At 42.0% G+C, this 142,500-nt stretch overlaps 5 protein-coding genes across 16 annotated transcripts; 1 reads left to right on the top strand and 4 right to left on the bottom strand.

Annotated features, from left to right (window-relative positions):
- Window positions 1-24,242: 24,242 nt before the first annotated feature.
- LOC111568981 (surfeit locus protein 4-like) lies at window positions 24,243-41,418 on the bottom strand. Of its 9 annotated transcripts, none has more exons than XR_008601981.1 (15): window positions 40,981-41,418; window positions 40,052-40,101; window positions 38,529-38,601; window positions 38,360-38,457; window positions 35,002-35,066; window positions 34,899-34,933; window positions 34,679-34,819; window positions 34,021-34,115; window positions 33,836-33,932; window positions 33,657-33,761; window positions 32,314-32,478; window positions 32,184-32,238; window positions 31,969-32,090; window positions 29,287-29,501; window positions 27,510-27,648 (listed from the first exon to the last, which is right to left on the bottom strand). XR_008601981.1 is itself a non-coding variant. In XM_055011264.1 (15 exons), exons 2-14 carry the CDS (start codon window positions 40,078-40,080, stop codon window positions 31,773-31,775), a joined length of 1,113 nt encoding a protein of 370 aa, XP_054867239.1. In that variant the 5' UTR covers window positions 40,081-40,101; window positions 40,981-41,414; the 3' UTR covers window positions 29,364-29,501; window positions 31,732-31,772. The 9 variants fall into 9 exon arrangements, 5 of the variants coding, with proteins under 5 accessions (XP_023126657.2, XP_023126659.1, XP_023126658.2 ...); XR_008601982.1 differs by having other exon boundaries at window positions 33,836-33,929; window positions 40,981-41,402; XM_055011264.1 differs by lacking the exon at window positions 27,510-27,648 and adding an exon at window positions 31,732-31,805 and having other exon boundaries at window positions 29,364-29,501; window positions 40,981-41,414.
- Window positions 41,419-49,536: 8,118 nt separating this feature from the next.
- kazald3 (Kazal-type serine peptidase inhibitor domain 3) lies at window positions 49,537-53,917 on the bottom strand. The gene is made up of 4 exons (XM_023267818.3): window positions 53,129-53,917; window positions 50,626-50,786; window positions 50,376-50,523; window positions 49,537-50,022 (listed from the first exon to the last, which is right to left on the bottom strand). Exons 1-4 carry the CDS (start codon window positions 53,685-53,687, stop codon window positions 49,937-49,939), a joined length of 954 nt encoding a protein of 317 aa, XP_023123586.2. The 5' UTR covers window positions 53,688-53,917; the 3' UTR covers window positions 49,537-49,936.
- Window positions 53,918-57,846: 3,929 nt separating this feature from the next.
- On the bottom strand, window positions 57,847-60,907 carry LOC118470105 (basic proline-rich protein). Its single transcript, XM_035946942.2, has 3 exons — window positions 60,713-60,907; window positions 60,451-60,530; window positions 57,847-58,897 (listed from the first exon to the last, which is right to left on the bottom strand). The coding sequence occupies exons 1-3, from the start codon at window positions 60,813-60,815 to the stop codon at window positions 58,232-58,234; spliced, it is 849 nt and encodes a 282-aa protein (XP_035802835.2). The 5' UTR covers window positions 60,816-60,907; the 3' UTR covers window positions 57,847-58,231.
- A 3,821-nt stretch (window positions 60,908-64,728) lies between these two features.
- grin1b (glutamate receptor, ionotropic, N-methyl D-aspartate 1b) lies at window positions 64,729-137,569 on the bottom strand. Of its 4 annotated transcripts, XM_055011259.1 has the most exons (22): window positions 136,959-137,569; window positions 134,496-134,752; window positions 124,862-124,996; window positions 115,265-115,441; window positions 107,065-107,127; window positions 106,164-106,261; window positions 104,361-104,482; window positions 97,260-97,434; window positions 95,116-95,266; window positions 93,338-93,424; window positions 91,983-92,118; window positions 91,775-91,902; window positions 90,668-90,832; window positions 89,493-89,611; window positions 88,231-88,343; window positions 88,003-88,151; window positions 86,224-86,381; window positions 85,987-86,148; window positions 84,670-84,779; window positions 84,444-84,589; window positions 76,542-76,643; window positions 64,729-70,269 (listed from the first exon to the last, which is right to left on the bottom strand). In XM_055011259.1, coding segments are annotated over exons 1-22 (2,820 nt in total). In that variant the 5' UTR covers window positions 136,960-137,569; the 3' UTR covers window positions 64,729-70,203. The 4 variants fall into 4 exon arrangements, with proteins under 4 accessions (XP_054867234.1, XP_054867235.1, XP_054867236.1 ...); XM_055011260.1 differs by lacking the exon at window positions 107,065-107,127; XM_055011261.1 differs by lacking the exon at window positions 76,542-76,643 and having other exon boundaries at window positions 136,959-137,563.
- Window positions 136,961-138,303, top strand: LOC129349126 (protein TsetseEP-like). Its single transcript, XM_055011336.1, has 3 exons — window positions 136,961-137,024; window positions 137,162-137,335; window positions 137,573-138,303. Exons 1-3 carry the CDS (start codon window positions 136,961-136,963, stop codon window positions 138,025-138,027), a joined length of 693 nt encoding a protein of 230 aa, XP_054867311.1. The 3' UTR covers window positions 138,028-138,303.
- Window positions 138,304-142,500: the final 4,197 nt, after the last annotated feature.

Below are 142,500 nucleotides of genomic sequence, written 5' to 3'. Positions count from 1 at the left end.
CACAAAAAGTCACAAAATTTGCACAAAAACGTGAAATCACCACAAAATGATGTAAATTCAGCACAAAAAGACATGAAATCAGAAAAAACACTTGAAATCATAACAGAAAGATGTAAAAAATCAGTATAAAGACTCAAAATCAGCACAAAAAATGTGATTTAACAACAAAAATGACAAACTCTGCTCAAAATTACTTAAAATCTCCCAAAACAGATGCAAAACCACAAGAAAGACTCAAAATCACCTCAAAAAGGTGTGATCTAGCATCAAAACTGACACAAAATTCCACCAAAGATGCAAGAAAATGATGAAAAAATCTCCACAAAATTTATTTAACCTTTATTTTACCAGGTAAGTTAGTTGAGAACTAGTTCTCATTTTTGATAACGACCTGGTCAAGAGAAAGCATACAACAAGATGAACAACAGGTTACATATACAACAAATCAGACAGTATTACAATAACAAAATACACACAAAAGACACAAAATCACCACAAAAACATGTAAAATCACAACAAAAGGATGTAAATTCAGCACAAAAAGATGTGGATTCTGAAAAAAAGAATGCAAAATCACTTAAAAGGCTGAAAAACATGCCAAAAAGATATGATTTAGCAACAAAAACTACATTAAATTCCCACAAAGCACATGTATAAAAAGGATTGTTATCCACATACAGCCCCATCACCCCTCCTCATCTCACCCCCCACCACCACCATCACCCCTCCCCCTGCCTCTCCATAACAGCTGATGAGGTGAGAAGTGAGCTTAAAAAGCTCCAGGAAAGCTGCAGGTCCTGATGGAATCAGCTCCAGACTCCTTAGAGACTGTGCAGACCAGCTCTGTCAGGTGCTGCTGCACATCTTTAACCTGAGCCTGAGTCTGGAGAGGGTTCCTCTGTTATGGAAGACTTCCTGCCTGGTTCCTGTCTCTAAGACCAGGAACCCCAGGGAGCCTAACCACTTTAGACCTGTGGCCCTCACTTCTCACCTGATGAAGACCATGGAGAGGATCGTCCTCAAGAACCTCCGTCCCCAGGTGAGCCAGTATCTGGATCCACTGCAGTTCGCCTACCAACCGAACATTGGAGTGGATGATGCAGTGGTCTACCTGCTGCACAGATCACTGACTCACCTGGAGAAACCCAGCAGCACTGTGAGGGTCATGTTCTTTGACTTCTCCAGTGCTTTCAACACCATCCAGCCTTCTCTGCTTAGGGTGAAGCTTGAAGGAGCAGGAGTAGACTGTCACCTGGCTGCTTGGACCATCGACTACCTCACCAACAGACCACAGTACGTGAGGCTTCAGGACTGTGTGTCTGATGTGGTAGTCAGCAGCATGGGGGCCCCACAGGGGACAGTGCTCTCCCCCTTTCTCTTCACCCTGTACACATCGGACTTCCACTACAACTCTGGGAGCTGTCACCTCCAGAAGTTCTCCGATGATACAGCCATTGTCGGGTATCTGAGAAGGACGAGGGGGAGTACAGGACGTTCATCTCTGACTTTGTGGACTGGTGTGAGCGAAACCATCTGCAGCTCAACGCCAGTAAGACGAAGGAGATGATCGTGGACTTCAGCAGGAGGAGGACACCCCAGACTGCACCAGTGAACATCCAGGGTTTGGACATTGACATGGTGGACACATACAAATACCTGGGTGTTCACCTCAATAATAAACTGGACTGGACACACAATACAGAGGTTCTGTACAAGAAGGGCCAAAGTCGTCTCCACCTGCTGAGGAGACTGAGGTCCTTTGGAGTGTGCAGGACTCTGCTCAGGACATTTTATGACTCTGTGGTAGCGTCTGCTATCTTCTATGCAGTGGTCTGCTGGGGAGCAGGGAGCACTGAAAGGGACAGAAAGAGACTAAACAGAAGGTCAGGAGGAGGTTCTGTCCTGGACTGTTCCCTGGACTCCATAGAGGAGGTGGGTGAGAGGAGGATGTTGTCAAAGCTCACATCCATCATGGACAATCCCTCTCACCCACTGCATGACACTGTGGGGTCTTTAAGCAGCTCCTTCAGCAGCAGACTGAGACATCCACCCTGCAAGAAAGAGCGCTATCGCAGGTCCTTCATTCCATCTGCTGTAAGACTGAACAACATCAGCATCACTGGCTGATGTTAACATAAACTGGACTATATCATATCATCCCAAACCATAAAATCTGCACAGACATTATTGCACTGCTACATCTTTGCACTTTTAAACTTTATTTTTTATTTTTTTAAGCCACTTTAAACTTTCATTGTCTTACAGTGTGTCAGTACTGTACTATTTCATCCTCATCTCTCACCCCTGTATATATTGTAAATATTATTACTACTGTTCTATTATTATTTTATTCCTTTTGCTACGTCTATTGCTACATAAGCTGCTGTAAAAATGTAAATTTCCCCTGGCGTGGGGAGAAATAAAGGACTTATCTTATCTTTTACGCATGTGATTGGTAGATTTCGCAGTTTGACTGCATTTAAATCAGATAAAATATTATTTCACAGATATTTGCAAAGAAAAATCTATATATGAAGTAATGAAAATTAGAAAATACTTTTTTACTGATAGTAATGGCTACCAAAATCATTGAGAAAATATACATTTACTGTAAATAGTGTTATATACAAGTACATTTTTTTTCTTTTACAATGTTTGGATATAAAATGACACTGATTTACTGGTTTTAAATCTGTGAAAATACTAATTATTTCACAGTTAATTCACAGTTTGTTGCTTTTTAAAAAATATTTTCTCGCTTTCTTGCTGCCAGATTTTCACTGCTGGTCGAAATAACATGAACTCAGATGAAATCCTCGTTCTGTCTTTCTGGATAAAAATAATGTTTCTGTGAGCCAAGAGGAAGTGAACCCGAGCTGTGGCGTTTGTAGTGAAGCGTGTTGGAGGATGAAGGTGATGAAGAGGAGTCGTGTTTACCGTCGGCTGAATACAAACAGCCTGATTTCACCCTCCTGAGTGTCTAAGTGATAATAAAGTGCAGTCAGACCTCCTGCTGAGGAAACTCACATCAGCTCCAAACACAAAATGTCATCTGAGTTTCAATCTGAGCTGCTGAGAGTCGGCAGCAGCAGAACTATTACAGCTGCTGGAAACACCTCTGTCATTCCACCTCACAGCTTCTATTTGTATTTATCCTCCACCTCGGCTCCCCAGCATGCAGCAGGACTGAGCTGTGGTTCCAAACTCCTTCTGTTCCACCAGATTCCTCCATTTAACATTAAACTCTTCTGTACAGTCAGCTCAGTGCAACAAATGAACATCTTTAACCGTAATTATTTTAAAAGAATCACTGTTATTTTACAGATTTATCCTCTTTTCTTATACTACATGTAATACCTTGCAAAATTGCAGACAAATGTATGACACAACACACCAACTGCATCATGTGGTGGCAGCATCATGATGTGAAGCACGGTGGTGGCAGCATCATGATGTGAAGCACGGTGGTGGCAGCATCATGATGTGAAGCACGGTGGTGGCAGCATCATGATGTGAAGCACGGTGGTGGCAGCATCATGATGTGAAGCATGGAGGTGGCAGCATCATGATGTGAAGCATGGTGGTGGCAGCATCATGATATGAAGCATGGTGGTGGCAGCATCATGATATGAAGCATGGTGGTGGCAGCATCATGATGTGAAGCATGGTGGTGGCAGCATGATGTGAAGCACGGTGGTGGCAGCATCATGATGTGAAGCACGGTGGTGGCAGCATCATGATGGAAGCATGGTGGTGGCAGCATCATGACATGAAGCATGGTGGTGGCAGCATCATGATATGAAGCATGGTGGTGGCAGCATCATGATATGAAGCATGGTGGTGGCAGCATCATGATGTGAAGCATGGTGGTGGCAGCATCATGATGTGAAGCATGGTGGTGGCAGCATCATGATGTGAAGCATGGTGGTGGCAGCATCATGATGTGAAGCATGGTGGTGGCAGCATCATGACATGAAGCATGGTAGTGCCAGCATCATGACGTGAAGCATGGAGGTGGCAGCATCATGATGTGAAGCATGGTGGTGGCAGCATCATGATGTGAAGCACGGTGGTGGCAGCATCATGATGTGAAGCACGGTGGTGGCAGCATCATGATGTGAAGCACGGTGGTGGCAGCATCATGATATGAAGCACGGTGGTGGCAGCATCATGATGTGAAGCATGGTGGTGGCAGCATCATGATGTGAAGCACGGTGGTGGCAGCATCATGATGTGAAGCATGGTGGTGGCAGCATCATGATGTGAAGCATGGTGGTGGCAGCATCATGATGTGAAGCATGGTGGTGGCAGCATCATGATATGAAGCATGGTGGTAGCAGCATCATGATGGAAGCATGGAGGTGGCAGCATCATGATGGAAGCATGGAGGTGGCAGCATCATGATGGAAGCATGGTGGTGGCAGCATCATGGTGTTCCTCAGCAGCAGGTCTTGTAAAGGTAGAGGGTAAATGAAATCCTGGATGACGACCTGATGATGAGACGTGGAGAAGATCAGTTTTCCATCCAGATGATGAGTTGACGCAAACAAAGATCCTCAGAGATGGTTTGAAGACAACAAGGAGGAAGTTCTGGAGGAGTCAGAGTCCAGACCTCAGTCCAACTGAGAACTAGAAAAGTTCTGTTGACTCAGGATCCCTGAGGAACCTGACAGAGTTTAACAGATTATCAAGAAGGAGGTAGAACGTTCAGACTGATGGAGACCAAGAAGATCAGAAGGTTCATCTACTAAACACTGAGTGGAAGGAGGAGAACACTGGTGGAATCACTGATTTATGTTTTATAATTCTAATTCACCCTCGTGTCGTCCTGCGGGTCAAAATTGACTTTGAACATTTTTTTGATGGAAAAAAAGAAATGTTAAAACTGTTTCTTAAGAACATTCACATAAAAATCAACCAAAATCCAGCAAATTTCACTGGATTTTGGTTGGTTTTTATATGAATGTTCTTAAAGAAAATATTACAAGTTTTACTGATATATATGGAATCACTTTAGATATTTTTAGGATTTTTTTGGAAGATTTTTACTCATTTTTGGAAAATATTTACAAGAATTTTCTTGCCAAATTTGGGGGATTTAAAAAAAAAATAATAATAATAAAACTTTTAAGGGAAACTTTTAAGGAAATCTTGAAATTTTCTTCCTGGAAGTTTTGCAAAGTTTCAGGAATTTGGGGAATTTTTTTGCTGAATTTTTGGATTTTTTTCAGACGAGGAAACAATATTTTTTGGTGCCCGTAAATGAGGACAACAGGAGGGTTAACTGACAGTTTGTAGGAATCAGTTTTTACTTTGACAGGAAAGACTCGTATTTTGTAAATTCTCCAAACTACAGAACAAACAGATGAAAGTAGAACCTTCAGATGTTCCTGGGGGTAGATGGAGGACAGACAGTCAGTCACACACTTCATTTACTTGAAGTTTTAATCTAATTATTGGCTCTTTTGGGGGGGTCCTTTTTGTCTCAGCAGGCCGGGTGCTGGGGTGTCTCTGACAAAGACCCCGTCCACAAACATTTAGTCCCGTGTTCTGGTGTCATTTAGTAGCGGTGGGGGGGTCTTGAATGCAGCAGCAGCAGATGGAAACCAGATTAGGCCACCCGTCACCCCCGTCCTCCACACTGCTGCCTTTCTCCTCTACAAAAGTTCCTATCTGCCCCCACCTGCCCCCATCGGCCCCGCTAAGCCTCTTTTATTGCTCATTTGAACAAGATGAAGACGAAGCAGCGCCTCCTTGGCCAGAAAACAGCAGTAATGAATTCATGGGCTACAGAGGCCTTGATCCTCCGCCGCCCCCCACCGCCGCCGGGGGAGGGGCACCATTGTTCAGGAGTATATAGGCTTGTCTATTACACACACACACACACACACACACACACACACACACACACACACACACTCTGAAAAGACCATTTATCGTTAAAGAGCCATTTGATGGACCCCCCCCATAAACACACTTTCATTCAGCATCACTCAGTTACAGAAAACGACAACAGAAGGTGGAGAGTCGACACAAAGACGCCGTGAAATTCAATTAGCAGCTCAGAACAGCGAAACAACTGCAGCCGGAGGACACCTCGCCATAGGGGGACCACCAAGTCCAATCAGAACCAGGTCCTGTCAGAACCACATAAGATTAGAGCCAGGTCCAGTCAGAACCAGGTCCAGATAGAACCAGGTCCAGTTAGAACCAGGTTCAGTCAGAACCAGGTCCAGTTAGAACCAGGTTCAGTCAGAACCAGGTCCAGTCAGAACCAGGTCCAGAACCAGGTCCAGTTAGAACCAGGTCCAGTACCAGGTCCAGTTAGAACCTGGTCCAGTTAGAACCAGGTCCAGACAGAATCAGGTCCAAATAGAAACAGGTCCAGTCAGAACCAGGTCTAGTTAGAACCAGGTCCAGTACCAGGTCCAGTTAGAACCTGGTCCAGTTAGAACCAGGTCCAGTCAGAACCAGGTCCAGTTAGAACCAGGTCCAGATAGAACCAGGTCCAGGTTTCATCTATGTTCTGTTTAAATGTGGATCTTTAATGTTTCTAAGAACTGAATCTGGCATTAAAACGAAGTAAAAACCAAAATATTTCCATCTGAATGAGAACTTTAAAAAGTATTTGAATGAAACCAGTAAAACCTGTGAAACCAGTGAAACCAATGAAACCAGTGCAGCCGCCTGCAGTCCCACCAATTGCTGTGTTTCTGAGGACCTGTGAGAGTCCTCACAGCGATACAAAGCCCAGCAGGTCTTGATGTCAGAGCCTTTTCCTGCCGGTTCCTGACCCTGCAGACGCATTGACCTCCGGTTTTCTTCCTCCATAATCATATGATAATAACGTTCTGAAAGAGAACCCGCCTCCTGAATGCAGCCTTTCAGGAGAACATTCTCCGCTGGAGGACAAAGTCAGGAGCTTCAATAGGTTCACTTTCTCTGCTGGAAAATATTCATGGCTGCTTTTATTGTGTCGAGGCTGCAAATGAAAGTGTGATGTGAGGTGTGATTCTAAAGAGCTGCAGCTGAGAGTCGCTGGGGCGCCTCCTACAGGCCGCTCAGAGCATTACAGCCCTACAGTTTATTTCAAATAGTCTGGTTCAACTGCCATTTATCAGCTGTAATTAATGGATCTATCACTGATTGACATGTCATTCACTGATTGGTTCAGAAAATATTAGTTATAAAACTATTTTTGAGTTGTGAGATTAAGAAAATTCAGAATATTTCTCTGTTTTCTTTAACTGAAAGTCTGTTTATTGACTACTAAATGTTAATAAAACTGAAGCCAATTACTGTTTATGACATGTTTTGGTGTCATTAAGCTGAATCCACTCAGGAAAAGATGAACATTCATTAATAACAGGCTGCAGAACACAAGATTTAAGTTGATTACATGTAAAATAAACCAGTTTCAACTAGTTCCCTTTTCATTTTTTAGATGGAGGTAAATGTTCTGAACAAAACTAAATATTTCTATACAGTCAGACCAAAAACAAAGAAAATAAATACTAATACCACGTCTAAAACTAGTCCAAACCAGTTCAAACCAGTCCAAAACCAGTGCAAACCAATGCTAATCAGTTCAAACCAGTACAAAACCAGTGCAAACCAGTCCAAAACTAGTCTGAACCAGTCAAAAACTAGTCCAAGCCAGTAAAAAACAGTCCCAAACTAGTCCACACCAGTACAACCTACTCCAAACCAATCAAAACCAGTCCAAAACTAGTCCAAACCAGTACAAAACTAGACCAAAACCAGTAAAAAACTAGTCCAAAACTAGTCCACACCAGTACAAAACTAGACCAAAACCAGTCCAAAACTAGTTCAAAATCAGTAGAAATCAGTCCAAAACTAGTCTGAACAAGTCCAAACCAACCCAAAACCAATCCAAACCAGTAAAAACTACCCTAAACCTTGTCCAAACCTTTCCAAATCAGTCCAAAACTAGACCAAAACCAGTTTAAAACCAGTCCAAACCAGTATTAATGTCATATTAATCTACAGAAGAGGACCTGAGCTACAGACCTGCTGGTTCTCAGCAGTGGTTGTTACTCAGAGTTCTATAGAACCTGTTGTGGGTCTGCAGAGGTTCTGCTGTTAGAACGTCTGAGTAGAACCACCAGCTGCTCTTTGTTCTGTGACAAAACACCGAGTGTCGAGTTGTGTTCAGGGTCACACCGTAAAAAACAGTCCATCTGTCTGCAGGAACGAACCCAGCTGAGGCCCGCCGAGGGTGTGTGTGTGTGTGTGTGTGTGTGTGTGTGTGTGTGTGTGTGTGTGTGTGTGTGTGTGTGTGTGTGTGTGTGTGAGTGTGTGTGTGCGTGTGTGAGTGCGTGTGTGTGTGTGTGTGTGTGTGTGTGTGTGTGTGAGTGTGTGTGTGTGTGTGTGTGTGTGTGAGTGTGTGTGTGTGCGTGTGTGTGTGTGTGTGTGTGTGAGTGTGTGTGTGCGTGTGTGAGTGCGTGTGTGTGAGTGTGTGTGTGTGTGAGTGTGTGTGTGTGTGTGTGTGTGTGTGTGTGTGTGTGTGTGTGTGTGTGTGTGTGTGAGTGTGTGTGTGTGTGTGTGTGTGTGTGTGTGTGTGTGTGTGTGTGTGAGTGTGTGCGTGCGTGTGTGTGTGTGTGTGTGAGTGTGTGAGATTCTTATGGGGACAAAAACAACCAGCTGGTCCTCATAAATGCAGTGATTCAGTTTCAGTTTAACTTAGTTTAAGTGTCTCCAGAGGACTCAGTGATGGAAACAAACCTACGGTTATGAGGACCAATATAATAATAATAATAATAATAATAATAATAATAATAATAATAATAATAATAATAATAATAATAATAATAATAATAATAACACCAATAATAATAATAATAATAATAATAATAGTAATAATAAATTAAAAGTCCCTAAAAATATTTAAGAAGCAAAAAATACATTAAAAGTTACAAAAAGGCTAAATAAATAAATATCAATCGAAAAAATGAACATTAAAATGAAATATTAATTTATATAAAATGCAACTATACATTTTTAAATGTCAAATTATAAAATATACAAAAGGTAAAGGAAAACATACGACACGAGTTCATTAACCCTAGTGTCATATTGCGGCTCAAAATTGACCCGTTTTAAAGTTTGAAGATGTTGAAAAAAAAATATTTTCACAGTGAAACTTCTGATGTCCACATTTCCAACATTCTGGAGAAATTTTTGAACATTTTCAAACAAATCAAACAAAATCCAGCGAATTTTGCTGGATTTTGGTTGATTTTTTTGTGAATGTTCTTCAAGAAAATATTAGAAGTTTTGCTAATATACATGGAATCACTTCAGATATTTTTAGGATTTTTGTTGGAAGATTTTTACTCATTTTTTGAAAATATTTACAAGAATTTTCTTTCCAAATTTGGGGGATTTTTTTTATATAAAGCTTTTAAGGAATTATTGGAATTTTCTTCCTGAAGATTTTGCAAATTTTCAGAAATTTGGGGAATTTTTTTGCTGAATTTTTGGATTTTTTTCAGACAAGGAAACAATATTTTTTGGTGCCTGTAAATGAAGACAACAGGAGGGTTAAATTTTTTTTTTAAAAACAAACAAAAAAAACACCATGCGTGAACGACTGAAAACGTAAAAATATTAATAAAGTTTAAAATTCAACCTGGTGGAGGCTTCAGATCCGACTGTAGAGATCAGATCAGAACCATCAGAACCAGGTTCTAATTAATAGAGATCTACTTTCTGTCTAATGTAAATCAGTTATCGATCAGAGTTCCTGTGAAGGTGGATCCAGTTTTCTGAGAACTTCTCTGACCTTCCTCCTCCTCCTCCTCCTCCTCTCCAGACACACCTGAGCTCTTTGTGTTTCCTGCTTTTGTTGCAGCTGCTGCTGATGAAAATGTGATTTCTTTTGTTTCATTTCTTTCCTTTCGTTTGGTTTTGTTTTGCGGCTGCAGCCTGAAGGTCTGTCAGTTCCTTTCAGATCCTCTCTGTTCTTTTGTTCTTGTTCTGTTGATTTTCCTCCAAACAATGATGTCGTGTTTTTTCCGTCTGGATGTTTCTATTTATTAACAGAAAACCATCGTTACCTCCAGCAGCTTCACCTGAACGCTCAGCAGAGAGCAGCTTCTTCCTGAAACACGAGTTTGTCTCTTCGATGTTCGAGTCTCACAAGAATCTTTGGTTCCTCTGATTCTACAAACCCAGACGTGGATCCGATGTTTACCTGTTTATGTTTACCTGTTGATGTTTACCTGGTTACCTGTTGATGTTTACATGTTTACCTGTTCGAGCAGCTGTTTACACGCAACGATCTGATTGGCTGTCAGCTGCTGATGTTACAGTTGTGTAGTTTTTCACTCCATCACTGATGAAGCTCAGACAGACAGACAGACAGACAGGTTACAGATGGACAGACAGACAGACAGACAGGTTACAGATGGACAGACAGACAGACAGACAGGTTACAGATGGACAGACAGACAGACAGACAGACAGGTTACAGATGGACAGACAGACAGACAGGTTACAGATGGACAGACAGACAGACAGACAGACAGGTTACAGATGGACAGACAGACAGACAGACACAGACAGACAGACAGGTTACAGATGGACAGACAGACAGACAGACAGACAGACAGGTTATAATTTATCTCGGTCATTTTTAAACGTCCTTTTTAGAAACGACTCAGTGATGAATTCAGCTACAGATCCATTAGAAACCCCCACTGAGACACACACACACACACACACACACACACACACACACACACACACACACACACACACCGTGGAGGGGGTGGTTGTCTCTCTCAGGCTCTCAGGTCAATTGGCAGCTAATTAGTGGACAAGCGCTCACGTTTGATTGGACAATTATCCAATTAGTTTGAGAGGACAGGAAGTGATGACATCACCACTGCAGGTACACAATAGATACACAACAGGTACACAACAGACACACAACAGACACACAACAGACATACATGTTTTCCTCCTTATTTCCGTCTTCTTGTTGATCACAATGTGTCTAGTTTACTTCCTGCTGTTTTCAGGTGAATTCTTCTGATTTGAATTTTTATGTTTCCTGATAAGTCGTTAAATCAGAATGTTTGCTTTCAGACCTTTAAAGATCAAAACGACTGTTTGAGTCCAGAAAATGAGGAGCTGTGGTTCCCTGATGATTGATTATTGGAGGCTGATCGGTGGCCTGGAGGTGATCGGAGCCTTCATCTCCTCCTCTTCCTCTAATTGCATGGTAGAGCTGAGGAGCGCTGGATTCGCAGCGCGGGGCGTCCAGGAGGAGGCAACCTGTCATTTAGCTCCGTGGCTCCCAGACGTTCGCTGGCAGGAAGCCGCACATTTTCCCAGCATGCAGCGGGCCAGAGTGGACCAGGCCTCGCCACGGTGGGCGAGTAATGGCGGCTAACGCACACACACACACGCAGAAACACACACACACACACACACACACACACACACACACACACACACACACACACACACACAGACACACACGCAGAAACACACACACACACACAGACACACAGACACACACACACACACACACACAGACACACACACACACACACACACACACACACACACACACACACACACAAACACACCCACACACACACACACACACACACACACACTCTGGTCTCGGCGGGATGCTGTCAGGCTGAAGGGGATCATTTTAGGATCATTCTGCTGCTTTTTCTCTGGAGGTGAATGAATTCTTTGTGCCTGAATTGAGCAGCAGGTTCAACTGACAGCTTCCTTTCAATTACGCCATTTTCACAGCAAACAGGAGGAAAAAAGAAAATCACTTAGAGGAGAACAATGTGGACGTCAGGAGGTCGACGGCGTTCAAAGAATTACAGCATTTAAATACAGACTGAAGGATTCTGAGGAAACGAAGACAAGAAACATGAGTTCCTGTTGTTGGTTCAGTTTTCTGTGGCAATTTTAGTCACTGTTTAAACCGGTTTTAACTGGTTTAAATTGTAGAAATCAACTGGACTTCTGTTGGAGGTTCTTGAAGACGTTTCACCTCTCTGAAGAAACGAAGCCAAAAAACATGAGTTCCTGCTGTTGGTTAGGTTGTCTGTGGCATTTTTAATCACTGTTTAATCTAGTTTAAACCCATTTTAACTGGTTTAAACCAGTTTAAACTGTAGAAATCGACTGGACTTTTGTTGTATGTTCTCATGTCTCAGAGAGGTGAAACGTCTTCAAGAAGCTACAACAAAAGTCCAGTTGATTTCTACTGAAGCTCCTACCATCGCTGTTTAAACTGGTTTTAAGAGGTTTGAACTGGTTTTAAACTGCAGAAATCTGTAGGACTTTTGTAGTAGGTTTTTCGAAGCCAAAAAACACAAGTTCCAGCTGTTGGTTCAGTTTTCTTTGGCAATTTTAGTCACCGTTTAATCCGGTTTTAACCGGTTTAAACCAGCTTAATCCATAGAAATCAACTGGACTTCTGTTGGAGATTTTTGAAGACGTTTCACCTCTCAGAGAAGGTGAAATGTCTTCAAAAACCTCCAACAGAAGTCCAGTTGATTTCTTCTGAAGCTGTTACCATTACTGTTTTAACTGGTTTTAACTGGTTTTAAACTGGTTTTAAACTGCAGAAATCAAATGGACTCCTACAAAAGTCAAGCTGTTTCCTACTGAAGCTCCTACCACACTGTTTATCTGCGTTTCCTGCCGCTGCTTACTCGTGTTTCTGTTCTATTCTGTTGTTTTATGATTTATTATTTCCATTAAGAAGGAAGAAATTCCACAGATGAACCTTGACAAGGAACACCTGTGAAGTGGAAACATTTCAGGTTCTACCTCATGAAGCTCATCCAGAGAATACCAAGAGTGTTCAAAGCAGGACTCACAGCAAAGAATCAAACACAACGGACAGATTTTCAGTCATTGTTGGTCATTTTTAATTCAAACTGAATCATTTTGAACAAACTCTGAGTTTCTTGGGACTTGTTAAGGGTTATCTGGGACTTCTTTTGGGTCTTTTATGACAAGATTTAACTAATTTTGGACATATTTTGAGTCATTTTGTACAATTTTTAACACGTTCTGGGACATTGTGAGTAATTCTGAACAAGTTTCAAGTCATTGTGGGCTAATTTCAACTGGTTTTACAAGTTAGTTTGGACAGATTTTCAGTCATTATTGGCAATTTTTAATTCACCTTGAATCATTTGAAGAATCTAAAATACAAAACATGTTTTGATTTATTTCACACTTTGTTTCCTACATAATTCCAGATGTATTCATTTATAGTTTGATGTCTTCAGTGAGAATGGAAATAGTCATGAAGATAAAGAAAAACCAGGAAATGATTGTTTCTAAAGCTTTGACTGCATTAGACAGACAAAAATACAAATGTTTATTTGTTTATTGTTTACAAGAAACAACTACCAAAACTAAATTCTACCAAAATGACCCAATACAAAAAAATCTTATTTTATGGAACCAAACAATTTAAAGTTTTTAAGTTTTTAATGGTTTTTAGGATTTGTTTATTACTACAAATATATATATATATATGTATATATATATGTATATATATATATATATATATATATATATATATATATATATATATATATATATATATATATATATATATATATACACAGCTGAAACTTAGCTTAACAGGCTAAACTTGGATAAATCTTTCACAAAGACTGAATCTTAAATTTGCAGAATTAAAATCAACAGTTTCTGTCCAAAAGATTGTTTCACCTCAACAAGACATACAGATCATATATATATATATATATATATATATATATATATATATATATATATATATATATATATATATATATATATATATATATATATATATATGTGTATATGTATATATATATATATATATATATACGTGTATGTGTGTTGGATAAAGACAGTTGACAGGATAATCATTGAGGAAATCATCGTTGACACCGAAATGCCAACCTGAAGCCGTTCGGAGTGTATTTCTGAGAGTGTGTTAGTGTGTGTGTGTGTTTCTGAGAGTGTGTTAGTGTGTGTATAATGTATGTGTGTGTTTCTGAGTGTGTATAATGTAGAGTGTGTTCTCTCCTCTGACTGACGGCGTCATTGTGAGGCGTTTAGAGTCTCAGTGGGTTCAGACTAATTATGTTGTTCAGGTAGACGGACGTCAGAGCAGCTTTCAGCCCAGAATAACCTCAGAACAGAAACAAAGAGACGGAGCAGAGTCAAGTTAGCTCAGAGAACAAGATAAATATCCAGAAATCACAGTTTAATCATTTATTTATTGATTTAAACTGAACTGATTAAATCATTCTAACATTTATTCTTCTTTCGCTGTTTGTGTTTCTGGATGTGATTTAATTTCATCTTCACTGTTTTCTTGTCTTTCTGTGTTTTTGAACAGTTTGTGTTTTTAGTTGCTGGTTCTTGTGTTTTCCTCAGCAGAACCAGGACTTTGGTTCCACTCTTTTCTTATTTCTCTCTTCTTTTCTTTCTATCCACATTTCATTCCTTTGTTTCTTCATCACTTCTTCTCTTCTTCTCCTCCAACGTCTCTCCTTCCTTAACTCCCTTTCTTTCCTCTTTCAGTTGTCATTGGACCCTTGTCGATGTTTCCCTCCTCTTTTAGCTCTTCCTCATCCACTCCTGCTGATCTTCCTTCTTTTATTGCTTCTCTTACGGTTCTGTTCACTCTGAACATGTTTGAATCGTTGTTTTTAATCGTGGTTTTGAATCTCTCAGCACTGTGAGTGTTTGTTCACTAAAAGCCCGCTGAGTGTCGAAGGCCGAAGCTTCGTCCTTGTTCTGATTGTTCCTCGCCGATAATGACTTCCTCCTCATTTGGGGACAAACAAACACTCGGCGGTACCTGCGGAACATTCAAATGCAGATCAGAGTGAATTAAAAGCTGCTGGCCTTGTGTCGGCAGCAGGTGGATAAATGCAGCTCGGCTTTTATCGCTGAGACGCAGGACGAGCTGCAGGAGATGAGTCCATTCAGGCTAATGAAGACTCAGCCTCGGCCAATCAGAACGCAGCCTCACATCAACAATGGAGCCGACATTTATCCTCAAACCAACGTCTCACTGGTGTCTTCTGCTGCTGATTTCAGTCAGGTGGAACTTCTAGTATCAGAAGCTGTTTATGAGGTTTCAGTTTCTATTTATTTTCCTGTTAAATAGTCTTTAATTCACTGTGAACTCAGATTCACGTTCATGTTTAGTCACATTTATCTGGTGTTTTTAGATGCTGTTTACCCTCCTGTTCAACCATAAACCCTAAACAACAACAATAATAATAATAATGCAGTCCACTTCACCACATTCTAAAACTAAAAGTAGAATTTACAGCTTTTGATATGAAACTAGAATGATTGAATCCAAATCAGCAGCTGAACTTGATAAAACTTCAGATTCTGTAAATATATTTTATTAGATTTATGTTAAAGTGCTTCAGATTAAAAAGTAAATCAGGTTTTTATTCAGTCAGATTCAGCAGCTGGAGCTGATCAATCTGATCATTGATCCATCTGATCACTGATCAATCAGCTCCAAACACAGAACCTGATTCACACCAAAGTCCATTTAAAAAGTGTTAAATTTAAACTGAATCAGGTCAACAGAGTTAGCTAGCAGCAGAGTAAACTAACAGCACATAGTTAGCTAGCAGTTCAGTTAGCTAGCAGTCCAGTTAGCTACCTAGCAGCAAAGTTAGCTAGCAGCAGAGTTAGCAGAGTTAGCTACTGCATTATAACTGTCTGGTTAATTCTAAATATTCGGTTTGTTTTTACTTAATTAGCTAAACCAGTCACTGACTTTAATTAAATAATGAACCAATGATCCTGGAACCTTTCTAACATCATTATCAAGATGGCGGCGCGGGTGGACGCAGCGGCTTTGTGCTCCCACCTTCAGTGCTTAGTTTTGTTATTTGTTTTGTATGTCCTGCTCATTCCAACTGCTTTCTGTCGGACTAACATCACCTATAGCTGACAGGCCCTGTTAAAAATCGGAGTTTCGTGCGAGGTGAGTATAACAGCGGAGTCCTCTCGTTCATTCAAGTGACTCCGGTAAGAACAAAGGAGGAGGTCTGTGTATCTACATCAACAACAACTGGTGCAGCAACACAGTGACTGTAGCCAGCCAGTGTTCCCCAGATTTGGAATACTTGACTGTGAAATGCCGCCCGTTCTACCTTCCTCGGGAGTTTACTGGGGTCATGCTAACCGTTGTTTACATTCCACCGGATGCTAATGCTAGCGCGGCCCTCGGACTGCTACACAACAACATTAGCCTGCAGCAAAACCAACATCCAGACGCGGTGCACATCATCGCGGGTGATTTCAATCACGTGGATTTAAAATCAGCGCTCCCCAAACTCCATCAGCATGTAAAGTGTGCAACAAGAGGAGCCAACACACTGGACAAGGTTTATACCAACATCAAGCTGGACTACAGGGCCAGACCTGCACCACACTTAGGCAGGTCGGACCACATCTCCCTACAATTAATCCCTACATACACCCCCCACCGAAAATCCACCCCCACCCTCACTAAGACCATCAGGACGTGGCCAGATGGTGCTTCTCAGCAGCTGCAGGACTGTTTCAACAGCACTGACTGGGACATCTTTGAGGACGTGGACCTGGATCTATTTATGGACACTGTGCTGTATTACATCAAGAACTGTGTGGACACAGTCACAGTGGAGAAACGCATCCGAGTATACCCCAACCAGAAACCATGGATGACCAGAGAGGTGAAGCAGCTGCTGAAGGACAGAAACACGCCTTCAAAACTGGTGACAGGGCACTCTACAGCACAGCCCGCGCCAGCCTGAAGAGAGGCATCAGGAAGGCCAAGATGGACTTCAGGAGGAGGATCGATGAACACTTGGATAGCAACAACAGCAGGCAGGCATGGATGGCGGTCCAGCACCTCACCAACTACAGACCCGGCATCAGAGCTGCTGAGGGCGACGCTGAGATGGCAGAACTCAACCTCTTCTTTGCCCGCTTCGAGACTGAACCACCAGGAGCAGCCACGTTGCCACCAGTGGCCGGGAGGAACCCCGTCCTCACAGTGGTGGTGCACAAGGTGAGGCGCATGCTGAGGGGGGTCAACCCACGGAAAGCAACAGGACCCGACGGTGTCTCAGGGCGGGTTTTGAAAGACTGTGCAGACCAGCTCGCTGGAATCTTCACCAGGATTTTCAACCTGTCACTGACACAGTCTGCAGTCCCATCCTGCCTGAAGACCTCCACTGTCATCCCCATACCCAAGAATCCAACTCCAACTAGCCTTAATGACTACCGGCCTGTGGCGCTCACACCAGTGGTGATGAAGTGCTTTGAAAAACTGGTTAGGAGTCACATCATGACCTTCATAACCCCCAGCTCGGACCCATACCAGTTTGCCTACAAGGCAAACAGATCAACAGAGGACGCTGTGAACGCAGCACTACACACAGCACTGTCCCACCTGGAGAAACGAGGTAACTACACCCGCCTTCTCTTTGTGGATTATAGTTCGGCGTTCAATACAATCCTCCCACACGGTCTCGTGAGGAAACTGCTGGACCTCGGTCTACCTCACTCCACATACCTCTGGATAAAGGACTTTTTGACAGAGCACCCACAGAGGGTCAGGATTGGCCCCCACAACTCCACACCGGTTCCCCTCAAGGCTGTGTGCTGAGCCCCCTGCTCTTCACCCTCTACACTTCAGAGTGCACCCCCATCCACACCAGTAACACCTTCATCAAGTATGCGGACGATACCACAGTGGTCGGCTGCATCACAGGAGGTGATGAGTCTGCTTACCGGGATGAGGTGCAACAGCTGACTGTGTGGTGTAGGGACAATAACCTGCTCCTGAACACATCCAAAACAAAGGAGCTCATCATAGACTTCAGTAATAACAAAACAGACTTTCAGCCCATTCTCATTGGTGGTACCTGTGTAGAAAGGGTCAGTGACTTCCGCTTTCTGGGAGTCCACATGGAGGAGAAGCTGACCTGGAATAAGAACACTACACAGCTGGTAAAGAAGGCACAAAAAAGACTCCACTTCCTGAGAATCCTCAGGAAGAACAACATCAGCCAGAGACTGCTTGTGTCCTTTTACTGCTCCACCATGGAGAGCATCCTCACCGACTGCCTCTGTACATGGTTTGCCAGCTGCACAGTGGCAAACAGGAAAGAACTCCAGAGGGTCACCAAAATGGCTGAGAAGGTCATTGGGTGCCCTCTACCCACACTGGAGGACCTTCATGGCTCCTACTGCCTCAGAAGAGCCAACACCATCCTGAAGGACTCCAACCACCTGGGCCACTTCCTGTTTGAGCTACTGCCATCGAGCAGACGGTACAGGGCCATCAAAACCTGGACAAATAGACTTAAAAACAGCTTTTTTCCAACAGCTGTAAGAGCCCTAAACAACACGGGTCCGTAATATGTGCAATACATGCAACTGTCACTACCTCGTGCAAAATTCAATATTCATCCTGTATATACGAACTACAGTTTTTCTCTGCTCTTATGTAAATACCTCAACCTGTGTTCTAATGGTGCCTTTTTAATTTCAATCCATCTTGTCATTTTGTGTTTTTGTTTTTATTATTACAAAGCTTTTATATATATTTTGTATTTTGCACTGTATGGCCTGCACCTTACCTTTCGTTGCACTTGTTGCAATGACAATAAAGTGAATCTGAATGTGAATCTGAACATCCAGCTGCTGCGTCAGAGATTAATCCTGATTCCAACGATTGGCAGCTTTAAATCTCTCTGATGGACGACAAGTTTTCTTTTCAACCGTTTCTAAGTTCAGGAAAAACTGATGAAAGCGTTTGAACCATTGATTAGATTTGTGGCTGATGGTTTAGAAACGTTCATATCAGTGGAACGTTATTTAACAGACTTCTGTCTGTCAGTAAATTAACTTATGGGGAAATAATGAAATAATAAACTGTAGCTGCTGACCTGTTAGCGCCGTTAGCTCGTCTGCTAACCAGATCATGATGACCTCCAATATGGCCGCCGTCCTCTGCAGGTGGGCGGAGCTGCTGGTCTGAGGTCAGTGCTGGTCGATATTCAATCAGATCAGTGAGGCGGAAACGAGAGCAAAGAGCTCAGATCAGCCGGAGCAAACGGAACCCATGGAGGACAGAGGTTCTAGTTTTATTCTGTTGTTTACTCTGTTGTTCAGACATGTTCCGTCACATCACGAGGTTCTTCTCATGAAAATCCTTCTTCAGTGAAACCATTAAAAATGTGAAACGTTTTTACAATTAGATCCAGAAAACGTTCCACTTTGTTCTATTTTCAACCTCTGATCATTAAAACTGTGTTCTCTGCTGGATCCCATCGTTTTGTTCTGTCTGTTCTCACCAAGATCTGGTTATCTGGTTCCACGGTTCAATGAAGTGGTTCTAGACTTCATATAGAAGGTTCTAGATTTTATGTATAAGGTTTTGGCAGTTCTATAGTTTATTTAGGACGGTTTGGTGTTTATTTGTGAAGTTTAGGAGATTCTAGAGTTGATTTAGGGGGTTCTAGAGATCAGTTTGGAGAGTTCAGCTGGGGGGAGGCGGGGTTCTAGATTTTTTTTCAAGAGGTTCTAGAGTTCATTCAGAAAGCTGAGGTATTTCTAGGATTCAGTTTGGTGGTTTTACATTTTTAGGAGGTTCTAGGGTTCATTTATGATGGTCTAGAGTTGATCAAGAAAGTTCTAGAGCTTAGTCTAGTAGCTGTGATGGTTCTTCAGTTCTTTAGTTCTTCAGGAGGTTCTAGAGTCAACATTTCTAAAATATTTCATCGAAATTAATCTGATTTCTGAATCCAGCTATGAAAATAATTCAATCATAATTAATGAACCGATCTGTCGTTTTCTAACTAAAGGTTCATTGATTCTGGATTCAACTCTAAATAAACATTAGTGACTTTAATATTTCATAACTTTAATATTTATTTACAGAATCTATGAATCAGATCAAGCCTTAAATCTGATCTGACAGCTGCTTTCAGTTCAAACGTTTCACTGATTATTAATAATTAATCTGCTGCTTTTAAACAGATGAAGACAATACATAATAACTAGACTTAAATCTGTTGATCAAATAAAACTCCAGAATATAAAAGACTAAAGAGAATGAATGTGAAGAACTGCAGTAAAACTGAACGTTTAATAAATCATTTGATCCTCAGGTTTGAATCTTTTATTTCACTTTTCAGATTAAATGTTTGAACAGAATCCATCTGAACAGCAGCAGTGCCACCTGCTGGTTCCCTGCAGCTCTGCAGGAGTTTAAGGAATAAAACCTGAAAACGTTTCTCATAAAACCAGATAATATTTAATATTTCATAAACAGCTGATGAATGTTAGGGTTAGGGTTAGGGCTAAACGTCTGAAATATTAGAAAACCAGAAATAAAGAACTGAGTTGGTTTTTATCTGGTTTTAAATTCATTCATGATCTGTTGGTTTTACTGAAGATCTCTGGAGTTTAAACAGAACAAAAACAACAACAATAATAATAATAATTATTGTTATTATCATTATTATTATTATTCAGTTTTCTCTGTCTGATCTTCTTTATTTCAGGTTGAAGTTTTTTCCAAACGTCTAAATTTGATCATTTCTAACTAAACTCTTGTTTTGTAATTCGGTTCCACAACAAGAACCAGACCTTTACTCTTTAAAGAACCAAAAAACAACATTTTCCTTCATGAGAACATCGACGAACGTTCTCAAATATGAAGAATAAATGAAATAGAACTTTATTATTCTCAAAGAAAAGATATTGTTCAAAAAAATTTGAATTTATAAGACCTCCAGAATAAACCCTAGAACCTCCAGAATAAACCCTAGAACCTTCAGAATAAACCCTAGAACCTCCAGAATAAACCCTATAACCTTCAGAATAAACCCTAGAACCTCCAGAATAAACCCTAGAGCGTCCAGAATAAACCCTAGAACCTCCAGAATAAACCCTAGAACCTCCAGAATAAACCCTAGAGCGTCCAGAATAAACCCTAGAACCTCCAGAATAAACTCTAGAACCTCCAGAATAAACCCTAGAGCGTCCAGAATAAACCCTAGAACCTCCAGAATAAACCCTAGAACCTTCAGAATGAATCCTAGAACCTTCAGAATAAACCCTAGAACCTTCAGAATGAACCCTAGAGCGTCCAGAATAAACCCTAGAACCTCCAGAATAAACCCTAGAACCTCCAGAATAAACCCTAGAGCGTCCAGAATAAACCCTAGAACCTCCAGAATAAACCCTAGAACCTTCAGAATGAATCCTAGAACCTTCAGAATAAACCCTAGAACCTCCAGAATAAACCCTAGAGCGTCCAGAATAAACCCTAGAACCTCCAGAATAAACCCTAGAACCTCCAGAATAAACCCTAGTGCGTCCAGAATAAACCCTAGAACCTCCAGAATAAACCCTAGAACCTTCAGAATGAATCCTAGAACCTTCAGAATAAACCCTAGAACCTTCAGAATGAACCCTAGAACCTTCAGAATAAACCCTAGAACCTTCAGAAAAAAACCCTAGAACCTCCAGAATAAACCCTAGAACCTTTAGAATAAACCCCAGAACCTTTGTTCTAGTTGTGTTGTTGTGTTCTTGTTGTGTTTAATCTGAATTTTGTGTCTCTGAATCGCTAAGTTTTGTGTTTTTTCCTTCCGTCCTTCACATTATCTCTCAGTGACCAGTTCTGTAATAACCTGCAGCCAAGGGCAGCACCTGAACACCACACACACACACACACACACACACACACACACACACACACACACACACACACACACACACACACACACACACACACACACACACACACACACACACACACACACACACACACACACACACACACACACACACACACACACTCCTGACAGTTCCAGCTGCTGCTTTTTGGAGAAATCAATAACTCATAATTGCAGTGTGTCTGTTTGTGTATGAGTGTATTAGTGTTTATGTGTGTATTTCTGAAGTTGTGAGGACAAACAGCCTGTTTCAGTGTGTAGATTCAGTTTAAGGTCAGAGTCAGTTCACAGATGAATGGACTCAGTGTGTGTTAGTGTGTTATTGTCTGTTATTGTGTGTCATTTTCTGTTATTGTGTGTGTTAGTGTGTTATTGTCTGTTATGTGTGTTACTGTGTATTAGTGTGTTATTGTCTGTTATTGTGTATTAGTGTGTTATTGTGTGTATTAGTGTGTGTACTATTGTGTGTTATTGTATGTTAGTGTGTATTTTCCATCGTTCTCCACATTTTATCCTGTGTTCTGGGTGAAAGTGTGTTTGGTTTCTGTGTGTTTGCAGCCCAGATGGGTGGGAACAGAGTCTGCAACAGTTTCCTTTGTGTGTCTATAAATTAACTCTAGAACTAAACAAACCGTAGAACCACTGTTACCAGCTAACTGAACCCTAGAACCTCTCAAGTGAACTCTAGAACTTCTGAAGCCTCATAATTTACCTCTCAAAAGACATCCTGGAGGTTCTAGAGGTCATTTATGAGGGTTCAGGAGTTTTAGATGACCTCTACAACCTCAGATGTTCTCTAAAACAACTTGAATCCCTAAATGAACTCTAGAACCACCTCCTAAACAAACCGTAGAACCATTGTTCAAACCAAAGTGAACCCTAGAACCACCTATAACCTCCCAGAACCTCCTGAAACCTCATAAAAAAACATCCTGGAGGTTCTAGAGGTCATTTATGAGGTTCCAGGAGTGATTTTCGGATGACCTCTAGAACCTCCTGAATGTTCTCTAAAACAATCTGAACCTCTAACATTAACTATAGAACCTCCTAAACAAATTGTAGAACCACCCGAGTGACCTCTAGACCCCTTATTTCTCCCAAAAGACATCCTGGAGGTTCTAGAGGTCATTTATGAGATTTCAGGAGTTCTAGATGACCTCTAGAACCTCCAGGATATTCTCTAAAACAACCTGAACCTCTAACATGAACCCTAGAACCTCCTAACAAACTGTAGAACTACTGGTAGCACCTAACTGAACCCTTGAACCTCCAGAATATTCTTTAAAACAACCTGGACCTCCTATATCAACTCTAGAACCTCCTGGATGTTCTCTGAACCTTCCAAGTGAACTCTAGAACTCCAGACACTTCCTAAAAGACATCCTGGAGGTTCTAGAGGTCATTTATGAGGTTTCAGGAGTTCTAGATGACCTCTAGAACATCCACGATGTTCTCTAAAACAACCTGAACCTCTAACATGAACTCCAGAACCTCCTAAACAATCTCTAGAACCACCTAAATGTCCTGAATGAACTCCAGAACCTCTGAAAGCTCTAGGATGTTCTCTAAAACAACCTGAACCTCTAACAATAACTGTAGAACCACTGTTCCAACGTAACCACTGAAACCTAGAACCTCCTAGAACTTCGTGAGTGAACTCTAGAACTCTTGAAACCTCCTTAACGACATCCTGGAGGTTCTAGAGGTCATTTATGAGATTTCAGGAGTTCTAGATGACCTCTAGAACCTCCAGGATATTCTCTAAAACAACCTGAACCTCTAACATGAACCCTAGAACCTCCTAAACAAACTGTAGAACTACTGGTAGCACCTAACTGAACCCTTGAACCTCCAGAATATTCTTTAAAACAACCTGGACCTCCTATATCAACTCTAGAACCTCCTGGATGTTCTCTAAACCTTCCAAGTGAACTCTAGAACTCCAGACACTTCCTAAAAGACATCCTGGAGGTTCTAGAGGTCATTTATGAGGTTTCAGGAGTTCTAGATGACCTCTAGAACATCCACGATGTTCTCTAAAACAACCTGAACCTCTAACATGAACTCCAGAACCTCCTAAACAATCTCTAGAACCACCTACATGTCCTGAATGAACTCCAGAACCTCTGAAAGCTCTAGGATGTTCTCTAAAACAACCTGAACCTCTAACAATAACTGTAGAACCACTGTTCCAACGTAACCACTGAAACCTAGAACCTCCTAGAACTTCGTGAGTGAACTCTAGAACTCTTGAAACCTCCTTAACGACATCCTGGAGGTTCTCGAGGTCATTTATGAGGTTTCAGGAGTTCGAGATGACGTCTAGAACCTCCAGAAAAAAACAACCTGAAGCATTCATTTTTCGGTTCCTATTTCTGTCCAACATTTCCCACGTTCCCTTTCAATGAGCAACAAACTGAAGCAGAACTTCAGGAATCTGTGAAGTTTTGTCTCAAAAACTCAGAAACAGGAAGTGTTCTTTTTAATGCTGCAGTGTATTAAACGTGTTCTACGAAAACACGATAGAAAAAGATTTTCACTCGGAGACACAGACAGAAGAACAAATAAAAACAGAACCGATGAAGTGAAGCAGCAGACGGCACCTCCAGTAGGAAGAATGCCGTCACTGCAGCAGAACCTGGATCCAGAAAATCAGACATTCTGGTTCTTCACAGAATCAAAGGTCAGTAAATAGAAAAATGAGCTCTGAGAGCAGAGGGGTAATAAATAGAAGTTGGAGGTGGTTCTCCTGGTTCTCCTGGTCCTCCTGCTCACCACTCCTTCTTCTTCTCATCCATGGAGACCCCCCCAGGCCCCAGGGCCACCACCAGCAGCAGGCCTCCGATCACCGAGGTGGTCTGGAAGAAGTCGTACTTGAGGAAGTCGTGGACGGGTCGGTGGACCGGAACATTCCAGAAGGCGTTAAAGGTCACGTTAATGCAGAACAACCAGAACACCAGAGTCAGCGCCGCCAGCTTGGTCTTAAAGCCCACCGCCACCAGAACCATCAGCGCCGTGCCCACCAGGTTCTGCAACACCTGGACACAGATGGGACAGAACTGGGTCAGAACCACTCAGAATCAGGTCAGAACTGGGTTAGAACCCGATCAGAACCGAGTTAGAACCAGATCAGAACCAGGTCCAGACTATGTTATCATTAGAGTAAATGCTCTGAAGAAGAAGTTATCATGGTAGCTAACCACCATGCTAACAGCTAGCCACCATGCTAACAGCTAGCCACCATGCTACCAGCTACCCACCATGCTAACAGCTACCCACCATGCTAATAGCTAACCACCATGCTAACTGCTAGCCACCAAGGTAACAGCTTACCACCATGCTAATAGCTATCCACCATGCTAACAGCTCTTTCCGTCAGAGGAGAACCAGCTGTGGGGTCAGAACTCATCAGGTCACCAGGAGGAGGGTTCTATTTATCACGGTCCAGTCCTGAGGTTCCTCTAGACATGTTCTACCAGATGAAGCATGTTGTGGTGACTCACCGTCAGCAGGCTGAGGTCCAGGTGCAGCAGCGTCATGAACATGAGAACCAGGAGAACCCGACCTCCCAGCTGCAGCAGGTGCTTCGGAGAACTCTGGCATCCCAGAGAAGGAACTCCGGCAAAAACACTGCGAGCCTCAGACCTGCACTCAGCCAGGAGCAGGAGAAGACCTCCGCCCAGAGCCAGGTTCCTGCAAGAACGTCATCCATATTAACAGAGCCAGGTTCCTGCAAGAATGTCACAATAACATCTGGAGCACTAACTCAAGTACAAATAAAGAACCCTAAACTCCATCTGATGGTCTCCAAGTGTCTGTTTCTCAATCAACCAGAACCTCAGAACATCTGGTTCTTCATCTCCAGTAACTTTATCAATGATCAGAGTTCTACCTTCATACTGGGATTATTTCCAGAGTTCCAGGTCCTTGAAGTCCATAGAGGAGAACGTCCCCTGGAGAAAGTTCTACAGTAGACCTCCCGACAACTGCACAGTTGTCGGACCATTTCTGAGTCCTCTTTGGACCATTTTTGAGTCATTTTGGACCATTTTAATGTCATTCTGGTTCTAATCTTGATGGATATAAAACTGATACCAGATAAGTTCCACATCCATCCAGGGGTCCCAGTCTGAAGGTCAAACTGAAGTTCCAGTAGATGAAGCAGCAGCTGATTGGTCGATGATGACTAAATAAAGATGATTCTGACCTCATGAGGAACTTCAGGTCCCACAGGATGCTGTACGCCACCGTCTGGAAACAAACACGACCTTTAGGAACATCTGGATCAAACTGAACGTTTCATGGAGATTCTTCTTCTCAGATTAACTCCAGTATATTTAATGTCTCTGAGCAGCAGCGCCCCCTGCTGGCCCTCTGTCTCAGTAACTAATTACATGTATTTAAATCAGAAAAAATATCAATCTACAGATATTTGCCATTTTGTGAAAGAAGAAATATGTAAATAAAAGATTAAGTTAGTGTTGGTTAGTTAGTGTTGGTTAGTTAGTGTTGGTTAGTTAGTGTTGGTTAGTGCTGGTTAATTAATGTTAGTTCTGGTTTAGGTTAGTGTTGGTTTGGGTTAGTTAGTGCTGATTTGGGTTAGTGCTGCTTTGGGTTAGTTAGTGCTGGTTTGGGTTAGTGTTGGTTTGGGTTAGTTAGAATTGGTTTGGGTTAGTTAGCGTTGGTTTGGTGTAGTTAGCGTTGGTTTGGGTTAGTGTTGGTTTGGGTTAGAATTGGTTTGGGTTAGTTTGCGTTGGTTTGGTGTAGTTAGCGTTGGTTTGGGTTAGTGTTGGTTTGGGTTAGTTAGTGTTGGTTTGGGTTAGTTAGCATTGGTTTGGGTTAGTTAGTGTTGGTTTGGGTTAGTTAGTGCAGGTTTGGGTTAGTTAGTGTTGGTTTGGGTTAGTTAGCATTGGTTTGGGTTTGTTAGTGTTGGTTTGGGTTAGTTAGTGCAGGTTTGGGTTAGTTAGTGTTGGTTTGGGTAGTTAGTGCTGGTTTGGGTTAGTTAGTGCAGGTTTGGGTTAGTTAGTGTTGGTTGGTTATTGTTGGTTGGTGTTGGTTAGTGTTGGTTGGTCAGTGTTGGTTGGTCAGTGCTGGTTGGTCAGTGTTGGTTAGTGTTGGTTGGTGATGGTTGGCGTTGGTTGGTTAGTATTGGTTGGTTAGTGCTGGTTGGTTAGTGTTGGTTAGTGTTGGTTGGTGTTGGTTGGTGTTGGTTAGTTAGTGTTGGTTGTGTTGGTTGGTGTTGGTTATGGTTTACCTGCAGAGCAATGACAGCGAACAGACCACAGCAGGCGTGTTGGACAATGTTCCTGCTGAGAATCAAAACACAACCACCTGCAGACAAACAGATGTTGAACCTCTGGATGGAGTTCATCCATTACAGCTGTTTAATTACAAACTGAAACTGGATTAAATTATGAATCTGACTGGAGTTTGTTGTTCGGCTATAACCCGATTAAAGGATGTTTTATTTTGATAATCTTACTGTAAACATGATTTAAAAACTAACTTCCTGTTGCAGAGGAATCACCAGGGTGATGAACAGAATAAAGATGCTCAGCTCAGTGATGGATCCAAACTCAGTCTGAAACCAAAAACCCTCAAACATCTGAGTCTGAGGTTCAGCTTCCTGTGGAGACGGTTCCTGGTCCTCCAGAACCCCTACAGGAAGCTGCTTCTTACCTAGCTGCCCCAGCAGGTTGATGAATACGAACACGTTAGCCAGGAAGTGACCGCAGCTCCAGGTGGCGTTGATGTACTCGCTTTGCTCCGCCCACTGGAACCACATCCGGACCCCGTCCTCCAGGAAGGTGCTGACCAGGCAGAGCCGGGCCACGTGGGGCAAGTAGTGTTTGGTGACGCGCAGGAACTGGGGCAGAACAGAACCGGTTAGCTGTTAGCTTCTGTTAGCCACTGGTAGGTGCTGTTCGCCACCATTAGCCGCTGGTAGCTGCTATTAGCTGCTTGTAGCTGCTGTTAGCTGCCATTAGCCACCTTTAGCTGCTGGTTCAGGTGCTGCCATCGACCAGCAGTTGTTTGTAACAACAAGGTGAGTCTGATGCTTCAGGACCAGCTGGAGGAACCTCATTCATCATAACAGCACCACCTACTGGAAATACTACTTTTCATGCAATTAAATGAGGCTTCACCAATAGCTACCTAGGAGCTAACTGGTAGAAAACTGGTAGCTATCCAGGAGCAAACTATGAGCTAACTGTGAGCTAATTGTGAGTTAAATGTAAGCTAACTGGAAGCTTAGTAGGAGCTAACTTTAAGTTAACTGGGAGCTAATTGGGAGATAACCAGGCGTTAACTATAAGCTAACTGTGAGTTCACTGTGAGCTCACTGTGAGCTAAGTGTGAGCTAAAAGGAAGTTAACTGGAGGCTAACTAGGAGCTAACTGGGAGCTAACTGGGAGCTAAGTGAGAGCTAACTGGGAGCTAAGTGAGAGCTAAATGGGAGCTAACTGGGAGCTAACTAGGAGCTAACTAGGAGCTAACTGGGAGCTAACTGGGAGCTAAGTGAGAGCTAACTGGGAACTAACTAGCATCAGCAGCATCAGTGTGTATCTGGCAGTTTGAAAACATTCAACAGCCTCAAAGAGGAAAACCACAGCAGTTTGTTAAAACAGACAAAAACTCAACGGAGTTCTGTGACGGCGGAAACAGAAAAGTGGAAGCGACTAAAACCTGCTTTAAACTTCCAGATTACAGTCTATCTAGATGATTACTAATATCTTCCTTTTAGTTTCACTTTTAGAGCATTCATCACTAAAGACAACATTTAAATCCGCTAAAACTTCAGCTCCATGAGCCTGAATGACCCTCACACCAGACTCCATTGAGAAAACTGAGATTTTAACACTTTAATGCTGTTAGGCTGAAACTTACAACAGATAATAAACTCATTTTGTTCTGAGTGTGTTAATCTGAGTTTCCTTCTGATTTCGGGAGAAATAAAATTCACCACAACTTCTTCCAACAATCATTAAACAACAGATGCGTTTGTTCCTGTTCTTACTGTAATAATAGAGACAACAGTGAACATTTCTCTGATTCTATCTTCTGTTATTTCCGCTCCAGACTCCGCTCAAAAATGCGTCAATTTAAAGTTTCCTCGTTTCTCCACAGAAAGCATCAGCAGGTAGAACAACACCGACAGACAAAAATCAAATTCACAGTTTCTTTTCTTTTCGGCCGACAGGAAATAGAAGTACAGCCAATATTTTTGTGTTAAAGTAGGTTTTAATTCAGACGTCAGCTTCCGGTTCCTGCAATCTGCGGCTTCTCTTCAAACTTCACAAAAGTTCACATTTAAACCAACAAAGTGCCTCCAGGGAAGATGTTAAATCCGGATTTAAACCAGAAAACGGTCACTTTCCGTCTATAGTGGCGGAGAACTCAGCCGGTTTAAGTTTGAACCTTTTAAAACACAGACATCCGGACCGGGTCGCAGCGCTGCCTGCGGGCGCCTCAGAGTGCGCCCTCTCCGGTCAGAGCAGCTCACCTGGTCCGCTACGTCCTCCGCCCGGCTCATTAGGTCTCCGTGTCCCATGTCTGCAGCGGCTCCGGCGCAGCTTCTATCCGCTCTCAGGCGTCCCGGTCCCTTCCGCCGGTGCTGATGCTGCCCCGCTGGTTCTCCTCCGACCCACAATGCTGCGCGCCGGCCGGGAGCGCGCCCCCTGCGGCCGTGCACGACGAGGCGTGCCACGTGGACGGAGGCTGCAGGAAACAAACACGAAATATGAAATAAAAGTTTATTTGTAATGTTTTTTATCTTTTATTTTGTGGATGTTTCTGCAGCTGCTTCATTTCTGAGTTAGTTTTCTTCAGAATATTAACAGATTTGGTTAAATTATGTCTTTCAGTGTTTATTTTAGTTGATTTAGAGAAAACGGAACCTCAGAATCAAACAATTAATTATTGATTTCAGATCAATCAATAAAACATCTCATAATCAGGGTTTAATATTTTAAATGTAAACCAAACAAAACAAACTGCAGCTTTTTTTCTTAATAATCCCAATAATTAAATATGATTATTGATTATTGATTAATGAGAATTAAAGTAGTTTATCTCCGGTTAACTCAAGAAGTGACATGACTCAAAATAATCAAAATAGAAATATAACTTAAAAAATACACAAAATCTAACTTTAAATTTAATATTTCAAAATTAAATATAAAACAATTTATTAAAACATTATTTTTAAGTTTTTTTTTAATAAACTGAAGGATTCCTTCCCTTTTTAGTCGATTATGATTCAAGAATGTTTCAAGAAATTTTGATTTTAGGAACGAAATTTAAAGATTTCTGTCAAATGTAACATCCATCCATGATCTATACACCGCTCTATCCTCATTAGGGTCACGGGGGGCTGGAGTCTGTCCCAGCTGACTGAGGGTGAAGGCAGAGGACACCTGGACAGGTAACAGTCTATCACACAGCTACACGTAGAGACAAACAATCACACTCACATTCCCACCTACAGACAGTTCAGAATCACCAGTTAACCTCAGCATGTTTCTGGACTGTGGGAGGAAGCTGGAGAACCTGGAGAAAACCCACACATGTCCAGGAGAACATGGAGACTCCATGCAGGAAGATCCCAGGAAGGCTGGGACATGAACCAGGGATCTTCTAGCTGCAAGGTGACAGAACTAACCACTACACCACTGTGCAGCCCAAATATAACAATAAATGATAAAGTTAAGGAATGTAGAAAATAAATGTGGGACTTTATAAATACTTTAAGTCAAAAATAGAACTTTAACAGTTTCTAATTTAGTTTAAAAACGTTCTGAAAGTTGGCATAAAAATAATAGTTTATTTCTGTTTAATTGTAATTTTGTAACAAATTTTTTGATTTGTATTTTCTATTTCTTCTGTTTACTTTTATTTTATTGTTAAGGCTAATTTAATAATTTTTTTTATTTTAATATTTTGTGTTATCATTTTAAATAAATGATATTTATCTTTTATTTTCTATGGTTAATGTTCATTATTTCAATTTTATTGTTAAATTCTAATATTTTTGTACTATATATTTATTTATTTTAATATACTCTAATATTTTAATGTTATCATTTTAAATAAATTATATAATTTGTCTTTTTTCATGACTAATATTTATTTTTCTTTTAATGTTTAGTATTTTAATTTTTAATAGAATCTCTTGTAATGCTTAATGCTACGATTTTACATTATATTATGTATCATTTATTTTCATATAAATGATGTTATTTTATTGTTGTATTGTTCCATATTTTCTTATTTTAATATATTTTATATTTTTAAATTTTTATTTTCATATAAAATGTTCATATAAATGTTTTATTTTCTTGTTAAATTATATTTTGTATTACATATTTATTTTTAATATAATCTATTTTAAAGTTATCATTTTAAACTACATTTATCTTTCATTTTCATGTCAATACAGTTCATTATTTTTATTTTGTTTTATTCGATATTTTTTGTATTTATTTCTTATTTTAAATATAATTTATATTTAGTGTGGCTTCCACTTTAAATTATATTATTTCAGTTATTTTTATATGGTTAATGTTCATTATTTTTATTATATTGTTTTATATTTATTTATAATATAATTAGATTTTATTGTTATCATTTTAAATCATATTGTTTGTCTTTTATTTTTATATGATTAATATTCATTATTTTTATTTTGTTTCATTCTGATAGTTTTGTATTTTTTTCTTATTTGTATTTTAATTCATTATATTTTATTGTTATCATTTTGTTATATATAAATAAATATGTCCACAAATGACTGAATCACTGTCAGCAGACATTCTTCTGATGAAACAAACAGTTTCAGTCTTTCAGACTCTTTTATTCACATTTATCCAGACAGAAAACAAACTTTAACCTGCAGTTCCAACAGGAGCCAGCAGGTGTCAGTAACACAGCAACCTGAGCAGGTATGCACCTGTCCAGTGAGCTCTCCGTGACATCATCATCACCAGGTGGTCAGCTGAGGTCATCGTGCCCCTCCCCCCTCCTCTAAATAAACAACAACGAACAACAGTCAGTTGTCGTGTCTCTGTAAGGATCAGGTACAGGTTATCAGACTGTATGTGTGTGTGTGTGTGTGTGTGTGTGTGTGTGTGTGTGTGTGTGTGTGTGTGTGTGTGTGTGTGTGTGTGTGTGTGTGTGTGTGTGTTACCTGCAGCTTCAGGTAGTGTGTGTGTGTCCTGCAGTGTGTGTGTTTTGCTGTGGCTTCTGTGTAGAAAAACTTGTTGCAGAGTCGACAGACGAAGCCACAAACTGGAACCACAAAACTACTTCCTGTTGACACAAAGAGTTACTGATCATTGATCCAGCTGGAGGAGCTACAGGTGAGTTCTACAACCTGTTCCCATAGCAACCACAGGGACCTACCATATGTGGTGTGGGGGTCGTACTGCCCCCTGGTGGAGTGGTCAGGATCAGCGGTCTGCAAACATCAAACATCAGTTACTGATCCTCAGAGACTCTGGTCTGACTGAAGAATAAATATTTAAACATTTACCTCCAACACCAACTCCTTCCCTCCTCCTCCTTCTTCTTCTGCTACATCTACCTCCTCCTCCTCCTCCTCCTCCTCCTCCTCCTCCTCCTCCTCTTCCTCCTCGTCCTGGAAGCAGCCCACAGCATCCACAGTGATCAGTTCCTCCTCCTGGGCTTCTAGTGTCACCTGAAGACACAAACAGACAAACTTTATTCACCAGAAACAAACACACAGTCTGAAGCCGTGTGTCCACTAGATGTGATTTTCCTGCTTCAACACACCGCATCTGAAAATCACACGGACGGCAGGTGGTCACTAGCGGACCACAACATGGTCACATGACAGCGCTGAGCAACAGCAGGCTGCTACGTGGTGACATCTAAACTAGCCATCGTGAAATAAAACCAGGATACATGCAGCTGCTGCAGATTATTTCTGCCTCAAATACTTTCAGAAATACTTTTCCCTGAAGAGTTTTAGAAATAAACGGGAAAGTTTGTGGCCGAGCCGCTGTGTTTATCCGACTCATCTGCAGGATCATCAAGCTGAAAGCTCGGTCATGTGACCACGTAGCGCCCGCTATTGCTCAGTGCCGTCATGTGACCATGTTGTGGTCCGCTAGTGACCGCACACCATCCGTGCGATTGTGTGTCTCTTTGTGGTGGTTTTGTGTCTCTTTGTGGTGGTTTTGTGTCTCTTCGTGGTGGTTTTGTGTCTATTTGTGGTGGTTTTGTGTCTTCATGGTTGTTTTGTATCTCTTTGTGGTGGTCTTGTGTCTCTTTGTGGTGGTTTTGTGTCTCTTTTTGGTGGTTTTGTGACTGTTTGTGGTGGTTTTGTGTCTCTTTGTTGTCGTTTTGTGTCTCTTTGTTGTCCTTTTGTGTATCTTTGTGGTGGTTTTGTGTCTCTTTGTGGTGGTTTTGTGTCTCTTCGTGGTGGTTTTGTGTCTCTTTGTGGTGGTTTTGTGTCTCTTCGTGGTGGTTTTGTGTCTCTTTGTGGTGGTTTTGTGTCTCTTCATGGTGGTTTTGTGTCTCTTCGTGGTGGTTTTGTGTCTCTTCGTGGTGGTTTTCTGTCTATTTGTGGTGGTTTTGTGTCTCTTTGTGGTGGTTTTGTGTCTCTTCGTGGTCGTTTTGTGTCTCTTTGTGGTGGTTTTGTGTCTCTTCGTGGTGGTTTTGTGTCTCTTTGTGGTGGTTTTGTGTCTCTTCGTGGTGGTTTTCTGTCTCTTCGTGGTGGTTTTGTGTCTATTTGTGGTGGTTTTGTGTCTCTTCGTGGTGGTTTTGTGTCTCTTCGTGGTGGTTTTGTGTCTATTTGTTGTTGTTTTGTGTCTCTTTGTGGTGGTTTTGTGTCTCTTTGTTGTCGTTACTGACCTGTTGTTTGTGTTCTGGAGACTTCATGTGCTCGACGAACTTCCTGGGTGTCCTGAAGTGTCGTTTGCAGACAGGACAGAACGGCCGACACAGCTGCTTACACATCTGGAGCAGACAGAGGCGGGTCAGAACCGGGTTCTGCGGCCGGGTCGTGTTCTCATCGTGGTTCTGAGGCTCACCTTGTGCTGTTTGGTCCGTCGGTGGATGATGACGTCACCGGCGAAGTGAGTCTGACAGGAGTCACACCAGCGCTGAGCCTCAGGACGACGCCTCCTGCTGGCAGAACCACAGCTGGAGTTGGTTCTGGTCCAAAACTTCCAGACAGGATTTAGGTTGCAGTGTGTGTGTGTGTGTGTGTGTGTACCTGTCCTGCAGAGTGTGTGTGTTGAGGCGGATGGATTGTGTGATCTGTTGCAGCTTCTTCAGGTGTTCTGCTCCTGACATGTGGTCCTGAAACACCTGAAACACAGGAGGAGCTGAAACCTTCCTCAGAAACCAAAAAAATCTGATAAACAACCTCCTCAGAACATCTGATTCTTCATCTCCAGTAACTTTATCAATGATCAGAGTTCTACCTTCAGACTGGGAATATTTCCAGAGTTCCAGGTCCTTGAAGTCCATAGAGGAGAACGTCTCCTGGAGAAAGTTCTAGAGCAGACTCACCGACAACTGGAGAAAGTTCTAGAGCAGACTCACCGACAACTGGAGAAAGTTCTAGAGTAGACCTACCGACAACTGGAGAAAGTTCTAGAGTAGACCTACAGACATCTGGAGAAAGTTCTAGAGTAGACCTACCGACAACTGGAGAAAGTTCTAGAGTAGACCTACAGACATCTGGAGAAAGTTCTAGAGTAGACCGACCGACAACTGGAGAAAGTTCTAGAGTAGAACTTTCTCCAGGGGACGTTCTCCTCTATGGACTTCAAGGACCTGGAACTCTGGAAATATTCCCAGTATGAAGGTAGAACTCTGATCACTGATAAAGTTTCTGGAGATGAAGAACCACTGATGATGTTCCTCACTTGCAGGGAGTGACAGGTGAGGTTGCAGACGTGACAGTGGAGTCCACCTGTCTGTCGGTCGGCCGTCCTGTCCGTCTGACCGAACTCTCTGCTCTCGCTGCTCTGCTGAATGGTGACCTTCAGCGAGCCGACGCTCTGCAGCTGCAGGTGAGACAGGTGAGACAGGTGAGAAGACCTGACAACATCCACACTAACCTCCTGGAGAATCCATCAGACTCACCTCTGCTGCCACCTGCTGGTCAGGAGGAGGGACATCTGCAACACAAAATCACCTCATCAGCCATCGAGCAGACACACACCACACCTGATGACATCATACACACCTGCTGCCAGACCACATGACCCCGAGGCCTTCTCCCGATTGGACGGAGCTGCAGCGTCCTCACCCCTGTGGAAACATGTTAACGTTTATTATTATTATTATTATTATTATTATTTTTATTATTATTAATGCAGATTTGTGGATAAAACACAGTAAATGTTTTATGGGTTTAAATTTTAATAATCAGACTGACTCTCTTCGTTGTTGTTTTATGTCTCTGTTGTTGTTTTATGTCTCTTTGTGGTGGTTTTGTGTCTCTGTTATATTGAGCAGCTAGTCCTCACTGTGGGAACATGAGGATTAAATATTTAACACATATTCTGCATTTTCCTGCAGATAAATAAATGAAATCTTTAAATCAGCTCCACCTCATCCATCACAACAGACAAGTGCAACTCATCCCTGACATTTTTCCAAGCAAAAATTGAAAATATCTACAGCAACCTGCCCACACCTGCCTCCCACATCTGACCAGTCAGCCCTTAACATATTTCTCTCCATTATCTCCCACACAACTCTCCAAATTTACAACAGGAATTAGCAGCTCCACCTGCAGTCTGGATCACATCTGCTCTCACCAAGGCCTGTCTCCCTTCCATCTCCTCCCGCATTACCACAATAATTAATTCATCTCTCAGCTCCGGATCAGTACCACAACCCCTCAAACTAGCTGCTGTTATCCCCAACCTTAAAAAACCTGGACTCAGCTCTGATATCATGAATAACTTCCAACCCATTTCCAACCTACCCTTTCTGTCAAAATCCTGGAACGTGTCATAGCTCCCCAAATCCAAACCCATCTAACCTCCAATGCCCTGTTTGAACCATTCCAATCTGGATTCTGCTCACAACACAGCACTGAAACAGCCCTTCTCAAAGTCACCAACGACATCCTCCTCTCTGCAGACTCTGGCCTCCTCACCATCCTCATCATCCTCGATCTCACTGCAGCCTTCGATACCATCAACCACTCCATCCTCCTCTCCTGCCTGGAATCACTCAACATCAGCAGTACCGCCCTCTCCTGGCTCAGGTTCTTTCAAACAGACAACAATTCATCAGCATTAATAACTGCTCCTCTGCTGCCAGGCGTCCCCCAGGGTTCGGTTCTCGGCACCTTCCTGTTCATCCTCTACATCCTCCCTCTTGGTAATATCTTCTGCAAACATGGTCTCCACTTTACGGTGGCCGAGAGGTGCAAACCAAACTTACATAATGCAAAACACTTTTACAACCTCCAAGACACAAATTTACAAGCGACAAAACACTTTTACAAGTCCAAAAACACTTTTACAAGTCCGAAAACACTTTTACAAACCCAAATGTAACCGGAAAGGGAATGTCCCAACTCCGGGATTGAACCGGAAGTGACGACGAGGAGCGGCTAATGCACTCTGTCGGTCTGATCTGCGCCATTTAAACACTCTAAAGACCGACCACACGAAAAACAAAACCGCGTCAATCGGTTCATATGTTCCCCACAAAACGGGCAAAACATCACCTGCTCGCTGTCCGTTGCATTAGCCGCTCCTCGTCGTGACTTCCGCTTCAACCCCGGAGTTGGGACATTCCCTTTCCAGTTACATTTGGATTTGTAAAAGTGTTTTCGGACTTGTAAAAGTGTTTTCGGACTTGTAAAAGTGTTTTGTCACTTGTAAATTTGTCTTGGAGGTTGTAAAAGTGTTTTGCATTATGTAAATTTGGTTTGCACCTCTCGGCTACCGTACCACTTCCACTGCTACGCCAACGACTTACAGATCTACATCTCAACCAAACCCATCACCCCAACAACCTGCTCCACCCTGACCTGCCTCAGTGGAAGAAAAACATGGATGCAAAATAACTTTCTACAATTCAACTACGATAAATCAGACATGACAATTATCGAACACTGACAGCTTCACCCTGATCATCGATAACTCCACTCTGTCCCCATGTCCTCGCATCTGTGGGAATCATTCTCAGCAACCTCACCTTCCAACAACACACCAACCAGATCACCTGGACCGCCTTGTTCCACCTCTAGAACATCGAACGCCTCCACAACTCACTCTCCTTCCTGCTGCTAAACCCCTCATCCACGCATTCATCACATCCAGAACTGACGACTGCAACAGCGTTCTTTGTGGTTCATCCTCACAAGTCCTCAATAAACTTCAGTCTACCCAGAACTCAGCTGTCCTCCTCCTGAACACATCACCCCTGCCCTCCAAAACCTCCACTGGCTCCCCATCCCACAATGCATTCAGTTTAAAGTCCTCCTGCTGACCCACAAAGCCCTCCATAACCCCCAATACCTCAGAGACCTGCCCCACACTCCCTCTACTGCCCCCATACCCCAGAGACCTGCTCCACACTCCCTCTACTGCCCCCATACCCCAGAGACCTGCTCCACACTCCCTCTACTGCCCCCCATACCCCAGAGACCTGCTCCACACTCCCTCTACTGCCCCCCATACCCCAGAGACCTGCTCCACACTCCCACTACTGCCCCCCATACCCCAGAGACCTGCTCCACACTCCCACTACTGCCCCCATACCCCAGAGACCTGCTCCACACTCCCACTACTGCCCCCATACCCCAGAGACCTGCTCCACACTCCCTCTACTGCCCCCATACCCCAGAGACCTGCTCCACACTCCCTCTACTGCCCCCATACCCCAGAGACCTGCTCCACACTCCCTCTACTGCCCCCCATACCCCAGAGACCTGCTCCACACTCCCTCTACTGCCCCCCATACCCCAGAGACCTGCTCCACACTCCCTCTACTGCCCCCCATACCCCAGAGACCTGCTCCACACTCCCTCTACTGCCCCCCATACCCCAGAGACCTGCTCCACACTCCCTCTACTGCCCCCCATACCCCAGAGACCTGCTCCACACTCCCTCTACTGCCCCCCATACCCCAGAGACCTGCTCCACACTCCCTCTACTGCCCCCCATACCCCAGAGACCTGCTCCACACTCCCTCTACTGCCCCCCATACCCCAGAGACCTGCTCCACTGCCACACAAACTCCCTCCGATGCAAACCTTCTCTCCCCCCACTAAGAACCAAACACTGAACCTGGGGGGATAGAGCATTCTCCATATCTGCCCCAACACATCCATGCAGCACAGACCCGACCACCTTCAGATCACTCCTCAGACCCACCTGTTTAGAACTGCTTTTAATACATGCTACTTATTTTTATATTTTATGACTTGTTTTATGATGTTCCTTTAATTTTAATGTTTGCTGATTTTTATGGAAAGTGTCTCTGAGTGTTCTAAAAAGCGCTATACAAATAAAATGTATTATTATTATTATTATAAATAAATCTGTTTCTGTAACAAAAACACACCAACAGGAACCGACCCGTCCAGTCTGGCCCTCTTGGCCTCTCCTGAAGCTCCATCTGTTCCCGGGCCTCCAGGTGTTTCTTCTTCTGTGGTTGCGGCGCTGCTTCCTGTCACCTGGACAACAACAGAGACGTCCGTCAGATGGGTCGAGGACAGCAACAGGAGGGCGGGTTTGTTTTCTGTACCTGCTGAGGGGGAAGCAGCCTGACAGGGAACCGAACCCTCGACACGCCGCTTCCTGCCGCAGGTAGAAAACACCTGGAGGACCACAGAGCAGCTTTAAACAGGTAGAAGAAGGAGCTGAAAACATTTGATCACAGGACAGGAGACCGAAGCTGCTGATGTGGAGCCCAAAGTTGTTTAAATCAATCCAACTGGACTTTAAGAAGGTTCCTTGAAGACGTTCCACCTCTCATCCAAGAGGCTTCTTCAGTTCTGGTGGTGGTTGATGTTGCCTCAGCTTCTAACCTCTGTGAGGTGTGGTCAGTGTTATTCACATTCTGACGACCATTGCCAAGGCCCACCTGGCTCCTCAACGATGGTCGTTGGGAGCCAGGGAGTGACAAAGGGGGTCGTTGAAATGCGAGTTTCACCGAGCCCTCGTATGCTAATGGTGGTCGTTAGCATGAGCCACCTCACCTGAGTCATTCTGCTGAGTAGTTCTTTTGGGGAGTTTTGAAAGGACCTGATTGTAAAATGGTGAAAGATGATGTCGCAGACCACCCCCCCTGTTCAGAGATGGCTTCTCCACTTTGACATGGATGGCTTCTTTCACGCCTCTCTCAAACCATCTGTCCTCCCTGTCCAAAATCTGAACATTGGTGTCCTGAAATGAGTGTCCCTCTTCCTTGAGGTGAAGGAAGACCGCCGAATCCTGTCCTGAGGAACTGGCTCTTCTGTGTTGAGCCATACGCTTGTTAAGTGGCTGTTTGGTTTCCCCTACGTAGAGATCTGAACATTCCTCGCTGCATTTAACTGCATACACCAGGTTGCTCTTCTGACTGTGTGGTGTGGGGTCCACCCAAAAGACCCCACACCACACAGAGGTTATAAGCTGAGGCAACATCAACCACCACCAGAACTGAAGAAGCCTCTTGGATGAGAGGTGGAACGTCTTCAAGGAACCTTCTTAAAGTCCAGTTGGATTGATTTAAACAACTTTGGATAACCATGACCTGGATGAATGAGAAACTACACAAACATGCTAATGTGGAGAACTTTATCTACAGATGAATGAGAAACTACACGGACATTTTATCTACAGAAAATAATCAAACTGCAGACATCAGGATAAAGAACTGTCTCTTTGTGGTTGTTTTGTGTGTCTTTGTGGTTGTTTTTTGTCTCTTTGCGGTCGTTTTGTGTCTTTTTGAGGTTGTTTTGTGTATCTCTGAGGTTGTTTTGCGTCTCTTTATAGATGTTTTGTGTCTCTTTGTTGTCGTTTTGTGTCTCTTTGTTGTCATTTTGCGTCTCTTTGTGGTCGTTTTGGGTCTCTTTGAAGACATTTTGTGTCTCTGAGGTTGTTTTGTGTCTCTTTGTTGTTGTTTTGTGTCTTTTTGTGGTCGTTTAGTGTCTCTTTGAAGTCGTTTTGTGTCCACTGTGACTGTTCGAATGTTGATCTTTTCTGTGGCTGTTACTGATGAACTAAGACCAACACACCTGAAGCTGCACCTGCCACTAGTAACCAATCAGAACGTCCGGTTCTCACCTGTCTGTCCTCCGTGGCTGTTTGACCATGATGAAGGTTCACCTGCTCACCTGTATGTGCACAGGTAAAATAGTTTCAGCAGAACATACAAGAACCACCAAACTCCTCCTGAATGTGACTTTTTTCAGATTTTTAATTAAAACAGACAATAAATAAAAACTACATAAACAACAAACGTTCATTCAAAACTTCATTGACATTTCGTGACATTTTAACAGCTTCTCTCCACAGCAGACACGGAAAACGGGCTCATTCTTACATGAAATAATAGAAACTATACATAAAAGTAGAGTAAATTGGCGTTTAGTATGTGAGCCCAATCGAAAATGGACTTCTGTTGATTCCTAAAACGTCTTCACTAGTTTCATATGATGGATGATATTTTATTAGCAAACCAACACAAAATTAGCAGTTTTTTAAATAGAGTTTTCGCACTAAACGCGGCTGGACTAACAAAATAAAGCCGTTTCTCTGAACCAGCCGCTGTTGTTTTAATGTTTTATTTCTTTCCGATATTAAAGGAATCATGATGTTTCCTTCTTTAGGAATTTGATATATTGCAGAATTTCAGCCTCACTGGTTCCTACAGCCTCGATAAATAACAGATGAATTAAACCAACTCTGGAAGGTTTAACACAGTTTAGATCTCAGCCGATTAAAAACTAACGTTTACTGATTACAAAAGTGTCTTAACGGATTTATTACTGTGAAAATTTCTGGATTAAGAAGCAAACAAAAACTGGATTAGTATATTTTTTTAAGAGGAACTCGGCGCTATACGCGGTTATGCTAAAGCTAACGCTAAGAAGCGGCTTCTCGGGGTGAAGTAACGGTTTTATTTGTTTGGTCTTATCGGCAGAAGTTTGTTCACATTTATTATCGGAGTAAAAACTTAGATTTGAGTTTAACTGCGGTTTAATTTAACTTACCTCAGCGCTCAGCAGAAGCTAAAGCTAACCCAGCTACATGTAAACAGACTGACTGTGAGCCGCGGTGTCGCCCCCTGCAGGCCCGGAGGAGGCGCTGCGGTCGTCCGAGGAACTGCAGGAAAAACAAACATGAAAACAGAAAATAACTTCTGAAAGCAGGAAAAAGAACAGTCACGTTGTGGTTGTTTTGTATGTCTCTGTGGTAATCTTGTGTCTCTTTGTTGTCGTTTTGTGTTTCTGTATTCGTTTTGTGTCTATTTTTTGTTTTTTGTGTCTGTTGTTGTTTTGTGTCTGAGGATGTTTTGTGTCATTTTTTGGTTGTTTTGTGTCTCTTTGTGTTTTTTTGTGTCTATTTTTTGGTTGTTTTGTGTCTCTTTGTTGTTGTTTTGTGTCTCGTTGTCGTTTTGTGTCTCTGTTGTCGTTTTGTGTCTTTTGCAGTCGTTTTGTTTATGTTATTTTATGGTTTAATAAAGAGTTTGATGAGTTCACATTTTCTGAGCCTGTTTTTAAAATTTGACTTGTCTGTTTTTTTTAATCCACCAAACATAAAAAAAAAAAAATCAACCATTTAGCATCTTTGTGAATAATCCAGCAACAGTCACATGATAGATAAATTTGAGGGGAAACAACAGACAAATAAATAGAGCAGATAAATATCCTGTGATGAATATATTTCTTTTAAAAAGATGCAGGATGTTTTAAAACTTTTAAACTGATGGTGATGGATGAATTTTGTCCTCGCAGGGAAAGCAGAATAAAAAAATGAATTCCCTCCAGTGACAGCTGTAAACCAGATGCATGCTGGTCCGTGTGGTCCTGCTGAATAAACTCATAAATTAGCTTTGCCTTATTGTATTGCGGTCTGTGTTTCCAGGCCTCTGATTGGCTGGAGGCGTCTGGAAGTTATTTGCAGTTTGCAGTGAATCTGCTGGTATTTCCTGGATTCACTGAGCAGACAGACTGAAACCAGACTGGAGCTGATCCAGGAACAGATTTACGGCAGGAAAGTGTCCAGAAGCAGAACATGGTGAGAGAACAATAATTACTGGTTCTGAAGGAACGTTTTAGAGGCTTATTTACTAACCGAAACATGGCACAAACCACTGGACTTTTACCCACTCAACCAAGCCACTCCCTCCGGATACACGTACCTCAACTCACCCCGCCCAGAAGGTCGAGGAGGCGGCATCGCAGTCATCCACAAACAGGTCTTCACAACCATCCCACTTTCCATCCCTGCCTCCCCCTCCTTTGAACACCTTGTTTTTAAATTACGCGGTCCCACCCCAATGGTCACTGCTATCATTTACCGCCCACCTAAACCAAACCCCTCATTTCTCCCTGACTTTTCCCACTTTGCCACCCAGCTATTAGCTACATCTCCGTCAGTCCTCATCCTTGGTGACTTCAACTTTCACATGGACAACCTTCACAGTAAATCTGCCTCTGACTTCCTAGACCTCCTACAATCACTCAACCTCACCCAGCATGTCAATTTCCCCACCCACAACCATGGACACATCCTCGATCTGGTTTGCTCCTCTGGTCTTACAGTCCTAAATATCTCCAGCTGTCATCTCTCCATCTCTGACCACCTAGCAATAACTATGGACATCAGCCTCCCCACCCCCCTGCCCAAGGAAAAACGGACAATCTTTTTTAGAAACACTAGATCACTCTCCCCCTCTGTATTCTCCGCCTCACTGACCACTGCATTGTCCATCTCCCCTCCCCCATCAATCAATAACCCCACTGACCTCATCAACCACTACAATCATACTCTCTCTTCCTGTCTTGATCAGCTTGCTCCCCTCAAATCCAAATTAGTCACTTTCTCCCACTCTGCTCCATGGTACACCCCCGAACTCCACCGCATGAAAGCCCATAAACGACAGCTGGAACGTCTTGTCAAGAAAACAAACCTGACAGTTCACCGTCAAGCCTACTCCGACTTCCTCCAACAATACAAAGACGCCCTGAAATCTGCACGGTCCACTTTCTACTCTGACCTGATCAATACCAGCTCCAACAACCCCAAGTCCCTCTTCTCAACTGTCAATAAACTCCTTGCCCCCCCGGACACCGTCTCAAACTCGTTCACCACTGACAAGTGCAACCTATTCCTCTCTTTTTTCCATAACAAAATCATCTCCATCCACAGCAGCCTTGTCACCTCTCCCACCTCACTTGATCCCCCCTCTCCTCCACCAAACCCTCTGAACTTTCCCCCCCTGGCCCACTTCTCGCCCGTTTCCCCCCTGGACCTGCCCAAATTCATCACTGGAACTAAAAACTCCACATCCTGCCTGGACCCCATCCCCACTGACCTCCTCAAAAACTGCCTCCCTGTTATCTCCCCCCTCATCTCTAACATCATCAACACTTCCCTCAGTACTGGCTGTGTCCCCTCACCCCTCAAGCTCGCCTCTGTCTCCCCCATCCTCAAAAAACCTGGTTTGGATCCAACCTCCCCTCACAACTTCCGGCCCATCTCCAACCTCCCCTTCTTATCCAAAACATTAGAACGTGTCGTCGCTGCCCAGTTGAAAACTCATCTCACCTCCAACAACCTGTATGAAACCTTTCAATCCGGATTCTGCTCTCATCACAGCACTGAAACTGCTCTCCTCAAGGTCACCAACGATCTCCTCCTCTCCTCAGACTCTGGACAAGTCACCATCCTCATTCTTCTCGACCTCTCTGCAGCATTTGACACAATCAATCACTCCATCCTCCTGTCCCGCCTTCAATCCTCCATTAACATCACCGGCACCGCCCTCACCTGGTTCACATCATATCTCACAAATCGACAACAATTCATCAAGGTCAAATACTGCACATCCGCCACCGCCCCCCTGTCCCATGGTGTCCCTCAAGGATCAGTCCTTGGCCCCCTCCTCTTTATCCTGTACCTCCTCCCCCTCGGCAACATCATCCGCCGCCACAACCTACACTTCCATTGCTACGCCGACGATATCCAACTCTACATCTCCACCAACACCACCGCCACCACCACCCTCTCCTCTCTCTCCAGCTGCTTGGCCGACATTAAATCCTGGATGAGGAAAAATTTTCTCCTGCTAAACTGCGACAAGACTGATCTCATCTTTATTGGACCTAAATCACTCACACCATTTCCCCACGCCCCCATTACCATTGATAACACCACCCTATCTCCTTCTGCTCACATCCGCAACCTCAGTGTGATATTTGACAGCAACCTCACTTTTGAACCCCACATTAATCAGATCACCAAAACTGCCTATTTCCATCTCCGCAACATCGCCCGTCTCCGCCCCTTCCTCTCCTTCTCAGCCGCTGAAACCCTCATTCATGCCTTCGTCACTTCGCGCCTTGACTACTGCAATAGCATTCTCTTCGGCTCCACCTCCAAAGTTCTCAATAAACTTCAACTCATTCAAAACTCTGCTGCCCGACTCCTCACCCGAACCTGTTCTCACGACCATATCACCCCCGTCCTGCAGAACCTCCATTGGCTCCCCATTTCACACCGCATCCAGTACAAACTGCTTCTCCTCACCTTCAAGTCCATCCATAATCTTGCCCCCTCTTACCTTACCGATTTGCTCCTCCCCTACACCCCCCCCAGGAATCTCCGTTCCTCCCACACAAACCTCCTTTCCATCCCGCACAGGACCAGCCGGCGACATTGGGGGGACAGAGCCTTCGCCATTGCCGCCCCCACACTCTGGAACTCACTCCCCCATGCCCTCCGTGACTGCACCAACCTCACCACATTTAAATCCCTTTTAAAGACTCACCTTTTTAGATCTGCTTTCCTTAAGTGATTCTGTATTTTATCTTGAACTTGTTTTACTATCTACTGATTTTAATTAACTGTTTTGTTTTATCTTATTGTATTTTATGTACAGCGTCTTTGAGTTTTTGGAAAAGCGCTTTATAAATAAAATTTATTATTATTATTATTATTATTATTATTATTTCTGGCGGTATGGTGGCCCAGAGGGCTCAGATTATTGGGATATTTACAGGATGAAGGAGGTGAACATCTGAAGGAACTGAAGTCAAACTGAGCTCTGCATCTCCATCAGGAACATCAGAACCAGGATGCTGTGATGATAACAATAATAATAATCAATCAGATATTAGACCTTGTGTCATCCTGCAGGTCAAAATTGACCTGTTTTAAAGTTTGAAAATGTGGAAAAAAAATATATTTTCACAGTGAAACTTCTGCTGTCCACATTTTCAACATTTTTGAGAAATCTTTGAACATTTTTTTGGGGGGGAGAAGAAAAGTTAAAAATGTTTCTTAAGAACATTCACATAAAAATCATTTTTTGATTTTTTTGTGAATGTTCTTAAAGAAAATATTAGAAGTTTTGCTGATATACATGGAATCACTTTAGATATTTTTAGAATTTTTGTTGGAAGATTGTTACTCATTTTTGAAAATATTTACAAGAATTTTCTTGCCAAATTCGGGGGATTTTTTTATATAAAACTTTTAAGGAATTATTGGAATTTTCTTCCTGAAAATTTTGCAAATTTTCAGAAATTTGGGGAATTTTTTGCTGAATTTTTGGATTTTTTTCAGACAAGGAAACAATATTTGTTGGTACCCATGAATGAGGACAACAGGAGGGTTAAATATTTTTTAAAAAAAACAAACAAAAAAAAACACCATGCGTGAACGACTGAAAACATGTAAAAATAATAATAAAGTTTAAAATTCAACCTGGTGGAGGCTTCAGATCTGACTGTAGAGATCAGATCAGAACCATCAGAACCAGGTTCTAATTAATAGAGATCTACTTTCTGTCTAATGTAAATCAGTTATCGATCAGAGTTCCTGTGAAGGTGGATCCAGTTTTCTGAGAACTTCTCTGACCTTCCTCCTCCTCCTCCTCCTCCTCTCCAGACACACCTGAGCTCTTTGTGTTTCCTGCTTTTGTTGCAGCTGCTGCTGATGAAAATGTGATTTCTTTTGTTTCATTTCTTTCCTTTCGTTTGGTTTTGTTTTGCGGCTGCAGCCTGAAGGTCTGTCAGTTCCTTTCAGATCCTCTCTGTTCTAGAACCAGCTAAATAACATCTAGAACCATCTGAATGAACTTTAGAAAATCCTAAATTAGGCCTATAACTGTATAAAACACAGAAATTATCTCTAAAACCAGCTAAATAAAGTCTAGAAACATCTTGATAAACTCTCTAACCAACTGAGTAAACTCTAGACTCATCTGTATAAAGTCTAGAACCATCTGAACAAACTCTAGAACAATCTGAATAAAGTCCAGAACCCGCTAAACAAACTCTAGAACCACCTAAATTGTGGACGTCTTCCACAGTGTTTCAGTGCTTGTATATTTACCTGCAGAACCATCAGAGAACCCTCCAACAGTCTGCTGCTCTGCAGTAAACCTGTTGTTCAGCTGCTGCAGCGTCAGATTGTTCTAGAAACATTAGAACGGTTGAGTCTGGACTCCCTCAGTGACCTTAATGTGTTTTCAGGACGTCTCAGGTTTAAAGAGCTGCTGCTGATCTGCTTCTTCACTTTACAGCGGTCTGGAATGGAACATGCTCAGAAGCTCCTATCTCTGCGAGGACCCTCGTTAATCATGGGAACCCTGAAAAAGACGTTGAATGTCTGTTTCAAAGCGAGAACCAAACTAAACGTCCTGTAAAGACTCAGTCTGGTCCTCACAAATACAGCTGTACACGTCCAAACACTCTATAGACGTAGAAATAAAGCGAAGTCTGTTCTGGATTTATCGTCTCTTCACTGCAGAAAGTGTTTTTCATTGTGGTTGGAAAAAGTCTCTGAGAGGAAAACAGACGAGCAGAAGTATGTGGACAGCTGAGCAGAGTGACATGTGACTGATGAATGTTCTGCCTCCAGTCTGAGCTCAGGTTTCTGAACACCAGAGAACTTCCTCCACTCGAGGCTGGAAACAGAACCTTTATGGAGCCTCAAACTGCTCCCATCTGCTGCTTTTATTCTCATCTTCAGCATCTGCATAAAAATAAGCTCCATGAAAACGTCAGGAAAAGAGTCTTTGGTGCACAGATGGTTTAAAAAAAAAGAACCTCAGATTAAAGCTGCAGTACTTATAACAGCCAGCAGGAGGCAACTACCAGAAAATGATCCAACTTCTCACCTGATGGGTTTCCTCAGGAACCATTTACCTGCTAATGTTTCAAGAAGAAATACACAATGTGTGACAGATCTGTTGGACTAAAGTCAGGATCTGTTGGTCTAAAGTCAGGATCTGTTGGACTAAAGTCAGGATCTGTTGGACTAAAGTCAGGATCTGTTGGACTAAAGTCATGATCTGTTGATCTAAAGTCAGGATCTGTTGGATTAAAGTCAGGATCTGTTGGACTAAAGTCAGGATCTGTTGATCTAAAGTCAGGATCTGTTGGATTAAAGTCAGGATCTGTTGGATTAAAGTCAGGATCTGTTGGTCTAAAGTCAGGATCTGTTGTCTTTACTTGGGACTTCTTGGTGATCTTTATTTGGGTTTTCTTGGTCTTGACTCAGGATTAGTCAGTCTCGAAGAATAACTGATGTTGAGGATTTGTTGATCTTGACTAAGGACTTTTTCAACCTCATTTAACTCAGGATTAGTTGGTCTTGACTGATGATTTATTAATCCTGACTCTGGAACAGTTGAACCGGACTGAGGATCTGTTTAATGTTGACTTTGGACTCGTTGGTTGTGAGTCAGGATTTGTTGGTCTCTACTGATGACTTGCTTATCTTAACTAGGGATTAGTTGGTCTTGAATTTGTACTTCCTCTGAATTTACTCGTCTTGGCTCAGGCTTTGTTAGTCTTGATTGATGATTTATTAATCCTGACTTAGGAACTGTAGGTCTTAATTGAGGATTTGTTTTTTACTTGGGACTTGTTGGTTCTGAGTCAGGGTTTTGTTGGTCTTGACTGAGGATTAGTTGGTCTTGATTGATGACTTATTGATCTTGAGGATTTGTTGATCCTACTCATGGATTTTGTAATCTTTACTTGAAACTCAGTTTAACTAAACTAAGGATTTGTTTGTCTTGACTTGGGACTTGTTGTTGGTTTGATTGAGGACTTGAAGATTCCAAACAGGAGGCCAGAGACCAGAGGAAGTCCATCTTCTATAAACAGTCCAGGGTTTGATGGAACTGATTTATTCCTCTTCAGACAGTAAACACAGTAACAGAATGAATTAGTGTTGGTAAAAATACGGACTTCTGATGTGGACATAGTTTTTATTTGATTTATTAAAGTTAATGTGTAAATTAGACGAGTTGTTTTAGTAACTGAACAGCTTTGGGGAGATGGCAGTGAGTGTTTTTAGACCCTGATTCTCCACGGTGAGGGCTGAGCTGCTGTAAAGTCTTTGAAGAGTTCAGCTGCTGGGTTTCTGCTCTTAATGGATTCACCACATGCTGCTGGAGTTTCCTCTGAATGGAGACAAACTGAGAGCTTTTCATGACTGCTGCTGCTCCCTGAGGACCTTCAGCTTCCTTTGCTCTAAATCTGCTTCAGTCGTTTTCAGCCTGAGCTCCTTCAGATCCAGTTTAAACTCAGTCTAATCTGATGGAAGGTTCACAGTGAGGTCAGGATCTTCAGGTTAACTTCTCTCAGGACACGTTATGCCTGATCGCTTCCTGAAGTTCTGATGGATCCTGAACCTGACAGCTGGAATTAATGTTTAAAAAGTTTAAAGGGAGCCAGGATCATTTATCAGAGCTACTGAAGCAACTGAAATAACTGAACATGTTTTAGGGATCAGAAACATTCTTCCAACAACTGAAACTAGAAACACTGAAACTATTTTCTGAGATGTAAACACACGACTGACTCACAGTTTGTTGGTTTTTACTTTTAACTTGATCTTTACGTGGAACTTCTTGGTTTTGGTTGAAGATGTGTTGATCATGAGTCAGTTGGTCTTCAGTCAGGATTAGATTCAGATTCAGATTCAAAAAACTTTATTTGTCCCCAGGGGGCAATTAAAAAAAGTTGGTCTGGATTCAGGACTAATTAGTGTTGGAACTTGTTGGTTTTGACTCTGGACTTGTTGTCTACTTGGGCATTCTGAGAATTTGTTGGTCGTGATGGATGAGTTGTTGGTCTGTAGTCAGGATTTGTGTGGCTTCACTCCAGATTTGTTGGTTTTGATGGAGGATTTGTTGGTTTGATCGGAGACTTGTTGATCTGGAGTCAGGATTTCTTGGTCTTTACGAAAGACTTGCTGATCTTTACTTGGAACTAGTTGGTCTTAACTGAGGATTATTTGGTTGTGAGTCAGGATTTGTTTGTTTAACTCTGGATTAGTTGGTCTGGATTGAGGATTTGTTGTTTTAACTTGTTGGTCTTTACGTGGGACTCGTTCATCTTGACAAATGATTAGTTTCTCTGTAAAAACATCTGATGAACAGTTTCCTTCTTAAAGGTTTCGTTTTTTCCAGCAGCCTCGTTACAGATGTTATTTTTACATTAACCAATGAGGAGTGGATGTTCCCTGATGGAACGATCAAGATGACATCAGAGGGAAGATTACACAGAAAATGCAGAAACAGAGAAGAAGATTCGTCAGTTTTTTTTATTTTTTTTAAATTATTATTAAAATATTAAAATGTTTCACACCAACGAGCCGACAGGAGACTCGGGCTTGAACCTGCGACGTCAACGACATGTTCAACACACCGAGTCTCCAAGTCACGACGCCGAGTGATGTCACCGTAACGATGGCGTACAAAGAGAATAATTCATCGCCTCTCTGGTTTCAAAATAAGAGTCTGTTCAGTTCATCACCTGACTGCTGTAATGGCTGCCAAACAGAGGAAATGATGTCACCTGACCGCTGGACAGAGGAAGTGATGTCACCTGACCGCTGGACAGAGGAAATGATGTCATCTGACCGCTGGACAGAGGAAATTATGTCACCTGACCGCTGGACAGAGGTAGTGATGTCAACTGAGCATCAGTAAAAGTCCTGGTCGTAGTCTGTGGCCTCCATCAGCTGCTTCATCTCAGACACACTGTTGGCCAAGTAGGACGACAGCTCCTCTGAAAGACAGACAGGTAGACAAACAGACAGACAGACAGGTAGACAGACAGACAGGTAGGCAGACAGACAGACAGGTAGGTAGACAGACAGACAGACAAACAGACAGGTAGACAGACAGACAGACAGACAGGTAGACAGACAGGTAAACAGGCAGACAGGTAGACAGACAGGTAGACAGACAGGTAAACAGGCAGACAGGTAGACAGACAGACAGACAGACAGACAGGTAGACAGACAGACAGACAGACAGGTAGACAGACAGGTAAACAGACAGGTAGACAGATGGTGAGACAGGTAGTAGTATTTTAAAGACGTTTCCTGTCTGCGGCTCTGAACAGGTGTGTCGTCTCACCTGCTCCCAGGACTCCCAAGATGGCAGAGGCGGAGACTGATCCCAGGCTGTTGTGAGCTGTGCAACGATAGGTTCCTGAGTCTCCAGGCTCCGCCCCCTCGATCTGCAGCCAACTGGAGAGCTCGAATTTAAGAGGCCCGCCCCGCGACTGGGAGAGCCAATCAGAAATCAGTTAGTGTCTCTGAGGTGTGTCTTGGGGGGGTCTGTCCCTTCAAAAGAAGGCGGGGCTACAGGCTCAGGTGTGTCCTACCTGGACGGAGATGTGGGGGTCGTCTCCGGGCAGGACGACGTCTCGTCCCTCCTTCCTCCACTCGACCAGCGCCATCGGAAACGCAAAGACCTCACAGAGGAACACCAGACTGCTGCCCGACCCGTTGACCTGGTTCTGAGGAGGAACCTTGATGACCGGAACTGAAGGACAGGTGAGACAGACAGGTGAGACACAGACTGGTGGTTATTTTGGACATTTCTTGCCATTTTAAACAACTATTGTTTAGTTTGGGACTTTTTAAAAAAAATCATTTTGGATGTTTTTAGATTTTCTTTTGAGACTTTTCTTTTACTCTTATTGGACAATAAACGAATAAATTTGGATCATTTCTTTCTTATTTAGGAGAAAGTTTCACTCATCTGTGGCATGATTTACTAATTCTAGACAAAATGTTGTCATTTTAAACGGGTTTTGGACAATTTTCTTGTAATTTAAGACAAGTCAATTTGAAATGAGGCCGTCTGAGGCCAGATTTACCTGAAACCTGGTCGGCGTTGAGACTAAACTAGACAGGAAGCAGCTCCAGACAGAAGCAGCAGATCACAGAGTCCAGTCTGATCCATGGTAATGTTCAGTTTCCTGCTCTGAGATCAGATCTGGATCATTAAACTGAAGGAAGACGTCCAACAAACACCTAAAAGTTCTGATCACCTCAGCGCTAGCACTTTAAAGCTAACAGGAAATAAAGCTAACATGCCAAATGTTTAGCACTTTCAGCTGAGTCTAGCTGGTTTTAAATTGAGTCTAACTGGCTTTAAACTGGGCCTAACTGGTTTTAAACTGGATCTAGCTGGTTTTAAATTGAGTCTAGCTGGTTTTAAACTGGGCCTAACTGGTTTTAAACTGGATCTAGCTGGTTTTAAATTGAGTCTAGCTGGTTTTAAACTGGGCCTAACTGGTTTTAAACTGGATCTAGCTGGTTTTAAACTGAGTCTAACTGGTTTTAAACTGAATCTAACTGGTTTTAAACTGAGTCTAACTGGTTCTAAACTGAATCTAACTGGTTTTAAACTGGGTCTAGCTGGTTTTAAACTGAGTCTAACTGGTTTTAAACTGAATCTAACTGGTTTTAAACTGAGTCTAACTGGTTTTAAACTGAATCTAACTGGTTTTAAACTGGGTCTAGCTGGTTTAAACCGGGTCTAACTGGTCTCTGTTGTGGTTTCAGGTCCCTGATGGATTCTGCAGAGCAGCTGTGGGTCCGAGGCCTTCAGGACTCACTGATGATGATTTCAGACGTCTGACAGGGAGACGAACTGAGCGCGCTCAGTAACCAGCAGCAGCAGCAGCAGCAGCAGCAGCAGCAGCAGCAGCAGCAGCAGAGAATGTGCATGTTTGTCAGAGTGAGACAGAATCTGCTGCTGAACAAACAGAAGAACCTGGTTCTAACTAGAACATCAGCCGTGGTCCTCCAAAGATTCATCAGTCAGCAGAGGTGGAAAGTAACGAGTTACATGTACTCTGTTACATTTACTTGAGTTGATGAAGATGTTGTTTATTTTTGCTTTTTTTATTTTATTATTTGGAAATATCATAATTTGCACATTATTTTACATTTTTGTCCGTCTGATCACATCATTTCTAAGAAATACATCAGACATTACAATCAAACAGTTACTCAGTACTTGAGTAGTCTTTTCACCAAATACTTTTTTATTCTTACTTGAGTAATGTTTTGGATGACTACTTTTTACTTCTACTTGAGTGATATTATTTTGAAGTAACGTTACTCTTACTTGAGTACAATTCTTGGATCCTCTGCCCACCTCTGGCGGTCAGCCATCAGATATTGATCATGATTGATTGATAATGTTGATTTCAGCTTCTTCACTGTGAAGTTTTACTGTCACAGAAACCAGATGTGAATCTTTTCTGGTTTCAGTAAAACTGAACATTCTCTGGACTCTGAACGTCCAGATTGAGGTTCACACAGACCAGAGCAGCAACAAAGACACTGAAATGAGCTAAAAGAGTGTCATCAGGTGAAATCTTTAAACTGATCACATTAACTGGATTCATGTGAACGTCGTCATTTAGTTTCTCTCAACTCCATTTAAACTGAAAAACAAAAAAACAACAACAAATATTCAGCTTTTTAAAGAAAAATGACAGAAAACCTTCTGAAATCTGAGTGTTTTTCTTCTTATTTGTATTTGATCATTTATAATCTAACAGGATTCAACGGATTGAAACAGAATTTTGCTGATTTTATGAGTTTATTTAAACATTAAAATAACAAATTAAAACAAACATAAAAACAAACATTCACTAAAATTAAATCTAGAAACTGTTTTATTGATGGAAAATGATGTTTGATTATCTGGAGTTTTACTGGAACCTGTTTATGATTTATGTTTGTTTGTTTGTTTGTTTGTTTGTTTGTTAGTCAGTGTATCTGCAGCAGTGAGCTGCAGGTGTCCAGGTGCGTCCAGGTGTGTCCAGGTGTGTCCAGGTGTGTCCAGGTGTGTCCAGGTGTTCCTACCTGTCCTACAGGGGCTCCTCTCTCTGCTCACCAGTTCCGGTTTGGAGAACGCGGCCTCCCGGAACCGACACATGTTCATGTAGGTGGTTCCGTCCGACCCGCAGACCGGCTGCTGCTCCTCACACACACACACCCACTCCTCCTCCTCCTCCTCCTCCTCCTCCTCCTCCGGTCCCGGTGCTCCTCCAGCTGGTCGCCGCTCCGCCTCACACCGCAGCCCGGAGCCGCAGAGCCCGTAGAACCGGCTCCGGTCTCCCGGGTCGCAGGCTTGTCCCTCCAGGTTCCCGCACTCCAGGCAGCAGCCGCAGGGGTCCGGGACCAGACCGGCCCGGCAGCCGCGGGTCTCCGGGCACAGGTCCGGCTCACATGGCCCGCAGCGCTCCACCGCTCCGGTCCGGTTCCCTCCGCCGAGCTCCTCGTCCAGCCGGTCGTAGTCCAGCAGCGGGTCGGAGAGGGACGGCTGGCCGGGAGAGGAGGCGCTGAGGGCGGGCAGCCTGCTGGGGAGACCCCGGCACCTCTGGAGGTTCACACAGACCGCCAGCAGAACCAGAACCCGCATCTTTACCGGGACTCTGGCTCCGAACACACCGACGTGGAGCCGACCGGGTCGAAGCGGGTCAAACCGGGTCAGTATCCGGGAAGGAGCCGCGAATCCACCGAAAGTTTAAACCCGAAACTTACATTCCGGTCCGGAACCGCACAGAAGCAGGAGTCAGACAGAACCAGAACCAGAACCAGACCTGAACCCGGACAGGACTAGACTGAGCTGCCAACAGCTGATCAGCCATCTGTCAATTCCTCCACAATAAAACTCCGCTGCCTGCTGCCCTTCACAATAAAAGCCTGGAGCTGTGTGACAAGTAACGGAGTACTTTTACTTCAGTAGTTACTGTACTTTAATTCTGATACTTCAGACTTTTACTTCAACTTTCAGCTAAAATACTTTGATACAGTTTAAAGACAGAAAAATAAACGTAAAGTGATTTTATAGATAAAATAAAAATAAAAGACAAATTAAAAGTTGTGGATTTAAACTATTTATTAACTGTAAAGTCTGATCTATTCATTATAGTGTTTATTTAACTCTTATTTGTAATATTACACTCATCTTCTCCTTTAGAAAACAAAGTTTTTTATTTTAAACTGTTTCAATAATATTTTTATAAAATTATTAAATTTGTCAAACTATTATTAGATTTTTTTTAACTGAAAAACTCAATAATTTAGAACTAAAGTTAAGATTTTATAGAATTTAAATGAAAACCCGACAAATAACAACATGTTTTATTTATTGTTTAGTGTTTTTTAATCACTTGTTTACAGATATTTGTGTTTTTATTGTCTTCAATGTCAGAAATAAAATCGGTTGATTGATTCTGTTGATTATTAATAGTCTACAGCTGCTTCAAGTTTTATTTTGAAAAGCTTGGGTTCTGGTTCCTCTCTCAGTGAGTCTACCTTGACAGTCTGAAGTTAAACTGGAGGTGGAAACGTTCTGATTCTGTTTTACTGGTTCTGATTTCTCTGATCCTGGTTCCGATTTTCTTTGGTTTGTTTGTTTGTTTGTTTGTATATTGGTTTTACTGGTTCTGTATTCAGATTTTTTGGTTTTTGTGTTTCAGATTTTTTTCCCCTCGGGTTCTGTTTTTTTTTTATTATTAATTAATTAATTAATTAATTAATTAATTATTTTTATTATTCTGGTTCTTTTTCTAGGTTCCGTTTTTTTAGTTCTGCTTTGTCTGATCGTGTTCTAGTTCTGATTTGTTTTTGTTTGTTTGTTTGTTTCCTGGTTCTGTTTCTGATTATTTTTCTGGTTATTTTTCGAGATTCTGTTCCTGGTTCTGATTTTCTCTGGCTCTGTTTTTGGTTCTATATTCAGATTTTTTTACTTTAGTTTTTCGTTTTTTTTCTTGGGTTCTGTTTTGTCTGATCCTGTTCCTGGTTCTGATTTGTTTTTTGTTTGTGTATTTTGTTGTTGTTTAGTTGTTTTTTTTTTACTGGTTCTGGTTCTGTTTTATTTATTTTTTATCTCTTTGAATCTGTGTGTTTTGTGTTTTTTAATGGTTCTGTTTTCTCAGGTTCTGTTTTGTAGTTTTGTTTTCTGGTTTTATTTTCTGATCACATTTTCCGATCCAGTTTCCGGTTCAGTTTATTGGTTCTAGTCCTGGTTCTGGTCCAGTTGATTGGTTTTGTTTGTTTCTTCTGTGTTCTGGTTCCTGTGTTCTGAGCTGCTGCTGTGACTTTAAACGTTCCGTCTCCTCAGACAGGAATAGTTCTGTAATTGAGGGTTTGTGGGGCTGCGGTTCTGCTCAGTTATTTTCTGCTGTTAGAACATGTCTGGACAGGTTCTGTTTGCCGTCGGTTCCACCTAGAAACAGGCAGAACCTTCAGCTGTAGATGGTTCATGATCACTTCACGTCTTTAGTTGAGTTTTAATGAATCAGTTCAACAAAAACATGAACTAAAAGTTTACAGCAACAAAATAAAGAAAGATTTCCTGATTCTTAGTTTCAGATTAAACATTAAAAAGACAAAAATGCTTCAGATTTCAAACTAAACTTCTCTGATTTCTAGAATTACAGTTTTAAGAAAAATTAGTTCATCAGTTTCTGTGTTGAATTGAAGCTGCAGAAATATTGAAGATAAAAAGTTCCTTAAATATGACTCAGATGGTTTTAAACCATTAATAAAGTTTCTCTGTGTGTCTCAGTTTCTGCTCATCAAACACCTAGACCTCTATGAACATCTAGACCTCTATGAACATCTAGACCTCTATGAACATCTAGACCTCTATGAACACCTAGACCTCCATGAACATCTAGACCTCTATGAACACCTAGACCTCTATGAACATCTAGACCTCTATGAACACCTAGACCTCTATGAACACCTAGACCTCCATGAACACCTAGACCTCTATGAACACCTAGACCTCTATGAACATCTAGACCTCTATGAACATCTAGACCTCTATGAACACCTAGACCTTTATGAACACCTAGACCTCTATGAACACCTAGACCTCTATGAACACCTAGACCTCTATGAACATCTAGACCTCTATGAACATCTAGACCTCTATGAACACCTAGACCTCTATGAACATCTAGACCTCTATGAACATCTAGACCTCTATGAACATCTAGACCTCTATGAACATCTAGACCTCTATGAACACCGAGACCTCTATGAACACCTAGACCTCTATGAACATCTAGACCTCTATGAACATCTAGACCTCTATGAACATCTAGACCTCTATGAACACCTAGACCTCTATGAACACCTAGACCTCTATGAACACCTAGACCTCTATGAACACCTAGACCTCTATGAACATCTAGACCTCTATGAACATCTAGACCTCTATGAACACCTAGACCTCTATGAACATCTAGACCTCTATGAACATCTAGACCTCTATGAACACCTAGACCTCTATGAACACCTAGACCTCTATGAACATCTAGACCTCTATGAACATCTAGACCTCTATGAACATCTAGACCTCTATGAACATCTAGACCTCTATGAACACCTAGACCTCTATGAACACCTAGACCTCTATGAACACCTAGACCTCTATGAACATCTAGACCTCTATGAACATCTAGACCTCTATGAACATCTAGACCTCTATGAACATCTAGACCTCTATGAACACCTAGACCTCTATGAACACCTAGACCTCTATGAACACCTAGACCTCTATGAACACCTAGACCTCTATGAACATCTAGACCTCTATGAACATCTAGACCTCTATGAACATCTAGACCTCTATGAACACCTAGACATCTATGAACACCTAGACCTCTATGAACTCCAGGTTCTGGTTCCTACCAATGAGTCCACATCAACATTTAGTCTAAATATCTAAAAACTGGAACTTTGTCTGGTCCAACTTTCACCCATCAGATTCTACTGATGTTAGAGCCTCAACAGTTGGAGAAATGTGGACCAAAGACTGGATTCTAGTAGAAATATGGATCCATCCATAGATAAACACTGACAGGAACTTTATGGTGATACTAGACCAGCCTGGACTGGACATTTTGTGCTTTTTTCCATCTTCAAGGACCAATAATTATTCCTTGTTTCTATTTTGGACAGTTCTGAGTCATTCTAGATCTTGGTTAAACAGATTATGAGGACTGATGGAGAAGCTTAAAAATAACTTTAGTTTAAAGTAACTGTTGACTCAAATCATTGCTGGTGAAATGAACTGAAATAATTACTGGAGACACAACTCCAGCCTGGATCGGAGGTTATAGACCTTTTTCTTTCTTAACCCTCCTGTTGTCTTCATTTACAGGCACCAAATAATATTGTTTCTTTGCCTGAAAAAAATTCAAAAACTCAGCAACATAATTCCCCAAATTTCTGAAAATGTGCAAAACCTTCAGGAAGAAAATTCCAATAATTCCTTAAAAATTTCCCTTAAAAGTTTAATTTGAAAAAATCATCCAAATTTGGCAAGAAAATCCTAGTAAATATTTTCAGAAAATTAGTAAAAATCTTCCAGAAAAATCCTAAAAATATCTAAAGTGACTCCATATATATCAGTAAAACTTCTGTTTTCTTTAAGAACATTCACAAAAAAATCAACCATTTTTTATGTGAATGTTCTTCAGAAACATTTTTAACATTTCTTTTTTTCCACCAAAAAATTTTCAAAGATTTCCCAAAAATGTTGAAAATGTGGACATCAGAAGTTTCACTGTGAAAATATTTATTTTTCCACACATTTTCAAACTTCAGAACGAGTCAATTTGACCTGCAGGACGACACGAGGGTTAATGTCCATTATTTAAACCAGGTTCTCTGAGGTAGAACCTCTGCTGTCTGGTCTCACCACACTTCATGTCTGTAGTTTGATTTATTTATAAAAATGTCTTCACAGGCTTTTATTTTGAAGGTCTGAAAACATGAATGTATTTTCCAGAATTTATAACAACAGATTATTGATCAGAACCTCCAATCATCTGAACAGCATGAAGCTTCTGTTCTCCAGTCAGTTTGTGAGTACGATGTTTTCTTCAGGAACGTTCCACGTCCTTCAGGTCCAGGTGTGAGGTCATGTGATCTCCGGGTGTGAGGTCATGTGATCTCCGGGTGTGAGGTCACGGCCCCCCCTCCTCCTCTCTGGAGCAGATCCTGGACACGAACAGACAGTGGTAGTTCCACAGCAGCAGCAGCAGCATCAGGAGCAGGAAGCAGAGCAGCAGAACCACCAGCAGGGAGCGGCGGCGAGACGCAGGGGAGGACCGGGGGAGGCCCAGGTGGGGAGGGAGGGGAGGAGCAGGAGGAGGAGACGAGGAGGAGCAGCGATGGAGCCACCAACACAAACCCTTCAGTCCAGGAGGCTGGAGGTCCGAGCTGCTCTGAGATGAAGACATCTGGAGGTCCTGGAGGCTCTGGAGGTCCTGGAGGTCCTGGAGACTCTGGAGGTCCTGGAGGTCCTGGAGGCTCTGGAGGCTCTGGAGGTTCTGGAGGTCCTGGAGGTTCTGGAGGCTCTGGAGGCTCTGGAGGTCCTGGAGGTTCTGGAGGCTCTGGAGGCTCTGGAGGTCCTGGAGGTTCTGGAGGTCCTGGAGGTCCTGGAGGTCCTGGAGGCTCTGGAGGTCCTGGAGGTCCTGGAGGCTCTGGAGGTCCTGGAGGTTCTGGAGGCTCTGGAGGTTCTGGAGGTCCTGGAGGTTCTGGAGGCTCTGGAGGTCCTGGAGGTCCTGGAGGTTCTGGAGGTCCTGGAGGTGTACAGCTGGACCTGAGCTGAAGGCAGAAACAGAAACATGACAGAAGCTCCCTTGCTCTGAAGCTGTCCGACCTGAGGGTGGAGGAACCACTGAGGGCCACAGACTGAATATGAGGAGACGTCAGAACCACAAACACTGGAGATGTTCTCATGGAGGAGCTTTAGGAACACAAACACGGAACCAACAGCTTTAAGAAACTAAAAAATAACATTAAAACTACATTTAAAAGACAAAATAACCACAGAGAGACAAAGTTATGTTGTAGTTGTGTTCTAATTGTGTTCTAGTTGTGTTGTTGTGTGTTTGATTTGGAACCATCAGACCTGATAGAACTTTATCAGAACCTTCAGTATCAGTCTAGGACCAACACCTGATCCTCTGACCTTCATGAGGAACTTTAACATCCTCTCATGGATCCGGTTCTGCTGCCCTCCTCGTAGAACCCCAACAGAACCCTAAAACCCCTATAGAACCCTAGAAACAGCTACAGAACTCTAGAAACACCTAAAGAACCCTAGAAGACTTACAGAACCCCAGAACACCTACAGAACCCTAGAAACACCTACAGAACCCTAGAACACCTACAGCAACCTGGAACACCTACAGAACCCTAGAAAAACTACAGAACTCTAGAACACTTACAGAACCCTAGAACACTTGCAGAACCCTAGAACACATACAGAACCCTAGAACACTTACAGAACCCTAGAACACTTACAGAACCCTAGAAAACCAACAGAACCTTAGAACATCTACAGAACACTAGAACACTTACAGAACCCTAGAACACCTACAGAATGCTAGAACACCCACAGAACCCGAGAACACCAACAGAATGCTAGAACATCTACAGAACCCTAGAACACCTACAGAATCCCAGAACAGCTACACCACCCTAGAAACACCTACAGAACCAGAGAACACCTAGAGAACCCTAAAAACACCTACAGAACCTTAGAACACCTACAAAACCTTAGAACTCCTACAGAACCTTAAAACACCTACAGAACCCTAGAAACACCTATAGAACCATGTAACACCTACAGAACCCTAGAACTCTTACAGAATCCTAGAACCCATACAGAACCCTAGAAACACCTACAGAACTCCAGAAAAACTACAGAACCCCAGAACACTGACAGAACCCCAGAACACCTACAGAACCCTAGAAACACCTACAGAACCTTAGAACACCTACAGAACCCTGGAACCCCTATAGAACCTTAGAACACCTACAGAATTCTAGAAACACCTACAGAACCCTAGAACCCATACAGAACCCTAGAAACACCTACAGAACTTCAGAAAAACTACACAACCCTAGAACACCTACAGAACCCTAGAAAAACTACACAACCCTAGAACACCTACAGAACCCTAGAACATCTACAGAACCCTAGAAAAACTACACAACCCTAGAACACCTACAGCACCCTAGAAACATCTACAGAACATCCTCAGTGATCCCTTAAAGAACCTCAGAGGAACACCCAGAACCTCCTCCAGGTTCTTATTCGGATCTTCCTCTTCCTCCTCTTCCTCATAGGTCTACAAATAACAGGAGGTTACCTCAGCAACCGTCCAAAGGTCTCCAGGGTTACCATGACGACCAGCCAGAGCAGCACACGGACCACACGTTATAAAGCCAACTGGAAGTGGAGTTTCAGGTTTTTCAGATTAAAAGTTTCTCCACTGACAGACCTCATTGCTGTGAGAACCTCCGCAGAGATGATCAATAAAGATTATTGATCACCGATAAACTGATGGATGATCAACGAAGATGATCAATCACCAATAAACTGATGGATGATTAGTAAACCATCTCACTCACCTCCCAGCTCTTCTTCTGTGGTGTCTCCTGCTGCGCTCCTCTTCTTCTGTGGTGGAGAACAAACACCTGCACCTTCTTCTGCAGCCGGTGGCTCCGCCCACATCTTCCTCAGCCAATCACAGCAGCTGACCGGAGGGTTTGACGACCTCCAGACTGACGGTCAACAGAGGGCAGCTAAACTCACAGAAACCCCCGACACCACAAATCTGCCCCGTAATACCTTAAAACGCCACCAGACACCACAGATCTACCCTATAATGCCCCAAAACTCCCCCCAAACACCACAGATCTGCCCTATAAAACCCCCAAACTCCACCAGACATCACAGGTCTGCCCCGTAATACCCCAAAAACTCCCCCCTTAGTACTCCAGATCTGCCCCATAATACCCCAAAACTCCCCCCCGAAAACACTAAACTGCCTCTCAAACTGTCTGAACACCTCAAATCTGACCCCAGAAACCTCCCCCACCAACTTTCTAAATCTGCTACCCAAACCACAAATCTGCCCCATATTACCCTCAGACTGTCTGAACATTACATAACTGCCCTCCAAAAAACACAAATTGCCTTGAAACTTAAAAAAAAAAACACATGACCAAAATACCCTGAACTCCCCCTGAAACCACCCCCCAGCTGTTCCTGTACCCACCAATCAAACTTCAGAGACTGAACTGAACTAAAACGTGAAACTAAAACAGAAACTTCCCAGAAGTTTTACTACAAACCAAATTCCTGGAAAACACACCAGAGTGTGACCTCAGAGCTGCCCTGAAGGACTACAACTCCCACAATCCTCCACTGTGACCCCAGTCTGACCTCAGAGTCAATATTTGAGTTTGGAGCTGAAGTTTGAGTTGAAGCCTGAACAAATAAATGTGAAACCCTGGAACAAAGCGGATGAGCTGAGTTCACTACGGTTCAGTCTGGACAGGGATGAGGTACATGTACTACACTAGTCTGTTATACTGTAGTACAAGTACATGAAGTACTTACAGTATCAACAGGAACACTTCAGATTAACAGCAGCATTTTACTGATTTCACGACTTTAAACACCAACATTTTAGTCCAGTGAGTCTCAAACTGGGGTTCAGGACCCTCTGAAGGGTCACCAGATGAATGACGGTGTCCCTCCCCTCTAAATACCCCCAATACCCCTAAAACTGCCCCAACACAATACTCCCAAATTTTACCACCAATCGCCCTACACTCTTCCAAAAGATACCCCCAACACTCTCAGCAAATACTGAAAAACCCCTTAAATCTTCCCTACCAAATACCCCTAAGCATCCCCATAAGATACCCCCTAAACCTGCCCCATGTCCCACCAAATACCCCCCAAACCATCCAACTACCCCACCAAGTTACCCCCAAACCGCCAAACTACCCGACTAAATTTTTTTTTTTTTAATTTTATTCATTTATTTGATCAGGGACCATGCAATTATCATAGAACACATAGAACTGATGCATTACATATAGAGTGTGTAGCATTGAGCTAATTTACAACTCCTGTCCCTGGTTGGGCTTTTAAGTAAAAGTAGTCAAAGGATCAAAAACACAAATTAAAAACAGCACAGACAGCATTAAAAACCTATAACCCCCACCCACCCACACACGCACACACACAAACACGCACAATGACACACTCCACAGTCAGTCTTACCTCTTAGATGTCATAGGTGAGTACATTCTTGTTTTTCTTTCAGCCAATGCTTAACTTTTGCTGTAAAAGTTTTTAAGTCTGCTATCCTATTAATTTTATTAGGTAATGTGTTCCAGATGTGACAGCCTTTGATTGAAAAGGCTGTCTGTCCAGATGTAGTTCTGCGGTAAGCTATTTTACAATTGTTGTTGGTGGAGCTTCTGGTGACCCTGCAGCCATCCTGTCTTTGGATGAATCCACAGAGTGGCGCTGATTTGTTGAGGCATTTAAAGGTTAATTTGACGAAGCAAAGATCTATGAAGCTTTCAAAACTCAAAAAATTGTATTTTTTTAAAAATAAGACAGTGATGCCACGGAATTGGTTTTTTATCCATAATTTTCAGGGCTTGATTGTTTAATGAACCGATGTGTTTTATTGTAGATGGAGATGCTTGAGCCCAAACTGTCAGACCTTATGAGATATGGGAGAAGATCAGAGCTTCATATACAGCAGGGCTGCCTGGTCAGGAATATAATTTCTGATTAACTTAAAGCAGTTCAGATTTTTTTAAACTGTTTTTGAAATCTTCTTTATGTGGAGATTAAATTTAAGTTGAGGGTCTAGTACAACTCCAAAATACTTGAATTCTGTCACTGGAATGATTTCTTGATTTTGTATATTAACTTTAAAGCATTGTTGGTTTGATTTCCTAACTGAGAAGCACATAGACACTGTTTTTTCCAGGTTTAATACAAGGTGATTTTGAACCAGCCACTCTTGGACATTAACCATACATGAAGACAGGACGTCTGCAGCATGAGCTGGTGTCTTATTGGTTGTATATATAACTGCATCATCTGCATAAAGCTGACATGTTGCAGTAGAACAGTTTAACGGGAGGTCGTTAATGAAAAGGCTGAACAGTAAGGGACCAAGAATGGACCCTTGTGGAACGCCCATGTGGGTATTTAAAAACGTGGATGTCTCATGGTGAACTTTGACACATTGTTCTCTATTCTGCAAATGTGATGTAAACCGATCTATTGTCTCAGAGGAAAAACCAAAAGAAACCAATTTGGAAGAAAGCAAAGTATGACTGACAGTATCAAATACCTTTCTGAGGTCAAGAAAAACAGCTCCCACAACATTACCCCCATCCAGGCTCTGTTTAATATTTTCAATGAGGCAACAGTTTGCTGTTTCTGTTCAGTGGCCTGGTCTGAAACCAAACTGGTGTGGAATAAGAAGTTCAGCCTCCAAACAACCCAACTACCCTATCAAGTAACCCCCAAGCAACACAACTAACCCCACCAAATATCCCCCAAACCACCCAACAACCCCACCAAATACCCCCCAAACCACCCAACTACCCCACCAAATACACCAAAAACATTCCCACCAAATGTCCTCGACATCTCTGATCAATCACCTCAAAACCTCCTGTTCAAACATCCCCAAATAGTCCCATTAATCACCGAAACTACCCAACGATAAACCGGCAACGACCTTAAAGTGCAGATACCCTAAATACCCCAAACACCCTAAATACCCCACCAGTCACAAGAACAAGAGGAGGGCTGAGTTTAAGAACAATGACACTCAGATGGATAACATCAGGGTGTAACAGGTGATCACACAGGTGAGACCAGAGAGCGTCAAAACACCTGAAGCTAGGCAGAGGATGAGTACGGACACGAAACAGGAAGTGGTCAAAATAAAACAGGAAGAAAGTAAAACATGACTTAAGAGTCAGAGCTGGACGCGGCAACCAAAACCACCCAATGAACCGACCAAATACCCCCAAAGCAATCCTGTTGAAACCCCAACCCTCCCAAACTACCCCAACACTCCCAAACTACCCCAACTCTCCTAAACCACCCCAACCCTCCCAAACTACCCCAACACTCCCAAACTACCCCAACACTCCCAAACTACCCCCAACCCTCCCAAACCACCCCAACTCTCCCAAACCACCCCAACACTCCCAAACCACCCCAACACTCCCAAACCACCCCCAACACTCCCAAACTAACTCCAGCACTCCCAAACTACCCCAAACACTCCCACCAACTGCCTTAAACTCCCCAGTATCTCTTACCAAATACCCCCAAACTGAAGACTCCCCACCAAATACCCCAAAGACTCCCCACCAAACACCCTGAAGACTCCTAACCAAACACCCCAAAGACTCCCCACCAAGTACCCTGAAGACTCCCAGCCTCACCAGCCTCTGAACCAGAACCAGAATTCAGGTTTGTTTCTGTTGGTTCAGAAGTCGAACTTTTTGGATCCTACAGTTTGTTGTGAATCCCAGATTCTGGTTTCAGTGGAGTGAGGAAGGAACAGACAAAAGACAAAAGACATTTCAAGTCAAATAAAAATGATTTTATTACAGAAACTGTTGCTGCTGTTCACAGATTTGACGCTTCGCAGGTTAAAGTTAGTTTCACTAAAAACATCGACTGAATTCAACAAAGTGCAACAACTGAACGGTGTCGATTAAATTACACTGAAAAACTTCACATTTCACTTCTTCTAAAAGTGTTTCAGGTGAATCTCGATGGTCGAGCAGCTACAGTGTCGGCTTCATACAAACGTTCAGAAAACCGAAAACAAACCAAAAACAAACCAAAAACAAACTGAAAACAAACCGAAAACCAAAAACCGAAAACAAAGCAAAAACAAAACAAAAACAAAACAAACCGAAAACAAACCAACAACAAACCGAAAACAAACCAAAGGAGCCGACGATCAGGCCGACTGGAAGGAGGAAACTACTTCTTCTACAGAAAATAAAATCTGACAGAAACATCTCGTCGTCTTCTTCTACTGTGGCCAGCGTTGCTCTCCGACCACAGATCAATACGATCAATCAGTACAAACATCTTCATCATCATCATCTTTTACATCAGAATAATCACAAACATAAAAACTGTGACATCAGATTGAAGCTTCAGGTTGAGCTGCTCCAACAATGTCCACTTTATCCACGAATCAACGATCAATACTGTTGATTGATCAGCTTTAACTTTAGACTCCCGTCCTGTTTGGTGATTTCAAAATAAAATGAGTGGTTTATAATCAACATCCCAGTTTAACATTGTATAAATAATACAAATATTAGAAATATTATGGGTCAGCTAACGGTACTTTTTATGGCTGATATTGATTATCGATTGACTGATACTTAGAACTAATTTATATTTGCAGTAAAAATGTAAATTTTGGTGTCTTGTAAATGAATTTTTAAAATCATAAACTGTTTTTAAAGATAGTCTGAAGATGCTGTCAATCAGTCGACTCGTGATTTTAACGTCTTGATGTCAAACTAATAATTCTGGAGCCAAACAAAGAGCTTCATGTTTTAGTTTAACATCATTAAATCAGTAAAATGCAACGATATAAAGTGAACAAATGAAATAATAAAAGTCGGAAACTAGATTTGAATTTTTATGTAAATTAATGAAGATAAATATGAATTATTTCTCCAATATTTCTACTACAGTGTGGACAATTTTAGAAAAAATCCGGCTTAACAGTTAAATTATTAAACGTAAAAACATATTAGACTAGAAGAATGACTTCCACGGTGATATTAATGAGGACTAGTGGAACGTTTTAATCACTGCTGGAACAAGACTGATGACAAACCAGACGTTTGAAAAGTTCTTCCACGCTGTAAAGTTTTCATTTCATCCTAAACTTCTTTTAAACCTTTGAGAACGTTTCTGTACAAACAGGAAATGTGTTCCTTTAAGAGCTGTGACACTGAGCATGTAAGAAAAGCATCGCGATCCAATCAGATCAGTCTCTCTACAGACTACATTACCCAGCAGCCTCAGTGGTGGAACGCCTCAGTCAGGTTCAGAGATTCAGAACGTTTGTAGTTCTGTTAAATTTCCTGTCTCAGAGGCTCCGCCCAACAGAGATAGAAACCAGCTCTACCATCGACGGATTCTTGATCAACAGGTTCTCTATCGACGGGTTCCCCATTGATGGGTTCCCCATTGACGGGTTCCCTATTGATGGTTCCCCATTGATGGGTTCCCCATTGACGGGTTCCCCATCGATCTTGAACAAAGTTTCTGTCCAGAGTGAAAGGTCTAAAACGGTGAAGATCTGAATCTTTCTATCGAACTGAAATCAGTAAAAAGATTTTTAAACTCTGTGAGTTTTTTTATTTGGAGAAAATGATATCTAACATGTTATTGTTGCTTTTATTCACATAGAGAACATTGTGGAACCGACTTTTAGTGATTATTAATCCTATAATTAACCCTAAAAGAAAGAAAACTGGTGTTGAAACCCTAAAGATCTGTTTTAAGTGTTGTTTAGATTGAAACACATGAAGGGTTCTGTAGCTGAGTTTTAACCTCAGTGGGAGTTCTGCTGCTTAAATAAAGCTTAAATAAAGAAACGAAGTGGAACCTGGAACCTTTCAGCTCAGGCTCCATCTGGTTACATCATTTATTTCCTCGTGTTTCAGGGTTTAAAGGTGAACAACACAAAAACAAACTCCGCTGAACTCAGCAGCCGGAACGAGGCGTTCTGTGGATCCGAGGACCAGGTGGGTTCTACCTGTCGGCCGGTCGGTCGGTCGGAGCAGCTCACCTGCAGCCGAGCGTCACCGAGAACATGGCACTCAGAAAAAACAACAGTTGTTCTGCAGCCACCGGACCTTCACCTGACGGAACCCCCACAGGTCACCAGGGTTCAAGAACCAGAACCCGCACAGGTCACCAGGGTTCAGGAACCAGAACCCGCACAGGTCACCAGTGTTCAGGAACCAGAACCAGAACCCGCACAGGTCACCAGGGTTCAGGAACCAGAACCCGCACAGGTCACCAGTGTTCAGGAACCAGAACCAGAACCCGCACAGGTCACCAGGGTTCAGGAACCAGAACCATGACACGTTAAACACTAGAACGTTCTCATCTAAAGCGTTCTTTAAAGGCTAACATGCACTAACGGAACCTAAATGCTCGTCTGTAACAGATTTACTCTTTTTAAAAATATCTTGTATTTACTGGCGTTAAGCTAAAAAACATCAATATTCTGCTCATTTATGAATCTTTAATCAGCAAAAAAGTCCTAAAAGTGAAAATGTACAGATTTCTACAACTTAAATATTGTATATATATCTCTCTCTCTCTCTCTCTCTATATATATATATATATATATACATATATAGATAGATAGATAGATAGATAGATAGATAGATAGATAGATATATAGATAGATAGATATATACACTAATATAGTATATTTTAACGTTCTGTAACTAAAGTGTAGAAACATGGTCTTCAGCTGCTGATGGAAAACATCTTGTGAACGTTAAACGGTGATGCTGAGCCTTGAGATATATTTAAACACAAACACGTCTGTACAACATTCACAAATTTATGATTTAATAAATGTGCTTTTACATAGTAGTGGTAATTATAAATGTTGCATAAAAAGCTGCTTTATGTCTACAAGTGTGAAGCTGGAAGTGAAAGTTAACAAATGAATCCTTTAATTAAAGCTGAACTGACTTCATCTAAATTAATAATTATAACAATGAATGATCTTTTTAACCCGTTATTCTTTTATTTTGTTGCTTTGTTGCTGAGTTTTGTACAAACACAAAGTGAGCTGTGAGTTTTCTCGTCTCTGTGAGTGTAAATGTGACCTAAAGGTGACCACAAAACACCTGTCCTTCAAAATAAAAGCCTTCCTGTTCTCAGTGACACTCGGTTTTCATCTTCTCGTCTGACTGGATATTTTTTATCTTCTCGTGGAAACCTCCTAACTCCAGCAGACCTGAGGGAACAGGCCCGCTGGAGTTAGGAGGTTTCCACAGGACATCAGCTTCTGATTGGCAGGAGTTAGACAGATGACATCACAGGAGGAGGGGCAGTGACTATGACTCCCAGCAGGCCCTGGGAGCGGTGGGCGGAGCCTCCGGGAACAGGAAGTTTGTTCACCTGAATTACTGCTGCCTTGATCATGAAACAGTAGTTTAAAAAATCATAAATTCCTGTAAAAGTCCTTTAATGTTCTCCTGGAGAACCACTGGAGGAACTTTTATCCATTATTATCTTCAAATGTGACAGTTTTTAAACCAAATAATGAAGATAAATATGAATTATTCCTCCAATATTTCTACTGCAGTGTGGAGAATCTTAGACAAAATGCAGCTGAAAAGTTAATTAAACATGAAAACAGTTTAAAACCAGTAATAATGAGTTCCACGGTAATATTAATGAGGACAAGTGAAACGGTGGTTTCTGTAGAACATTGTAGACTGATGATCAGTCTCTCTACAGACTACATTACCCAGCAGTCTCAGCAGTGGAACGCCTCAGTCAGGTTCAGAGATTCAGGACATGTTTGTAGTTCTGTTAAACTTCCTGTCCCAGAGGCTCCGCCCAACACTGATCGAAACCAGCTCTACCATCGACGGGTTCCCCATCGACAGGTTCTCTATCGACGGGTTCTCTATCGATGGGTTCCCCATTGATGGGCTCTCTATCGACGGGTTCCCTATCAACAGGTTCTCTACTGATGGGTTCCCCATCAACAGATTCTCTATCGACAGGTTCCCTATCAACAGGTTCCCTATCAACAGGTTCTCTACTGATGGGTTCCCCATCAACAGGTTCTCTATCGACAGGTTCCCCATCAACAGGTTCTCTATCGACAGGTTCCCCATCAACAGGTTCTCTATCGACAGGTTCCCCATCAACAGGTTCTCTATCAACGGGTTCTCTATCGACGGGTTCCCCATCAATGGGTTCCCCATCAACGGGTTCCCCATCAACAGGTTCTCTATCAACAGGTTCTCTATCGACGGGTTCCCCATCAACAGGTTCTCTATCGACGGGTTCCCCATCAACAGGTTCTCTATCAACAGGTTCCCCATCAACAGGTTCTCTATCAACAGTTTCTCTATCGACGGGTTCCCCATCAACGGGTTCCCCATCAACAGGTTCTCTATCAACAGGTTCTCTATCGACGGGTTCCCCATCAACAGGTTCCCCATCAATGGGTTCCCCATCAACAGGTTCCCCATCAACGGGTTCCCCCTCAACAGGTTCCCCATCCATTGGTTCTTTATTGACAGGTTTGTGTTCACGTTTAAAGGAAACAGCTGTGTTGGATTTCATGAGCTTAAGTTGAGAACAAAGGCGTCGCCAGATAGAACCAGTTAGAACCAGTAATAACCACATATAACCAGCAGAAACCAGTTAGAACCAGATAGAATAAACTGGTAGTAGAACTATGTCAGTTCGATCAATCACTGTGATTAACAGGAAACAGAATTACAACCAAAATAAAACCAGGTTGGAACGGTTCTTTCAAAATAAAAGACCCACTGGATGGATGTCCTGATGTCAGCATGTTGTCATCCTCTCATCTGTGTGTCTGTTGTGTGTCTGTTGTGCGTGTGTCTGTCTGTTGTCTTTTCTGTGTGTCTGTGTTTGTGTCGTGTGTCTGTTGTGTGTGTGTGTGTGTCTGTTGTGTGTGCGTGTGTGTGCGTGTTGTGTGTCTTGTGTGTGTCTGTTGTGTCTTGTGTGTGTTGTGTGTGTCATGCGTCTGTTGTGTCTTCTGTGTGTGTGTGTCTGTTGTGTGTGTTGTGTGTCTGTTGTGTCGTGTGTGTGTGTGTGTGTGTGTGTCTGTTGTGTCGTGTGTGTGTGTGTGTCTGTTGTGTCGTGTGTGTGTCTGTTGTGTCGTGTGTGTGTGTGTGTGTGTGTGTCTGTTGTGTCGTGTGTGTGTGTGTGTGTCTGTTGTGTCTTGTGTGTGTGTTGTGTGTTGTGTGTTTTGTGGCTCAGCAGCAGCTCCTCGCTCGCCCTCCTCCCTCTCTCAGACCACGGTGCTGACGGAGGGATCTGATAGGTTGAGCTGTCCGGTGATATCAGTTGGATACGGCTATAAAAACACAGGAGACGCACACTTTAATCACACAACAACAACAAGAGCAGCTTCAGAAGTTTCTGTCTGGACTCTGATCAGCAGTGGTGCAGCGAGTAGCACGGTACTCCAGTAGAAGTACAAGTACTCCAGTAAAAGTACAAGTACTCCGTACTGTAAACTCCACAGAGAGCAGCAGCTCCCCCTGGTGTCTGCACCTGGTACCACCGGCAGGAAACGCTTTCTTCTTCATGTACAACCCTCAATGAACGATTGTAAACCATGTAAAACTACTAATAAATTCTACAGAGACGTTATTAAAGGCCTGAGAGCCACAGACATCTGGAACCTCATTAAAACTGTCAAATAAATCCTGTTTTTATCTCACATCAGATAATTCTCATCTCATCAGCTGTTAGTGGTTCAGAGCTGCTTCAGTTTTAAACACAATCCTGTATTGTGGTTCTTTCATAGATTCATCAAAGGTCTTCTGGAAATAAGACTAAATCTGCTGGATCATAAATATACAAACAGAAATGTTAATATTTAGTTACATTTGTCTGTTTCCTCCTCAGTTCGGTTCTTCTGGTTTCAATCTTCTGGTTTATCTTCGACTCCTCTGGACACTATATCTACCATCAAGCATGGAGGTGGTGGCATCATTACACTATCAATTTAACTGACTCAAGTCTGAGTCAGAAAGACAACAAATGTAGTTGAACTGCACCAGAATTGGTTTGTTTCTCCATCAGTCCACAGGTTCTTGATGGGTCTAAGTCAGGACTTTGGGGAGACCAGTCTAGAACCTTCATTCTAGTCTGATGGAACCATTTCTTTACCATGTCTGATGTGTGTTTGGGCTCATTGTCTTGTTGAAACATCCAACTGTGTCCAAGATCAACCTTCTGCTGATCGTTTTAGGTTTTCCTGAAGAACGTGGAGGTGATCCTCCTTCTTCATTATTCCATTTACTTTGTCTAAAGCTCCAGTTCCACAGAGCATGATACTGCCTCCACCATGCTTGATGGTAGGTTTGATGTTCTTGGGGTTAAAAAAAGACTTGTCCAAGACCGTCTGAAACCAGTCCTAAAAAGGTCTAAAACCAGGACCAACATCAAACCTAAACCAGTCAGAATACAGTCTGAAACCAGTCCTAAATCAGAACTGAAACCAGTTTTAGAACCAGTCTGAAATGATCCTAAAAAAGACGTCAAAAATCAGTATCAAATCAGGACCAAAACCAAACCTAAACTACTCCTAGAAAAGTCCAAGACCATCTGAAGCCAGTCCTAAACCAAGTCCCAAACCAGTACAAAAACAATGTTCAGAACCAGTCAGAATACAGTCTGGAACCAGTCCTAAAAAAGTAAAAAAAACAAAAACAAAAAAACAGTACAATATCTGGAGCAAAACCAAACCTAAGCTACTCCTAAAAGAGTCGCCGCCCTAGACCATCTGAACCTAGTCCCGATCCAGGACCAGATCCAGAGTAAAATAAATCCTAAACCAACTTTAAATCACATCCAAAACCAGGAGAACCAAGACTGGAACCAAACAAAAACCAGTCCAACATCCAGTCTGAAACCAGTCCAGAAGCTCTTCTAGAAAGCCCAAGAACATGATACTGCCACCTCCATGCTTGATGGTAGGTTTGGTGTTGTTGGGGTTAAAGGCCTCACCTTTAGTTTTTGTTCCATCTGACCATAGAACTTTTTCGGATGTTTGCTGAGCTCCTCAGACTTTCCCCCTGTAGTATTTGAGTCTAATGAGTGGATCTGATGGTTCTATTTAAACTGGATCAGAGGATTCAACAGCTGTAGTTGACTAGAATCACTCGGGAGGAGTTAAGAGGCCATGAATCTAAGAAAACTAGATTAACACAACTTTATACATCAACAAAACTCATAGTTCAAGTTCCTGTTTGTATATTTATGATCCAGCAGACTTAGTCATATTTCCAGAAAACCTTTAATAAATCTATGAAAGAACCAAAATGAATGATTGTTGTTGTGTTTCAATGATTCCATCATAAATTCAGAGTTCGAGGAGTCACTGGAAACTGCAGACTGAATGATGAACATGGACTGTACAAGGATGTAAACTTCAGTTTATAGATTAAATGAGAAATCCCAGCAGCCTGTATTTAAAGTGTCATTTTAAACATCTGTGTTACTCTAATTAAGGATTAAATTGTGTTTGGTTTCTCAGTTCACAGCTTTAGACTGCAGCTTGTTGTATTTGGAGTAATTTAACCGCTATAACCACGTCGTTAAAACGATGATTCCAACACATCGTTCAGCTCTGATGTGAAGTTTTCAGCTCAGATAAAAACATTTTATTCCAGAACTGATGAGCCTTATGTTCTGGTTGAATCACATCTAGTTTTACTTCAACTGTACACAACAGAAATACTAAACTGCTGGATACTCTGGGAAATAACACACACATATTAGAACCATCTAATCACCAGCAGAGGGAGCTATAACTGCATCAGAATCAATCATCTCCTCTACAGTTCAGTCTGTTTAATTTCATATCGAATCTATTTTATCATATTCTGCATTCTCCTGGACTTCAGCAGGATTTCAGGTGAAATGTCACTTTGGGTTCTTCAGTCTGAAGGTTTCAGTTGCTGCTGATGAATTAAACATCTCATTTTATGATATAATCTGAAGCATTAAACTTTCATTTGATATCTGCTGAGTTTCTCTTGAACATCCTATAGAGACGTTTGTGTTTGGTTCCTCTCAGAATCGTCAGGTCTACCTTTAAAGAGACTGTAGCTTTGTGTTCTTCATGCTAACAGAACTCCAGACATTTGACTTCTAACAGGGAACAGCTGATGTTCTTGTTGGTTTTATTTCTATGAATAATGTGAAATGTATAAAATGCTAATCATAGCTTTTTATTGTAATGTTACTTTTAACTATGAAATCAATGTATTTTCACGCTGATGGCAGTTTTTTTCATTCTACCAGATTTTAATGCTAATGTTAGGGTTTGTTATGCTAACATTTGTTTTCTGATGCTAGCGCTTTTATGTTTTAACATTTTTATGCCCAACTTTGATTTGCTCGACATTAGTTTTTAATGGCAGCATTAATTTCTTATTCTAACAATAAGGCATTTTTCATGGTAATTATAATTTGCTATGATTAGCTTATATTTTTATGCTAACATTCATTTTTATTTATGTCCAATTCAGTTTTTACTGTAATGCTAAATTCAACAGCTTTGGTTTAGTAGATCTAGAAGTTAGTTGTTTTTTTTGTTTTTTTTTTTTTAAATAAAGGTTGTTTTAATGCTAACATCGTTTTCATCGTTGGTATGATTGACATTAGTTTTCTATACTGACCTTATTTTTCAAGATAACATTGGATTTTTGGTACTAATGCTAGTTTGTTTTAGCTAAGTTCACATCGTAATGCTAATGTTTTTTATGCTAATGTTAGCTTTCGTGATGGGGTTCGTTTCTACGTTAACATATAATTCTTTCTATTCTAACATCAGTCATCTATACTAACATATTTTTTATGTTAAAGGGTTTTTTATTGGTAAAGTTATTCCTGCATATTTTACAGTTTTGATGCTATTGTTAGTCTTTCAAATTTCTCATGTTTTCATCCCATTGTCAGCCTTGATTGAATGTCTCACTCTACCTCATATTATCAGGATCAGACTAATTCTTTGGACTGTTTTCCATCAGTCAGTTTGTCCTCTTGGTCAGCAGTAACAGCTAGCTAAATATCTAGCTTCTACTGCTGAGAAAAAGATCACATTAGCATGGATTAGAGTAGAGTTAGCAAACAACACAGAAAACATGGAATAAAAATGCTACCATTGATGTGGAAGCTGAGCCAATCAATACTTATTATTGATGAATACGGAGCAGAAAACTGGAAAAGAGAAGGTTGATATTTCAAACATTTTGAAGCCCAAACGTTCTCCAGTTCTGGAACGATCCAAAAAGTCACATCAAAACTGCACCAAAGCAGCTGATTGACCTTTTAGTGTTTAAAACTCAACAACATGAGGTACCAGGAACCAGTACTGGTCTAAATTGAAGTACAGTACTGGAGTAAAAGTACTTCCCACCGCTAACAATGAGAGAGAGAGTGGTCGACTGGCTGCTGTCTGGAGGTTTGAGATGTTTGAGATGTTCTATAGTCGGTCGTGCTTGCAGAGGAGGACAGAGGCAGTGTGTGTAGAACAGTCTGGACACCATTCAAATCCACCGAGAGAAGAAGAACACTCATGTAGAAAATAAAGAGATGATCACAGAGAGGATGGACCTGCTGAGATCTGTGCCCTGAACCAGACTTTTATTGTGAAATCACAGACTGAAGCCCTGAGAAGAGACACTTGGACTCGGTGGTGTCAAACAGGACGTCTGGATGCTGCAGGTTTAAAGGGTTTAAATCAGGAGCTGGACAGGAAGCAACCTGCTGGGACAGATGGTAAACAGGAAGTTCAGCCTGCAGAAACAGAGACGAGTTAAAGGACAGGAAGTGACGCCGAGATGCAGGAAGGAGAAGTTTAGGTGTTGGAGGACGTTGATGGATGAAGAGGAAACGGGACAGGAAGAAGGAGAAACTGGACCAACAGGGAGGACGAGGACAGAACAGGAGAAGAACCACACAGTCTGACCCTCAACTTCTCCTTTGCAAGAGGACGACGTTTGAACCGACCAACGGAACCTGAGCTGACCGGACCGAACCGGATTCCGATTCTTTCTGGTGGAGGCAAAGATGGACGACTGACAGACCGACAGCCGTGATGGGTCAGCGAGGAGATGATGGAGGACATAAGAACTGAAGAACCAAAGAACTGATGGAAGAAACGTGACAGATATAAAAGACACGGACAGAAGATGGAGGACAGAAGATGGAGGACAGAAGATGATGAATAGAAGATGATGGAGGACAGAAGAACCAATGAAGTGATTGAAGAAATGCAACAGATATAAAGGAGATGGACAGAAGATGGAGGACAGAAGACGAAGAAGGGAAGATGGAAGACAGAAGATGAAAAATAGAAGATGAAAGTGAAGGACAGGTGGAGGAGGACAAATGATGACAAGTAAGACAGAAGATGAGAACAGAAGATGGAGGAGACAGAACTGATGCAAGAAATGTGACGGATATAAAGGAGATGTTCAGGAGATAGAGATCAGAAGATGGAGGAAGACAGATGATGGAGGACAGAAAATGGAGGACAGAAGATGAAGAGTACAAGATGAAGGTGGAGGACAGATGGAGGATAGATGGAGGATAGGTGGAGGACAGGTGGAGGAGAGATGGAAGACAGGTGGAGGACAGATGGAGGACAGATGGGGACAGATGGAGGACAGATGGGGACAAGTGGAGGATAGATGGAGGATAGATGGATAGGTGGAGGACAGGTGGAGGACAAATGGAGGACAGATAGAGGAAAGGTGGAGGACAGATGAGGACAGGTGGAGGATAGGTGGAGGACAGATGGAGGACAGGTGGAGGACAGGTGGAGGATAGGTGGAGGATAGATGGAGGACAGGTGGAGGACAGATGGGGACAAGTGGAGGATAGATGGAGGACAGATGGAGGAAAGGTGGAGGACAGATGGAGGACAGGTGGAGGATAGGTGGAGGACAGATGGAGGACAGGTGGAGGATAGGTGGAGAACAGATGGAGGACAGATGGAGGAAAGGTGGAGGACAGATGAGGACAGGTGGAGGATAGGTGGAGGACAGATGGAGGACAGGTGGAGGACAGATGGGGACAAGTGAAGGATAGATGGAGGACAGATGGAGGACAGATGGAGGAAAGGTGGAGAACAGATGGAGGACAGATGGAGGACAGGTGGAGGATAGGTGGAGGACAGGTGGAAGACAGGTGGAGGATAGGTGGAGAACAGATGAAGGATAGGTGGAGGACAGATGGAGGACAGGTGGAGGACAGATGGAGGACAGGTGGAGGACAGATGGAGGACAGGTAGAGGACAGGTGGAGGACAGGTGGAGAACAGATGGAGGACAGGTGGAGGACAGGTGGAGGACAGGTGGAGAATAGATGGAGGACAGGTGGAGGACAGGTGGAGGAAAGATGGAGGACAGGTGGAGGACAGGTGGAGAACAGATGGAGAACAGGTGGAGGACAGGTGGAGGACAGGTGGAGAACAGATGGAGGACAGGCGGAGGACAGGTGGAGGACAGATGGAGGACAGGTGGAGGACAGGTGGAGAACAGATGGAGGACAGGTGGAGGACAGGTGGAGGATAGATGGAGGACAGGTGGAGGTGTCTTCGTGTCCTTACCGTTACGTCCCCGGAGGCCTTACGGCGTTTGAGGTCGGAGGTGGCAGTGATGGACCTAAAAGAGGTTTTGGACTCGGGCTCTGCTCTACCACTTTTCCTATCCTAAAATAAATCATACGATAGGTGCACACACACATCAGAGACACACCTAGACTGGAGGCTCACCTGCATGTACTTCTACCGTGTACTACTGCTCTACTACACACAGAGAACGCAGTAGAGTGGGTCATATACTGCAGTATTTCACAGTACATAGTAACAGTGTAGACAGTTCACTGGTACTGATGAGAATGACTAAAGTCATGAATGTAGAGATGCTCTGTGTGTACTGTGGTAGTGTGTACTGTGTGTACTGTGGTACTGTGTGTGTACTGTGTGTATTTTGTATGTACTGTGTGTACTGTGGTACAGTGTGTACTGTGTGTACTGTGGTACTGTGTGTGTACTGTAATACTGTGTGTACTGTGTGTGTACTGTGTGTACTGTGTACTGTGTGTACTGTAGTACTGTGTGTATTATGTGTACTGTAGTACTGTGTGTGTACTGTCTTCTGTGTGTACTGTGTGTACTGTGTGTGTACTGGGTGTAAGGTGTGTACTGTAGGACTGTGTATACTGTGTGTGTACTGTGTGTACTGTAGTACTGTGCGTACTGTAGTACTGTGTGTACTGTGGTACTGTAGTACTGTGTGTACTGTAGTACTGTGTGTACTGTGTACTGTGTGTACTGTAGTACTGTGTGTACTGTGTGTAGTGTGTGTACTGTGTGTACTGTGTGTACTGTGTGTGTACTGTGTGTACTGTAGTACTGTGTTTCCTGTAGTACTGTAGTGCTGTGTGTACTGTAGTACTGTGTGTACTGTAGTACTGTGTGTAGTGTGTGTACTGTGTATACTGTGTGTACTGTATGTACTGTGTGTACTGTAGTACTGTGCGTACTGTAGTACTGTGTGTACTGTGGTACTGTAGTACTGTGTGTACTGTAGTACTGTGTGTACTGTGTATTGTAGTATTGTGTGTACTGTGTGTATTGTAGTACTGTGTGTACTGTGTGTGTACTGTGTGTACTCTGTATTGTAGTACTGTGTGTACTGTGTGTGTACTGTGTGTACTGTAGTACTGTGTGTACTGTGTATACTGTAGTACTGTAGTACTGTGTGTACTGTAGTACTGTGTATACTGTAGTACTGTGTGCACTGTAGTATTGCATATACTGTAGTACTGTAGTACTGTGTATATTGTAGTACTGTGTGTACTGTAGTACTGTGTATACTGTAGTACTGTAGTATTGTAGTAGTGTGTACTGTAGTACTGTGTGCACTGTAAAACTGTGTATAGTGTAGTACTGCAGTATTGTAGTACTGTGTGTACTGTAGTACTGCGTGTAGTGTGTGTACTGTGTGTACTGCGTGTGTACTGTGTACTGAGTGTGTACTGTGTGTATTATAATACTGTAGTACTGTGTGTACTGTGTGCGTACTGTGTGTGTACTGTGTGTGCTGTGTACTGTAGTACTGTAATACTTTAGTACTGTGTGTACTGTAGTACTGTGTGTACTGTGTGTATTGTAGTATTGTGTGTACTGTGTGTACTGTGTGTGTACTGTGTGTACTGTAGTACTGTGTGCACTGTGTGTACTGTGTGTATTGTAGTACTGTGTGTACTGTGTGTACTGTAGTACTGTGTGTACTGTGTGTATTGTAGTATTGTGTGTACTGTGTGTGTACTGTGTGTACTGTAGTACCGTGTGTACTGTGTATTGTAGTACTGTGTACTGTGTGTACTGTATTACTGTGTGTACTGTGTGTATTGTAGTACTGTATACTGTGTGTATTGTGTGTACTGTAGTACTGTAGTACTGTGTGTACTGTGGGTACTGTGCACTGTGTGTATTGTAGTACTGTGTATACTGTAGTACTGTGTGTACTGTAGTACTGTGTATACTGTAGTACTGTAGTATTGTGTGTACTGTAGTACTGTGTACTGTAGTACTGTAGTACTGTGTGTACTGTAGTACTGTGTATACTGTAGTACTGTGTGTACTGTAGTACTGTGTATACTGTAGCACTGTAGTACTGTGTGTACTGTAGTACTGTGTATACTGTAGTACTGTAGTATTGTGTGTACTGTAGTACTGTGTATACTGTAGCACTGTAGAACTGTGTGTACTGTAGTACTGTGTATACTGTAGTACTGTGTGTACTGTAGTACTGTGTATACTGTAGCACTGTAGTACTGTGTGTACTGTAGTACTGTGTATACTGTAGTACTGTGTGTACTGTAGTACTGTGTATACTGTAGCACTGTAGTACTGTGTGTACTGTAGTACTGTGTATACTGTAGTACTGTAGTACTGACTGTGTTCCATGTACTAACAGCTGCAGGGTAAATCACCTCCTGCTGTCCTCAATCTGTTCCTGCTGTCCACAGAAATAGTTGGATTCTGAGTCCAGGATTCCTGTTTATCTCTGTGGCTCATTCTCCATAGATTCTTGAAATATTCTGTATATATATTGTATAAATTCTGTACATATTTTGTATATATTGTCTATACTCTGTATATAAATATATATTTGTTGTATTTCTGTTCCAGGTGAGGTGTGTTCTGTGTATATATTGTATATATAGTGTTTATATTGTGTAGATGTTGCATACACTGTATATATTGTTGAGCTGTGTTGTGTGTATACTTGAGTATATATTGTATATATTGTGTATATACTGTGTGTTTATTGTTAACCTGTGTGTTGTGTGTATACTTGTGTATATATTGTGTGTATATTATGTATATATTGTATATATATTGTATATATTGTGTATATATTGTATATATTGTGTATTTGTTGTTGAGCTGTGGTTTGTGTGTATTGTGTTTTCCAGTTTCAGATGAAGTGATGCTTCAGTAAAACGTTGTGTTTTACCGCCCACAGCCACAAACACACAGCAGCAGGTAAACAACAACAGGAAGGACAGGGAGCCAATCAGAGCAGAGGAAACATCCTGGAGGAGGGGAGGGGGGAAACAAAGATGGCGGATGAGGCCTGAATGCAGCCGTGATGATGTTACACCAGAACATTATAACACAGCGCTGCTATAATGACATCGGGGGGGAGGGGGGGGAACAGAAAACAGAGGGGGGAGGGGCCGCACATGGCTGATAATCATATGGTGTCTGACATCATACAGCGGCGTCATCAGTTTGGTCTTTGACCTGGGTATCGTCAGTCAACAAACCCCCACGGCAGCAACAGCACGCGTTACCATGACGACCCCAGCCAGCAGGTGAGCAGCTCAGAGTTCAGGTAACCGTCAGACCAGGTGACTATGATGTCATAAGTTCTCACACCCAGCTCACCTGGCGTCAACGTTTGATGACATCACATGTTCTTTTAATGAAGTCTGCATCATACTTCCTGTTCCTGTCTATCTGACTTCCTGTTCCTGTTAATCTGACTTCCTGTTCCTGTCTGACTTCCTGTTCCTGTTAATCTGACTTCCTGTTTCTGTCTGACTTCCTGTTCCTGTTAATCTGATGTCCTGTTCCTGTTACTATGGGAACCGCTGATGTAAACAGGATGGATGTTCTTGATGAACCGTTCTATTTATTGCTAATAACAGGAAGTCTCTGCAGTGAGGACAGGAAGGATGCCCTAGATCAGCTGTAGTTCCTGCCTCTTCCACCAGGTGGAGCCTGTTACTGTCACTCAGACTTCTCAGACCTTATGTTGGAAACCAGATCGTTAAATGAGTAGATTGTAATCTTTATTTGAGGTGTTGTCGAGTTTAGCTAGCAGCTAGCCATCATGATGCGATTAATGACCTAAAACCCACCGACGTCCACTGAGTCCATTTTACTGCAAATCTAAGCATCTGTGGTTGAAGGTGATCCAGTCTGCTTCATTCATATTCATCATTAACCGGTTATTAACTGACTATTGGCTGCCTGTTTACGTCCAGATTAGGTGGAACCTCTGAGTTCTGCTCAGCTGTCAGGAGATCATCGGACCGGAACACATCCAGAACGTTGCACCTGAGGGTTTGTTGACCAGAACATTCTAGAAGTTCAACAGATGTCATTCAAACGTGATTCACTTTAAGTGTTTCTTAATACCCAAACCGCATTCAGTTCAAAGGAGAAACTAAATCAGTTGAAGTTAGCTGTAGATCCTGACTGGGATTGGTACTGGTCCCAGTTCTCCCAGCAGCAGAGGAAGCTTCCATCACAATGACACGACAACACTGACTGAACTCTGCTGTACTGCAGCAGTGACTTCAAAATGTATAAAAATACCCAGATAATGTGGGAGCATATTTCAAAGTAGAATGACTTCTAGCTGTGATGCTGCCCCCTGCTGGCCTCAGCTAGAACTGAGATTAAATATGTGGTGACTGTGGATACGATCTACGGCCGAGTCATCCAGATCAGTAATCTAACAACAACGACACAGGAGGGGAGTCCAGGCTGGACTCACACAGTTAGCTTCAACAGCTAACTAGCGCAGTTAACGTTAGCTGGAGCGACTGTAAACGTATCAATAATAATGATAATAGCCTTCGGACAGAGACGCTAACATTAGCAGCACTAACAGCTTTCTCTACAAGCTAATGGAGTTAGCTAATGACATGCTACCTTTGTGCTAATAAGCTAGTAAGCTGGACATGCTAGTATTAGAGGGATAAGCTCTGTCAGCTTTCTCTACAAGCTAATGGAGTTAGCTAATGCATGCTACCTTTGTGCTAATAAGCTAGTTAGCTGGGCACACTAATACGAGCAGGATAAGCTCTGACAGCATCCACCAACACAGTGGACGATTCAGTTCTCAACAAAGCTTTTTCTACAAGCTAAAGGTGTTAGCTAATTAAATGCTAAATGTCTGCTAATAAGCTTGTTAGGTGGACATGTTAAAATTAGCATGATAAGCTCTGTCAACTTTCTCTACAAGCTAAAGTTAACTAATGACATATCACCTGAGTGCTAACGACCTAATTAGCCAGACATGCTAATATTAGCAGGATAAGCTCTGAAAGAATCCACCAACATGGACGACATTTTAGTTCTGATGAAAGCTTTTTCTCCAAGCTAATGGAGTTAGCTAATGATATACTAAATGTCTGCTAATAAGCTAGTTAGCTGGACAAGCTAATATTAGCGGGATAAGTTTTGACAGCTTTCTCTACAAGCTAATGGAGTTAGCCTATGGCACGCTAACTTTGTGCTAATCAGCTAGTTACTTTGACATGCTAATATTAGCAGGATAAGCTCTGACAGCTTTCTCTACAACCTAATGGCATTAGTGAATGACATGCTACCTTTGTGCTAATGCGCTAATTAGCTGGACATGCTAATATTAGCAAGATAAGTTCTGAAAGAATCCACCAACATGGTGGACATTTTAGTTCTGAACAAAACTTTTTCTACAAGCTAATGGTACTAGCTAATGACATGTTAAATGTCTGCTAATAAGCTAGTTAGACAGACATGCTAATGGTCAGTGCTTTATCAGTTTCTTCTATTTGTGCTGTTTGTTTCCCACCAGAACACATTCTGTAGATAAAATAATAAAACAGAACTAAAATGCTTTGTTGTTGATTTTGTTTGTTGTTGTTTTGTTTGTTTGTTGATCCATCTGGACTCTGGTTGTTTCAGCTCGTCAACACTTGCTGCTGTGTTTCATGTGCTAATGCTGCTGCGCTAGTCAGCCTCAGTTAGCCGTTAGCCTGCGGCGGCTGTTTGAAGTGCTAACCCAGCTGCTGAACATCTGGAGCAGCTTTCTCTTATGCATGAACTCCTCCTCTGAGCTGCAGCTTCAGTTTCTGAGGCGAAAGGATCCAGTTTTCCTTCCTCAGATCGATATTTTTCTTTGATCTTTAATCTGAAGCTGCTGGAGTCAAACTTCACTTTGTAATTCTGAGTTTTGGATCTAAAACAGAAACCTAAACCTGACGGTGTCTCATTTACTGATTAGAGTTTTAATTAAGAGACTGATTCTATGAGAGGAGCTGAACTATTAGCAGCTGATTTACTTTCATGTTTCCCTTTATAGCAGGTTAGCGGAACACTGATGTAATCTCTAATAATAATTAATATAATTAATATTAATGACTTATCTGCTGCTGAATCTAAACATCTCAAACTGAAATCAACGTCTGCAGTTCTACTGCTGCTGATCTACGTTTAGATTTCTATCGTTACTCTTTTACATGAACTCAGATCACATTTTGATAACATTTAGACGTTTGCTGTAACAACAGCAGAACTCACACTGTGTTCTCCAGACGATCTTCAAACGTTCTCCAGATGTTCTGGTGGATCAGCGTCCATAAAGGATTAATCCATTATTTACAGATTGAACACCCCCACGCTGCCTTTGGAACGGTCCGACCTGATGGAGTCAGTGGGGTCGATTTATTTAATGTTTGCTTAAGTTTACTGAATATTAGTTAACATTTATTAAATGTTAGTTTAGCGTTATTTAATTTTTATGTAACATTTATTTAATGTTTACTGAATGTTTATTTAATGTTTACTGAACATTTATTTAACGTTTACTGAATGTTTAATGTTTGTTTATCTTTACTGAATGTTTATATTGTTGTTCACAGAATGTTTATTTAACACTTATTTAACATTTATTCAATGTTTACTGAAGTTTATTTAACTTTACTGAATGCCTACTGAACATTTATTTAACATTTAATTAATGTTTACTGAATTTTTATTTAACATTTACAGAACATTTAATTAAAATGTATTTAACATTTATCATTTATTTAACATTTATTTATTGTTTATTTAACAGTTATCCTTTTTTAAACCTTTATTTATTGCTTATTTAAAGTTTACTGAACATTTAACATATACTGAACGTTTATCGCTTATTTAATATTTGCTGAACATTTATTTAAAATTTATTTAACATCTATTGAACATTTATTTAACTCTACTGAACGTTTAATTAAAATGTATTTAACATTTATTTATCGTTTGACGTTTGCTGAACGTTTATTTAATGTTTATTTAACATTTACTGAAATTTACAATTTAACATCTATTGAACGTTTATTTAACTCTACTGAACGTTTAATTAAAATGTATTTAACATTTATTTATCGTTTATTTGACGTTTGCTGAACGTTTATTTAATGTTTATTTAACACTTACTGAACATTTACAATTTATTTAACATCTATTGAACATTTATTTAACGTTTGCTGAACGTTTATTTAACATTTACTGAACGTTTATTTAGAAACTGAACCAGAACTACTAAACTCAGAATGAACTTTTTTCCATCAGAGTTCTGATTTCAGCTTCATTTAAAAAAGATTTAAAATCAGATGTAATCTGAAACTGACGCCAACAAACCAGAGACGTCGTCCAACCAGCGGTCGGTTAGTGGAACCCTCATTAAAGACGTAGAAACCACCAAAATCTGGACATCCTTTAGATCCTCCTGTTCATGTTTAGTTATTTGTGTATTTATGGTGGGAACTGGACTCTCTGGGATTAATAAAGGATTTCTCATCTATTCTGTTTTTTCTAAGACGTGCTGTTCGCTGTCATAAAGCTGCAGACGGTCGATGAACCTGAACTCTGCAGTCGACTCTTTAATCTGAAGTTAAGCAGCGGTGAGAATAAACAGACTCCAGACGAATCAACACCTCAGATAGCTGACGGGGGTTTAAATGATCTCAGATCTGCTCTTTTATCTCCTTCTGTCTGTTTTCAGGTGACAGAAATGTTTAAAAAGCTCCATCCTGATCCTCTGATCAGCTCCATACTGATCACTGGAACCTGAAAACAAACACTTTATCACACATTCAACACATCAGATGTTTGGTCCAGAACATCAACAGAACAAAGCAGAACCAGCAGGTGACCCCTGGACAGGTGAGTCTGTACCTGCAGGTTCTTCCTCCACACGTTGACGGCGGCAAAGGCGAGCTGCATCTGTTTCCTGCGAGCGTCTTTGTGCCGTTTGTAGGCGATCTCGATGAAGATGAGGAAGATCCCAGCGACGATTCCTCCGGCGACCAGCATGAACACACCTGAGGAGCAGGACAGGTGAGGACAGGTGAGGAGGGGCGGAGTCAGACGGTCCGTCAGTTTCTAACGGTCTGGTTCCTACCTGCCATGTTCTCGAAGGTGAGGGTCGCCGGCGCGTTGCTCCTCGAGTCACACTCCTGGTATCGAACCCACGTCTTGTCCAGGTCCTCCATGAAGCCATTCTCATGAGAGCTGTGGAGACACAACCAGACGTGTGCACATGCTCAGTACGACCTATTTAGACCAACGAGTCGAGCACAGAGCAGAACATCAGAGATCCTCCAGACCTCCTGAACACACTGCAACCAGGTCAGCTCTACTTCCTGTTTAGGTTCAGCTCAGTCGGAACTCACTTCTGATCAATTTGGAAAAGTTCATTTCTGGATACATTTGTGGAATCATCTGAAAGTTTGGAGACTCCGAACAAATTTTGGTTCATTTTTGAGAAATGTTGAATCATCATCCATCCATCATCCATCATCCATCCACCCATCATCCATCCATCCATCATCCGTCCATCCATCCAGCCATCCATTCATCCATCCATTCATCCATCCATCCATCCATCCATCCATCCATCCATCCATCCATCCATCCATCCATCCATCCATCATCCATCATCCATCCACCCATCCATCCATCCACCCATCTATCATCCATCCATCATCATCCATCATCCATCCACCCATCCATCATCATCCATCATCCATCCACCCATCCATCCATCCATCCACCTATATATCATCCATCCATCATCATCCATCCATCCACCCATCTATCATCCATGCATCCATCATCCATCCATGTATCATCCATCCATCCATCATCCACCATCCATCCATCCATCCATACATCCATCCATCCATCATCCATCCATCCACCCATCTATCATCCATCCATCCATCATCCATCCATCCATGAATCCATCAATCATCTATCCATCCATCGATCATCCATCCATTATCTATCCATTCATCCATCATCCATCCTTTCATCCATCCATCCATCCATCCATCCATCCATCCACCTGTCATCCATCCATCCATCATCCACCCATTGATCCATCCATCCAACCATCCATCATCCATCTGCCTGTCATCCATCCATCCATCACCCATCCATCCATCCATCATCCATCCATCCATCCATCATCCATCCTCCATCCATCCATCCATCCATCCATCATCCGTCATCCATCCATCCATCCACCCACCCATCCATCCATCCATCCATCCACCACTCAGTCCTCACTAGGGTCTTGGGGGGGGTAGCGTCTATCTCAGCTGACTTAGGCTGAAGGACATTTTGGAGTAATTATAAGCCATGCTGATGGTTTTTGGTAATTTTGAGACTCAGGTTGGTTCTTCTAGTACCTGGAGGTCTCTGGCTGGGCTCCTACCTGAGAATAGCCAGAGAAACATTCTGTTTCCACGGACTGTCTTTCCTCATTCCGATCCCAAAGCCGGAGCGAAAGAACAGTTCTCCCGTCGTCACCAGATCGCACTTCTGCGACGCCTCGAACTCCAACACAGCGCTGTCCCAGATGAAGGCGTGGAGTTTGCTGCGGGAGGTTCAGAAGGTTACTACCAGCAGGACTCTATTGGGGTTCAGACTCTGGAAAGAAGAAGGTTCCTACTTGTCTCGGACAGCCTGGATGGCCTCAGCGGCACTCTCATAGTTGTGTTTCTCCATGTGCCGGTACATGGTGCTCAGCTCCACCTGCCGTCTGAAGTAGATATCCACCGAGCTCTGCTTCACTGTGGCGTAGATGAACTTATCTGATGGGTTACGCAGCTACAAACAGCACAGAGCAGCAGGTTAGCACCGGACTTGATCAGGACCAGGGAGCAGGTCCAGGAACTTACCAACCAGGAGGAACCCTGGACCAGAAAACCACATTCAGTCAAAGAAGAACCAGTACTTTTAGCAGTAACAGTGGTATTCGTAGCAGTAACAGTGGTATTTGTAGCAGCAACAGTGGTAGTTTAAGCAGTAACAGTGGTACTTGTAGCAGTAACAGTGGTAGTTTTAGCAGTAACAGTGGTAGTTTAAGCAGTAACAGTGGTACTTGTAGCAGTAACTGGTAGTTTTAGCAGCAACAGTGGTAGTTTAAGCAGTAACAGTGGTACTTGTAGCAGCAACAGTGGTATTTGTAGCAGTAACAGTGGTAGTTTTAGCAGTAACAGTGGTACTTGTAGCAGTAACAGTGGTATTTGTAGAAGTAACAGTGGTAGTTTTAGGAGTAACAGTGGTACTTGTAGTAGTAACAGTGGTATTTGTAGCAGTAACAGTGGTAGTTGTAGCAGTAACAGTGGTACTTGTAGCAGTAACTGGTATTTTTAGCAGTAACAGTAGTGTTTGAAGCAGTAACACTGGTATTTTTAGCAGTAACAGTAGTGTTTGAAGCAGTAACAGTGGTAGTTTTAGCAGTAACAGTGGTGTTTGTAGCAGTAACAGTGGTAGTTTTAGCAGTAACAGTGGTACTTGTAGCAGTAACAGTGGTATTTGTAGCAGTAACAGTGGTAGTTTTAGCAGTAACAGTGGTACTTGTAGCAGTAACAGTGGTATTTGTAGCAGTAACAGTGGTAGTTTTAGCAGTAACAGTGGTACTTGTAGCAGTAACTGGTATTTTTAGCAGTAACAGTAGTGTTTGAAGCAGTACCAGTGGTAGTTTTAGCAGTAACAGTGGTGCTTGTAGCAGTAACAGTGGTATTCGTAGCAGTAACAGTGGTAGTTTTAGCAGTAACTGTGGTATTTGTAGCAGTAACAGTGGTAGTTTTAGCAGTAACAGTGGTACTTGTAGCAGTAACAGTGGTACTTGTAGCAGTAACAGTGGTATTTGTAGCAGTAACAGTGGTAGTTTTAGCAGTAACAGTGGTACTTGTAGCAGTAACAGTGGTATTTGTAGCAGTAACAGTGGTAGTTTTAGCAGTAACAGTGGTACTTGTAGCAGTAACTGGTATTTTTAGCAGTAACAGTAGTGTTTGAAGCAGTACCAGTGGTAGTTTTAGCAGTAACAGTGGTGCTTGTAGCAGTAACAGTGGTATTCGTAGCAGTAACAGTGGTAGTTTTAGCAGTAACTGTGGTATTTGTAGCAGTAACAGTGGTAGTTTTAGCAGTAACAGTGGTACTTGTAGCAGTAACAGTGGTACTTGTAGCAGTAACAGTGGTATTTGTCGCAGTAACAGTGGTATTCATAGGAATAACAGTGGTAGTTTTAGCAGTAACGGACCTGTTAGCCGTTAGCTTTACTTGCGTTCAGTAATTATTGGGTGTTTTGGTCATTTTCGGTTAATGCTGAAGTTGTTGGATTTTAAATTAGAAACAGAAAAGCTGATTGGGTAGATTCGGAGGCGGATCCTATCCACACCTGTCCACACCTGTCCTCTGCCCCCTCCAGGTGCGCCCCACTCACCCTGGGGTCATTGATGCCAGTGATGCGCTCCTCAGGCCGGTCCAGCACCAGGAAGGCTGCCAGGTTGGCAGTATAGGAAGCTACAATGATCATGGCGAATCCTGCCCACACCATCCCCAGAATCCTGGCTGAGAAGCTCCGCGGAGCTCCTGGAGACACAGCGGGGGGTTAGACGACCAGTAATCAATAACCAATAACCAGTAATCAATACATATCACATATCCATACCCTCTCCGATGCCAGAGTTGAGCAGTACTCCCCATGAGAACCACATGGCCGAGGACAGGGTGAGGGCGTCTTCTTCTTCTTCTTCACTGTTCACTTTAAACCTTCCAAACGGGCTGAAAATAAAACCAAATTTAAGTTTAAACTCAGCTGAAGCTCAGGTTGAGTTTAAAGTTCAGATAAACTTTATTGATCGGTCAGCGGGGATGTTCAGGTGTTCCAGCAGCTGTGAGGCTTTTTATTACCTCGTATCAGTGCAGGGGTGCTGTTTACGTTTACATGTTGTTATTGTGTAGTTGTGTTGTTGCTTACCTGAACCGGTCTAGTAGGTAAAGCATCACTGTGTTGTTGTTGTTGTGTTGTTGTTTACCTGAACCAATCTAGTAGGTAAAGCATCACTGTGTTGTTGTTGTTGTTTACCTAAACCGGTCTAGTAGGTAAGGCATCACTGTGTTGTTGTTGTTGTTGTTGTTGTTTACCTGAACCGGTCTAGTAGGTAAGGCATCACTGTGTTGTTGTTGTTGTGTTGTTGTTTACCTGAACCAATCTAGTAGGTAAAGCATCACTGTGTTGTTGTGTTGTTGTTTATCTGAACCGGTCTAGTAGGTAAGGCATCACTGTGTTGTTGTTTACCTAAACCGGTCTAGTAGGTAAGGCATCACTGTGTTGTTGTTGTTGTTTACCTAAACCGGTCTAGTAGGTAAGGCATCACTGTGTTGTTGTTGTTGTTTACCTAAACCGGTCTAGTAGGTAAAGCATCACTGTGTTGTTGTTGTTGTTTACCTAAACCGGTCTAGTAGGTAAGGCATCACTGTGTTGTTGTTTACCTGAACCGGTCTAGTAGGTAAGGCATCACTGTGTTGTTGTTGTTGTTTACCTAAACCGGTCTAGTAGGTAAAGCATCACTGTGTTGTTGTTGTTGTTTACCTAAACCGGTCTAGTAGGTAAGGCATCACTGTGTTGTTGTTTACCTGAACCGGTCTAGTAGGTAAGGCATCACTGTGTTGTTGTTGTTGTTTACCTGAACCGGTCTAGTAGGTAAGGCATCACTGTGTTGTTGTTGTTGTTTACCTGAACCGGTCTAGTAGGTAAGGCATCACTGTGTTGTTGTTGTTGTTTACCTAAACCGGTCTAGTAGGTAAGGCATCACTGTGTTGTTGTTGTTGTTTACCTGAACCGGTCTAGTAGGTAAGGCATCACTGTGTTGTTGTTTACCTGAACCGGTCTAGTAGGTAAGGCATCACTGTGTTGTTGTTGTTGTTTACCTGAACCGGTCTAGTAGGTAAAGCATCACTGCCACCACATGGACCGACAGACCGACCAACAGCCACAGTGTGCTCTGGAACGGCTGCATGAACGAATCCAGAGTGCTGCGAGGGATTTCCTGTAACACAACAACCACTTCCTGTCAACACGCTCCACGGACATGCGAGTCACATGACCAACAACACGCCACAGACACCAGGATCCTGAGGTCACGTCTGAGGCAGCTTTTATCTCACAGTCAACATGAAGTGAATCAAAAACAGACGAATGTGAGCAAATAGAGACAGAAGGACCAAAATAAGAACCAAGACGACCAAAATAAGACAGAAAACAGAAGAAGTGAAGGGAGGGGAACTCAGATTAATGTTTCTGTCGTTCTGATGTCAGAACAAACATGAATGGAGGCTTTCAGATGGATGACACAAGACACAAAAACACAAAATAGGAAACAATTTAACAAAGAGGAGACAAAAATACAAAAGTAAGACAAAAGACGACCAAAATGAGACATGAAATGACAAAAACGTGAACTAAAAATAGACAAAAATGGCCAAAATAAGACATGAAGCAGGACAAAATATGAGACAAAATTATAAAATGACAAACAAAAAAACAAAATGAGACACAGTAACACAAAACAGGAAACAATGAACCAAATAGAGACACAAACAAAACAAAATTTACTAAAATGCATATATTAGAAACAAAATGAAAAAAGGAAACAAATGAACCAAAACAAGACATGAAATGAGACAAAATAAGACCCAAAAACACCAAATATCAAAAATGAGACAAAAAGACCAAAGTAAGACACAAAATGAGACATGAAATGACAAAAACAAGAACTAAGAGGAGACAAAAATGACCAAAATGAGAAACAAAATGACAAAAGAAGAAAAAAAAGGAACCAGAAGGAGACAAAAATGACCAAAATAAGACATGAAATGATCAGAAACAAACCTCAAGGACACAAAAACAACCAAATAGAGACACAAGACAACCAAAATCAGACATGAAATGATAAAAACTAAAAAGAGTCAGAAACAACAAAAGAAGAGACAAAAATGACCAAAATGAGATACAAAATGACAAAAGAAGGAAAAAAATAAACTACAAAGAGACCAGGACCAGGACCTGCTAGACCAGGACCTGCTGTGTGTGTCTGTGGACCCACCTTCTTGACGAGGATGGTGAGCCCCTGGTATTTGAACGGTTTGGAGAACTCGATGTACTGAGCGCGCTCATTGTTGATGGTGAGAGGAGCTACGATCATGTCGGCTAAACCTCCAAGCAGCTCCCCCATCATCCCGTTCCACTCCTTCTTATTGCTGTTGTTCACCTGCAAACATGACAAACACCTGTTAGAGACACACAACAACAACAACAACACAAAGACACAAAACAAGCACAGAGACACACAAAAACACACAAAGACACAAAACTTGAACATGAAGCTATTAAAAGGAAGCAGATAAATCTAATTTATTAATTATTATATAGAGTTTATGTATTTGACTGATCTGATGATTAAATATTAACGGACTCTGACTGAACGTCTCTCATCCTCAGCAAGGTCAGAGTCGGGGACGGAGAGCCGGTCGCCATGGCAACAAGCCTCGGCGACGAGCCGCGATGAATCGGTAACCAGGTCAGACACGATGACATCATCAGAGAGGGACGCAGTGACGGGCACAAGTATGATATCATCACCATCAGTGGTGTTGTTATTTATATTACATGATTATTGTTATTATTATTATTATTATTATTATTATTATTCAGTTACAGAGGATGATTACTGACTGATGTGTCACAGTCACTGCATTAGAACATTAGAATGCTGGAACATTACAGCGTTAGAATGTCACAGCTTTAGAACCTTAGAATATTAGAGCAAAAGAATGTTAGAATATTAGAACATTAGAACGTAAGAGCGTTTAGAGTGTTAGAACATTAGAAAATCAGGACATTAGAATGTTAGAACACTAGAACATTAGAACACTAGGACATTAGAGTGTTTAGAGTGTTAGAACACTAGAACGTTAGAGCATTAGGACATTAGAGCATTGAGAGTGTTAGAATATTACATCAGGACATTAGAACTTGAGAACATTAGAACACTAGGACATTAGAATGTTTAGAGTGTTAGAACATTAGAACGGTAGAACGGTAGAACGCTGTCAAGTGTGCTGCTGCTGGTTCTCACGTTCTCACAAGAACAGCAGCTTCCCATCTACAGGTCTGTCAGGAACATCCAACATGGCGGTTCTCAGGTTCTCACCCGTTCCTGCGTTCCAAACTTGCCGTCAGCCACCAGGTGAACCTCGTAGGTGAAGTTCATGCTCATGGCCAGCTTGATGAGCAGATCGATGCAGAAACCATAGCAACACTGAGGAACGATGGGCTGACCTGCAGCACAACAACCACAGGTGAGTCTGTAGGACAGGTGACTTTATAGGACAGGTGAGTGTACAGTCCAGGTGAGGTACCTGGTATGGTTCCGTTGGGTCCGGTACAGATGACCTTCTTGATGAGAACTCCATTAACGGTGAACTCCTCCTTACATGTCCCGTCAGTCTTCGTAGGTTTAACGTAAACAAAAGGTTCCTGGTGGATAGTCACAATCTGAACACAAACAAACAAACAAACAACAAACAAACATTAAACACACTGGCTCATCTTGCTGTACATGTTTAACAGTTTTAGCAGCAGCAATACTACACAGTACTGCACAGTACTACGCAGTACTACAGTATCTACAAAAAATATTCACCTCAGAAATTTTCTCCTTTTATTACTTTTCAACACTGAGTTATTTGGCTTTTTTCATAAGAATCTAAAAAGCATACGTTTTTCATGAGAAAGTGAAAACCTGTTGCTGAGAAACATCATGATGCTGCCACCACCATGCTTCCTAGTGGGGATGGTGTGTTTGTGATGATATTCAGTTTCTGATGGACGTAAAGCTCCATCCTGGTCTCCTCAGACCAAATGTCTTCTGGTGAACTCTAGTCCAGATTTAATTGGAGCTTTTTCCATCAGAGTCTTTCTCTTTGTCTCCATGAAGCTTTGACTGGTGAAGAACAGACAACAGTTGTTGGATGAACAGTCTGAAGCTGGAACTCCTTCAGAGGAGTCATAGGAGTCTTGGTGGCCTCCCTCTCTAGTCTCTTTATCCTTCAGAGGAGTCATAGGAGTCTTGGTGGCCTCCCTCTCTAGTCTCTTTCTCCTTCAGAGGAGTCATAGGAGTCTTGGTGGCCTCCCTCTCTAGTCTCTTTCTCCTTCAGAGGAGTCATAGGAGTCTTGGTGGCCTCCCTCTCTAGTCTCTTTCTCCTTCAGAGGAGTCATAGGAGTCTTGGTGGCCTCCCTCTCTAGTCTCTCAGGTGTTGAGGACGTCCTGCTCTAGTCAGATTTATTCATGTTCCACCTTCCTTCCATTTCTTAATGATGGATTTAACTGGACTCCTAGAGATCTTCAGGATCTTTAAATGTTCTTGTATCGTCCTGACTGATGCTTTCCAACAATCTTTCCTCAGAGTTTCTTGGTTCTTTAGTCTTCATGGTGTAGTTCTATCCAGGAGTTCTGATCCACCAGAGACTGGACCTTCAGATCCAGGAGACTTTATCCTCCAATCACTGACCTCAGATCATTTTTACTTTACCAATTGGTGACTTCTAGAACCAACTGGTTGCTCTGAGTTCAGTTAGAACCGCTTTAAAGAGGTGAAAACTGATGAAATCACTGATTTTATGTTTTAGATTTTGGATTACTTCACTTTACTTTAGCAGTTTAGCAGTAGCTAGTGTATTTTGTCAGTAACAGTATATATTTTGTCAGCGGTACCTTGAGTTTTGTCGACATCTGATATCCGACTGGTTTCTCGGTTTCTCCTCCAGGCCAGATGATTTTCCTCTGAGGGTTCATGACGACCTGAAACACCAACAGCTCCTCTAAATGACGCCATCAATACTGCAGCTGACTTAAAAATTTAACCTCTGAGACGCTCTGGAAGCTCCAAGAACAATCCATCACCATCAGTAATCAATAACAGGACCTGATCACTGATCACTGAGGTTCTGATCTCCTCCTGGTCCTCATTTAGCAGCTTTTATGTTTAATAAAGGAGTTAAACCAGGTGCAACCACACAAATAAACCAGATAAATAAACCATGAAAACAGGTCTATAATCTAAGAGATCTATAATCTAACAATTCTATAATCTAACAGGTCTATAATCTGGTGTAAATAGGTCTATAATCTAAGAGATCTATAATCTAACAAGTCTATAATCTAACAGGTCTATAATCTAGTGTAAACAGGTCTATAATCTGGTGTAAACAGGTCTATAATCTGGTGTAAACAGGTCTATAATCTGGTGTAAACAGGTTTATAATCTAGTGTAAACAGGTCTATAATCTGGTGTAAACAGGTCTATAATCTAGTGTAAGCAGGTCTATAATCTAGTGTAAACAGGTCTATAATCTAACAGGTCTATAATCTAGTGTAAACACGTCTATAATCTGGTGTAAACAGGTCTATAATCTAACAGGTCTATAATCTAGTGTAAACAGGTCTATAATCTAACAGGTCTATATTCTAGTGTAAACAGGTCTATAATCTGGTGTAAACAGGTCTATAATCTAACAGGTCTATAATCTAGTGTAAACAGGTCTATAATCTAACAGGTCTAAAATCTAGTGCAAACAGGTCTATAATCTGGTGTAAACAGGTCTATAATCTAGTGTAAGCAGGTCTATAATCTAGTGTAAACAGGTCTATAATCTGGTGTAAACAGGTCTATAATCTAGTGTAAGCAGGTCTATAATCTAGTGTAAACACGTTTATAATCTAACAGGTCTATAATCTAGTGTAAACACGTCTATAATCTGGTGTAAACAGGTCTATAATCTAACAGGTCTATAATCTAGTGTAAACAGGTCTATAATCTAACAGGTCTATATTCTAGTGTAAACAGGTCTATAATCTAGTGTAAACAGGTCTATAATCTAACAGGTCTATAATCTAGTGTAAACAGGTCTATAATCTAACAGGTCTGTAATCTAGTGTAAACAGATCTATCATCTAACAGGTCTATATTCTAGTGTAAACAGGTCTATAATCTAGTGTAAACAGGTCTATAATCTAACAGGTCTATAATCTAGTGTAAACAGGTCTATAATCTAACAGGTCTGTAATCTAGTGCAAACAGGTCTATAATCTGGTGTAAACAGGTCTATAATCTGGTGTAAACAGGTCTATAATCTGGTGTAAACAGGTCTATAATCTAGTGTAAACAGGTCTATAACCTGGTGTAAATAGGTTTATAATCTGGTATAAACAGGTGAATAAGCAGGTGCATGACCAGATGTGACAGGTGCAACCATGTGTAGATGTAAAACCAGGTGTAACCAGGTGTTTTTCTGCAGGTGTAACAGGTGTACGAGGTATAACCAGGTGTAACAGGTTAACCAGGTGTATTGCTGCAGGTGTTTTGCTGCAGATGTACCAGGTATAACCAGGTGTAACAGGTATAATCAGGTGTAACCAGGTGTTTTTCTGCAGGTGTAACCAGGTGTAACCACATATAACCAGGTGTAACAGGTGTACCAGGTGAGCCGTACCTGTGAGCCGTTGAAGACTCCGACCTGGACGAGGCGCCCCGGTTTCTGCTGGTAGTTCAGGATGCTGTAGGTGGCGAAGCGCCGGTCACCGTCGTCATTGAACTCGATTCGTCCCGTCAGGCCGTCAGGGTACTTCGATGACATCAGCACCCTGCGGAGCCAATCAGAGAGCGGGAGAGCGTGTCAGCCCGGTCAAGTAGCGAGGCCGTGTCAGTCACATGATGCTGCCGCTGCGTTGCCGTGGAGACGGCGGGTGGATGACAGTGATGGGGGCTGATGGGTGTATTTGGGTCACGCTCCATTATCCCGGTTTTGTCACATCGACTCTGAACCCAGATCAGATCAGCGAGGCGTCTCCGAGAACCGAGATCGTAGAACCCGAAGAGGATGAAGCAGAAAACACAGCGTTCCTCCGCCAGCAGCCAGTTTATCTACGGTTCTACAGTTCATCTACAGTTTATCTACAGTTTATCTATGGTTATACAGTTTATCTACAGTTTATTTACCGTTTATCTACAGTTTATCTGAAGTTTATCTACGGTTCTATAATTTATCTACAGTTTATTTACAGTTTATCTACAGTTTATCTACGGTTCTACAGTTTCACTTCCTAGAACCTTTAACTAGTTTCATCCTAAAACACCAGAACCTTCATTTTGAAACATCTACAGTCGCTGGTCTCATGTTCCTCCATTTATTACCCAGAACTTCTCATGTAGAAATCACAGCCGAAGAAGAAGAAACATGAATAATTAAGCAGGAGCATAAATTAAACATACATTTTTTAATTTATTTATCGGTCTGTAACGAAGGAGAACCGATGCTCTGCTGCTCTGAAGCGATTCCTTTGGAGAAATAAAGAGTTGGTTTCAAACCTCTGAGACCTCGACTCGCTTCATACCTAAATATTTACATAAATCCAGCTTCTATAATGCTCCAGTGAGTCATTGATATCATAAAAAAGACGTTTTCAAAAAATATGATGTCACAGGTTGGGCCATCAAAAGTCCAAGAACTCAAAGGAAAAGTGTGGTATTAAATCAAACGTTGACTTAAAACATCTTCTACTGATCACACCATGAAATCAGAAGATTATTAACAATTCATGGTCATGATGCTGCCACCACCATGCTTCACATCATGATGCTGCCACCACCATGCTTCACGTCATGATGTTGCCACCATCATGCTTCACATCATGATGCTGCCACCACCATGCTTCACGTCATGATGCTGCCACCACCATGCTTCACGTCATGATGCTGCCACCACCATGCTTCACGTCATGATGCTGCCACCACCATGCTTCACGTCATGATGCTGCCACCACCGTGCTTCACGTCATGATGCTGCCACCACCATGCTTCACATCATGATGCTGCCACCACCATGCTTCACGTCATGATGCTGCCACCACCATGCTTCACGTCATGATGCTGCCACCACCGTGTTTCACATCATGATGCTGCCACCACCATGCTTCACGTCATGATGCTGCCACCACCGTGTTTCACATCATGATGCTGCCACCACCATGCTTCACGTCATGATGCTGCCACCACCGTGCTTCATATCATGATGCTGCCACCACCATGCTTCACGTCATGATGCTGCCACCACCGTGTTTCACATCATGATGCTGCCACCACCATGCTTCACATCATGATGCTGCCACCACCGTGCTTCATATCATGATGCTGCCACCACCATGCTTCACGTCATGATGCTGCCACCACCGTGTTTCACATCATGATGCTGCCACCACCATGCTTCATATCATGATGCTGCCACCACCATGCTTCACAGTGGGGATGGTGTGTTTGTGAAGATGTTCGGTGTTTGGTGTCCAACAAACATATCATCTGATGGACTAAAAGCTCCGTTCTGGTCTCCTCAGACCTTCTTATTACATATATGAGTATAATCAGCTCCACTGGTTCGATGGAAAACGGCCAAATGAAAAATATACACAAGCTTTAGTTCACATCTTCCATCGAATCAGAAAAAGACCACATGTGGAATAAATGTGGTGTTTGGAGGTGACTGCTGCTGGTTGTTGTTGTTTTCCACAGTTCCAGCCTCATTTATTGGAAAAAAACAACCACCAACTGCAGCTGACCTCTGACCTCCAGCCCAGTACTGACCGTTTGAAGAGCGGCCCGGTCCTCCAGATGTTGGTGTTTCCTACGCAGCCCCGCGGAGGCTCCGTGATGTTCTCCTTCTCAAACAGCTCCTGCAGTGACTGAGCGACCACCGCCACGGCGTCAGCGATGTGGGCCGACTCGTTCTTACCGTTAATCAGCTGGAGGCCCAGTAGGCCTAAACACACACACACACACACACACACATAAACACACACACACACACACACACACAGCAGGAGTTAAACAGGCTGCAGACTGAACTCTGTCCTCATTCACTCATTAATTAAACTCTCTCTCTGTAATTAGCGGTGCTCCAGTGTAGCTCAGACACACTCAAGCTTCAGGCATCAGTGTTTAGTAGCACCAAACGGCATGCTGGGAAATCACTCTGACAGCCGCCAGTGTTTGTCTCAGCACAGAAATGTCTGACTGAGACATCAGGAAGTGTGTCTGGTGTTTTCCTTCAGCAGAAACTCGACACGCTGCCGAGAAAAGTGTTCGCATGAGTCCTCCAGCTGAGCCGCTAACACTGTTAGCACTGTTAGCATCCCTCACACCACCTGCTTTTAATTGCCCCCCTGGGGACAAATAAAGTTTTCTGAATCTGAATCTGCTAACATTGTTAGCGTTCCACACCAAAAGAACACAAAGTACATCCAGCTAAGACTTTCCACTGAAACTACTTTAGCCAGCTAGCTAATGCTGTTAGCATTTCATGCCTATACCAGTGCCTAACGTTAAACCACAGCGCAGCTCGCTAACATTTATTTATTTATTTATGTCAATCCTGGGAACAGGTGAGCAACTTCCAGCTGAAGCTACTGTGAATGGCTAGCATGAGCTGTTAGCATTCTCCACCCAAACTTATTAAAACCTGTTAGCTGAAATGTAATCTGTTATCGCTGATATCTAGGGTTGCCACCCGTCCCTTAAAATACAGAATCGTCCTTTATTTGACAATTAATTGTCGCGTCCCGTATTGAATGAATATGGGACGCAAATTGTTCCGTATTTTCATAAACGCCCCGTACACGTCTGTCAGACACTCATCAAAACTGCATAAGGAACAAAATAAAACACAGGAAATATTAAGGGCAGCCAATTTAAACTTCGTAGGACCCACGTAGCGAGGACCCGATGCCAGGTCCAGCAAATCACGCTGCACCCACGTGTTTAAAAATGTTTACACCCGAAACTCCACCACGTCCACAGAAGCAAAAACGTTTGCAAATGTACAGACGTGAGTGGGAAGAGTGGAACCCCTGGCAGTGGGTAAAAGGCAAACTGTGTTTTCTGTTGCTCATGGATTAGCTGAAGTAAAGCAGCATCAGGAGACCAACATGTAAAAAGCATGAGAACAGAGAGAACCCAACCAGCAGGTCACAGTTTATCATCATCTAATCATCTCCTGAAGTCCATATGGTGAGAGACATCAGTATCTGGTTGTTCATTTACCAGAGGATGCTTATAATCATGCTGATGTGGTCCTAGACTCTACAGTATTTTAGTGACTCAATAAATGCCTAAGTTGTTTAGTATTTTTTTAAATGCCTTTTAGTTTTTAATAAACATTTATATAATAGCCAATATGTGATCAATAAATGGCCTTTGCCTATCTAAAGAAAAACTCCTTCAGAACTCTATGCTAACAGCACTAAATAAATCAGTAAATACATGCATACACACATAAATAAGCTAATACATTAACTGTGTTAAGATAAGATTTAGATGAAAAAAATGTCTGTAGAGAATTTCTTTGTCCAGTATTCTACATTCAGTTGTTTATGTTTTTATAGAATCCAGTATTGCTCACTGGTTGCTCATTACATTTTATTAGTGTGATTTCACTGTTTAAAATGATGCCACTTCTGTTCAGACAGAACCTGTGGTAATAAAACAATACAAAACTCTTAGTTTCATGTTAATAAAGCACTTAAAGCTTTAAGTATGGCTAAATGCTTTTTTCAAAATTAAATATATCACTCCTTAGGTGGTAGTGGCCCCGAGTTCAGTAAAGTTGGAAAGATATTCACAGATTCAGACTTCCAGCATCAATAACTCAGATAAATGTTGTCTAAACATAAACGATGCCTCTTTCCCATCGTTGTACAGTAGACAATGTGCTACAAGCCCAGTTTAATCAACAGTAGCTGTCTTTCAAGCTACAGGAATAACATTGATGTCTATGTGCAGCCAGCTGTGGTACGAATGCACAGGAACTGTCTGCAAAACTGCTGCAACAGCAAAGAGAGACACAAATATTCAATAACTTCAATCTTGTTCTCTGTAATTACACAATATGCTACGAGCCCAGTTTTATCAAGTAGCACATTGTGTACCTTAAAATGATGGAAAAGAGGCACTCTAATGAGTTATTGATGCTCGAAAGTCCGAATCTGTGAATATCTTTCCAACTTTACTGAACTGTGGCCCCGAGGAGCCGTGGTGGGCGTCCTTTATTTTCATTTCTGAAAGGTGGCAACCCTACTGACATCACACAATAAATAACATCAGAACAAACATACTGATGTTTCCACTCAAAGCTAAGCTAGCAGTTCCATTTAAATGAATTTGCTCCACAGCGAGGACTGCTAACACTGCTAACCATGCTAACGCTGCTAACCCTGCTAACACTGCTAACGCTGCTAACACTGCTAACGCTGCTAACATGCTGTCGTTTGCTCGCTGAAGATGCAGAAACTTTTTCCTCATAACGTGTCGAGCGTCTGGTGAAGAAAAACCTCAGCAGGATCCAGGATGTCGCAGCGTCGCAGGTTTCTGTTCAGGGAGGCGTCGCAGCCTGCGGGGGTGGACGAAATAACGTAAACAGCTGGAGTTGGACAGCAACAAACAGCTAATCAGTTCAACAGCTGTTCACGTTATTCTGTCCACCATCTGCACAGAACTAACAGGAAACAGGAAGTGAATCAAATAAAGAGAAACTAAAACCTCCAAACACAGAATCATAAGAACTAAAACCCTTGTCTTTTAGTTCAGTTTGTTTTCCACTAAAAACCAAAAGTAAAAGTTTGACTTCAGCAGAGTTTAAGTTCCATCTTTGCTGAGATAAAAAACTAAACTTTTTATTTTCTTCAAGCTTTTTGAAAATGTTTCTCATGATTTGGCTGAAAATGAGTTCCAAAGATATCCATGATAGACAAAGCGTTTGCAGATTTCTGTTGGAATTTTAGCTGAAAATACAGAAAGTCAAGAGTTTATTTTCAATTTGACTTTAACAAATGTTTCTAGTTCATACAAACACTTCAAAAGTGTTTTCAAACTGAAGATTATCATCATTAGAAAGTCAAAAATGATCCAAATTAAAGGTTGTTCAGTCTTTATAAAAACATCAATACAGAAACTATTTATTTTAATTTCTGAGAATCAACGCTAAACTGAAAGACCTGAGGAGCTTCCAGCTGGTTTCTCAGGAGCTATGAAGGACGTTTTCAGGTCAGATGTTGGAGAAGCTTCATCTCCTGCCTGAACACTAATAAAAGCTGAGGCTGGAGCTGCGACAGGTTTCCCTGAAGAGGAACCAGAACCTCCTGGACCAGAGACAAACCCCGGACCTGCAGAGCCGCCACGCTGCAGAGGATGATGGGTAATGTGTCCAAACATGACTCATCATTTCTGAGAGCAGCTGTGAGGATGTTTCTGAAACGAGAAGCCAACAGGCCAGCGAATCGATCACAGAGCAGCCAGAGAGGAGGACCTGCAGGACAAGCTCAGAGCAACGGATCGGTCCAACGATGGAGAACCTAATAATCAGCTGTTCCTCTGAGAACCTGAAGAACCTGGATGTTTAAATCAGATCCTGTAATGATGAGTTCTACCCTCTGGACGCTCTGAAGTCACGTTATCTTCAAAAAAAACTGGAAAAAGAAAAAACTCCTCAGATCGTTAAATTTCCGATGGTCCTGGAACTAAACATGAGGTTGAAAAATGAACCTGATGTTTCATCAAAAACACGTCCTACTAAAAATTCTCAACAAATAAACTTTGAGAAACTCTCAAAACGTCAAGTTAAAGTTCCAGTTCCCCTCTGAAAAGCCTGAATGATAAGGATGAGCCCACAGTGGGTAAAAATGAGTCCACGGTGGGTAAAAATGAGTCCACGGTGGGTTAAAAAGAGTCCACAGTGGGTAAAAATGAGTCCATAGTGGGTTAAAATGAGTCCATAGTGGGTTAAAATTAATCCACAGTGGGTAAAAATGAGTCCACGGTGGGTAAAAATGAGTCCACGGTGGGTAAAAATGAGTCCACAGTGGGTTAAAATGAGTCCACAGTGTGTAAAAATGAGTCCATAGTGGGTTAAAATGAGTCCATAGTGGGTTAAAATGAGTCCACAGTAGGTAAAAATGAATCCACAGTGGGTTAAAATGTGTCCACGGTGAGTTAAAATGAGTCCATAGTGGGTTAAAATGAGTCCACAGTGGGTAAAAATGAGTCCATAGTGGGTTAAAATGAGTCCACAGTGGGTTGAAATGAGTCCACAGTGAGTTAAAATGAGTCCATAGTGGGTTAAAATGAATCCACAGTGGGTTAAAATGAGTCAATAGAGTTAAAATGAGTCCATGGTGGGTTAAAATGAGTCCAAAGTGGGTTAAAATGAGTCCACAGTGGGTAAAAATGAGTCCACGGTGGGTAAAAATGAGTCCACGGTGGGTAAAAATTAGTCCACAGTGGGTTAAAATGAGTCCACGGTGGGTAAAAATTAGTCCACGGTGGGTAAAAATTAGTCCACGGTGGGTAAAAATGAATCCACGGTGGGTAAAAATGAGTCCACAGTGGGTAAAAATGAGTCCATAGTGGGTTAAAATGAGTCCACAGTGGGTAAAAATGAATCCACAGTGGGTTAAAATGAGTCCACGGTGAGTTAAAATGAGTCCATAGTGGGTTAAAATGAGTCCACAGTGGGTAAAAATGAGTCCATAGTGGGTTAAAATGAGTCCACAGTGGGTTGAAATGAGTTCACAGTGAGTTAAAATGAGTCCATAGTGGGTTAAAATGAATCCACAGTGGGTTAAAATGAGTCGATAGTGAGTTAAAATGAGTCCATGGTGGGTTAAAATGAATCCGCAGTGGGTTAAAATGAGTCCACAGTGGGTTAAAATGAGTCCATGGTGAGTTAAAATGAGTCCATAGTGGGTTAAAATGAGTCCATGTGGAGTTAAAATGAGTCCACAGTGGGTTAAAATGAGTCCATGGTGAGTTAAAATGAGTCCATAGTGGGTTAAAATGAGTCCATGTGGAGTTAAAATGAGTACACAGTGGGTTAAAATGAGTTCACAGTGGGTAAAAATGCGTCCACAGTGAGTGGAACCGGAGTCCTATTCCATTATTCCTAGTTGCGGTATTCAGGCGACCGGGCCTGCTTTGAACACTAATTTTTTCAAAGTAAACGCTTCGGACCCCGTGGGACACTCAGCTAAGAGCATCGAGGGGGTGCCGAGAGGCAGGGGCTGGGACAGGCGGTAGCTCGCCTCGCGGCGGACAGTGGGTTAAAATGAGTCCACGGTGGGTTAAAATAAGTCCGCAGTGGGTAAAAAGTTGAGGTTCAGAGGGTTGTGAACTTCAGGATCCAAATTTTCTTGGATCTCGTCTCTGGCTGTCTGAGTAATCAGCTGACTCAATAAGCCCCGCCCCCTGGCTGTGTTGCAGTGGGCGGGGCGTCTATTGACCAATGGCAAAGGGCAATGCATCAAGCAAGTAACAGAGAGCAGCGGCGGCATCTTACCGGTGTTTGATTGGACCCACATGACGGTTACCGCAGCAACACGCTACCCCCCTCCCCCACCCATCCCCCCATCCCTGAGAACACACATAGCAGCACGTGATTGGCTGAACTGTTAACGGGCGGCGGGCGGAGACACACACTATAGGATGAAACAAACAAAAAGATGTTAGACACATTTAAAGCCACAGTTACAACGAGGCAGAAAGAAACGGCGGTTAGGAACCTTTAAACACGTTCTCCGGTGTTTAAACGTTCAACCGGCTCCAGAAGAACCCAGAGAACACCAGGAAGCTAACCACCATTAGCTTCCTTCATCCGAGGCCTACAACACTCCCAGAGAGCAGCTGTGGTTCCATCCACTCACTATGACCACCTGAAGGTCCAGCAGAACCTCAAATCCAAACACCTGCAGCAGAACCGTGTCTTTAAACAGGCAGAAACATCTGAGAACAGAACTCTAAAACCAGACAGATTCTCTATGGAGTTCCGAACTGTGTTTCTGTGGGACTTTATGAAGATCAGTGAACATTTATTTACTCTCTGCTTGTTCTCTGTTTTACATCCACATCAGGGATCGTTGTGGTCCTGGTTTAGACAGGTTTTGGACTTAGTTTAAGTCTGATTTAAGACTGTCTCAGGACTTTGGTTTGGACTGGCTGTGGACTGTCTTGGGTCCTGGTTTTAGACTGGGTATGGACTGGTTTGGGATTTGGTTTAAGACTGGATGTGGACTGGTGTTGGACTAGTTTTGGAACAGTTTTGGATTGGTTTTGGACTTGGTTCTAGCCTGGTTTAAGACTGCTCTAAGACTGTCTTGGGATTTGGTTTTGGACAGATTTGGGGCTGGTTTTGGACTGGTTTTGGGCTGGTTTTGGACTGGTTTTGGGCTGGTTTTGGACTGGTTTTGGACTGGTTTTGGGCTGGTTTTGGACTGGTTTTGGACAGATTTTGGACTAAAAACAGAAAAAAATGTTAATAAATTACATCTTTTGAATTCATGGACATATTTTCATCTTTTCTGAGCGACATCGGCCAGTTTCATCCAGATTTAGAGTAAATTTGAACAGTATTCTGAGAAACACGTCCATCATGTCCATCTTCATTCAGTCGGTGAGACTATTTAACAGATTCATGAATGTTTCAGATGCTGATGAATGTTTTTGTGATGTTCAGATAAATGAACTCTTTCTGTCAGGTGGATCATGAGCTGTTAACTAAACCTATTTTTACTGTCCTGAAAATAAACGTATCAGTTTAAATATAGAAACAAAGAGTTTGATCTGATAACTGTGGATGGAAGCAGAGCTGCAGAATGACAGGAGGAGAAGAAGAGGAAGAAGAGGAAGAAGAGGAGGTCGTACCGTCTGGAGCTTCACTCAGAGCTTTGCCCGTCATCTCTCGTTCTCCAACCAGCCAGACGTAACCAGAACCGGTCATGTTGAGCTGCCGGGCAGCTTTGTAGACGGCAGCAGCCTCGTCCTCACTGCAGACACACACAGACACACAAAGATACACACAAAGATATACACAAAGACATACAAAGATGCACACAGACACACAAAGATACACACAGACACACAAAGATATACACAAAGACATACAAAGATGCACACAGACACACAAAGATACACAGATGCACACAGACACACAAAGATACACAAAGACACACACAGACACACAAAGATACATAAAGATGCACACACACAAAGACATACAAAGATGCACACAGACACACAAAGATACACAAAGATGCGCGCGCACACACACACACACACACACACACACACACACACACACACACACACACACACACACACACACACAAAGATGCACACAGACACACAAAGATACAGAAAGACACACACAGACACACAAAGATACACACAGAGCTCCATGTTAGACTGAAGCATTAAACCACTTCTGGTCTCTGTTCTGTTCTAAAACTCACTGGTTTGAACTCAGAGTTAAAGTTCTGCAGAAATGAGGATGGACTGGTTGGACTGGTTAGACTGGTGTTGAGACTTGGTTTTAGACTAGTTTTTGACTGGGTTAAGACTGTCTTGGGTCTTGGTTTTGGGCTGGTTTTTGGTTTGGCTTTCGACTGGTTTTGGACTTAGTTTAAGACTGATTTAAGGCTGTCTTAGGACTTTGGTTTGGACTGGTTGTGGACTGTCTTGGGTCTGAGTTCATTTTAGACTGGTTTTGAAGTGGTTTAAGACTAACTTAAGACTGTTTTAGACTGGTTGTGGGCTGGTTTTAGATTGGTTTGGGACTGGTTTTGGACAGGTTTTAGACTCGTTTTGTCTGGTTTTGGACTGGTTTTAGATTGGTTTGGGACTGGTTTTGGACAGGTTTTAGACTCGTTTTGTCTGGTTTTGGACTGGTTTTAGATTGGTTTGGGACTGGTTTTGGACTGGTTTCAGACTGGTTTTGTCTGGTTTTGGACTGGTTTGGGCTGGTTTTGGACTGGTTTTAGCCTGGTTTTGGCTGGTTTTGGACTGGTTTTAGATTGGTTTTAGATTGGTTTTGGACTGGTTTTAGACTGATTTTGGACTGGGTTTCGATTGGTTTTGGACTGGTTTTAGGCTGGTTTTGGATGGTCTTGGAATGGTTTTGGACAGATTTTGGACTGGTTTTGGACTGGTTTTGGGATGGTTTTGGACTGGGTTTAGATTGGTTTTTGGACTGGTTTTAGACTAGTTTTGGACTGGTTTTAGATTGGTTTTGGACTGGTTTTGGACTGGTTTCAGACTGGTTTTGTCTGGTTTTGGACTGGTTTGGGCTGGTTTTGGACTGGTTTTAGCCTGGTTTTGGCTGGTTTTGGACTGGTTTTAGATTGGTTTTGGCTGGTTTTGGACTGGTTTTAGATTGGTTTTAGATTGGTTTTGGACTGGTTTTAGACTGATTTTGGACTGGGTTTCGATTGGTTTTGGACTGGTTTTAGGCTGGTTTTGGATGGTCTTGGAATGGTTTTGGACAGATTTTGGACTGGTTTTGGACTGGTTTTGGGATGGTTTTGGACTGGGTTTAGATTGGTTTTTGGACTGGTTTTAGACTAGTTTTGGACTGGTTTTAGATTGGTTTTGGACTGGTTTTAGACTGGCTTTACTCTGGTTTTGGACTTGAATTCAGACTTAGTTGGGGTTCTGGTTTCGTACACCAACCTGGCGGAGAGGATGATGACTCGGGCCTCCAGGTCTTTGGCCTCCAGCAGCAGCGCCGTCAGGTTGGTCTCCGGGCTGAACAGCAGAACCTTCTCGGCCTGGAGGAGCGCGGGGCCGATGGACGGGTTCCACCGCAGAACATTCAGAAGCACGGCAGAACACAACACCACAGAACACATCATAGGACAGGTGCCGTTAGCTCCGGACTGCCAGGGTTCCCCCTCCCTCCACCTCCCCGACCCCCCGGACCTCGACCATGCTCCCCCTCACCCACGCCACCACCAGGGGGCGGGGCCAAAACATGGAGACAAAAAGTGTTCAAGATCTGCTGAACGGAAAGAAAACTGAAGCTTGAATATAAAGGAGGGGCTGAACATTGTGCGTGGTGTGGTGGCACATGCAAACTGAGGCGCTTTCAAGACTCCAACCAACCAACCAATCAGGGACGTGCATGTTAGAGAGCGCTGATGCAACCGCAAATCAAAAAAAAGACTCGAGAGGAGGAGGAGAGGAGGGGGAGGAAGGCGGGGGAAGGGAGTGGTTCATTTCAAAAAGAAAAGTGATGTTGCAGAGGAGTGAGAGGATCCTGGTGGGCGGAGCTCCTCAGGTGTCTGCAGACAGAACCAAGCCTGGGCTCGGCTGCATGCAACGCTCACATGGAAAACTGAGGAGGAGGAGGAGGAAGGCTGATCTCCTGCCAACGGGAACCCATACAGGTGTGCAGGAGTCATGAAAAATCAAAGGAAAGAAAAGATGGTGGAGAAAAGACGAGCCGCCAGGATAAGAGTCTATCTCTGGAGCCGGGCTGGAGTGGGCGGGGCTAACTGGTGCTGGGCGACTACCGGGCGAGCTCAGAGATTGGTTGGGCGGCGTGCATCGTTTGACCATGCAAAGTTTATACCTTGGGTGTTCTCCTGAAGTCAAAGTTCTGTTGGTCGAGGTTTTCATAGTTCCTGTTTTTAGTCTGATGAATGATGTCACAGAGAAAATATGAGACACAGAAGATTATAGACAGTCAGAGGAAATAGAACAGCATCGACTTCCTGTCCAGAGCCGCACACACACCACACCTGTCTGCCTGTCCACCTGTCTGTCCACCTGTCTGTCTGTCTGTCTGTCCACCTGTCTGTCTGTCTGTCCACCTGTCTGTCCACCTGTGTGTCTGTCTGTCTGTCCACCTGTCTGTCCATCTGTCTGTCCTCCTGTCTGCCCTTCTGTCTGTCTGCCTGTCCTCCTCGAGTTCCGACTCATAGTTTTTTTGTTCAACTCAAACCTGATCCGTCGGTTCTGGATGTTCAACTAAAATAACTTTATTTAAAACCGTTTTCTGTGTTTATTTTGTGTTCTTGTGACCTGAAGCTCCATCTGGTTCTGATTATCGCTTCTTTTCGTTCATTTGAGCTCAAACATGGAACTTCTGAGGAAACTCCGATCCACACTTTTCAATATTTTCTGACATTTCAGAGATGAACATCCGATCGATTGATCCAGAAAATAAATCACGGATTAATCGACTGTCCCTGTTTGTCTTCCAGGTCAACATTAAAATGATGAAACCTTCTGAACGTTCACTAGAAGAAAACCAACCAGGAGCTCGTCAGGCTGATTAAAGCGTCACCACGGCGACCTTCTGCATGTAAATTTAACTTCAGGTGTAAATATAAAGCTGCTGTATTTTTAGAGCAGAACAAAGATGCTCTCTGACAGTTAAATTGAGGAGCAGCTCTGAATAATCATCAAACAGCAGAACCAGCAGCCGTCGAGGGAAAACAGATTTATTTCAGCTGCAGACGGAGTTAATACCAAGCTGAAGGATTAGAGGATCCAAAAACCATCCTGTGGACTGATTCTGCCAAGAGTTAGCCTAGCTTAGCACAAATACTGTCATCAGAGGTAACTGTTAGCCTAGCATAGCATAGACACTGATGGCAGTGGGAAACTGTTAGACTAGCTTAGCATAAACAATGGAAGAACAGGGTAGCTGTTAGCATAGCTTAGCACAGCCACTGTTATCAGGGGAGAGCTATTAGCCTAGCTTAGCACAAACACTGTCATGAGAGGGAACTGCTAGCTTAGTATAGCATAGACACTGAAGGCCGTGGGAAACTGTCAGACTAGCTTAGCACAAACACTATCATCAGGAGAACTGTTAGCATAGTTGAGCATGGACACTCATCAGAGGGAACTGTTAGCCCAGCTTAGCACAGACACTGTCATCAGGGGAACTGTTAGACTAACTTAGCACAAACACTCTTATCAGGGGGAAGTGTTAGCCTAGCTTAGCAAGGATACTCATCAGGGGGAACTATTAGCCTAGCTTAGCACAGATACTCATCAGGGGGAACTGTTAGCATAGCTTCTCTGAATTTTAATGGTTTTGTTGTGGTTCTTGTGCTTCATTTTTGTGATTTATGAGATTTAGTGTTGCTTCAGAAACAGAAACAGCTAAAATTAGCATTAGCTCCACTGAGAACAGTTAAAATGAGCTCAAACTGCAGCAGTAAAACAATTTTAATCATTATTATTATCAATACTGTTGTCACTGTTCATTTGTTAACATTTATATTTTATAAGTTTTATTCTGTTTTCGCTTGTTTTCAGCATTTTATCTATATTTTTGATTTCCAGTTTGACTTGATCGGGTTTCATATTTCAGGCTCCTGCAGCTGTTTGTTGATCTGGTTTTTGTGAATGTATGAATGAGGTGATTGGATTCCACCGGAGAAGCAGGACGTTGTGGTTTGAGCTGGTATAAGAGCGTCAGCAGCAGAAACCAGACTCGGTTTCAGTAAACTCTGATTTCACTGAGAGGAGCTGGGCTGTGATGTTAATCCGGCGTGGCAGCGGAGCGTCCCATTAGTCCTCGACTCAATCCGCTCCAAATGTTAATCTCATTAAATTTACATTTGACAGAGAGTCCCTGAACAACAAACACGCTCCCGAATCTCCTGCAGCACTAAGAAACGACTTCTATGAATTTAACATGAGGGATGAGCCTGGACCTTCTCCTGGACCCGCTGATGTTCCTGCTGCCGTATTTATAATGGCTACAAGAAGAACAGCGTCAGACGTTTGGAGTAGAACAACAGCAGCTCTGTTCACCTACTTTAACTAATGTGCTGTAATATTCATGTGTCTCCCACTTGAAAAACTCTGCTCTAACATTCATGAAGGTCTTTGACTCAAACTGTGAGACACAAAGTCAAACTTTTCTCAAGTTGCGTTTGGACTCTGAGGATTTACTTCTTCACTGAGTTTCACTGGCTTCCTCTGACTCTGGAACCGTCAGAAACTAACTTTTATAAAGATGACATTAAACATTCAGCTCCAAAGTCGAAACCAACCAGAGTCCAGCTGTGATTCCAAACAGTCTGACTGATGAACATGGTTCTAAATGAGCTGAGAACAGCAGAACGTTCTCAGTCCTGGATCTATAGACTGGTTCTATCTATGTCTGCTTCATGGCTCCACATGGAGAAGAACTGAACAGAGGAAGAGAAACATCTGACTGAGAGACTCAACAAAGATGGAAAAAGATCCAGGAAGATCAGTGAGAAAATAAAAACCAGTGAAGCACAGAGTCAGCAGAAATCAGAAGGTTTAGAAGGAGTCATAGTTCCACTAATCAGGAGGTCTAGAAGGAGTCAGAGTACCACTAATCAGGAGGTCTAGAAGGAATCATAGTACCACTAATCAGGAGGTCTAGAAGGAGTCATAGTACCACTAATCAGAGCTTCTAAAATGACTCCACAGACAGTGAACTACTTTCTCCATCCAGCTGTAAAAACAGACAGCAGCTGCTTCAGACTTGGTTCAGGGGTTCTCAATGGAAACCAGAGTTAGTGTAATGCTTAGACAGTGTGAAGGAACCTTCAGAACATCAATCTCTATGGACAGAGAACCAGAACTAAACCTGGTTGCTACTCCGAATTAAACTTCCAGATGAAAGTTGATGAAGAAAATGAGAAGAACCCTGATGGATGTTGGAGAACATTCTTTGGTCACATGAAGATAAACTAGTTGGGCTCAGATGAAGTCCAGATGTTTGGTGAGAACCTGACCAGGACTACCACAGTGGATGCATAGTCCTGACAGTGAAGTATGGAGGTGGGACTGTGATGATCTCAGGTTGTAGAAATTAGTGGACTCTCCATGCTGAGGGGTCTGTATTTGTATTAAAGTACTTCTAAACTGGTAGTAATCTGATTACTGTGAAGGGATACAGTTTAGGATCATCTGACGTTGAGGTGATGTTTCTACATAACTCCTGCTCTACATATGTTCAGATTCACTGAGCCATCATCGTGATCATCTACAGTTTGTTTCCATTTCAACAAATGTTTAATGAACCCAAACTACCAACGCAGCAGCTTCTAGCTATAAACGTGTTGTTTTAGAAGTTTATACGAGCTGCTGATGTTCTGCAGCTTGGAACAGAAATATTCTACAAACTGTCTCTGGTGTCCAAACTCTAGAGCGTAAATTAGATGTTTCCGAAATAAAAGGAGCAGACAAACAAACTTCTGTTTCTATGTTTGCTGTGATATTTCCATGAGAAGTCACTGAGGACGAGGAGGAAACAGCTCATCTTTGCCTGAACTCTCTTCAGGAAGTCGCTGCTCGCAGTGACAGACCCAGATGTGACGGACAGACAGTCGGTTTAACGGAGATGCAGGTCGACAGAAGCAGCTGAGATGTGTTTGCACGACTCCGATCTCAATCAGAGTCGAAGAGAAACCAGACAATAGACGAAGGTGAAGAACTGAAGGATGACATGGGATGACAGACAGAAAGAGAGCGACAGGAGAAGAAGAAACTGTTTCTCAACTCAAAGAAGAAGAACTGAAGATAAAACTAAATATAAAGAAGAGAAGAAGAAAAGGAGTCAAACCTCCACCAAGACTGAATATTTCAACAGAACAGAACTATCTTCTAAAACACATGAATTGAAAACCATGAGATATTTTGGAGACCAGCAGGACCAGAATGAGAACCAACAGGTCCAGAGTCAACACCAGGAGGTCCAGAGTCAACACCAGGAGCTCCAGAGTCAACACCAGCAGGTCCAGAGTCAACACCAGGAGCTCCAGAGTCAACACCAGCAGGTCCAGAGTCAACACCAGGAGCTCCAGAGTCAACACCAGCAGGTCCAGAGTCAACACCAGGAGCTCCAGAGTCAACACCAGCAGGTCCAGAGTCAACACCAGGAGCTCCAGACGTACTTTTTGTTTTAAGATTGGAACAGATACAGTAAATTAGTCTTAAAATCTGTATAAATATATATTTTTTTTTTTAAATTAGAGAGATGATCAGATGATCTTCTTCTGGAGGTCCAGATGAGGTTCAAGAAATCTGAATTTAATCCTTCATTGAATCTGACAGTATTTAGATTTCAGTGAAGGTCATGAGATGAGTCCAGTGCATGTCTGTGAATGTGATGATGTCATCCAAGTTCTGCGTTGTGATTGGCTGCTGTTTATGACTTCCTGATTTTATCAAATTGAGGCTAAAGCAGCTGGATTCATGAGTCCAGTCTAAGTCATGTGACTGGAGTCCACTTCCTGTTTCGACAGTATTTATCAGACAAAAATCAGTTGAGAGTAACAACCCATAAGAACTTTTAAGAACCTGTTAGAACTAGGGCCGGGACTTTAACGCGTTAATTTAGATTAATTAATTACAGCGAAAATAACGCATTAAAAATAACGCAATTAATTGCACCCTCCTCAGTTCCCTCATTTCTGGCACACCAGTAACTCTGATGAACACTCCAGCCCAGTAGGTGGCGGTAATGAACCTGAAGTCTGTTTGTAGCCATGAAGAAGAAGCACAGGAAGCACTGAGTGAAGTCAAGCACTGGTGAACAGTGAAGGAAGATGAGATTGAGCTTGTTGGACAGAAAGTTTTCTTTTAAAAATCTTCCTGATGGCAGCTTGGATAAAAACCTGGTTGTGTACAAATTGTACAACAAAGAGTTTTCTGATCACTGCAGCACTTCAAGCCGACGGTATCACCTCAATGTAAAACATATTGCTGTTAGCACCAGAGCTAACGTTAGCTACGAGTCATGCTAACGGCTAATGGTGTAGCCATCCCATAATAGACCACTTTTCTAGACAGTGCTTGAGTTACAAAAAGTCTTCAAATGTTGAATAAAATCGCTATAATTGCACTTAGATTTGCAGTAATCTGTGAATGTAGCAGACAGATGAAAAATGCAGATAAATAGAAATGAAACATTTTTGTGGTTTCAGTTTTTACTCCGTCGAGGCTCTGCCTCCTTGGAGGAGGAATAACCTAAACAACAAAAATATCTCTTAATAACTTCATTATAAACTTTCTGTTAAAAAAAAACATATAAATAAAGATTGATATTCCTATAAAAAGAACCATCAAAATTCCACCATTTATCAGACCCAGAAAAGATGAAAACAGAATGAATTTCTGGATTTTCAACTTTCTGAAGCTCCTTGAACTACTTATGCTGATTTTATGTGCCATACAGTGGAAAAAACAACTAAATTCAGGCTTTAAGTCATCAAAATCACTTTTTCTATATGTCCCATTTTCCTTTTTTTAAATAAATTTTAAATTATAAACATGTATATGTCTATTCATTGATTCAACTGTCAACCACAATTTTATTTGAATTGAAAAACTTCACTTATTGTGTCAAATATTGCTATTTGACAACACTGCAATTAATTGCGATTAATTAATTACAAAGCCTGTAATTAATTAATTTTTTTAATCCGGTCCCACCACTAGTTAGAACCTGTAAGAACCTGCAAGAACCTGTTTAATGCAGCTTCTATATGATCAATGGAAACAAACTACAACTAAACCTTCTTGGTGGAGATAAACTGAAACAGAACCAAGAAAGAAAGAAAAGAAGTGATGGAGAAGAAGCTGCTGTGAAACCTCTGAAAGAAAGAACATTACAGGCTGGAAGATGGACGGATGGAGGGATGATGGAGGGATGATGGAGGGAAGAAGGAGGGGTAATGGAGGGATGATGGAGGGGTGATGATGATGGAGGAATGATGGAGGGATGACAATGATGGAGGGATGATGGAGGGATGATGAGGGATGATGGAGGGATGATGGAGGGATGATGGAGGGATGAAGATGGAGGGATGATGGAGGGGTGATGATGATGGAGGAATGATGGAGGGATGAAGGAAGGATGATGGAGGGGTGACAATGATGGAGGGATGATGGAGGGATGATGGAGGGGTGATGGAGGGATGTGGAGGGGTGATGATGATGGAGGGATGATGGAGGGATGATGGAGAGGTGATGATGATGGAGGAATGATGGAGGGATGAAGGAAGGATGATGGAGGGATGATGATGATGGAGGGATGATGGAGGGAAGAAGGAGGGATGAAGATGGAGGGATGATGGAGGGATGATGAGGGATGATGGAGGGATGATGGAGGGATGATGGAGGGATGAAGATGGAGGGATGATGGAGGGATGAAGGAGGGATGATGATGATGGAGGAAAGGAGGGATGAAGATGGAGGGATGATGGAGGGATGATGGAGGGATGAAGATGGAGGGATGATGGAGGGGTGATGGAGGGGTGATGGAGGGATGATGGAGGGATGAAGATGGAGGAATGATGGAGGGATGATGGAGGGATGAAGATGGAGGGATGATGATGAAGGTATGAAGGTGAGATGTTGACTAAGGGATGAAGATGGAGGGCTCACACACCTACATAAACACACAGTCTGCAGCACACGTGTTTTCTCAGTGGGTATCTTTGGTGTTGTGTACAGTATGCAGTATAAGTTGTGTATAGTGTGTATATTTAGGGTAGAAGTTGTGTTCTGTGTACAGTTGCAAATAAATGTTCATACCAACTTGTAAAGACCACATATAGAACAACAATCTTAAGTTTCCAATGACTTAAGCTCCAGTTCCATAGAGCATGATACTGCCACCTCCATGCTTGATGGTAGGATTGGTTTTCATGGGGTTAAAAAAGACCCACCCTAAACCAGTCCTAAAACGGTCTAAAACCAGGACCAAAATAAAACCTAAACCAGTCAGAACCCAGTCTGAAAACAGTCAGAAGCTCTTCTAGAAAGCTCCAGAGCATGGTACTGCCTCCACCATGCCTGATGGTAGGTTTGGTATTCTTGGGGTTAAAGGCCTCGCTTTCAGTTTTTGTTCCATCTGACCACAGAAATTTCCTCCAGAAGGCCTTTTCTTTGTCCACGTGATGAGTGGAACTTTAAGGTTCTGCTTCTAGAGGAAGAACTTCCTTCTTCATGGATCCTCTAGAACCCTGTGGACACTGACAGCTGTGTTCCAGCAGCTTCTCATCCATCCAGACCTGCTTTCTGATGGTTCCTTGTTGCTTCTTGACCATCCTGACCAATGGTCTCTCAGCAGGAGGTGGTAGTTTGTGTTTTCTTCCTGATGGGGGCAGTAACACACCTGGACCATGAACTTTATTCTGACTAACAGATGATTCTGGATCTGAAGCTGCTTTAAAATGTCTCCAAGTCACTTTCTGACTGGTTCAAGTTAATGATTTGCTTTTTCAGATGTTTGCTGAGCTCCTCAGACTTTCCCCCTGTAGTGTTTGAGTCTAATGAGTGGATCTGATGGTTCTATTTAAACCAGATCAGAGGAGTCAGCAGCTGTAGTCGACTGGAATCCCTCAGGAGGAGTTAAGAGGCCATGAATCTAAGAAAACTAGATTGACACAACTTTATACATCAACAAAACTCATAGTTCAAGTTGCTGGATAAATTTATGATCCAGCAGATTTAGTCATATTTCCAGAAAACCTTTAATAAATCTATGAAAGAACCAAAATACAGGATAAAGATTTGTGTGTTTCAATGGTTCCATCATAAGTTCAGAGTTCTAGGAGTCACTGGAAACTGCAGACTGATCATGAGCATGGACTTTATAATGGATGGAAACTTTAGTTCACAACTGTAGATACAGTACATGTTGTGTACAGTTCATATTCATAGCATGTATGTGCAGTATAGTAGTATCCAGTGTATATGTGCTGTATAGTAGTATCCAGTGTACTTCCACATATCTAGCATGGGTTGTGTCCAGGCTGGTATCTGACCTTGGTCTCTCGCTCCTCCAGCAGCGTCTCCAGTCTCTTCTGAGCAGCTCGGCCTTCGTGGTCGTCGCTGACGATCAGGATGATGTGGTTCCACCTGAACTCTCTCATCAGGTCGAACCAGACGTGGGCCTGGTGGGAGTATGGAGGCACCGTCCTCAGGAAGGACAGGTGGATGCTCTGAGGATGGACATACAGAAGCTTTAATCAGTCTGAACTTCTCCACGCTGGACCAGCTGAAGGCTCTAAACCTCAATCTGAGGCTCTGATTGGCTCAAACTTTGATCACTGCCACATCCAGTGTTTTAATAAAAGCTGCTGCTGCTGGTGAGGAAATCAAATGCACTCAGCGTGCACCTGATAAAACGTGAATATTTCATCAGTGTTCTAAACATCCAGAACACAGCAAGGAACTGGAGCGTTGTTGACTGGGAGTTCTGGATATTCTGGGACTCATGACTTTTCATCAATATTGTACATGTGAGAGACTCTGAGAGGTTTTGGTTCAATCACAGAGTCTGAATATTCTAGAAGCTGCAGCTAATGGAGGCTGAAGAAACATGTATGAACTCTGTGACTCTACAGATCATAGGACTGATCCTGAACTTTACTAGTAACTCACTGTCGTACTGCAGTTTCAGAATATGAGTCCTGTAAAAGAATGTATTATAAACCTTTAGCTGGACCAGCAGGAGGCGCTGCAGGGACTCACTGATTTACACCTTTACGGAACCAAAACACTGGTGTTAACGTGAGCATGTGCAGTAAAGTCACCAATTTATAGTTACCATGGTAACAGTCCCTGATGTGGCATCCGACATTAGCTTGCTTTGGCTAACATAAACGCTAACGTTACTTGTTGAGGCTGATGCAGTGGTTAATGTAGACACTAATGTGATTTGTTCAGGCTGATGAAGTGGCTATAAGATAATATTACCTTTAAAGCTGATGTAGTGGCTAACATAAAAGCTAATGTTACTTGTTAAGGCTGACATAGTGGCTAATGCAGAAGCTAATGTTATTTTTTAAGGGTAATGTTGCTTGTTCAAATGGGTTAATGGCTAGTTTTAGCTGCTTACGCTACTGTAGGGACTAATGCTACTTGTTAAGGCTAACATAGTAGCTAATGCAGAAGCTAACGCTACTTTTTAAGGGTAATGCTGCTTGTTCAGAGGGGTTAATGGCTAGTTTTAGCTGCTTATGCTACTGTAGGGACTAAAGTTACCTGCTAAGGCTAACATGGTGGCTAAAGTCACTTTATTAGGCTAATGTAGCAGTTAGCATTATTTTGTTCCGTCTCTGCAGCACACTGTGTGCTGCAGTTTGTAAATAGGAGTTTTTGACAAAACATTGATGTGGTTGGTTTATTATTTTTATGTTGTGGTATTTCAGTGGCGTTTGAACCAAGTATCAGCATCCAGCGGAACCGACAGCTGTGAATAGCTTTGTAGCACCCAGTTATGAAAAAATTTACGGATGATGTCGTCTTGATCTAAGCGTAAGGAGACAGCACTGTTTGATTTCTGACTGTACTGGATATACTGGAGAATAGGGCTGCAACTAACGATTATTTTAATTATCGATTAATCGGCCAATTTTTTTTTTGATTAATCGATGAATCGGATAAAAAAAAAAACATTTTTAATTTCCGCCGCTTTATTCAGAAAGAGAAGATTTGGACTGACAGAGCAAATAAGATCATTGTAGCGAAGCCTTCGTCTTCAACCATCGACAGAGGCCTCGTGTCAGTGACCATCATGTTGAGGATGCTGTCAGTCAGGACAGATGCTTGCTGTGGTGGACATGATGTCTTGCTCATCATGAAGCCTGTCATTTTTTGCTGTTGATGAAATGAGAACGATAGTATAGTTTGAGTATGTATTATAGCACAATTTATAACAACTCAGTAATTATCTGGTTTTATTTGCAGTATTAGGTTAAGGCAAGTAAATAGTCCAAAGAGCAAAACACAAAGTACGCACACACACACACATATAGACATATAGACAGACAGACAGACAGACAGACAGACAGACAGACAGACAGACAGACAGACAGACAGACAGACAGACAGACAGACAGACAGACAGACAGACAGACAGACAGACAGACAGACAGACAGACAGACAGACAGACAGATAGGACAGGCACCATAAAAATACTTCATTATATAAATAGAGTAGATGTAGTAAGTTACACTTCCGGTGGAGCCAGGCATGGAGTAAGTCGTCGTAGTGGAGGCTCCCACAGATTTCGCTTTAAATATTGTTTTATTTGCATTTCTTGCGCATCAAACTGGTTTTGGACCAGAAAACACGCAAAGTTATAATTTTATTTTCTGGCTAAATTTAAGTATGGCAAATAGAAACAAAGGTGCACGTCAGGCAACTCAAACTCTACTCCGGCCTTGTCCCCAGTCTGCGGCCTCGTCCCCGTGTGACGTTCCTCCTCCCTCAGAGTTCACCTCCGCCCGGCCTCATGCGCCTGCTGATACCTCAGCCCTAAAACTTGAGCTCTTTGCAGAGATGCGCAAGGAAATAGCGGATATCTTCAAAACTGAATTACGCGCTGCTCTCGGTGAGGATTTATCTACAATCAAATCTGAGCTGCAAGCAGTAAAGACGCAGCTAACCTCCGACAGAGCAGCAACCAACGCAGAGTTGGGAAAGTTGAAAGGTACAGTGGAGGAGATGGAGCTGAGTTTATCGACTTGTACCGACGACATTGTTGTGATTCAAAATAAAATTGCAACCCTATCTGCTGACATGACCAAATTAGAGAATAAATGCGAGGATCTGGAGGCTAGATCGCGCCGCAACATCATCAGGATTGTGGGGATGCCCGAGGAAGGAGGTAATACCTCTGCTGTATTTGTAGCGGCATTACTTAAAGAAGATTTTAGCCGAGACAAAGAACCACTGCTGGACAGGTGCCACAGGACCCTCCAGCCCAAACCGAGAGCCGGTGACCGACCTCGCGCTATCGTAGTACGACTTCATTATCACTCTGATTGTATTGACATTCTCCGGCGAGCGAGAGAACACGGTAAGATCAACATCAGGAACATGGCTATCTCCACCTTCCCAGACCATACTGCAAAGATAGCGCGGGCACGAGCTATGTTCAACGATATATGACGTCAGCTACGAGGGATGGAAGGCATGAGATATGGACTGATACACCCGGCTCGTCTGCACATATCATATGATGGAGTGGAGAAGTTGTTCTATACACCTGATGAGGCACAAGTCTTCATCAAGAAGATACACAGTGGAGCAAATGTTGGTAATGCTTGAGCAACACTTTATCATGTGCATTGACACTGTGTAGCATACTTAATTATACATTATTCTCTAAGTCACCTTAAGTCTTTCATATTGTGCAGCCGCTGTTTCTGTTTTTTCTCTTGTTTTGTTCTTTTTCCACTGGTTGCACTGTAAATGATGAAGCTTGAATCTTTGGGATTTTTTTTTTCTTTTCTTCATGTAGGCCTTTTGCAATCTTCTAAGGTTCAACAGTTTAGTTGTGACTTTAGTATTGCACTTATTATAAAGATGTAGAACTGTATCCAACTACACTTTAATCTGTACATTTTCATGAGGATGTTTTTTTGTTGTTATTGCTGTTTGCTTTGTTTTGTTTTCTTTCCCTCCTCTCATGGTAAATCATTATATTATTCTTAAGTGAAACCAGTTTAAGTTGAAATGTGATGATATCTTTGAAGAAGATGTCAGAGAGGAGCTGCTTGTTTTTCTTAGCATCTTAATTTTTAAATAACTCATAATCATCCCATTATAGCTATTATTTTTCCTAACTTTCTATTAGACATATTATGTTCTTCTCAAACTGGTCACGTAAATTTTCGCACAAGTCTGTTTCATATATTCCAATCTGTGGGAATCTGCTAGCTCACCTTGGTCTCAAGACATTTGCACCTTTTGTATGTGAACGGCTTCCTATGGGAAATGCACAGCAGGCCTCACTGCTGGGTATGGGAGACTATAGTTCTGTGGGGTGGTTAAGTTTAAGTGGGGCGGGTTACATGTTGGGGGTTCTGGGGAAATATGTGTGTGAGTGTGTGAGTGTGTGTGTGTGTGAGTGTGTCTGTGCCTCCTTCTGTGTGGAGGTGGGATGGCATTGGCTTCCTTACTCTGACTTAGTTCCCTTTGTGTATTACCAGCCACTAATATTTTTGAATGCTAGGTCATTTATATAACCAAAATAAAGTCGGTGCAGGTGCCCCAGTTAGGTTTTTGACTTGGAACGTTAGAGGTATGGGTAACCCAGTGAAGAGATTAAAAGTCTTCACACATTTAAAAAGAGTATGTGCAGGCATTATCTTTTTACAGGAGACACAAAAGATAAAGATCATTACAGGCTTCAGTGTCCATGATCAGTCAGGTTTTTCACTCAGAATTTAATTCTAAGTCCAGAGGTGTCGCAGTTCTAATTAGAGACAAAGTTCAGTTTTCCCCTTCTGAAGTTATTTCTGACAAAAATGGCTGATATATTATTGTGGCTGGTGTTCTCTATTCAACCCCTGTGCTGTTAGTTAATGTATATGCCCCAAATTTTGATGACATCACTTTTGCCCACGCAGTACTGAGTAAGCTTCCTTTTTTAAACACTCATTTATTAATTTTTGGAGGTGACTTAAATTGTGTTATTAACCCTGCCTTAGATCGTTCCAATCCGCAGAATTATAACCAATCTAATATGGCTAAATCTTTTTCTGAATTTATGAATCAGAATAACTTTATTGACCCTTGGAGGTTTCGCAACCCTACAGCTAAAGAATTTTCCCTTTTTTCCCATGTCCATCACTCTTATTCTAGGATCGATTCTTTTTTTTATCGATCACTCTCTAAATTCATATGTATCATCCTCTGAATACTTAAGCATTGTCATATCAGATCATGCTCCTCTATCATTAGACATCAAATTTGCCTCCAATATTAGACATCCCCCACTATGGAGATTCAACCAGTTTCTCTTGTCTGATAATGATTTCTGTAAATTTATCTCTGAGTCGACTGATGACTTCCTTGCTTTAAATCAAAATGATTCTACCTCTTCTTCTTTACTGTGGGAGTCATTGAAGGCATATTTGAGAGGGCAGATAATTTCTTACTCGGCACATTCAAACAAAATACATAACGCTAAGCTCCGCGAGTTAACATCTAAAATACTCCAACTTGATCAAAAATATTCTTTGGATCCCTCTCCTGAATTATTTAAGCAGCGACTCGATCTGCAATCTGAATTTGACCTCATATCTACACGTGATGCAGAGCGGACACTAATAAAATCAAGTAGCTCCTATTACGAACATGGTGACAAGCCAGGACGATTATTAGCCCACCAGTTAAAAAGAGGTGCAGCATCTCGCTTGATCCCACAAATTACAGATCCTTCTGCGAATCTAGTTTCTGATCCCTCACAAATCAATGATATTTTTAAAGCCTTTTACTCGTCTCTATACAAATCTGAGTCTCTGTCAGACATTTCAAATATGCTACAATTTATGGACGAGATTGTGACTCCAGAGGTTGACCCCTTACATGTACAGGATCTCGAGTCTTCTCTTACAATCGCTGAAATAGAAAGTGCAATTAAGGCAATGCAGACAAATAAAGCTCCTGGTCCAGACGGATTTTCTGTCGAATTCTATAGAAAATTTCATGACAAGCTAGCTCCAATTCTTCTGTCTGTATTTAATGAGTCTCTTGTAGGTGGCACTTTGCCTCCTACTTTAACACAAGCATCAATAACTCTACTTTTGAAAAAGGATAAAGACCCTACATCCTGTAGCTCCTACAGACCCTTATCTCTTTTGAATGTGGATGTTAAAGTGTTGGCAAAATTACTCGCTATGCGTTTGGAGAGGGTACTTCCAAATATAGTATCAGAGGAGCAGAATGGATTTATAAAGGGAAGGCACCTTTTCTCCAACACTCGTACGCTCTTTGATTTGATTTACTCCAGAAACCATGCCAAACTCCCTGAGATTGCTCTCTCTCTCGATGCTGAGAAAGCATTCGACAGGGTGGAATGGGATTATCTTTTTGCCATGTTAAGAAAATTTGGGTTCGGGAATAACTTTGTGTCATGGATTCGCCTTTTATACACAGCTCCACAAGCCAGCATACACACAAATGATAAACGGTCCGACTATTTCCCTCTAACACGCGGAACACACCAAGGATGTCCACTCTCTCCCCTCTTATTTGCCCTGGCAATGGAACCACTTTCTATTAAGTTGAGGTCTTCTCTTCTGTTCACTGGGGTAGTGCATAAGGGTGCTGAACATAAACTTCTTTTATACGCGGATGATATGTTATTATTTATAACTGATCCTGCGTCTAGTATGCCATCTATTTTATCTGTTCTGGACAATTTTAGTTCCTTTTCAGGTTACAGCTTAAATCTTCAAAAAAGTATATGTTACCCTATTAACACTCCTGCCCTCCACCTTCGATACACAGATATGCCCTTTAAATTCAGTAGAACCGGCTTTAAATACCTTGGCATTAATGTCACCCGCACACTACCCAGCCTACTTAAAGCTAACTTTGAGCCCCTTATCTCTAAGACCAAGACTGACTTTGAAAGATGGAACAGTTTGCCACTTTCATTGATTGGCAGAGTACATGCAGTGAAAATGAATGTATTACTCAAATTTCTTTTTTGTTTCAAAATATTCCACTTCTATTCTCTCAAAAGTTTTTCAAAGCTCTTGACCAGTTAATAATCTCCTTTATATGGCGAGTGAAAGCTCCAAGAATTTCTAAAATTCTGCTTCAAAGGTGCAAAATTAGCGGTGATATAGCATTACCTGACTTTCGGTTTTGTTATTGGGCTGCTCATATTCACCAGGCTCTCTACTGGCTTGAACCCCCTAATACCCCTTGGTGTAAACTAGAGGTGCTTTCTTGTATTTCATCCTCTCTCTCTGCTCTACTGTTATCCTCCATGCCACTAAAAATTAGCTATTATACAGATAATCCTGTTGTATTTACTACGTTAAAAATTTGGCAGCAATTTAGATGTCACTTTAAGTTTTTATCTGCATCAATTTTGGCCCCAATATACAATAATCATTTATTTCCCCCTTCAATGTTAGACTCTACTTTCTCGCAGTGGTACAAAAAATGTATCAAGAACTTTCAAGATTTATATGTAGATGGAGTATTCTCTATTTTCTCCTCTTTGTCATCTTTATATGAACTACCTCACTCACATCTCTTCAGATATTTTCAAATTAGGCATTATACCTCCACCACCTTTCATAATTTTCCTTCACTTCCTTCTAAACCACCATGGACTGATATTCTTTCTTTGAATCCACATCAAAAGACATTAATTTCTAAAATCTGTAACTATCTAGTCTCATTCAAAAATGGTGGAACTATCAAAGCCAAAGCTAAGTGGGAACAGGAGTTGGGAGCAGAGATAAGCATGGAATGTTGGGAGGCAGCCATTGATAGAATCCAGACTACCACTACGTGTGCTAGGCTTAGCCTGATACAACTTAAAGTACTGCACACAGCTCATTTCTCCAAATCTAGACTTTCAGTTATATATCCACATGTTTCAGACATCTGTAGCAGGTGCCATAATACTCCCTGCAATCTCAGCCATATGTTCTTCCTATGTCCAGAGTTACATGGCTATTGGAATGGATACTTCAAAACTTTATCCACAGTGCTTGGTTTAAATGTGCAACCATGTTCTCATGTCGCCATCTTTGGTGTTCCTGCTGAAACAGTATTAAATGCTCTAAACGCTAAGCAGAAACAAATAATTGCATTCACATCTCTTATAGCTCGATGTACAATACTGTTACATTGGAACTGTCCTAAGAGTCCAACTTTCTCCCAGTGGCTTAGGGAGGTTATGTTTTTTCTTAAATTGGAAAAAATAAAGTACACTATCAGGGGCTCCAGGGGGGAATTTCTTGATACATGGCAACCCTTTATATCCCATTTTATACCATGCACCGCTTACCTACCGACTAATCAGAGCACTACCAGAGTAGGTAGATTGGGTTCCATCCTATACTTAATGACATCTACCTCTTCACAGTGAGGCACAGAGAATGTGTGTGTGTCTGTCTGGGTTTTGGGTTTAGGTGGGCGCTTCCAGGGCTCATAATGTACCATCTGTAGGTTTTAGATTTTACGGTAGTATTTCTATTTGTTTTGAAATATGATTGACACTGCAATCAAATATATATTTAAAGTAATGTCATTTGAGATCAATGAATGTGCACTGATATATATATATATATATATATATATATATATATATATATATATATATATATATATACATATATATATACATATATATACATATATATATACATATATATATATATACATATACATATATACATATATACATATATATATATATACATATACATACATATATATATACATATACATACATATATATATATATACATTTTTTTTCCTTATTTTCCCACTACTGTACCAATATAATATACTTTTATTTATATTTGTATAAAGATATTACTGATTATTGTTTTGTGTATGCCTGGATGTCAACCCCACTATTCTGAATAAAAGTTTATAAAAAAAAAAAAAAAAAAAAGATGTAATAAGTTACTTTAACCAGTTTGGTCTAAATGCAGTTCATCCTGCCTCACTCCAACACAGACCAGTGTCTTCACTCAGACTTTGTCAGAAAATTAAAACTTGAGGCTTGATCTTTAAATTATTACCATGACTGTGTGCAAGTTACGTTTATTTATAAAGCATATTCAAACCCTGCTTAAGCTGATAAAAGTGAAATAAAAAGTTTCACACACACACACACACACACACACACACACACACACACACACACACACACACGTGCCCTATCACTGTCATTAATCAGCTAACAAACACTAGCATCAGGCTTGTTACCAGAGAGACTAACGTTATATTTCCTGACTGTAAAACGGAACAAACGTAGGATAATGTAGTGACTTACCTGCTGTTGAGCTCCTTCATCCTCATCAGAGACTCCAACATGTTTCTGTTTCAGGTGCTGCATCATCATCGTGGTGCTCCCGTACATCATATCACTTTTGTAAATCTTGCATGTTACGCGTGTTTTTTGTTTTGTGAAGCATGAAATGCTGCCACACTTATGAGGACTTAGGTCAAACTGTTTTCTCCGTGTCGGTCATGTTTGGTTGAAATTACTCTGAATTTACTTTCGCTTTGCCGCCACCTCGTTCTGTTCAACTCGCTCTACAGGTGGAGTTATTTAAAAAAAAACAAACTTTATTTCAGTCAGCCAGCATTGACAAAGCTCAAAGCTACAGGTGAAGTAAACGGCTCCGCGACATGGCCAGTGACGCACGAATCACGCGACAACGAATCGATAATGAAATTCGTTGCCAACGCTTTTAATAATCGATTATTATCGATTTTATCGATTCGTTGTTGCAGCCCTACTGGAGAACACAGTGAAAAGACCAGAGTTTCCACGATGGAACCATGAGGAACACCACAACAAACACCACAAAAGTCCCTCGACCATACACAGCGTTAAAACCAACTCTGGGATGTTTCATCAGCTGACCTTGTCGGAGTAGATGGACATGCGTGTCGTCAAGCCGACCACGGGGATCCGGTAGAACCCGGCCGTGTAGGAGACAGGCGTTGGCGTCAGGTGGTCGTTGGACTGAGGAGGATGGCTGACCAGGATGGCATAAACCTGCAGAGGACAAGAACCAGAACCTTCAGGTCAATCTGATCTTTAGATGGTTCTGTTCCTGGCATCTTCTTCTTCTACACTGTTTATTAATGCGGTGTTACCTTCTGATGACACCACGTCAGCTACTTTATTCACTCTAGAACACACACTGCATCATAGGAACGAAACAACCCTCTCCTTATCCAAATATGGTCATTTCTGGTTCAATGATGGCGACCAGGAAGTAGCAAACTGGAGGTGTTAACGAATACTTTGACGTGAAAAACCCAGCAGGGAGCCAGAAAAAACACAATAAAACAGTGGAATACTGTAGAAGTCAAATACAGCAAACATCTATAAAACAAGGACACTTTTTAAACTAAATAAAATGAGAAAAGTTATTTTAGTCACATTTAAAATAATTAGTCTGTAAAAATACCAATTTTTGACGTGAACTTTTTTCAACCATCAACATGTAAATTCATTCATTACTCTGATTTTACTTTTTGTTGTCTGTAATTTGACAAAACTACTCCAAATTTTTTAATACACCTTTTTTTTTAAAATAGCAAATATTTATGAAATAATTCTATTTTAGCTCATTTAAATGCAGTAAAACATTTTGTTCTGCATCACATTTTGTATTACATTCTGTTTATTGGATTCTAGTAAGCTAAGCTAACTACAGCTGGGGAAAAATCTAATTTCTCCACAAGGTTTATGCTAGGCTATGCTAACTAGCCATTAGATTTAAACTCTGATGTTTCTACAGCATTTATGCTATGCTAAGCTAACTAGCCACTGTATTTAAGATCTGATGTTTCTACAGCCTTTATGCTTAGCTAAGCTAACTGTTGGATTTAAAATCTGAAGTCTCTACAGCCTTTATGCTAAGCTAAGCTAACAAACCACTGATTTGATTAAATGTTTCCTCAGCCTGTAAGCTAAACTAACTAGTGTTGGATTTAAGATCTGATGTTTCTACAGCCTTTATGCTAAGCTAAGCTAACAAACTGGTGAATTTAAGATCCATTGTCTCTACAGCTTTTATGCTAAGCTAACAAAACAGTGATTTAAGATTTGATGTTTCTACAACCTTTATGCTAAGCTAAGCTAACAAGTCGGATTTAAGATCTGATGTTTCTACAGCCTTCATGCTAAGCTAAGCTAACTAGCGTTGGATTTCAGATCTGATGTTTCTACAGCCTTCGTGCTAAGCTAACAAGTCGTTGGATTTAAGATCTGATGTTTCTATAGCCTTCATGCTAAGCTATGCTAACTGTTGGATTTAAAATCTGAAGTCTCTACAGCCTTCATGCTAAGCTAAGCTAACAAACCGTTGGATTTAAGATCCGATGTTTCTACAGCCTTCATGTTAAGCTAAGCTGACTAGCATTGGATTTAAGATCTGATGTTTCTACAGCCTTCATGCTAAGCTGACCTAACTAGCGTTGGATTTAAGATCTGATGTTTCTACAGCCTTCGTGCTAAGCTAACAAGCCATTGGATTTAAGATTCGATGTTTCTACAGCCTTTATGCTAAGCTAAGCTAACAAGCCGTTGGATTTAAGATCTGATGCTTCTACAGCCTTCATGCTAAGGTAAGGTAACCAGCGTTGGATTTAAGATCTGATATTTCTACAGCCTTAATGCTAAGCTACGCTAACTAGCTTTGGATTCAAGATCTGATGTTTCTACAGCCTTCGTGCTAAGCTAACAAGCCGTTGGATTTAAGATCTGATGTTTCCATAGCCTTCATGCTAAGCTATGCTAACTAGCGTTGGATTTAAGATCTGATGCTTCTACAGCCTTCATGCTAAGGTAAGGTAACCAGCGTTGGATTTAAGATCTGATATTTCTACAGCCTTAATGCTAAGCTACGCTAACTAGCTTTGGATTCAAGATCTGATGTTTCTACAGCCTTCGTGCTAAGCTAACAAGCCGTTGGATTTAAGATCTGATGTTTCTATAGCCTTCATGCTAAGCTATGCTAACTAGCGTTGGATTTGAGATCTGATGTTTCTACAGCCTTCGTGCTAAGCTAACAAGCCGTTGGATTTAAGATCTGATGTTTCTATAGCCTTCATGTTAAGCTAAGCTGACTAGCATTGGATTTAAGATCTGATGTTTCTACAGCCTTCATGCTAAGCTAACCTAACTAGCGTTGGATTTAAGATCTGACGTTTCTACAGCCTTCGTGCTAAGCTAACAAGCCATTGGATTTAAGATTCGATGTTTCTACAGCCTTTATGCTAAGCTAAGCTAATAAGCCGTTGGATTTAAGATCTGATGCTTCTACAGCCTTCATGCTAAGGTAAGGTAACCAGCGTTGGATTTAAGATCTGATATTTCTACAGCCTTAATGCTAAGCTACGCTAACTAGCTTTGGATTCAAGATCTGATGTTTCTACAGCCTTCGTGCTAAGCTAACAAGCCGTTGGATTTAAGATCTGATGTTTCTATAGCCTTCATGCTAAGCTATGCTAACTAGCGTTGGAGTTGAGATCTGATGTTTCTACAGCCTTCGTGCTAAGCTAACAAGCCGTTGGATTTAAGATCTGATGTTTCTATAGCCTTCATGCTAAGCTATGCTAACTAGCGTTGGATTTGAGATCTGATGTTTCTACAGCCTTTATGCTAAGTTAAGCTAACAAGCCGTTGGATTTAAGATCTGATGTTTCTACAGCCTTCATGTTAAGCTAAGCTGACTAGCGTTGGATTTAAGATCTGATGTTTCTACAGCCTTCATGCTAAGCTAACCTAACTAGCGTTGGATTTATGATCTGATGTTTCTGCAGCCTTCGTGCTAAGCTAACAAGCCGTTGGATTTAAGATCTGATGTTTCTACAGGATTCATGTTAAGCTGACTAGTGTTGGATTTAAGATTTGATGTTTCTACAGCCTTTATGCTAAGCTAAGCTAACAAGCCGTTAAATTTAGATCTGATGCTTCTACAGCCTTCATGCTAAGCTACACTAATTAGCATTGGATTTAAGAGCTGATGTTTCTACAGCCTTTGTGCTAAGCTAACAAGCTGTTGGATCTAAGATCTGATGTTTCTACAGCCTTCATGTTAAGCTAAGCTGACTAGCGTTGGATTTAAGGTCTGATGTTTCTACAGTCTTCATGCTAAGCTACACTAACTAGCGTTGGATTTAAGATCTGATGTTGCTACAGCCTTCATGCTAAGCTAAGCTAACAAGCCATTGGATTAAAGAGTCGATGTTTCTACAGCCTTCATGCTAAGCTAACTAGTGTTGGATTTAAGATCTGATGTTTCTACAGCCTTCATGCGAAGCTAAGGTAACTAGTGTTGGATTTAAGATCTGATGTTTCTACAGCCTTCATGCGAAGCTAAGCTAACTAGTGTTGGATTTAAGATCAGATGTTTCTACAGCCTTCATGCAAAGCTAAGGTAACTAGTGTTGGATTTAAGATCTGTTGTCTCTATAACTTTTATGTCAAGCTAACCTGTGGACATCTGACTGACAGAAAGAAAACAAACCTTCGCTAAACTTTTGTAATTTTACAGTCAAACATTAAAAAGCTAAATTCATCCGTTAATGGATGTAGTGGATGTGGAGGTTCTTTAAACTCTGGTCTGTTGTTAAAATGGTTCAAATCTAAACATGACCTTTTAACTTTAATTTCACAACTTATCAAACATCTGTAAACATTAAACTGATAAACTGATGGGTCTTATTAAGACTTCCTGTTGATGTTTTGTTTAGGTTCTGCTAATGTTCTGTTTATGTTCTGCTGACATTCTGTTTATGTTCTGTTGATGTTCCGCTGATGTTCTGCTGATGTTGTTTATGTTTTATGTTTTGTTTAGGTTGTGCGGATGTTTTGTTTACATTCTGTTTACGTTCTGCTGGTTCCAGTGAATCTCGAGGACTGTTTCAGGTAACGATGTGTAAAAGCAGCGACCTGTGACCTGCAACAGCCTCCTGACCAGTGGTTGAGGGTTTCTGATCAGAACCGTTGAGGGTTCCTGATCAGTGGTTGGGGGTTTCTGATCAGTGGTTGAGGGTTCCTGGTCAGTGGTTGAGGGTTCCTGGTCAGTGGTTGAGGGTTTCTGATCAGTGGTTGAGGGTTCCTGGTCAGTGGTTGAGGGTTTCTGGTCAGTGGTTGAGGGTTTCTGATCAGTGGTAGAGGGTTTCTAATCAGTGGTTGAGGGTTCCTGATCAGTGGTTGGGGGTTTCTGATCAGTGGTTGAGGGTTCCTGGTCAGTGGTTGAGGGTTCCTGATCAGTGGTTGAGGGTTCCTGATCAGTGGTTGAGGGTTTCTGATCAGTGGTTGAGGGTTCCTGGTCAGTGGTTGAGGGTTCCTGGTCAGTGGTTGAGGGTTCCTGATCAGTGGTTGAGGGTTCCTGGTCAGTGGTTGAGGGTTTCTGATCAGTGGTAGAGGGTTTCTAATCAGTGGTTGAGGGTTTCTGATCAGTGGTTGAGGGTTTCTGATGGCTGCAGCTGCTGCAGGTTTAATCCGACAGCCGGATTACATGTGAGAGAGGAGCAGATAATCTGACATCCATCTCCGTCTGCCGCACAAAGCTCCGGGCCGTTGCTATGTTGGCCTCATTTCTGCACAAAGGAAACACCCGAGGTCGTCCACGGCTTTGTCTTTTCTCTTCCTGCTGTTTGGAAATGCTTTGAATGTTTCTGTTCTGAGGTTCGTCCACAAACCAAGAACCAAACTGGAACCTCCTGATAATCTGAGAGCAAAATGACTCCAAACGCTCTGTTTGTTGGATCCTGAATGAAAAAACGAGGAACAAACTCCATTCTCATTCGTTATTTTCCTCCAAACGATGCTGAATATTTCCTGCAGATCTGTGACGATCCTTCAGAGGTTTCATGTCTTTTCACCAATGCCTCCACATGTTTATCAGGAAACTTTTTAATCCAGGAACGAAACTGAACACTTCTGCAGATGTTTCATTTGAACCCTAAAACTGAGAAGAAAACCAAAGATCCTGGATGAATAAGTAAATGCAGCAGAAGAAGAGAACAGAGGAGCAGCTGGTTGGAGATCCATCAGCATGGAGGAACATCTTCTACAGATGAGGAGGAGACAGCATGAAACGAAAGATCAAAACGAGACAAAAGAGACTAAAAATGGCACAAACAAGAAACAAACACGAGTCACAGAAACAACAAAACTAGACACACAATTATAAACAAGAAAAACGACACAAACTGACAGCAGAGGACTCAGAATGGGCTTAGAGACGCAAACGACACAAAATAAAACAAACGAGACACAAAATTACAAAAACGAGACACAAAATGAAACAAAATGACAAAAAATTACACAAAACAACAAAAACAAGACACAAAATGACAAAATTAAGGCATAAAACAACAAAAACAAGATACAAAACAACACAAAAGAGACAAAGAAACAAAAACAGGACACAAAACGACAGAAATAAGATACAACATGACAAAAATAAGACAAAATGACAAAAACAAGACACAAAACAACACAAACAAGACAAAACGACAAAAACAAGACACAAAACGACAAAAAAAAGACAAGATGACACAAAACAAGACAAAACAACACAAAAGAGACACAAAAAAAGAAAAACAGGACACAATGAAACAAAATTACAAAAAATGACACAAAACAACAAAAATAAGACACAAAATGACAAAAATGAGACACAAAATGAAACAAAATGACAAAAATAAGACACAAAATGACAAAAATGAGACACAAAATGAAACAAAATGACAAAAATAAGACACAAAATGACAAAAATGAGACACAAAATGAAACAAAATGACATTAACAGTACACAAGATGACACAAAAGACACAAAACAACACAAAAGAGACACAACAAAACAGAAACAGGACACAATGAAACACAATTACAAAAAAAACGACAAAAACGATGCAAAATGAAGCAAAATGATAAAAAATGACACAAAACAACAAAAACGAGACACAGTGAAACAAAATAAAAAAAACGAGACACAAAACAACAGAACGTCGTGGGTTCTGCTGACACCAGACCAGGTGGTCCAGTGGATAAGTAGATGGACACATCATGCTCCGTATGTTTGGATCCTCGTTGACTCTCCTGATTTTAAAGTTCTGAAATGCATTCTGGGTAATCTCAGTGTGTGGAGGATCAATAATCAATAATTAGATCAATGAATAAAGGGATCAATAAAATACATCAACAGGAAACAGTCACACTTGGACAGGTGAGTAGACCAGGTGAGGTTCTGTTTGAAGTCTGTTTGTGGTCAGCGAAGACAAATGAAGCTAAAAGCATCCAGAAGGTCCGAGGTTTGAACAGAAGCTCCGTTACTGTTCCTCCAGATCTGTTCTTCCTCTTGGTTCTTCCTGTTGGTTCCTCCTGTTTGTTCTTCCTGTTGGTTCTTCCTGTTGATTCTTCCTGTTTGTTGGTTCTTCCTCTTGTTTCTTCCTATTGGTTCCTCCTGTTTGTTGGTTCTTCTTGTTTGTTCCTCCTTTTTTTTGGTTCTTCCTGTTTGTTGGTTCTTCCTGTTTGTTCTTCCTGTTGGTTCTTCCTGTTGATTCTTCCTGTTTGTTGGTTCTTCCTCTTGTTTCTTCCTATTGGTTCCTCCTGTTTGTTGGTTCCTCCTGTTTGTTGGTTCTTCTTGTTTGTTCCTCCTTTTTTTTGGTTCTTCCTCTTTGTTGGTTCTTCCTGTTGGTTCTTCCTGTTGGTTCTTCCTGTTTGTTTGTTCTTCCTGTTGGTTCTTCCTGTTTGTTGGTTCTTCCTGTTGGTTCTTCCTGTTTGTTGGTTCTTCCTGTTTGTTCTTCCTGTTTGTTGGTTCTTCCTGTTTGTTCTTCCTGTTTGTTGGTTCTTCCTGTTGGTTCCTCCTGTTTGTTGGTTCTTCCTGTTGGTTCCTCCTGTTTGTTGGTTCTTCCTGTTGGTTTTCCTGGTGGTTCCTCCTGTTTGTTTGTTCTTCCTGTTGGTTGGTTCTTCTTGTTGGTTCTTCCTGGTGGTTTCTCCTGTTTGTTTGTTCTTCCTGTTGGTTCTTCCTGTTTGTTGGTTCTTCCTGTTTGTTGGTTCCTCCTGTTTGTTCTTCCTGTTGGTCGGTTCTTCCTCTTGGTTCTTCCTGTTTGGTGGTTCTTCTTGTTGGTTTTTCCTCTTGCTTCTTCCTATTGGTTCCTCCTGTTTGTTGGTTCTTCCTGTTTGTTCCTCCTGTTTGTTGGTTCTTCCTGTTTGTTCCTCCTGTTTGTTGGTTCTTCCTGTTTGTTCTTCCTGGTGGTTCTTCCTGTTGGTTCTTCGTATTGGTTTTCCTGGTGGTTCCTCCTGTTTGTTGGTTCTTCCTGTTGGTTCTTCCTGTTGGTTCTTCCTGTTGGTTCTTCCTGTTTCTTCTTCTTGTTTGTTCTTCCCGTTTGTTCTTCCTGTTGGTTCCTCCTGTTGGTTCCTCCTGTTTGTTGGTTCTTCCTGTTGGTTCCTCCTGTTTGTTGGTTCTTCCGTTTGTTCTTCCTCTTGTTTCTTCCTGTTGGTTCCTCCTGTTTGTTGGTTCTTCCTGTTTGTTCCTCCTGTTTGTTGGTTCTTCCTGTTGGTTCCTCCTGTTTGTTGGTTCTTCCGTTTGTTCTTCCTCTTGTTTCTTCCTGTTGGTTCCTCCTGTTTGTTGGTTCTTCCTGTTTGTTCCTCCTGTTTGTTGGTTCTTCCTGTTGGTTCTTCCTGGTGGTTCTTCCTATTGGTTCTTCCTGGTGGTTCCTCCTGTTTGTTTGTTCTTCCTGTTGGTTCTTCCTGTTTGTTGGTTCTTCCTGTTTGTTGGTTCTTCCTGTTTGTTGGTTCCTCCTGTTTGTTGGTTCCTCCTGTTTGTTGGTTCCTCCTGTTGGTTCCTCCTGTTTGTTGGTTCTTCCTGTTTGTTGGTTCTTCCTGTTTGTTGGTTCTTCCTGTTGGTTCTTCCTGTTTGTCGGTTCTTCCTCTTGGTTCTTCCTGTTTGTTGGTTCTTCTTGTTGGTTGTTCCTGTTGGTTCCTCCTGCTTGTTGGTTCTTCCCGTTGGTTCTTCCTGTTTGTTGGTTCTTCCTGTTTGTTGGTTCTTCCCGTTTGTTGGTTCCTCCTGTTTGTTGGTTCCTCCTGTTGGTTCCTCCTGTTTGTTGGTTCTTCCTGTTTGTTGGTTCTTCCTGTTTGTTGGTTCTTCCTGTTGGTTCTTCCTGTTTGTCGGTTCTTCCTCTTGGTTCTTCCTGTTTGTTGGTTCTTCCTGGTGGTCCTTCCTGTTGGTTCCTCCTGTTGGTTCCTCCTGTTGGTTCTTCCAATCGGTTCGTCCTGTTTGTTGGTTCTTCCTGTTTGTTGGTTCTTCCTGGTGGTTATTCCAATTGGTTCCTCCGGTTTGTTGGTTCTTCCTGGTGGTTATTCCAATTGGTTCCTCCTGTTTGTTGGTTCTTCCTGGTGGTTCTTCCTGGTGGTTCTTCCTATTTGTTGGTTCCTCCTGTTTATTGGTTCTTCCTATTGGTTCCTCCTGTTTGTTGGTTCTTCCCGTTTGTTGGTTCTTCCTGGTGGTTCTTCCTGGTGGTTCTTCCCATTTGTTGGTTCCTCCTGTTTATTGGTTCTTCCTATTGGTTCCTCCTGTTTGTTGGTTCTTCCTGTTTGTTGGTTCTTCCTATTGGTTCTTCCTTTTGGTTCTTCCTGTTGGTTCCTCCTGTTTGTTGGTTCTTCCTGTTTGTTCTTCCTGTTTTTTCTTCCTGTTGGTTCTTGCTGTTGGTTCTTGCTGTTGTTCCTCCTTTTGGTTCATCCTGTTTGTTCCGTTACTCTGAATCTAAACCTTTAGCTCGGCCTCCTGATTATTCCTCCACCACATTTTGCTGCACATATTGAAGGTCTGAGTGTGAAATAAATAAATCTGTAAAGTTGGACGCGCTCACGGATAATAAATCAGCTCTAATGAGAACCCAGATAGACACGAATAAATGCCTGAAACATGAAAAACCATAAAAAATTAAAACAAACATTTAGTTACTAAAATGTTTAATCACTATACTTTTATTTTGTAACTTCCTGAACAACGTTCTAAACGGCTAAAATCTGTGGAAACGTTAAACGTTGCTAAAGATTCATCAGTTCTGTTTCCTGTGATCAGATGACTCCACATGCTATGCTAAGCTAACTAGCCAATGGATTTAAGATCTGATGTTTCTACAGGGTTTACGCTAGGCTAAGCTAACTAGCTGTTGGATTTAAGATCTCTTGTTTCTACAGTCTTTATGCTAGGCTAAGCTAACTAGCCGATGGATTTAAGATCTAATGTTTCTTCAGCTTTGATGCTAAGCTAACTAGCCGTTGGATTTAAGATCTGATGTTTCTACAGCCTTTATGCTAAGCTAACTAGCCGTTGTATTTAAGATCTGTTGTCTGTACAGCCTTTATGCTAAGCTAACCTGTGAACACTTGACTGACAAAGAAAACAGACCTTCGCTAAACGTTCACTGGAGTGTCACCGCGGCAACAGCGTCAGACGAGTCACCTGTTTATCAAAGAGCGACAGTCACGTGACATTACAAGCGGTGTGACATCACAGCCTCACCTGGTTGGAGATGAGGTCCTCGCAGACGGACAGCGCCATCTGGATGGCGTTGGGTTTATGCGTCACTGAGATGGCGTTCATCTTGAACTTGTCCCGTCCGTACAGAGCGTTGGCCTGAAGCACCGCCTCCTTGAACACCTGCTCATAGCGCTTCTGGCTAAGCACCGCCCCCACGTTCACCTGGCGGGGCTCACAGCCACACAGCGCCACCGAGCAGCACTGCAGCACTGCCAGCAGCAGCACACCCCGGGGCAACACTGGGGGCAGGAAGGGAGGAAGGGGGTAGGAAGGGAGAGAGGGGCAGGAAGGAGGACAGGAGGAAGGAAGACAGGGGCAGAAAGAGAGGGGCAGGAAGGGGGTAGGAAGGAGGACAGGGGCAGGATGGAGGACAAGGGCAGGAAGAGAGGGGCAGGAAGAGAGGGGCAACAAGGGGGTAGGAAGGACGACAGGGGCAGGAAGGGGGCAGGAAAAGAAGGATAGGAAGAGAGGGGCAACAAGCGGGTAGGAAGAGAGGGGTAGGAAGGGGTAGGAAGGAAGAGAGGGACAGGAAGACAGGGGGTATGAAGGGAGAGGGGGGCAGGAAGACAAGGGGTAGGAAGGGAGAGGGGGCAGGAAGACGGGGTAGGAAGGGGGTAGGAAGGAGGACAGGGCAGGAAGTGGGTAGGAAGAAGGACAGAGGCAGGAAGGAGGACAAGGGCAGGAAGAAAGGAATAGGAAGAGAGGGCAACAAGAGGGTAGGAAGGGGGTAGGAAGGAGGACAGGGCAGGAAGAGAGGGGTAGGAAGTGGGTAGGAAGAAGGACAGAGGCAGGAAGGAGGACAAGGGCAGGAACAGAGGGGCAGGAAGGGAATAGGAAAGAAGAGAGGGGCAGGAAGAGAGGGGGTAGGAAGGGAGAGAGGGGCAGGAAAGAGGACGGGGGCGGGAAGAGGGGGGCGGGAAGAGAGGGGCAGGAAGAGAGGGGCAGGAAGTGGGTAGGAAGGAGGACAGGGGTAGGAAGGAGGACAAGGGCAGGAAGAAAGGAATAGGAAGAGAGGGCAACAAGAGGGGAGGAAGGGGGTAGGAAGGAGGACAGGGCAGGAAGGAGGACAAGGGCAGGAACAGAGGGGCAGGAAGGGAATAGGAAAGAAGAGAGGGGCAGGAAGAGAGGGGGTAGGAAGGGAGAGAGGGGCAGGAAAGAGGACAGGGGGCGGGAAGAGAGGGGCAGGAAGAGAGGGGCAGGAAGTGGGTAGGAAGGAGGACAGGGGCAGGAAGGAGGACAAGGGCAGGAACAGAGGGGCAGGAAGGGAATAGGAAAGAAGAGAGGGGCAGGAAGAGAGGGGGTAGGAAGGGAGAGAGGGGCAGGAAGGGGGTAGGAAGGAGGACAGGGGTAGGAAGGGGGCAGGAAAAGAGGAATAGGAAGAGAGGGGCACCAAGGAGGTAGGAAGAGAGGGGTAGGAAAGGAGAGAGGGGTAGGAAGAGAGGAGCAACAAGGGGGGCAGGAGGGTGAAAGAGGATTAATCTGAATCTGAGTTTTAAAAAGTTGAACTCAGGCTGAATCAAAACGTGACATCACAGGTTTAAACCAATCACACGTGTTTCCTGATTTAACAGCGTCTCACCTGATTGGACAAAATCTGAAAACGCTATCATCAAGAAAAAACAGACACACAACAACTATGGACACACAACTACAGACACACAACTACAGACAACATCTATGAACACAGCTACGGACACACAACTACAGACACACAACCACCACAGACACAACTACAGACACAACAACTACGGACACACAACAACCACAGACACACAACTACAGACATACAACAACTACGGACACACAACTACAGACATACAACTACAGACACACAACAACTACGGACACACAAATACAAACACACAACAACCACTACAGACACACGACTACAGACACACAACTACAGACACACAACAACTAGACACACACAAATAAGAGCAACACAAAATGGTCAGCAATAGATTTAATGTGACAGAAAAGAGAAACACGACTCACAACGAACCACAAAATACACAAAAACAACCACTATGTGATGCAAAATGATCAGAAAGAGACACACAAAGACACACAAGGCAACTGGGAAAAGACACAAAATGACCAGAAGTACACAAGAACACAGAAACACATCAAACACGCAAAATGAACACAAAATGGCAACAAGAAGAAAATGAATAATAAAGAAACACAAAAACACACAGACACACAAACCACAGGTGGTGTTTGTGTACACATTAAACTGCAGTATTCAGTAATTAGTACACAGTATTCTGTAGTATTATGTAGTATAACGTAGTATAACATAGTATAATGTAGTATTATGTACCGTAATGTAGTATTATGTAGTATAATGTAGTATTATGTACTGTATTCCTGTCAGACAGAGTAACGGAGTACTTTTACTCCGTTACTCTGACAGGATGAAGCCGATTGTATCAGAACACTCACTGATGCAGCTGCAGGTCCTGGTTCTGGGTCCTGGTTCTGGGTCCTGGTTCTGGTCCCGGTTCTCCGGTTAACTGCGTCGTTCTCCGGTCTCCTGTTGATTCCGTCCGTCGGTTCTGTCGGTACCGGGCAGCTCCGGGTCCTTTGGGTTAAAGGTTGTTGGGTTTTTCCGTGACAAGCTCCGGTGCTGCTCGGTTCGTCCTCAGACGGAGACCCCGGAGCTCGGCGGGTCTGCTCCGTGATGAGCTCCGTCCTGTTGATTCAGAAGCTCCGGTTCTTGTCTCCGGTTCTTGTCTCCGGTTCTGTTCTCAGGTTCCGTCCTCCGGTTCTCCTCTCCGGTCCTCCGCTGGTTCCGTTCCGTCGTGTCTCGGTTTGGGTTCGTGATGCTCGCGGACTCCCGGTGACCTGATGCTCGCGCGCCGCTCTGTCCTTGGATCTCTGACGCTCGCTCACGCGTCTCCGCGCGCTCACAGCCGGAGGAGAGCAGGCGCGCCGCCGGGGGAGCGCGGGCACGAGTGTCATGTGTTAATACATAAATCACGTTCACGTGTTCACAGCGCGTTCACGACGAAGAAACCCGTTCAATCATTCAGTCACTCATCATGTGATCATTTAAGAACGAAACATCACAGAACCGGAACCAGAAGCACAGGAACCAGAACAAGAAGAACCAGAATCACAAGAACCAGAACAAGAAGAACTAAAACAAGAAGAACCTGAACTACAAGATCCAGAATCAGTGGAACCAGAACTACAAGAACCAGAACAAGAAGAACTAAAACAAGAAGAACCAGAACCGCAAGAAGAACCAGAACCACAAGAACTAAAACCAGAAGGACCAGAAGAACCAGAACCACAAGAAGAACCAGAACCACAAGAACTAAAACCAGGAGGACCAGAAGAACCAGAACCACAAGAACCAGAACCAGAAGACCTAGAACCAGAAGAACCAGAACTACAAGAACCAGAAGAAGAAGAACTAAAACAAGAAGAACCAGATCTGGAAGAAGCAGAACCACAAGAAAAAGAAGAACCAGAAAACAGAAGGACCACAAGAACCGGAACCTCCTGATGTCCAACGACACAAAATGGCTCCACAGAGAAACACTGAAATGAAAAATGAGCAAAATGTGAAGCGACTGAAAAGAAAGACAAAGATTCAAAACAACACAATGATTCACAACAACAACACAACGATTCAAAACAACAACACAAAGATTCACAACAACACAGATTCAAAACAACACGATTCACAACAACACAAAGATTCACAACAACAACACAAAGATTTAAAACAACACAAAGATTCAAAACAACAACACAAAGATTCAGAACAACAACACAAAGATTCAAAACAACACAAACATTCCAACAACAGACAGATTCACAACAACACAAAGATTCAAAAGAAGAGGATTCACAACAACAACACAAAGATTCACAACAACAACACAGACATTCAAAAGAAGAGGATTCACAACAACAACACAAAGATTCACAACAACAACACAGACATTCAAAACAACAAAAAGATTCAAAACAACAACACAAAGACTCACAACAACACAAAGATTCAAAACAGGAGGATTCACAACAACACAAAGATTCACAACAAAACACAAAGATTCAAAACAACGCAAAGATTCACAACAACACAAAGATTTACAACAACACAAAGATTCAAAACAACACAAAGATTCAAAACAACAACACAAAGATTGAAAACAACAACACAAAGATTCACAACAACAACACAGAGATTCAAAACAACACAAAGATTCAAAACAACACAAAGATTCACAACAACACAAAGATTCACAACAACAACACAAAGATTTAAAACAACACAAAGATTCAGAACAACAACACAAAGATTCAAAACAACACAAACATTCCAACAACAGAGAGATTCACAACAACAACACCAAGATTCAAAAGAAGAGGATTCATAAACAACAACACAAACATTCACAGCAACAACACAGACATTCAAAACAACAAAAAGATTCAAAACAACAACACAAAGACTCACAACAACAACACAAAGATTCAAAACAACACAAAGATTCCAACAACAACAGAGAGATTCACAACAACAACACAGATTCAAAACAAGAGGATTCACAACACAAAGATTCAAAACAACAACACAAAGATTCAAAACAATACAAAGATTCAAAACAACAACACAAAGACTCACAACAGGAGAATTCACAACAACACCACAAAGATTCAAAACAACCACACAAAGATTCAAAACAACACAAAGATTCACAACACAAAAATTCACATCAACAACACAAAGATTCAAAACAACACAGATTCAAAACAACAACACAAGGATTCACAACAACAACACAAGGATTCAAAACAAGACAAAGATTCACAACACAAAGTCACAACAACACAAAGATTCAAAACAACACAAAGATTCAAAACAACAACAAAAAGATTCAAAACAATACAAAGATTCAAAACAACAACACAAAGACTCACAACAACACCACAAAGATTAAAAACAACACAAAGATTAACAACAACAACAGATTCACAACAAAAGTAACACAAAGATTCAAAACAAGAGGATTCACAACAACAACAACACAAAGATTCAAAACAACAACACAAAGATTCACAACAACACAAAGATTCACAACAACAACACAAAGATTCACAACACAAAGATTCAAAACAACACGATTCACAACAACACAAAAATTCAAAACAACACATAGATTCAAAACAACACAGATTCACAACAACAACACAAACATTCAAAAAACACAAAGATTCAAAAAAACACAAAGATTCACAACAACACAAATGTTCACAACAGAAAGATTCAAAACAACACAAAGATTCACAACAACACAAACGTTCACAACAACAGAAAGATTCAAAACAACACAAAGATTCACAACAACAACACAAACATTCACAACAACACAGATTCAAAACAACACAGTGATTCACAACACAAAGATTCAAAACAACAACACAAAGATTCAAAACAACAACACAAAGATTCAAAACAACACAAAGATTCACAACAACACAAACATTCACAACAACACAAACATTCACAACAACAACACGAAGATTCAAAACAACACAGAGATTCACAACAAAACAGAGATTCAAAACAACACAAAGATTCAAAACAACACAAAGATCTGCAAAAACAACACAGAGATTCAAAACAACAAAGATTCAAAACAACAAGACAAAGATTCAAAACAACAACACAAAGATTTAAAACAACACAAAGATTCAAAACAACACAGAGATTCACAACAACAACACAGAGATTCAAAACAACACAAAGATTCAAAACAACACAAAGATCTGCAAAAACAACACAAAGATTCAAAACAACAAAGATTCAAAACAACAAGACAAAGATTCAAAACAACAACAACACAAAGATTTAAAACAACACAAACATTCAAAACAACACGAAGATTCAAAACAACACAAAGATTCACAACAACAACAAAAAGATTCAAAACAACACAAAGATTCAAAACAACACAAACATTCACAACAACACAAACATTCACAACAACAACACGAAGATTCAAAACAACACAGAGATTCACAACAAAACAGAGATTCAAAACAACACAAAGATTCAAAACAACACAAAGATCTGCAAAAACAACACAGAGATTCAAAACAACAAAGATTCAAAACAACAAGACAAAGATTCAAAACAACAACACAAAGATTTAAAACAACACAAAGATTCAAAACAACACAGAGATTCACAACAACAACACAAAGATTCAAAACAACACAAAGATTCAAAACAACACAAAGATCTGCAAAAACAACACAAAGATTCAAAACAACAACAACACAAAGATTTAAAACAACACAAAGATTCAAAACAACACGAAGATTCAAAACAACACAAAGACTCACAACAACAACACAATGTGTTACGGGTGGTGCTGGAGAACCCAGGTGCAGACACGGAGAGAGACTGGCGGAAATGTGATTTAAGGAAAGGCTTTTATTTTACCAGAGAACAAAAACAATACATAAATGGAAAACTGAACTGGGGGGAAACAAGACTAAACCAAACCACTAGCAAACAATATGAATTCAAGAACGGAAGATCAATAAACTAGAACTAACATAACTAAGCAAAGGAGAGGTACTTACAAAATGGGGGAACTGAACAGAAGGGGTAGGGAAGCTGGCTCAGGAAATCTGGGGTGAACGGAGACGAGACTGGAGCTACTGGCTGGGGACAAAAACAGGGCTAGCGAGAATCCAAAAGAACTGCTGAGTCCAAATGAGGGAAATCCAGAGGAGGGGAAAAAGAGTCCAAAAACAGAGGGCATGTGAGTCGATGATCCAGCAGGGAGTGAATGAACGGGCAGAGCTTAAATAGGTGGAGGTGAGGTGGAGAACAGGTGAATGGTGTGAACTGATTGCTGCAGCTGAAACTCATTGAAGCAATCAGCAAGACAGAGTGCAGGCAGGTGAAGCAGGAGGGAGAGAGACAGGGAGAGAGAGAGACACATGAGGGAGAGGTGACAGACAGACAGAGGGAGCCAAAGAGAGACAGGTCAAAACAAACAGATGAGGAACAATGGGAGAAAAGAGAAAAGGAGGAAGAAGGGCAGAGGCTGGAGCAGGATCCTAACAGTACCCCCCCCCCACGTGCGCCTCCTGGCACCCGAAAAACCGAACAAGGAGCTGGTCACTGAAGAGGAGGGGGTCCAGAAACAAAATCCAAGAAGCACAGGGCGGGTGGAGGGGGGTTTGGATGGAGGGACCAAAATAAAGTGTCCAGAAGAGTCTGGGGCGGCACTAAGGCACGCTAAAACAAACCAAAACCAAATCAGACCAGAGATCAGTTCAAAGGCTGGTCAAACACAAAACAAAAAATTCAAAGGCTGAAGGACGGCCTGGGTGCTGGACGGGCAGACGAGAAGACTCACAACAACAACATAAAGATTCAAAACAACACAACGATTCACAACAACAACACAAAGATTCACAACAACAACACAGATTCAAAACAACACAACGATTCACAACAACACAAGCATTCACAACAACAACACGAAGATTCAAAACAACACAAAGATTCACAACAACAACACAAAGATTCAAAACAACACAAAGATTCCAACAACAACAGAGAGATTCACAACAACACAAAGATTCAAAACAAAAACACAGATTCAAAACAACACAACGATTCACAACAACAACACAAAGATTCACAACAACAACACAACGATTCACAACAACACAAAGATTCAAAACAACAACACAAAGATTCAAAACAACAAAAAGATTCAAAACAACACAAAGATTCACAACAACACAAGCATTCACAACAACAACACGAAGATTCAAAACAACACAAAGATTCACAACAACAACACAAAGATTCAAAACAACACAAAGATTCAAAACAACACAAAGATTCGCAACAACAACGCAGAGATTCAAAACAACACAAAGATTCAAAACAACACAGATTCACAACAACAACACAAAGATTTAAAACAACAAAGATTCAAAA

Source organism: Amphiprion ocellaris, chromosome 6 (genome assembly GCF_022539595.1).
Source record: "Amphiprion ocellaris isolate individual 3 ecotype Okinawa chromosome 6, ASM2253959v1, whole genome shotgun sequence".
NCBI lineage: Eukaryota > Metazoa > Chordata > Actinopteri > Pomacentridae > Amphiprion > Amphiprion ocellaris.
Note: the sequence above shows the minus strand (reverse complement) of the source record. Positions and strands in the feature narration are given on the sequence as shown.

Bases quoted from the DNA above. Each gene is read 5' to 3' on its own strand.
- grin1b (XM_055011259.1), bottom strand. The intron at 95,267-97,259 runs GTCAGTACTGGG...TTGGCTCCGCAG, and splicing joins ACCGGGCCGCTCTTCAAACG to GGTGCTGATGTCATCGAAGT. The intron at 76,644-84,443 runs GTACAGACTCAC...GATTTATTTTAG, and splicing joins TGTGGAGGAAGAACCTGCAG to GATAGGAAAAGTGGTAGAGC.
- LOC111568981 (XM_055011264.1), bottom strand. From the start codon at position 40,080: ATGGTCAAACAGCCACGGAGGACAGACAG. The intron at 35,067-38,359 runs GTCGGTTCCTGT...ATGTTTCCACAG, and splicing joins AAGAGGGCCAGACTGGACGG to GGGTGAGGACGCTGCAGCTC. The intron at 33,933-34,020 runs GTACACACACAC...TGGTTCTGCCAG, and splicing joins ACACACACTCTGCAGGACAG to CAGGAGGCGTCGTCCTGAGG.
- LOC129349126 (XM_055011336.1), top strand. From the start codon at position 136,961: ATGCAGCTGCAGGTCCTGGTTCTGGGTCCTGGTTCTGGGTCCTGGTTC. The intron at 137,025-137,161 runs GTTAACTGCGTC...GTTCGTCCTCAG, and splicing joins GTTCTGGTCCCGGTTCTCCG to ACGGAGACCCCGGAGCTCGG. The intron at 137,336-137,572 runs GTGATGCTCGCG...TGATCATTTAAG, and splicing joins TCGTGTCTCGGTTTGGGTTC to AACGAAACATCACAGAACCG.
- kazald3 (XM_023267818.3), bottom strand. From the start codon at position 53,687: ATGCGGGTTCTGGTTCTGCTGGCGGTCTGTGTGAACCTCCAGAGGTGC. The intron at 50,787-53,128 runs GTAGGAACACCT...CCTGTCCTTCAG, and splicing joins GAGGAGCCCCTGTAGGACAG to TTCCGGTCATCAAGGTTCCT. The intron at 50,023-50,375 runs GTGAGACGACAC...TCTGTCTTTCAG, and splicing joins CTTGGGAGTCCTGGGAGCAG to AGGAGCTGTCGTCCTACTTG.
- LOC118470105 (XM_035946942.2), bottom strand. From the start codon at position 60,815: ATGTGGGCGGAGCCACCGGCTGCAGAAGAAGGTGCAGGTGTTTGTTCT. The intron at 60,531-60,712 runs GTGAGTGAGATG...CTCCACTTCCAG, and splicing joins CACAGAAGAAGAGCTGGGAG to TTGGCTTTATAACGTGTGGT. The intron at 58,898-60,450 runs GTAACCTCCTGT...TTCTGCCTTCAG, and splicing joins ACCTTTGGACGGTTGCTGAG to CTCAGGTCCAGCTGTACACC.